Source organism: Crinia signifera, chromosome 4, assembly GCF_055691185.1.
Source record: "Crinia signifera chromosome 4, ASM5569118v1, whole genome shotgun sequence".
Lineage (NCBI taxonomy): Eukaryota > Metazoa > Chordata > Amphibia > Anura > Myobatrachidae > Crinia > Crinia signifera.
The window spans coordinates 10,730,115-10,874,293 of record NC_139220.1 but is presented as its reverse complement, the minus strand read 5'-3'; the positions used below and the strand labels follow the sequence as shown (position 1 = coordinate 10,874,293).

Here is a 144,179-nt window from a genome sequence, read left to right as displayed (position 1 = left end):
GGATTGGACGCTTCAATCCAGGACTTGAAATCCGGCAATTGCATACCTCCCAACAGTCCCGATTTTATTGGGACAGTCCCGATTGTCAGGGCCTGTCCCGCTGTCCCACCCGCGGGCGGCAGTGTCCCGCGGTGTGGGGGGGCTGTTGGGAGTCCCCCCGTCAGATGCTAAGCAGCGGGGAATAAACGCCTAACGTCTATTCCCGCAGCCAGGGGGCTGGGGGCATAGCTAGAGGCTCACAGAGCCTCTGGGTCATGCCCCCATAGCGGCAAAATGGGGGCGTGGCCTCGCGGGGCCACGCCCCCCCCCCCCCCCCCCCCGAAAATTTCGGCACGCCTATGGCGCGCAGCAACAGCGTCCCGCCTGCAGACCGTCCAAAGTTATGCAATTGTGGCCTAAAATCCCGGAATCCCTCCTATCCCGGTATTGGCCACCCTAATCCGCTGTGCCACTATTTTAACCACCATCCCAATAGGCCATATCAATAGGCCGCACTCTCAAAGAGATGCGTCATGGCTTCACTATCAGGGCTGAGGCCTGACAACAGCCGCTTATGATTGCTGTAACAGAACGCTCCACCTAGAACGTCACCCCTTGGGACAAGGCTGTGCTACAAAACACGACCTGTCACACCGCTCAGGTCACGGTTTTTCTGTACCATACATAACAGCAGCTCCCGGCGCACTGTGCGCGCTGATAAGTTATAACTTAGTAACAACGTGCCGGTCATTAATATGAGATGTTGGCTTCCAGGCTGTAATCGGAATAATAAACGTGTTTGTTGGTTGATTTGTTATTCTCCGGACGCCATACAGCGCCGGGTCCTGTCTGCCGTGACTTTGCCTTGCGATTCGTGAGGTTTACTGTTTAACCTGTGGGACGCGGGTTTTATAATGAGCGCGACACTGCGCCAGGGGTCACTTTATATTGCCCTCCCGCAGGAAATACAATAATAGCTAATTAGACTAACGTTCGTTAAGAAACATTTACTTACAAGAGGAAAAGTCTGATCTTTAGCTAAAAATAGACCAACTTTCCTGCCACGGAATCAATTTATCTGCGGTCGTATATGAGCATCCTGCTCGCTCGTTAGTAGAATCATTTCTATAGATTGAATGAATTAGGGCTGATACAGGACCACGCGCAAAAGGGGGCAGATTCTGTTCTTGTAAATACCAGCGGGTGAACGAGTCAGACAGATGTGTGGCTGCGCAACCTCGATCCATCCGCTCTGTCTCTGGCTGCAAGAGATCCATCTGAGATCGCCATATATTTGTGTAAGCTTCCCACTAAATATATGTCAAAATACGACTCCCAGTTACCTCCCCAAAACCGTTCCTCCCTGTAAATCACTCTGCGGTACTCTAAGGTACCTTGACACATGCGCAGTGCGATCTCAGTACATGCACTGTAGCAGATAATCACTCAGCTGCGTAAATGTGGCACAGTGGAGTTTTACATAAACATTATATAAAAATATGAATTAGGCCCCCTTTGCGTACACCATATGGACGGATGTGCAGTGAAACTCATTCACCTTTTCCACTGCCGCGATAACCAAGGGTATTGCCAGGCCTACCAGGTGTATGCGATAAACTCCAAATGCAATTTTATATCCTATGCGATCCTGTCGCCCGGGACCTTCCAGGGCAGGTTAAGGAGGGATTGCAGGTGACTTCCCCGAGGGAAGAAGTTGCCATAATATATGGGGGCCTTAAATCACTCACTAGCAGCAGAAGCAGCAACACGCTATGGATCAGTGCACACCAGCTCAGATAAGAAGACCCTGTGTGATCATCATCATGTGCTGCTGTCTCCCTCTCCTGTCAGGGGTTCCCACAAGGGAGAGTAATGAGAGACGTCAGCAGGGATTCCTGTGCAGCTACAGCATATCACTGTCCTTGCAAATAAACAACAAGTGGCACCCCTGGCAGAATCGGAATAATCCAGGAGCTCCAATGCAGGCTAGCAGGAGATTTAGTACTGAATCTGGAGCCTCCTGCAGGATGAGGGAGGTTAGACAACTTTGCTCCACTGTATTGACAACGCTGCTAGGTCCAGCTCAGATCAGGCCCAATGAGGTCAATTTGCTAAGATAGCAACCAATCAGCCCATAGCAACTGATAGTCCATAGCAACCAATCAAATGCTATCTATTATCTTCTAAATAAATAAGAAGTCGAATCTGATTGTTTGCTATGTAACATCCCATCTTCAGCATACCCTCCAACATGGCCCATTCCATTAGGTACAAAATGCTCTGTTTCTGGACTTCCGTGCCAGTGGCAGTTGCAGAGTTGGAGCTGCAGCACAATCCAATGTTCAAAAAGGGGAGCCACACCTAATGCCACTCCAAACATCACTGTCCTGGAATAACTGGCAGTTGATGTGACCCCCCTCTTTGAATTGTGGACTATGCTGGAGTCCAACCTCTGTAACTGCCACTGGCAGGGAAGTCCAGGAGCAGAACATTTTGTACCTAATGGAGTGGGTCATGTTGGAGGGTATGCTTCAGTAGAACTCCCATCTAAGTAATAACCCATTAATAAATGGGTCATGTTGACAGGTTTGGAAATATACTGTCAGTTTTGTACTAGCGGCATAGACAGCGGCCCGGTCACCTATAAATATTATAATACAGTAGTCTGCGTGAAGAAAAGTCTTGTTCAGACCAATATAAAAGAGTTTTATCTTGTTAGTGTCTGTGGAAAACGAGAGGTCAATGGTGTAATTTATGGCTGTTGTCTGCGCCTGGATTTCGGAAAGAGTTTATGCCGCTGATTTATGTCCCAGTCTCTGAGGATTATACAATCAATATACTGTAACTGTTTATCTTGTCTCCCGAGTTCTTCCCAAGACTTTAATGTCTGATCAGCCATAAATCTCAAAAGAGAATTTAAACTGGCGGCACAAATAATATTCTGCATTTAGAAAGTCACTATGTCGGCTTCTTCCAGCTTCGCCTCCATTAAACGCCGCACGTAATCTCCATGGACATCATTAGTTTTTACCCATTGTCCGATAATGAAATGTCTTTTGTTGTGTGTCCGAAGAGGCTGCGGTGTTCAGTGGCGTAACTAGCTTTTGGGCGCCCCCCCCCCCCCCCCCCCCCGCCGTTAAAGGGAGGGCGCCCACCCACACACCCCGCCGCACCAACCCTCGCCCGCCCCGCCGCACCAACCCCCGCCTCGCCGCCCATGCAATCCCCCCCATCCCCCACAGTCTTACCTACGCTCAGTACGTGCTGGTAAAATGTCCGCCCCCATGCAGCAGACAGTTTCAGAGAACTGTCTGCTAAATTAAATGGGGGCGGACATTTTGTTGTGGTCCTCATAGCAGAAGAAGGGAGCCGGGACCAGCGCGTACTGAAGACACTGACAGGTAAAGACTGCGGGGGATGGCGGCAGGGCGGCGGGGTGTAACTATAGCACTGCAGCCCCCGGCGCCCGCACATGCACAGCGCCCCCCCGCGGTCGCAGGGGCTGCGGTGCTACAGTTACGCCCCTGGCGGTGTTTGTGATGCGACAGCCGAAATGACCATGGAAAATAGCATCTTTTGTGTCACCTACTGACCCCAGTCCAGTGGACTATGGCCCTTATTCTGGTTCACTCGCAAAGGCAAATTCCTTCTTAAATTCACTGCACGGGGGGGGGGGGGTTGGAAGCAAATGTGCAGAGTAAGTTACATTTGGGTGAGTTATTTTGTTTCTGTGCAGGGTAAATACTGGCTGCTTTATTCTTACACTGCAATATAGATCTCACTTTGAAGTAAAACCCCACCCAAATCTAACTCTCTCTGCACAAGTTACATCTGCCCCACCTGCAGTGCACATGGTTTTGTCTATTTGAGAAGGAATTCGCCTTCGTGCGTGAACCAGAATTAGGGCCTATATAGTAATCCAGGCTTCAGCTGTGGATGAGATCTCACCCACAGACAATGCTGTGAGGCAGGATGTTTGTCCCTTGAGGGTCTAGGTCATTGGGTCAAACTTATTTAGGTAGACATTACACTTAAAGTCTCTAAGGTCGACATGGTTTGAAGATCAACCCAAACATTAGGTAGACAATGGGAAGGTTGACAGTCAAAATGCAGACATGCAGTTTTTACTATTTTCTTGTCCCGGATGTCGACACAGTCGACATGGACACCGTTTAAGTGTACTGCTGCGTTTGCGATGCTTCGGGCATGAAAAACTCATGTCGACATTTTGAATGTTGACCTTCCTATTGTCGACCTAATGCTTGTGTCGACCTCCAGACCTTGTCAACCATGTCGACATATTTCAGGTGTCGACCTAAGGCCTGTTGACTTTAAAAGGGTCGACTTAATGAAGGTATCCCGTGGGAGTCTGGGGGAGCGGCAGAAGAACCTGGTATGACCATTGACATTAATGTACACATTGGTCTTCCATACACTGGTTACTATATGGAATACAGCATTAATATCTAACACTATAGATGGTGTCTAGTACAGGCTGTATCACACATATATATAATATAAATAAGTGGTCAGGAAAAGGTTACACATCCCATAATAAATACACAAACAGAATAGAACCAGTACTGCATTTTCTAAGCTCACATCCTCTCACCTCATGGTAAGGCTCCTGTCTCTTCTTCCTGGCAGCTGCTCTTTGGTCCAGTGCACTGATGAATCCTTTACAGTCTACATGGGCTAACCTGAGCCGACGCAGCGCGAGCAAGTGCGGTACTCTCATTGGGGTTACATGTGGTATAAAATGGTAAATTACACATAAAAACCCCCAGTGTTGACCTTTTTGTGTGATGCTAGACAGAAAAAAGGAGTGTACTCTGCGCAATCTCACATATATTCTAATAGCAAAATAAAACACACTTTCAATCTGTTGGTTTTTAAAAAAAATATATATAGAATTTATTTGTTTTATCAATTAATATAATGGATGTCAGGAAAAATTAATTCATACAATAATAAACAGGTTATACTAATAGCGGTATACACACAGTTCAGCATCCTGACGAAGCCGAGAGGTGAAACTAGTCGATCTGAAGAAGGTTGGATCCCATACAGGACTGTGCAGGACATCGCACACCACCTATTTGGGAAGTCTGCCGGCAGACCCTCAGCCACTACAGCACCCTGGTAAGCACCACAATTTGGACATAGTACCTACTACCCCAGTGCACAGATACTGAAGCGCTAACTGACCTTTTTGAAAACCTAAGGACATAAGCTAATTGCAATAGACATTGCTTATCATCCAAGGAGGATCTATACATCCATTCATTTTATATGTTAAATGTGAGTTTGTTTTGTTTTGTCAACCCCCCCCCCCCCCCCCCTGTGTGTGTACCGGTATTAGTATAACCTGTTTTATTATTGTATGAATTAATTTTTACTGACATCCATTATATTAATTGATAAAACAAATAGATTCTATATATATTTTTTTTAAAAACCAACACAGATTGAAAGTGTGTTTTATTTTGCTATTAGAATATATGTGAGATTGCGCAGAGTACACTCCTTTTTTCTGTCTAGCATCACCCAAGGTATTCCGCAGTATACCCCCTACTCAGCTGCAATCACATATACTGGGATAGCGCAGTCCTCAAACCCCCTCTTTTTCGTTTGACCTTTTTGTGTGTCGACCATTTCATTGTTGACCTTTTGACTGTGTAGACGTTTACCTGTCTAGATTTCCCAAGTCGACCTATTTGACCCATCTATGTAGACTTTAGGGTTTATCCATATCTCTTCCAACCATCATAACCAAGCAGACTTCCACCCCAATCCGAACAGTGCGACAGGTCGCTCAAACCGCCGCGCATCGGGGATGGGTAAAAAGTCACGGCGTGTAAGAAGCTGCCGGACGCTTCTCCCATGTCAGCACCTGGAAAATAAACATTACATGTGTGACATTATTGGCTTAGCCTTTCATAGCGTGATCCGTGTTTCACATTACGCCGACACAGGACGCAGAAGACGGCCAGTAAGGAAGATTATTAGTATCCATTATTTATATGGCGCCACAGGGGATCCGCAGCGCCCAAGTACATAAACGGATACATAAATGATTCTGGAATATCTCAGCAAAACGAGCCGAGGACGATTCTGCTGCAGAATTCCAGAGCACAGGATGAGGCGAATGTTCTGGATAACAGCTCTGAGATAACGCCCCTCTCTAATTCTAGGCTTGCTACAGGTCGGGGGGGGGGCAGAGCCGACGCAGCCTTAGTTCACCCCAACAAAGTAGTATTTAGATTTCCGCCTCACACAGCTGTGTTCTGAGCATATATAATTCATGGCGGTATTATCACTGCCCGAGCCATGTAACCAGACTGTAACTGGCGATCAGCGCTGCTGGGTGTCTCTTCAGTGTCCCGGCTGACTGGTGCACAGGGCTATTTTTGGCCGGGTACTCCGTGTCTTGCAGTGTATATAACAGCTGGCAGATGGCAGAGATCTCTCCCCTGCTGCGCGCCTTCCCTTTGTGCTGACAATTACACCGTGCTGCCGGGGAAATCGCTAGACCAGGCATGTCCAAACTGTGGTCCTCCAGCTGTTGTGAAACTACACATCCCAGCATGCCTTGCCATAGTTTTAGTATTCCCTAGTAGCAAAACTGTGGCAAGGCATGCTGGGACTTGTAGTTTCACAACAGCTAGAGGGACTCTGATCTGACGCTTGTCGTCCTGAGCTTAACAGGTTCCTGGACATGGAGTTGGATCCGCCCCATAATCGGTTATTACAGTATATAAAGGGTCTGGTACAGGATCTTTCTCTAATAATCATTGTTATGTAACAAGCTGACAAATCTTTTGCAGCTAAACCTAAAATATACATCACAACAATACAAAAATGGTAACTCTAGGTCCTGGGTAGGATCAGATCGTCAGCTCTTGGGCATCCCAGGCACCCCACCTCCAACTCGATGATGCAGTGGGTAGAGGTCATAAGATTGAAAGTATGAAGGTCAACGTAAATTAAGTCAACCACTACAGGTCGACAGATCTTAGGTTGACACATGAAAGAGGGTCGACAGGCCTAAGGTCGACAGGGTCGGAATATCGACACAAGAATGAGGTTGACCATGGGAAGGTAGACGGTCAAAAAGGTTGACATGAGTTTTACATGTTCTTTTCGAGCCAACTTGTGCCGACAGGCAGTGTCCATGTCGACTTGCATCAAAATTCGGGACAAAAAATTAGAAAAACTTAGAATTTTTGACTGTTGACCTTCCCGTCGTCGACCTAATGCTTGTGTCAACCTTCCGACCCTGCAGTCCTTAGTCAATTCGACCACACAAGGGGGTGGGCCAGGGGTGACACTAAAATTCTGACTCCTCCACAGTGATAGGAGCCAGGTGCTGCAGTGTGACATAAATCTGCAGCATTTGGCTCCTGTCACTGAGAAGGAGTCGGCAGTGCCGGAAGAGTCTCAGGGGGGGCAGCTCGTATGCCTCCAGAGTGAGGTAATCAAGGGCTTTCCCTGCAAACCACACCCTTTCACTTGAAGACACTCCCCTTTTCAGGCCTGCACAAGGGTCTCTTGGGCAAACCAGGTGTCATTAAAGGGGTTGGAACAGAGCAGAGCGTGTGTGCAGTGGTCTGTTATACTAGTAATAATAATAACAATAATATTTCCTCACTGTTAATTCATTATTTAAAATATTCCCTATCTTATCGCTTTTTCTTACGCATAAGCCAAAATAATACTTCAGGTCCCGTGTTCCGTTTACCATAATGCGGCGTGGAAATCTAATTAATGGACTCTGCTACATGCCAGCAATGGAGTTAATTAATTGTGTGATTTATGTCTCATCCAACATAAACAACTTGAAGACAATATGTAAATTCTCTGACCTTCCTGCCATAAGGGCACTAGACTCATTTTAATTAGCGGATAGTTGGTGTAACATATTATTGTACCATGTACAGTCCCCGTCAGCAGGTAGAGTGTAACGCGGATCCTGCACAGAGAGGCTCTGGGGTGCGGACGATGAATTAATAATCATTTTGGAAACAGATTTCTACTCGCTTAAAAATAACGACCTTCGTTATTGTTATGTAACAAAGTATTGTAATTATGGAGATCTGTGGAAAGCATTTACAGGAGCACTAAATAATTTATGTGCAGCGCATTCAATGGAAGCCAATTTGAGCGGTTTTGTTCTCAATAAATTAATACAAATGTCCGTTTTTATTTCCCAAGGTTTCTGTTTGTTTTGGGTTACGTGCAATCTTATTACGTCTTTTTTTTAACAAATGAAAAATGATTAGCAGAACAAAGCTTTTGTGGAGCGGGGCAATAATTGTGTCATCTTTATTTATGTTTTATTTATTCTGTGGAGTTCATGACGAAGCTTCAAGTCAGGTCTACCCAGTGCCGTGACAGGGCTCTAACGTCCCCGACTCCCCCCACCCACTGCACATTATGATGTCAAAGAGAGGGGGCTGGAACCAGGAACTGCGCACTGGGTAGTAGCGGAACAATGCCATCGCAGCCCAAGCGGTGGTGGGGGGTGGCAGTCGCTGAGGTCCAACCAGCAAATCATGGGTGTGTCCATGAAAACATGGGCACTGGCGTTCCCATGACTGCTCAGGGTGGGTGGATGATCACATGACATCAGTGCCTGCCCCCATTTCAGGCTTACATTTATCTGCGAAGAAAGGAAAAATCATTCGATGACCATCGAATGATTTTTCCTCTGTGCGCCCGCATCCGAGGACATGTGTAAGCGTACACATCTGTTCGTATGGTAGCGCGGAGATTCGGGCGCTGTACTGCGCACACAATCTGGCGTTTCCATTTTTTATTTTTTTTTATTTTATTATTCCAGGCTCGAAACATGATTGGCAAAATAATATTAATAATTAAAGAAAACAGAGCAACTTTGTTCCACCTCGAAGACAAATCATTTCTGATAGCAACACAAAAACTAAAGGCGCCGACGGAGATGTGCAATTACTACCAGCCGCTCGCAGATTTATCTAGCGCTTCCGCGCGCCTCTTATCGCCAGTTAGGATTGCTTTGACATTTCAGTCCAATAAACTCAGCGGCTTCCAGCATGATTGCCGTGGCCTGTTCCAGCTATTAGTATTGATGGGGAATCAAGTCTTTTACATGCAGCCTAAACAAGAGGCGGCGAGATAAACAGCGACATTTCTCTGATGTTAATTCAGAAATACAGAACAGACGGCAGGTTTTATGGGTTTTAGACATTTTTTTTTTACTTTAGTTAAAATGTAGCTGCTTTATAGTTCATGGGTGTTATCTGCTGTTATATGGCTGAAACAAAGTAATTAGTCTCGCTTCTCTACAGTATTAATAGTGACTCTCCCTCCATCAAATTATGGTGTATTGGGGGTATGGGTCAAAGATTTGACTGTATGAAGGCTGACACAAGCATTAGGACGTCAATGGGAAGGTCGAAATGAGTTTTTCTTCTTTTTTTTTGTCCTGAATTTCATCATGGACACTGTGTCAGTGTACCTCGTCCCCTTTAAATCTGACAGGACAAATTATCACACAGAGCTGTATCACTCCGCCCCTCTTTCTCGGACAGGACAAATCACACAGAGCTGTATCACTCCGCCCCTCTGTCTCTGACATGACAAATCACACAGAGCTGTATCACTCCACTCCTCTTTCTCTGACAGGACAAATCACACAGATCTGTATCACTCCGCCCCTCTGTCTCTGACAGGACAAATCACACAGAGCTGTGTCACTCCACCCCTCTGTCTCTGACAGGACAAATCACACAGATCTGTATTACTCCACCCCTCTTTCTATGACAGGACAAATCAGTCAGACCTGTGTCACTCCACCCCTCTTTCTCTGACAGGACAAATCACACAGAGCTGTATCACTCCACTCCTCTTTCTCTGACAGGACAAATCACACAGATCTGTATCACTCCACTCCTCTTTTTCTGACAGGGCATATCACACAGAGCTGTATTACTCCACCCCTCTGTCTCTGACAGGACCAATCACACAGAGCTGTATCACTCCGCCCCTCTTTCTATGACAGGATAAATCACACAGAGCTGTGTCACTCCGCCCCACTTTCTATGACAATATAAATTACACGGATCTGTATCACTTACTAGCAGGGGTGCCGAGAGAGGGGGGGAGCAGGTACAATTTACCCGGGCCCAGGCCTGTCAGGGGGGCCCTGGTCTGGACACACAGGTTTTTTTTTATTTGGTGGCAAGTACCCCCAACATGACCCATTCCATTATGTACAAAATGCTCTGTTCCTGGACTTCCCTGCCAGTGGTAGTTACAGAGGTTAGACTCCAGCACAGTCCAAAATTCAAAGAGGGGCAGTCACATCAACTGCCAGTGAGTCCAGGACAGTGATGCTTGGGGTGGCAGTATATGTGACCCCCCCTTTTTGAATATTGGACTGTGCTGCAGGCTCACATCTGTAACTGCCACTGGCAGGGAAGTCCAGGAACAGAGCATTTTGTAACTAATGGAATGGGCCATGTTGGAGGGTATGTGTAAATCCTTTGCAAAGAGCATGTAACCCCTGGCAGAGCATGTTAACCCCTGGCAGAGCATGTAAATCAGGGCAGACAGGTTAATCCCTGGCAGAGAATGTTAACCCCTGGCAGAGCATGTTAACCCCTTAATATGCAATGAGCATTACGGTGTGTGGCATAACGTGTAATGAGCATTATGGCATGTGGTATAATATGTAATGGGTGTGTGACATGTGTAATAGGCATTACAGTGTAAACTGTTGTACGTGTATCCACCTTGGAAGCAGTGGCGTGACAACAGGTCCGTAGAGTGTGTACGGGAGCTCCGTCCGTGGGGGCCCCAGGAAGTTGTTGTACTGGGGCCCAGGATTTCTCTTGGCGGCCCTGCTTACTAGAGAAAGACTGCAGAAGACATCTTGTGTGTCTGGAGTAGCATATGCTTACCAGGCTGGGCAGACAGCTTGTCACTCTATCCACTGTAGAGGAAAGGGGGTTTGGCTTTCATGGACAGGGACGTGTTGTTTCATGGGTTTAATCTGATTGGTCCTAGGTGGTTGAGGCATGTACTAATGGGATGTTATACCCCACTGACTATATAGGAGGGCAGGTGGCCCAATGGCCCAGGGTAGAGCGATTAGCTTTGCATTTGGTACGAAGGGTCAGGGGTGGGGGCAGAAGGCCAAGCGCTGACTATAGGGGCAGTTGGCCCCAAAACATATTTCTCTTTCAATGGTCCTGGTGACACAGCTCAACACTGGGATGTAGGAGGGTCCGTAGGAGCCAGGCACCTATCCTAAAGCTTTAGAGGGTAGGCTCCTCCCCTACTGCATCCCTGGACTCTTCAGTTCGTGTTAGGTGCCCACTGGAGTGGGTGCTATTCTAAAGGGCTGCAGGAGCAGCCGAAGAATTAGAGTAGTTAGGGAATTTTTTATTGTTTTATTAACTTTTACCCTAGCTAGGTAGGCACAGTGTGAGGATTCTCATAGTGAATCCTCACACTGCTAGCGCAGCAGGAGCTGACAGAAGCGCGTCCTGTCAGCTCACTGTGCACAGGGGAGACGCTGTCTGGTCTCCCTGTGCAGCGCTTACAGTCTCTTCTAAGAGGCTGCCTGGGCTCCGGAGTACCCTGAAACCGGCTCCACATTTAGGTGGGGATCATGGGGGACAGGCGCTCCTTGATGGCGGCGGCCATTTTATGCGGAACTTACACGCTGAGCTCCTATATGAGAGGACAGCAGCGTTGTGACAGGCATGTTCCAAGTAATCCCCAGTCGAGGGGGAGACACTGGAACTAGGAAATCCTAACTAAGGAGCGGCTGGCTGGGGGTGGTTGGCGCCAAAAGGTCACGGACCCCGCAGCAGCAGGGACTTGTGGTCTCTTCCTTCACTCTGACTTTGGTGCCTTTCAGAACGCTTGCAGCAGAGCTGAGCTGGCTTATTGATCCTGGCAGAGTGACTTGGATTTCCTGGGCATCGCTTCCCCGCAGTTGAAACCAACAGACAGCTAAGTGACTGGGTGCATTGCCTCTGTATAAACGCTTGTACATTGTTTGCACTGTGTATACTGATAGATATACATTTATCACTTACATCATGTCTGAGCATCAGGCTGTGGTTTTGGGGGAGGGAGCCCTTAGTGCACTGAGCGCGTGCAATGTTTGCACACAAAAGTTTGTCCCTGAGCAGATGGCCAAAGGGGGCTTATGTATTACTTGCGCTGATGTGAGACCCATGGGCAGTGAACCCCATAGGGCAGAGCAGATGGAACCTGCGTGGGCCAGGGCCCTAGGCAGGTCAGTAAACGCTTTGGTGCAGCTTTTGGACAGGCAGAGTGATGGGCTGGTAGAATTAACAGAGACCTATGCCATCATCTCAGCAGTCGTCTGGCTCCTTGCCTCTTACCCAGGCAGATCCTGCGCTGATTCAGGTGATGCAGGATACTGCTAAGGGGATCAACAGGTTCAGTGAAATGCTGGACAAAATGGATGATGTTGCAGGGACCCCTAGAAGGTCTTATGCTATGCCTACTGTGGTAGATGAGGAGGAGGGAGAGTATACTGACATCCCCTGGGATCAGGGTGATGATTTGGAAGAGACCTCTGCTGCTGGTATAGAGGATCTCATTGTAGCTGTGAAGCAGGCTTTAAAGCTGTCTGTGGAGGATAAGACTCCTGTTAAAGGTATTTTTAAGCGACAGCGGAAGGAGGCTGTTACGTTTCCTTCAGATGAGGGGTTACAGGAATTGTTAGAAGGGGCTTGGAAAACTCCTGATAAGAGGCTACAGATGCCTAAGCGATTCCTTAGTCTGTACCCCATGCCAGAGTCTCATGCGGAGCTCTGGGAAAAGGTCCCAGTTGTGGACGCTTCAGTGGCACGTTTGTCCAAGGCTACTGTATTACCAGTACAGGGCGGTGCAGCTTTCAAAGATTCTGTGGATAAAAAGCTGGAGGGTAACCTCAAGGCTATCTTTGAAGGGGTGGGGTTTACCTTACGGCCCCTTATTGCTTCAGCCTGGGTCTCTAAGGCCATGATAGAGTGGGCTGGTGATTTATGCACCATGCTGCAGGCTGATCCTGGTGCGTTACTGCTTGCAGAAAAGATTAAGGCTGCTGCAGAATATGCAGTGGAAGCAGAGGAGGAAGCTATTAAAATGGCGACCAGAGTGTCCACAGTCTCCATTAATGCCAGGAGAGTGCTTTGGCTTAAAGCCTGGGAAGCAGACAATGAGTCCAAGAAGGCTTTGGAAACATTAGCCTTCAAAGGAAAGGTACTCTTTGGTACTGAATTAGAGGAGATTATAAAACAGGCCACGGGCGGCAAAAGTACATTCCTGTTGGCCTCCTCAGCAAAGCAGACGTCCAGATTTTCTGCCTTTAGGCCGTCCTTTCGGCCCTCCCCTAGAGGTGGTGCGTCCTTTCGAGGACAGTCTTTCAGGGGAAGGTTTCAGTCCTCTAGAGGAAAGACACAAAAGTCCAAATTTGGCTCTTTTCACAAGAAGCCTGCCGCAAAAGGAGAGGACAAACCCTCCGCATGACTGTCAGGGGATATGCCCGACAGTGATAAAAGTGGGGGGGCGTCTCACACTCTTCAGGGACGCTTGGGCTTCTCTAGGCCAGGATGCCTGGGTGTTAGATATTATAACACAGGGTTACAAAATCCCTTTCAGAGGGCCGCCTCCGAAGAGGTTCATCCCCACATCCTTGCCAAAGCTGGCGCTTCTTCGCACAGCTCTTATGAGAGCGGCTCATTCCCTGTTGGAAAAAGGGGTGGTTACTCCAGTCCCCAGGGCAGAGTGGAAAAAAGGCTTTTACTCCACGCTGTTCCTGGTGCCCAAACCAGACGGGTCTTTCAGACCAATACTAAATTTGAAATCCCTAAATGTTCATCTTTGGGTAGACCACTTCAAAATGGAGTCCTTACGGTCAGTACTCCTGAGTCTGGACCAGGGGAAATTTTTGGCGTCCATGGATGTCCAGGACGCATATCTGCACGTTCCTATACACCCGGAACATCAGACCTTGCTGAGGTTTGCCATAGGAGACCTGCATTTACAATTCCGGGCGTTACCCTTTGGGCTAGCAACCGCGCCAAGGGTATTCACAAAGATAATGTCAGTAATGGCGGCGGGGCTGAGGCTCAGAGGAATCACAGTAATACCCTATTTGGACGATCTCCTGTTCAAAGCAGAGTCAGCTGCCATGCTTCAGAGGCACTTGACAGAGGCCATCAGTTTTTTGCAGGCTCACGGCTGGATTTTAAATTTGCAAAAATCTCAGTTAGTACCATCACAGAGGCTCCAATTCTTGGGAGTCATACTGGATACCCATCTACATCGGGTATTTCTCCCGGAGGCAGGGCCGGCGCCACCACTAGGCAGGTTTAGGCATTTGCCTAGGGCGCCGGCCACTGGAGGGCGGTAGTGAGCTGCAGGAGGAGCAGCAGACCAGCAGCAGAAAAGCTACGCAGAGGAGAGCCGGAGGAAGGAAGCGAAGCTGCAGCTGCAGCTCTCAACTTCTAGCACTCAGCTACTCGGTGAGTGATTCGTGCCCTCCCTCCCCTGCTCTAGCCTGCCCGTTTTAAACTTGCTGCACCCATCCCTGGCTGGTATTCAGCCACCAGGCCCTGGCAGCAACCCCCCCTCCTGATCTAACATACATCCTTGATCCTTCCTATTCCTATGATGGGGCCCCCCTCCCCCCATTCGCAACACCCGCGACCCCCCCTCCCCCCATTCGCGGCACCCGCGACCCCCCCTCCCCCACACAGGCTACCCCCTCATGCTCTCTCTCTCCTCACAACCTCAACCCCCCCTCCCCCCATTCGCGGCACCCGCGACCCCCCCTCCCCCCATTCGCGGCACCCGCGACCCCCCCTCCCCCACACAGGCTACCCCCTCATGCTCTCTCTCTCCTCACAACCTCAACCCCCCCTCCCCCCATTCGCGGCACCCGCGACCCCCCCCCCTCCCCCACACAGTCTACCCCCCTCATGTTCTCTCTCCCCTTACAGCTCTAAACCCCCTCATTCATGGCACTCACCCCCAAACCTCCACCACACAGCGCCCCACAGGTTACCCCCTCATGCTCTCTCTCCCCTCAAATCTCCAAACCACCCCCTCCCCCCCATTTGTGGCACCAGCAACTCCTCCCCCCCCCCCAACCCCTACACAGGCTACCCTCTCATGCCTCCCCTTCACAGCTCCAACCCCCCCTTACCACAGGCTACCCCCCTCATTCTCTCTCTCTTCCCTCACAACTCCAATCTCCCCTCTCCCCCCACTGGCTACCATGATATGTTTTGTCTCCTAATAGCTCCATACCCCCCTACACACACACTGCGTTGCCCTCTAATGCTCTTTCTCACCTAACAGCACATCTGCGGAACTAATGACACCCACATGAGTTACCTGGTTACCCTCTCCTGTTATTTCTCCATCCACAGGTCCAACCTCCCCTTGTATTATTAACAGTGTTCTGACAGCAGTCAGAATGCCAGCGTCGGCATAATGAACACCAGGCCCTATATACTGGGCATTACCATGTGTGACATACTGTAATGTGTAATTGGCATTGTGGAGTGTGGTATAATGTGCAATGGTGCAATATACTGTGTGTGGCATATTGTGTTACGGACATTAAGGTGTGTAACATTCTGTAATGGGCATAACGATGTTTGACAGAAACTTTTTGCCTGGGGGAATCCAAATGATTAGTTACGCTGTACTAAACACCACTCCTACCAATAGCAACCCTGCCTGGACAAGTGCACATCACCGCAGACAGCACCGCCGACAGACGGGGGTGCTATTGGCAGGAGCAGTGTTTGGGGAAGGGGGTGCTGGTAGAGATGTCTGCGGAGGCATTAGTAGGAACGTGGTGTGTGCTATCAGTAGTGTCTGTAGTGGCAGTGTTCAGGAATGGGAGGGTTGCTGGTGGCAACGGTGATGTCCCGGGAAGCTATGTGTTGAAGGTGGGATATGTTTTGGTCACGGAGGGCCCCTGCAAAAGTTTTTTTCTTCAGCAGCTGCACCTTTCTAGTGCCTCAGAGGTGTTGGCTGCCTAAAGATGGCCACATCTATAAATCACATACAGTATACACTATACACTGCATATTTCTGTGTATATACTGTGTGTGTGTGTGTGTGTGTGTGTGTGTATGTATATATATATATATATATATATATATATATATTAGTGTTGTTTGAAGGAGGGGGGGGGCGGCTTGCAGAATATTTGCCTAGGGTGCTGAGAAACCTTGCACCGGCCTTGCCCGGAGGAAAAGGCCAGGGACCTGGTCACCTTAGTCCACGAGATTCTCAGGGCTCGGAGCATTTCGGTTTGGAGGTGCCTCAAGCTCCTGGGGAAGATGGTGGCGTCATTCGAGACGCTTCAATTTGCCAGGTTCCACTCTCGGAAGTTCCAATGGAACATTTTGTCAGCATGGTCAGGAAACACTCTGACCATGAAGTCCGAGATGATAGTGCTGTCTTCGGACACTCGAGACTCCTTGAAATGGTGGACAGAAGTAGACTCTCTTCAGTGGGGTCGGTCATTACAGACCTGGGACTGGTTGGTAGTAACTACCGATGCCAGCCTCAGGGGATGGGGAGCAGTAGTCTCAGGCTACAGGGCCTGTGGACGGCAGAGGAATCAGCGTTACCAATCAACATCTTGGAGCTGAGAGCTGTCTGGAAAGTGATTTCCTTGGCAGGAGACAGATTAAGGAACCTCCCTTTGAGGATTCAGACCGACAATGCCACAGCTGTGGCGTATCTGAATCACCAGGGAGGTACGCGCAGCAAATTGACCATGTGGGAGGTCTCCAGAATCTTCCTATGGGCGGAACAGAATGTTCCAGCTGTATCGGCTATTTTCATTCCAGGAGTAGAGAATATAGAAGCCGACTTCCTGAGCAGGGAGGAGCTCAAGGAAGGGGAATGGAGCCTACACCCGCAGGTGTTTCAACAGATCACTTGGAAATGGGGAACCCCGGATGTGGACCTGATGGCATCCAGGTTCAATCATCAGGTGCCCAGGTTCTATTCCAGAATGAGGGATCCACTAGCGGAGGCAGTGGATGCCATGACTTCTCAATGGCAGGGGGATCTTCTTTATGCATTTCCTCCAGTACCAATGTTAGCAAGACTTTTGAAAAGAATACAGGACCAGAAGGTTCCGGTGATTCTTGTGGCCCCAGATTGGCCAAGGAGGTCCTGGTACTCCAGGCTTCAGAGGTTGTCTGTGGACTCGTGGCGTCTGCCTCTGAGACCAGATCTGCTAAGACAGGGCCCATTCAATCACCTGGATTCCGATCGATTGATTTTGACGGCCTGGCTATTGAAGCCGCCATTTTGAAAAGAAAAGGATTTTCTGAGGCAGTAGTACAGACTATGATTAAAGCCAGGAAGGCTGTATCCTCGGCAAATTATTATAGAGTCTGGAAAACGTACATCAGATGGTGTGAGAGGCGAAAGGCTCACACATCTCACTTCAAGTTAGCAAGAATGTTGGAGTTCTTACAAGATGGTTTTTCATCAGGCCTAAGCCTTCAATCATTGAAGGTACAGATTTCGGCCTTGTCCATCTATTTCCAAAAAAAGGATAGCCATTTTGCCGGAGATTCAAACCTTTTTACAAGGGGTATCTAGATTGAAACCCCCTTACAAGCAACCAGTAGCGCCTTGGGACCTGTCACTGGTTTTGGATTGCCTTCAGAAGGCACCTTTTGAACCTTTAAGGTCGGCGGACTTTAAGTTTCTCACGTGGAAGCTAGTGTTTTTGTTAGCAGTAGCATCTGCTAAAAGAGTATCAGAGTTGGGAGCCTTGTCATGCAAATCTCCCTTCTTAATTTTTCATGATGACAGGGCTGTTCTGAGAACAGTGCCTCAATTTTTACCGAAGGTAGTCTCTGCCTTCCATTTAAATCAGGAGATAGTTCTACCTGTGTTTCAACCCTCAGAGGGTTCTAAGAAAAGGGACAAGTTGAAGACTTTGGATGTTGTGCGTGCCTTACGCATATATGTGGACAGAGTGAAGAGTGTCAGAAAGACTGACACATTGTTGGTATTGTATGACGTACATAAAATTGGTTGGCCTGCATCTAAGCAGACTATTGCTAGGTGGTTGCGATCTGTGATAGCATTTGCATACACCAAAGCGGGTAGGCCTGTACCGGCCAGAATTAATGCGCATACCACCAGGTCTGTTGCCACCTCTTGGGCGGTTCGACATGGGGCCACAGCTGAGCAGGTTTGCAGAGCTGCCACTTGGTCATCTGTTCACACATTTGCCAAATTCTATAGATTCCATGAGTTCGCGTCGGAGGATGCATCATTTGGGCGAGCAGTGCTGAGAACTGCAGACCTGAGCGTACCCTCCCAAAGGACCGGCTCTGGAACGTCCCAGTGTTGAGCTGTGTCACCAGGACCATTGAAAGAGAAAAAGGGATTTTTGTAAGAACTTACCGTTCGAATCCCTTTCTCTGATATGGTCCTGGTGACACAGCGATCCCTCCCTTACGCTCAGTAAGTATGCCAGAATTTTCATGATGTTCATGTTAAAATGGTTAAAAGTTAACAGTTTCTGTTATAAAATGTGCATATAATATGTGCAGGCGTTTGTACTGAGTTAATGTATTCCAGTGGCTTTGAAAGATTGAACTGAAGAGTCCAGGGATGCAGTAGGGGAGGATCCTACCCTCTAAAGCTTTAGGATAGGTGCCTGGCTCCTTCGGACCCTCCTACATCCCAGTGTTGAGCTGTGTCACCAGGACCATATCAGAGAAAGGGATTCGAACGGTAAGTTCTTACAAAAATCCCTTTTTTTATTCGTCATTTGGTTTAGTTGGCACGGATGCTGGCAGGAGGCCTTGCGATGTTTTGTTATTTTCTATATTTGGTTATTTTCTTTACATGATGTATAACTGCATTTATTTTACCATTCTCATCCCGCCACCTTTAGTTTAGAGTAGGGACTCACCGGGGGACTCACCGCTTTTGTGAGTCCCACACACACCACTCTTCATCCCCCCTGCCGGCTCCCAATGTCCACCCCCCAGCCTCTGGCCTGCACATAAGATTTATCTTATGTGCAGCCGTTTGGGACCGCGCATCGGGTCGGACAGGATGTCAAAACATGAGATTTGGTCCCCTTCATTCTTCTTTTATGGTGCCCCCTTTGACAGCTGGAACCCTGCAGCCAGTGCCTCCAATGTCTCTATCTATCTATCTATCTATCTATCTATCTATCTGTCTGTCTGTCTGTCTGTCTATATGGAATTTACTAGTATTTTAGGTTTTATTGTCCTTCTAATTTCCCATCTTCTTGTCATTTCCATGCCACCCACATAACCACTATTAGCTTATTCACTTAAAACTCATCGGACTTCCGGTCCTCATCAGCAAGTTCTGAGTAAGATCAGACGATTACGGGAGACAAAAGGACACCATTAGATGTGTTCTTTGTCTCTCCATTTAGCCAGTAATTAGTAATCAGTCTCGCAGCGTATATCTCTGCATATTTCTTATGAGCGGCGTTGCATTCTGAATAATTCAGGTGAATTACACAAAAGCCCTTTGATGGCTCAGTCCTGAGGATGTTTTTAATTTCTAAAGAAAATAAAAAATAAACAAATAAACGAAACAGCGGTCAGTTCTGAGGAGGCGCGAGGCGCAATATTCACCCCATTATAGACTTTCATCTGCTTTTTTATGTCCTCCAAGCAATAAGCAATTATTTTCTGGTTTGAAGACACCACAAGACAATGCACTCGTGTGCAGGGAACGTGGGCACCGCCAGAGGGGAAGTCTTGCACCTGTGTGGCCATTGGCATATGATCTTGTGTGTTTGTTGGTACTGTGATTTAGATCCAGGGGTACAGTATAAAGAAGGAGGACCAGCCTAGGTAAATCTAATGCCATCCTCACCAACCACTAGGTCAGCGGCTCCCAAACGTGATATGAAAGGCACCCCCAACTGTCCAGGTTTTAAGCATATCCATGTACACATTATGCCATACTGGTCATGTAGCTATGTGTGGGGGCCCCTCTGTGGCCCCAGCTCCCTGTTGTTAATCTATCACTGGCCACATCTAACCGTAGTGTTAAACTGAATGAGAAACATTTCTGACATCTTCAGGAGAGAGGTTTTTTTTGGTCAAATATTGTATGTTTGGTAATATATGACCACCATCGTTTCATGCTCATTGCCAGGTGTTTCATGCTGTTGCCATGGGTTACATGCTCACAGGGGCGCCAGCATTCCCCGGAATCCGGTACTTCCGTGTAATGCTTTACGCACTGAGATTCCCTGACAGACGATAGAGCTCCAGTAAAACCTCTAGCATCAGTCTCCTCTCCTCCAAGGCGGGGGCCATTTCTTGAGGGTTATTTTCAGCAGATTCCAGCCCTTTTTCTGGTTCACTCGCAAAGGCAAATTCCTTCTCAAATGGACAAAACCATGTGCACTGCAGGTGGGGCAGATGTAACTTGTGCAGAGAGAATTAGATTTGGGTGGGGTTTTACTTCAAACTGATATCTAAATTGCAGTGTAAAAATAAAGCAGCCAGTATTTACCCTGCACAGAAACAATATAACTCACCCAAATCTAACTCTCTCTGCACATGTTACATCTGCCCCATCTGAAGTGCAGCATGGTTTTGTCCATTACAAACGGAATTTGCCTTTGCGAGTGAACCAGAATAAGGGCCTTCATGAGGATGGCCAGATCGCATGGATTCTGCATACACCAGGCATGTCCAAACTGTGGCCCTAAAGCTGTTGTGAAACTACACATCCCAGCATGCCTTGCCACAGTTTTAGCATTCCTTAATAGCAAAACAAGGCATGATGGGACTTGTAGTTTCACAACAGCTGGAGGGCCACAGTTTGGCAATGTCTGGCATAGACCATGCACCCGCACGGTGCCGGCTTCCCTAATCCACCGCTTGGACTATGGTGGCATTGCTTCGACACAATCATTAGGTCGACCATATTAAGTTTGACGTGCATTGGGTCGACAGGCCTTAGTCAGACACCTGAAATAGGTCGACATGGCTAAGGTCCACACAAGCATTAGGTCGACAATGGAAAGGTCGACAGTCTACTTGAATTTTTCCCACCTTTTTTTTGAGCCGACATGTGCCGACAGGCGGTATTTTCTGCCTTCCATTCACTACGGCGTGGCGTGAGAATAAACGTGTGCTGAGCGCAGCGAGGCTCCGTGCCCAAAAGCATGGCGAGCGCAGGGAACCAATGCGAGGGGACGCGGGACCCATGCCGACATTTAAGGCAAAACAAAGAACTCATGCCGTCCTTTTGACCCATTGTCGACCTAATGCACAATCAAAGGAAAGGCACAATCACTCTCTAATGGACACAACCATGCTGCACTGCAGGTGGGGCTGATGTCACATGTGCAGAGAGAGTTAGATTTGGGTGGGGTTTGTACTTCAAACTGATATCTATATTGCAGTGTAAAAATAAAGCAGCCAGTATTTACCCTGCACAGAAACAATAAAACACCCACATCTATGTCTCTCTGCACACGTTACATCTGCCCCACCTGCAGTGCACATGGTTTTGTCCATAAGAGAGTGATTGTGCCTTTCCGAGTGAATCAGAATAACCCCCAGTGTGCATGAAAGACATAAGGGATGAGGGGGGCGTGGGGATCACCCATGGGAATGCCCAGCATTTTATGGAAGTCGCCATTTCCATGGGTACGCATCACAAGATGTTGGCTGCTTCGCATGGTACTGAGAGGAATGAGCGGCACGGGGGTGGGGGGGTATTTGGCAGGGCGGCATTTCAGGTGCTCAGTAAGCATACCTGAGTGAGGCTTAATCTCAGACCTACCCAAATTCCAGACCTGAGTATAGAATAGTTCCTGAACGATTTAACACACCTTCTGCAGCAGTTCAGGCAGAGAATTCGCTCGTCGGCCGCGGGGACGGAGGGAATTATCCCGAAACTTTCCTGGCAATATAACAGCGGGATAAACTCTCTGCCACGAGTGCGCGGCTTCTGACATCAATAAATAAAAATATTTGCTCTGACAGATCGATGTTAGTTCTTTCCCTGCCCGCTCTGTATTCCTGCGCTGGGAGCGACGGCTGAATGTCAGTTTAAACCGTTTCACCGGCTGGAAAACATTTCCAGTAATGAAAAGCTTCATGAAAGGGCATCGGGGGGTGCCTTATACCAACAGCAATATTTACCCGTAGCTGCCTCAAGTCGGAAATCATTTAGAATTGCTCAGCTTGTTATACGGTATATACAACTATCGCCTAAAAGTAGGGCAAAATATTCATTATCACCTCCTCGGAGCTATTCATTGTGGGATGCTGTTCATATACCGGGAAGGCACCTCCGACTCCACTCCGGTGCACACAGGGCCTCGTATCGGACCAGATGGGATGTGAAACACATGCGATTTGGGACCATAATCTCATCCCGAAGAATCAGATGCTATTAGCCCAAGTCGGACTCCTGTATGGGGGCCTAATTACTGGTGGGGATGCGGTCATTTGGTCTACAGCATGATGGTCAACAGTCATTAGGTCGAAACCATTAGGTCGACATGGGAAAAGGTCAACATGGGTCTAGGTCGACAGCAAAATGTCGATATGGTTCTAGGTCAATGGTCGTTAGTTCGACAGGTCATTACTTTGACAACGTCTAGGTCGACAGTCAAAAGGTCCACATGGGGTTTTTCACTGTTTTTTGAGCCAACATGTGCCGACAGGGCGGTATTTCATGCCCTACCATCCACTAGGGTGTGGTGGGAGAATAAAATAGTGTGCCGAGCGCAGTGAGTCACCATGCCCGATGCATTGCGAGCGCAGCGAGCGATGCGAGGGGATGCAGTGCACTTGAAACTGCGTCCATGTCGACTGTGTTGACATTCAGGTAAAAAACCTGTGAAAAACCCCATGTCGACCTTTTGACTGTCGACATAGACATTGTCGAACTAATGACCTGTCGAACTTACTACCTGTCGAACTAATGACCTTTCGACTTAGAACCGTGTCGACCTAGATCCATGTTGACCTTTTACCATGTCGACCTAATGGTGTCAACCTAATGACTGTCATCTATCATGCTGTAGACCAAATTATCCCAACCCCTCTATTATGCTGGGCTTACCACTTGGTGTCGGCACCACACCCTTGTGGCGCATGCGGCGGCGCACGCCCGCCTGTGCTGATTCTCCAACGTAAAGCGAGGTGCGCAGCAGTGACTCCCTACAGTAACACGCTTCTCCTTTAAACAGTCTGGACCGTCTTTTATATTCTGTTCACATGCTTAGTATTTCCCCATCTGTAATTGGTTGCCATGACAACACTGCAATTTTTTTTTTTTGGATTGATCGTCATAAAAAGTAAGCACTTCGTAAAGGTGTAACGCTCATCTCGCCAGCCATTATATGCAAGGAAACGGTTCTCCCACACAAATGTCAGTCAGCGGCTGCGTTTTGTTATGGAGAGAGTCATTGTATTCTGCGCTGTACAATAGACGCCTCAGAACTTCCTCAAGCGCTCTCTATGGCAGAGACCTGACTAAGAACAGATGTCGAGAAATGTACATAGACAGACGGTATATGGTCACTAGGTCGACCACAGGAAGGTTGACAAGGTCATTAGGTCGACAAAAGCATCATGTCGACATTGGGAAGGTCGTCAGTCAAAAGTTCGAGTTTTTTTAGTTTTTTTTTTTTGAGCCGACATGTGCCGACGGGCGGTATTTCATGCCCTACCATCCACTAGGTCAGTCATGGCTAACCATGACACTCCAGCTGTTGTTAAACTACACATCCCAGCATGCCCTGCATCAGTTTTAGCATGGCCAAATAGTAAAACTGTAACAGGGCATGCTGGGATGTGTAGTTCAACAACAGCTGGAGTGTCAAGGTTAGCCATGACTGAGCTAGGGTGTGGAGGGAGAATATAATAGTGTGCTCAGTGCAGCAAGCCATGACGGTGTCCATGTCGACTGTGTCGACATTCGCCATCCACCCTGTGCAGGCTTCACCACGCCTGTGTTTGCATTAGAACACCCACAGTTTTTTCTGAGCACACCCACTGTTTTTGTAGGCACGCCCCTTGCCCGTGTCAGCCCGCTGCCCGCCAGGCTGTGTGGGAACACCTCGGAGACTGTAATAGTCGCCAAAGCTGTTTGCACATCAGGTCTGCCCCCAGACCGATTTCGGCTTTTAGCAGGCCCACCTGAATCACCCCCATAGGTTGCTGATGAGGGACGTTGAGTTGGCTGTAAAGCAGGCTGGCGGACTCCAGCGCTTAGGACTGGGCCAGTGTGCAAATCACCCGTACACACTGAGTGGATCATACAATCCTTGAATCCAATCCATTGATCGGCAATCTTTGGAGATCGGTAAAATAATACATGTTCAAAATCACCAATTCCAATCATGTTTGGGTTGGAATCGGCAAATCAAAATTGTCCAACAGATCAGATTTTACCAAACCACCGACCCAGGCCTTGGCAGAATGGGGAATTAATTGCAGATTTATGCTGAACCTGGCGCATGTACCCTGACCCTATATATATATATATATATATATATATATATATATATATATATATATATATATATATATAGAGTCTCAGAGGTTCTGTGTTTAGCAAAACGACAACCTAAAGGTGCATACACACTGGGCGTTTTTGCCAGTGTACCATGATGTGGAAATCGCTCAGTAGTGCATATACACTAGAGCGATTTTCACCAGGCCCGACGATTTTCACGAGGGGTGAACCACTTTCCACAGTGGTTCACCCTGTTCCTTGTATCTGCATGTGAAAAGTGAATATTTCTAATACTTTACACGCATATTGTAGGAAATGGGATAATCAACACTTAAAACCTGATCTTTGCCATTTCTGGAGCATTATAAAAAATATGCAATTACCACCTGAGAGCAAACACTGAGCGAGAATGAGCGTCTGCCGGGTGCGCGGATGTTCTGCTTTGTAACATTCCTTGTTTTTTTATCACACTTATCTACTTAATGATGTGAGTCCCTGGGATAACTGTGTGGAGGAAGCTCCTGTCTCTGCATAATGAGTTGTACATCTCCTCTCGGCGCCCGACTTAAGTTATTAGGTGCAAACCGCAGTATTTCAGCTCCGCTTACCTCCAGAGAACAAATAGCAGAAGAGATAACAGAACGCTATACAAAATTGTTTTCATTTCAGTGCAAAATATCATTTAGTGACTTTTTTTCCCCACCTGTGGGCTGCAGGACTGCAGGCAGCCCCCCCCCAGTAAAATCCCCCACCTTGCTTAGCCTTAGTAAAGCCAGATGCTGTCCGTGAGACAGCACCGGTTTCACCTGCCAATCACCCGCGGTAAGATAGGTACTGCCAGTCCGGGCTGGGATAGGCAGAGAGCTGACTTTCTGTAGGAAGCCACTCCCTGCCTCCTCATGCAGCACTAGCCAGCCTCTATTGGCTGCAGCAGATGCAGCCCATAAAAGCCAGGGGTATGCGCCAAAAAAACATGTCAAAATTTAGCTTGAGTCAATCTTTTGGCCACGTCAACTTTTTTGTTGTTGCTGTGTCGACCTTTTGCCTGTCGACCTAGACACTGTCGACCTAATGATCCACACATGCATACTGGCCTACTCCGCCAGATCCTGCTGCGGGCACCCGATATTTCACGCAGCCCCGGAAGAGCGGGCACCCGTCCCCATACCGCCCACTTCCTAGTGATGTGGGCAGAAAGGGGAGAGTAATGTATGGAACCCTGAGGTGCTCAAAGAGGGGGACGGGGCCTAGTGACACGTTCCAATGAAAACTGATCAGTTTGGCCCCACCCCTATGCACATGAACCAAGCAATTTCCCTGTGAGAGGGTGTGGCTTAATAATAGGACTAACTCTTCACGGTGAAACAGTCGACGAGTTTTTCATGGTTTTTTTTGTTGTGAATGCCGACACCGTCAAAGTGTACTGCGTCCCCTCACGTGGCTTGGCAAGCTTCGGGCACACACTATTCTATTCTAAGTTATTTATTCTATTTTATTCTCCCACCAGACCGTAAGTAGACATAACAGAGTCCTTTGATCAGGTCACCTGAGGTATTCTGCTTTGTTACTGTAGTTTTGTCAATAGATCTGTTACACGTTTATCGCTCTCCGCGCTGAGGATGAGTCTCCTGGTGACTTTACAATTGATGTTCCCTTCATTTTCCTGCTTTGTATTGATTGAGGCCCCTCCAGCCAGAGTTGGACTCCAGCGGCGGGCGGCGATCTGAACATTCGGAGCTGATTGTTTTGTAAGCAAACAAATTATGTTAACTCTGCTTTTTCCTCCTTCAGCAGAGACGAGGCGGGTTAGCCGGACCTCCCAACCAACCTCCTCCTTCCCCCCTCGCCACCAGGAGTCCTCGTCCCCACCAGATACAGCTGAAGACGGCTACTTGCTCCGTATACAGTTGATTGGTTTACAGTGTCAACACTGACTTCAACACGCCGACATACAAAAGGGTCAACGTTGACTAAGAATGTCGACTTGCAAAAAAACTCGACATGAGTTTTTCACTTTTTTTTTTTAACGCTTTTTCATATTTTAACAGCTCTGTGGACTCCAACTGGGACCGGTAAAGTCCGAAGTCAGCCATGAGAGGGTACGTGCTACACTAATGTCGACAGGTGCTGACATTGACACTAAAAGAACTTACAAAACATGTCTACCTTTTCATGCGTCTATCTTATTTCATGTTGATCTTTTGATTGTGTCGACCTTTTCTCAATGTTGGAAATTTGCATTTTGACCTTTTGTCATTGTCGACCTTTTGCATGTTGACGTAAGGTCAATGTATAATTTTTGTAAGTCAACTTTTTTTGTGTCGACCTACTGATTGTCTACCTAGACACTGTACTTTGTGGATTATTGACCACTACTGGTCGTCAGTCAAAAGGTTGACACATTAAAAGGACCGCCAAGAGTCAATAGGTCGATACCTGCAAAAATGTCCGCATGAAAAAGGTTGACACATGAAAGGTCGACATAAGTTTGGTACTTGTGTAGTTTCACGGCGGCAGTTACGTAGTCAGCGTAGCGCCCCTGTCAGAAGTAGCGTAGTGTTCCCGCGGCCGCTTAGCGTAGCCAGCGTCCCTGTCAGAGCCAGCGTAGTGTTCCCGCGTCCAGCGTAGTCAGTCAGCGGTACGCAGTTATCGTACTCAGTCAGCAGTACATTGTGTCAGTTATGGCTGCCAAAAAATTAACCATCTTTAACCTGCCGCAGACGGAGGAGGAGTCGGTGAATTTTTTACGTCACCACTGCCTCCCAGAGACAAATGGGCATCCAATGAGACTGAATGTCAAGGAGCGGATGTGGCGCTGCCACATAAGAAGCTGTGGCAAGAAGGTTAGTCTCCGGGCCGCACAGTGGTTTCAAGGATGCCGTCTCACATTTATGACGCTTCTACGCTTCGTGTTTTCTTGGGCGGAGGAGCTAACACGTATCACATTTTGTAAACGGCACCTCTTGATTTCTAAGAAAACCGCTGTGAGTTATAATAACCTTATGCGGGAGGCCTGCACCGTGGATTTAATATCACAACCCCAACGCCAGATTGGTGGTCCGGGCAAAATAGTGGAGGTGGACGAAAGTCTCTTTGTACAGAGAAAAAAGTCATGTGGGACGCGTCCTGCCTCAACAGTGGCTGTTTGGAGGCATATCCCAAGACACAGGTGAGTGTTTTGTAATGCCTGTGGCCAGCCGTGACGCCAGCACCCTGATGCCCGCCATCAACAAGTATATAGAACCGGGTACCACTATATATTCCGATTGCTGGCGTGCGTACTGAACAGCTGGAACAGGCAGGGTACCACCAAGCACGTGTAAACCACCGCTATCATTTCATGGACCCCGGAGACTGGGGTTCATAGCCAAAACTGCGAAAGGCTGTGGGGATCTTGCAAGTGGCGGAACAAAATACAAAGGGCACTGCGCACCAATATCTGGACTCATACCGTCAGGAATTTATTTGGCGCAAAACTCTCGGCGCAGAAAACGCTTTCCAGCGGATTTTATATCCCCTATCTCTGCTCCCACGGCCGACAAACCAGCCGACACAAATGCAGACACAGCTGCGTCACCGTTTCCGTGAATGCAGAAACTGAAGAATAACTGTTTTATTATATTTTTTTGTCTTGTTATTTCATATTATTGTACTTTGTTAAGTTCTTTATTATTCACTAAAATCCAGTTATCAGTTATCACATGTTGTCATTACTGTCTCAGATGAATGATATGGCGGGTGTGAATGTGTTCCTGAAACACCCCAACTATCCACGCCAGCCCGAAGCGTGGCGAGCCCCACGAGGGTACGTGTTACGCGTCCTCCCAACCTGTTCATACCCCCACTATCCACGTTGGCATGATTGTGGCGAGCACAGTAAGCCCCACGCGGGACACGGAATACATGTAAAGTAATCCACGTCCCCTCGCGGGGCTCGCTGCGCTTGCCACGCTTCGGGCTCGGTGGCTCACTGCGCTCACCACACTTTAGAAAATCAACTCCACGCCGACGTGGATAGTGGGGGTATGAACAATTCGGGAGGACACGTAACGCGTCCCCTCGCGGGGCTCACTATGCTCGCCACGCTACGCTCACCACGCTATGGCCTGGAGTGGATGGTGGTGGTTTGAAATGGAGGCATTTGCCAGTATGTAACATGGAGCACTCTGATGGCAGGGTGGCCGTACCCTGCCGCAATACTTACTGAGACGCTCAAGCATCTCAGTAAGTATAGAGCGCCTCTCCGCCCGCATGATCCCCTCTCCGCCTGCATCCGCCAGCGCTGTGTGAGAGGCGCTCACTAGGCTTGCCAGGGACGCCGGGGACAGAGCTGCTGCTTCCGAGGACAGTACGGTGACTACGCTAATACGCAGGGCTGCCACGGAGACACTATGCTTACTACGATAGGTAGCCATTGGGCTACGCTGACAACGTAGCGTAGGCTGCCGCTGTGAAACTACACAAGTACCATAAGTGTTTCTTTTTAAAAATATGTGTCAATGTTGACATCTGTAAACATGGACCCCAATCGGTGTAACAAGTACCCTGGCATGGCTCCCTTTCGCTCCCCGTTCTTCAGGCACCGTTCTCAATTGTAGTCCATGTGAATGGTAGAGTATGAAAAAAGTTGCTGAAAAAATGCTGAATAAAACTCATGTCAACCTTTTCATGTGTCGACCATTTGCTTTTGTCGACCATTTGACCATATAGATCTATTACGCATCAACCTTTCGTCAGTGTCGACCTAGTGCCTATCCACACACCAGTGGCGTAACAATAGCTACGCAGTTGGCTTGGAGGCGCTTGGAAAATTTGGGAGCCAGCGGTCAGCGGGGTGTATTGCTGTTCCCTTGATGGGATTGCGTCAGTCGCCGGGTCTGTTAATGCTCCACTGCCAGACTGCCGGGACCAGCAGATCTTCCGCTCTGCAGTGACATCTTGGCGCTCCTCCTGTTGCCATTATAAATACCACTAACAAAATGGCTGCTCGCTCACAGCAGACATTTATTGAGGATGATAGAGGCGGCGGTGGCGGTCTCCTCTGGCATCCTTAATCGATTTGCAAGGGACATTTTTTCATTGTATCAGGAGGCGCGCTGGGACGGAAGACAAGTAGATCTGCTGGTATATACTGTAGCAGGACTGGTAAAGACCCGGTGTAGCTATAAGTGACACAAGCAGCAGCTGTCTGATGACAGAACGTGTAACGTGCGGCTCAGCTCTGCAAATAATTGTAGAATATAAATAAAGCGGTTCTGTTTTCAGCCGTGTAAGATAATAAGGCCGCGCGGGAAGAGTAAAATGAAGAGTAATTTTGGTTGTTAAATTGCGGTGGTTACATCAGCCGAACACTGCGCTTGATGACGATGTTCTGTAGAATGACAGCGGAAGCGATAATATATACACAGAGGATGATCAGTCTTCTGCTGCCAGGAGCGATAACAGGTGCAACGTACGTAATGCCATCATATTCTTACCAGGATACAGAGGTTCTCCACCGCTGGCAGAGTGACGGGTGTTCCCTAGGCGATGGGAGTACCCAGCGACATCGCCGGTGACGGGACCTGGCAGGGGAGGCACTATGGGCAGGTTCATACACAACAGCTGATGTCAGCAGCGACATATCGACTACGGCAGCCATGATGCCCTCCCCATCGATGTCTACCATCGGCGCTACATGTGGGGTGGATGGATGATGTCGCTAATGACACTAGACGGTCTGCCCAGTACGTCGGATAAGACGACACATCGTCTAGTATGTACCCAGTATTAACTGGCTTTTGATAACACCCACAAAATAACTGAGGGTCAACTATTCCTGAATAAGATTATGGAGTGACATTGGTTACAGCATTCTATACGGGATACATATGGATGAACGGCGGTTAGGAAACCCAAAAGTGGGAATCCCGACATGGGCTAACCTCCCTAACCCTAACGCTCCCTTGCAGCAGTCTTACCCTAACCCTTACCCCCCACTGCCTGACCCTAAACCCCTCACAACCATACTCTAACCCTCCTGCCAGTGCCTAACCCCCCCCCCCCGCAGCCTGACACTAACCCCCCCCTACAACCTGACCCTAACCCTCCCTGCTAGTGCCTAACCCTGCACCCCGCAACCTGACCCTTACTCTCCCACTAGTGCCTAACACCCCCCTTGCAGCCTGACCATAAACCCCTCCCCACTAGTGACTTACCCCCCCCCCCCCCCGACAGCCTAACCATAACCCCCTCCCCACTAGTGCTTTCCACCCTCCCTGCTAGGCACTAACGGGGGACTTATGGATATGCTGCAAAGGGGAAGGTTAGGGTTAGGCACTAACATACCTCCCAACATGACCCATGCCAGGAGGGACACAATGCTCTGCTGCTGGACTTTCTTCTTAATGTATGACTAGGTGATTCATCGCGCCCTACGGGCGCTCTTCACACCGGCGTAAGGGGCTACGCCCCTTAATTTGTGACCATTTGTATTGTGAGAAATATGGTTAGAATTGTATGAAAGATGCCCTGTATTGCAGCTTCTGGCAGTGGGTGAGGGTCCAGCGTGGCAGCACAGGAGTACCGGACGGTGGCCCTGAGTCAGTGTCTCCTCCTACTGGGTGGGAGTTAGGGTGCATGAGAGCAGGAGCCTGGGATATGAGGCATAATAGGGGCATGTGGGCAACACAGCGTCAGTGATTACCCAGTGGTGGAAGTTACGGTTCAGGAGAGCAGGAGGCTGGGTAGTGATAGGGGTGTGTGGGCATACGGGGGACTAAAGAGGAGGGTGGGGGACACTGTGCAGCTTCTGCCAGTGGGTGAGGGTCCAGCGTGGCAGCACAGAAATACAGGAGTCAATGTCTCCTCCGACTGGGTGGGAGTTAGGGTGCATGAGAGCAGGAGGCTGGGCGGTAAAGCATGATAGGGGAATGTGGGCAACACAGGGTGAGCGGGTCCCCACTGGCGGAAGTTACGGGGCAGGAGAACAGGAGGCAGGGCAGTGATATAGGTGTGTGGGCATGAGGGGTAATAAAGGTTTTTGGCTGTTGCGGAGTAGGGATAGGCATTGGTGCAGACACCATCGATGGTTGGCATTGATGGCGATTTTGCACCCTGCCATCGATAGTAGTAACATATTACTTGGATAACCATCGATTGTTGTAGCTATCGATGGTCATCCATTATATCTGACTGAATAGGCCGTGGGTCAATCAGAACTTGGTGGCGGGACTTCCGGGTGTGGGGGGCGGAGCTATGCTCCGTGTCCCGGCACCATAATTGAAATCATTGATGGTCGATGGGCATCCCTAGAACTGGAGGAGGGTGGGGGACAGTATGCAGCTCCCGGCAGTGGGTGAGCGTCTCCTCCCACTGGGAGGGAGTGAGCGTGCATGAGAGCAGGAGGCTGTATAATAGTGGTATGTGGGCAAGACATTGATAAAAGTTGTGGCGCTGGTGCAGAGGGCAGTGGGGAAACCTGCAGTGCGGCAGCCAGGGCCGGATTTCCCACCTAGGGGCGGTACCTGCTTGTGGTGGTACAGGATCCCCCATTGTCATGGGGGTACGTGAAATGCGGGAGCGGGGTCGCGGTGGTCCGCTGGGGGGTGGAATTGCCGGAAGGGGGTCAGGGGGGTCTGCAAATTGCGGGAGGGGGGTGGTGTGCGGGGATCCGCGATTAGCGGGAGGGGGCGGGGGTCCGCAAATCGTGGGAGGGGGCGCTGGGGGGGCTTGAATCGTGGGAAGGGGAGTCCGCAAATTGCGGGGGGGGGGGTTGCGGAGGTCCGTGAATTGCGGGAGGGGTGCCGTGATTTAAGGGGGGGGGGGCACTGGGGGGTGGTGCGGGGGTCCGTGAATCGCGGGAGGGGTCATGAATCGCAGGAGGGGGGGTCGTGGGGGGGCTGCGAATCGCAGGAGGGGGGGGTTGGGGGGTGCCGTGAATTGCATGAGGGGGGCGTGAATCAAGGGAGGGGGGGGGCGCAGGGGGGTGGTGCGGGGGTCCGTGAATCGCGGGAGGGGGCATGAATCGCGGGAGGGGTGGTCGTAGGGGGCTGCGAATCGCAGGAAGGGGGGTGTGGGGGGGTGCCGTGAATTGCGTGAGGGGGGCATGAATCACGGGAGGGGGGGTCTCCGAATCACGGGAGGGGGTCTGCAAATTGCGGGAGGGGGCGCTGGAGGTGGTGTGTGAATTACGAGGCGGTCGCAAATCGCGAGAGGTGCCGAGGGGGCCCGCAAATCGCGGGAGGGGGGCGCTACGGGGGGTTCCGTGAATCGCGGGAGGGGGCGGCGCGAATTGCGGGAGGGGGGGTCGCAAATCGCAGTAGGGGGTGCCGTGAATCGAGGGAGGGGGGGTCGCGGGGGGCCCTTTTAATGCCGGGAGGGGGGGTCGCGGGGGTCCTGCGAATTGCGGGAGGGGAGGATGCAGGGGTCCCGCGAATCGCGGGAGGGGGCTCGCGGGAGGGAGGGGTCGCTGGGGTCCCGCGATTCGCGCGGGGGGGTCGTGGGGGTCCCGCGAATTGCGGGAGGGGGGGTCGCGGGGGTCCTGGCAGAGGGTAGGGATGAGCAGGAGTAATGGTGGATGGTGGCTGTGGAGTAATGGTGGATGGTGGGCGTGTACTGTAGCCCTGGCTGGGCGGGGGGAGGTGATGTCAAGGGGGTGGAACGTTATACACATGAAACTGTTCTACACAGGAACGTTCTACACAGGGGTTGAGTGACAGATCTGGCTAAATATATAAGAGATTACCTTCGTCTGTGTTGAACAGACTAATTGATCAGAAAGGTGCTTCAACACAGGTGATGGCAATCATACATTAAAAGGAAAGTGCAGGAGCAGAGCAATGTGTCCCTCCTGGAGAGGGGCATGCTGGGAGATATGCACTAATGGGAAAGGTTAGGTGGTAGTGGCAGAACTTGCGGGTGGTGACCAGCTGCACCAATGGTAGTTCCGCCTCTGGGCTGTGGGGGGGGGGGGGGGGGGGGGGAGGACTAGTCACTAGAGGGGAGGGATAGGGGGTGCAGGAATAAGGTAATCAGGCCAAAAGGCCAATGGTGGCCTAAAATGGCGGTTTTCATCGCAACGGGGATCTCTCTCCTCTGCACAACAAGATGAATGGCGTGAATATAAACATGTGCGGCGCCATCGTGTGCGAACAGACACACAAATAGGCCCTCTCATGTTGGTGTACACCTATTATATGACATATAATAAATCTGACTCAGAAGGAGTATATTCCCTCAGCTTCCGCTTTGTAGCCGTCGAACGTTTCTCTTGAAGAGTCAGAGCAGATAATAAAGTTAGATGTAAATAAACTTCTATGTTCTGGATGTAAATTCCTATTTTCTGCGGCCTAATAAGACCACCTGCATAGGGCGAGCGCAGTGTACGGCTATCACCTCACAGCGCGGTCCAATCATCCCGACTCTACGGTGAGAAGCAGATGCTCAATAATGTCTGAGGTACACGATGGATCCGAGTCCTGTTTCCTTGGTGATTAATACAGATAAATCAGTATACAGAAGAAACTGACTTTATACCTTACACTAAGCTCCACTTATGTCATTATAAAGAGACCGTCTTAATCCAATAGATGGGGGGGGTTTGGTGTGATCTGGGTCTTAATTGCTATTTCCCACAACCTAATCCGCACCGTCACCTCTGCTGTCAATCATCGGTCGGCCGGGCACTGTTTGGCAATTGTAATTAATCGAGGAGATTATATGAGACAATAGTGCGACGGTAACTGTTACTTTATTCTGTAAGTGTCCTCCTGACGATCACACTGCGATCCAGTGCAGCATTCCGAGGTTGCCAGGGCAACTGGCATCTCCGCATCCGACACCTGTCTATAATGCTATCCCATAATCTGCAAGAGGCGGAGAAAGTAAAATGTGATCGGCTTTAACTTTCCCCTGAACCAGAAGGAATATTTAAGGACTGAAAACAAATGATTTTTTACATCTATACTTGCATTAAAGACATGGAATAGGCAGTTTATTATGCTAATTAACCCGGCTAGTATGCAAATCACATCTTCTACTTCCATTCTCTGGATCCCTGTCACCGCGTTATACCAGCGAGATGGGCTGGGGCGGAGCACAGGGCCGGTGCGGTTGGTTTGCAGTTAGCTAGCAGCATGCTTTTTATCTGTCTTCCGTATAAAAGCAGAAATCTGATTGGTTGCTATGGGTAACACCCCATCCTTGCCCGGTTCTACCCATCAAGTATTTTTTTTTTTCATCACAGTGGCTCTGTAAGTTCCTTGCTGTATCCGCCCACACCCCAGAACTGACCAATGGGAATCTGGGGGGGGCAGATACAACAGGGAGGCTCCTGAATGCCCTGTGGTGGCAGATGTGGCTGCCATACATGGCACTGATTGCTGTGAAGTATATAGACTCTCAGCAGGAAGACCCTAGCCCTATCCCAAAGTCTGGTCTCCTGGAATAAGGTACGGCAGCCATTTTCCCAGTGGTTTTCCTACTGTGCATGCACAAAACACCAAGAAAATGGCTGCCATGCTATTTTCCCCACAGCGCTGCCTCACAGGACTCCAGAGAGTGAGTATGGAAAAAATGGGTGTAGGGTGTACGGTGTGGGGCCCCTGGACCCCGGAGGGTATCATTAAAGATACGCGGTCCCAGATTTCTTATTTCGAAGGTTCAGAGGTAGATAGAAGATAGAATTCCTTTATTCGTCTCACAATGGAGAAATTTACAATTGTTACAGCAAGGTTCAAGTACAGATAAGGGTGAAAATAGCAAATAAGATAAGAAGTCCAAACAATATAAATCTAGAATCTAAGAACATGTAGGTCTCTACAGACCATGACAGTTGTACATTCTGATTGCAGCAGGTAGAAAAGACCTGTGGTACCAGAGGTATCCATCATAATGAAGGTTTAGCCAATAGAATGTGTTTTTGAAGTGAAAACCACCTGTGTGTCGGTTTTTGGCCGATTTTCAAACCAACCGTTAGTATATCCCCGGTTTGTTTGTTTTTTATAATTTTCTTTTTTTACTCAGTGGAAGAATATAATTCTTTTTCCTGATTTATCTGCCGATAATTTTGCGATTGAGTCTTTAACGCAAAATTAACCAAAACCTTTGCTGAATATAACCCGAAACTCTTCAGAGTTTACACAAATTCACTCTCTTGTTTATAGAACGTAAAAAAAAAAAAAAAGTACTTAACATTTTATCGAGTTTGTTTTTTCCCCGGCACAAAGTTGACGTGTAGAGTATTTTAGCTGTAATTTCCTTTCATTAACAAAATGTGTAAAAGATCCTCTCTAATTTAATCCCGGCTTAACAGGACTAATATAGTAATCAGCTCTTATTTGCCATAATTATATTTTCCCTTAAACCTTGTAAACTTGGAAAGGAAACACAGATGTAACATCATTAAACATCAGCTAATTGCAAAGTAATTTGTGCCGATTTGTTTTCACCAGCTGTCAGTCATATTGAAAGGAACCTGGAAGAATTAATTTCTAGTGAAATAACTCATAAATTAATTACAGGCATGGGCGGGATAATAATCCGTTTATATAAAATGATAACGTTAAGAGTGCTTGATCTTTGGCTCTTGTTTGGGTGTAAATTGGCAGCTGTCTATACTGTCATCGTCCGCATGTTTTTGCATCCAAATGCTGCAGAAAATACTTTCTTTGCGATGTTTTATATATATTTGCCTTTATTTTCTGGGTACTCTTTACCTAGAACGGCGCCAGCGATTGAAATCGCGGTCGTCGTGGGTAAAAATCGCGGTCATCGCGGTAATTGCGGGCATCGCGGGTAAATCGGGATGGCCGCGATGCCCGCGATGCCCGCGATTACCCCATAGGGAACAATGTTAAAAAGCCTGATTGACCGCGATTTTACACTTAAATGCCTCAATGGACCCGATTTGGGCATAGAAATCAATGTAAAATGGGCCACACAGCCCAAATAGGGCCAATTAACCGTTAAATGTCCCCCCCAATTTTTAACGCCACCCCACGATCCACGCCAACCCGAAGCGTGGCGAGCGCAGCGAGCCCGCGAGGGGCGGCGGTACGCGTCCTCCGACCTTTTCATGCCCTACTATCCACTAGGGCGTGGTGTGAGAATATAATAGTGTGGCGAGCGCAGCGAGCCACCGAGCCCGAAGCGTGGCGAGCGCAGCGAGCCCCGCGAGGGGACGCGGATACCTTCACAGGTAGACGCGTCCCCTCGCGGGCTTCACAGGTGTCCGCGTCGCCACGGACACCTGTGAAGCCCGCGAGGGGACGCGCATAACTGTGAAGGTATCCGCGTCCCCTCGCGGGGCTCGCTGCGCTCGCCACGCTTCGGGCTCGGTGGCTCGCTGCGCTCGCCACACTATTATATTCTCTAACCACGCCCTAGTGGATAGTAGGGCATGAAAAGGTCGGAGGACGCGTACCGCCGCCCCTCGCGGGCTCGCTGCGCTCGCCACGCTTCGGGTTGGCGTGGATCGTGGGGTGGCGTTAAAAATTTGGGGGGGCATTTAAGGGTTAATGGGCTCTGTAGCCCATTTAACATTGATTCCTATGGCCAAATCGGGTGGATTGAGCCATTTAACAGTAAAATCGGGTCCATCGCGCCTTTTAACATTGATTTCTATGGGAAATCGTGAGCATCGCGTCGCGGGCATCGCGGGTACATTTATGTGCGGCCGCGACGCGACCGACACGATTTCAAAGTTTAACATTGGTTTCAATGGGAAATCGCGGGCATCGCGTCGGTCGCGTCGCGGACGCACATAAATGTACCCGCGATCAGCACGACGGGCGCCATTCTAGGTAAAGAGTACCATTTTCTGTGAACGTCTGTCCTCTATCCAGGGCCGGCGCTACCCACTCAGCAGCTCCTGCAAAGCAGGGAGGCGCCATGCTGAAAAGGCGCTGTCTCCATCCCTGCTCTGCTAAAGCTGCCTCAGCCCTCACTGCCTCCTGCACGCCGCCCGCAGCGCCTGTATGACAGTGGGTGGCAGTATGGAGAGGCTGAGCAGCTTCCTGCACACACTGTGTCCCACTGCGGACACAGCACTGAGATGGTGTATGCATACATGTACATGCACCAGAGATCCTCCATAGGATCGCATGTTGCATACGCTCCCACAATCGGGCTGCAGCTTGTTGCAATGGCAATGTGAAAGGGCGTCAAAATGTATGGTTTGCAGCAGGGCGCCGGACACCCTAGCACCGGCCCTGCCTCTATCTCAAGTCGCTGACTTGGATCCAGAATACAGTGCATGCAAGGGTCCAGCTCCAACCCCCCTGGGCAGCTTGAAACACGGCTGAAAACTTTCAAAGTCTCCTCTCCAGGAGAAGCCAAGAGAGGAGACTGTCAGCAGCACTTCTGGGGACGGCGCCTAATGTAAACTTCATTGAGCCCTGCCCACAGTACAGAAAATCCCACGATTTGCGGGTCCCTGGGAGGGGGCGGGGCTAAATGATTCTATTTGCATATTTAGCCCCATCCCTACCCCAAAAAGCCATGAATAGCGGTAATTTAACACTGCGGTCAGGGAGATGCTTGGGTTCTGTGGAATCTGGGAGTTCCTACCTTTCCCGGGGGCTGGGAGGGGGATATGATTTCTGGGACCCTCCTGGCCAGTGCGGTAGGGTTAGCAAACCTGGCTTGGACATGTCAGCATCTCACGAAACAACAGCTTGGGTTGATGTCCCTAGCTATACCACAAGAAGGGCAAGCCAGATGTTCTGACTTAGAGCATCCAAGATTGCTGCTTGATTGTTTCCATGGGATTTCCGACAAATACCCAAGATCAGGAGCAGTTTACTAGTGGAGAGGGCCCTGTGCACAGGTCTCTGGGAATATGGTGCCTGTGCTTGGAGACATCTCTATTGTAAATGTCCAATTCACCAGGAAAATGGCCGCTGCAACTTTTTTCCCAGTGATTTCTGTTTGCAGCGCCGCATCCGTGCAGTATAATTATATAGGTGCAGGGTGTGTGGTCTGGGCCCTATGGACCCGGGAGTATGTATGCACCACACTCTCTACAACAAACTTACCTACATATTTACCGCCAAGAGAATCCCAATGAGGAGACTCTACTGGAGACTCACGCCTTTAGGCCCTACCCCCAAATTATGTGAATTCAGGTGAGTTTTTATCCCCAAATTGCCCACTTCAGAAGGAAGCAGGTGGGATGCGGGAGATTCACCTACAATTCCATGGGTGTAGGAGACAACCTGAGAAAACAGGAGTCTCCCACAGTAATCAAGTATGTCCTGCACTCATTACAGGTACAACAATGGCCAACAATTACCCCAATGTCCCCTAATGGAATGATTCAATGGGGCAAATCTGATTTACTGAGATAGCTAGGGGTTTAGCAACGATAGAAAATTATGGAGTTTATCCGAGACCAGATGGACAGAGAAAAAAGGCGATGCAGTTCCTTGCTACTGCTTTCATTGTCGTTTAGCGCACATAGGCGTTGCGTCCTTTATTATACTTGTAGGGAACACATATACAAAAATAAAACGTTTCCACCGCCAATTCCCACTTACCAAGCCCTTGTGAAATCCCTTTGATAGGAACCGGATGCTTAGTATCACTGTAGCCTGAAAGCTTCTGGAGGGTTTTTGTTGAAGGTGGAACAGCTGCACGAGATGTATATCGGATGATATGTTCTGTTCTTAGGCAGACAAAGCGTTTCCCTCTCAGCCTATAATCTGTAATTACTTTTTTTTTTTTAAACATTATTCATTAGAGATTAGTCATTCTCCGAACCTCACGTCTTAGATTCACAGAGATTCAGACTGAAATGCTGACCAGTGTTCATATACATACCCTCCAACTGTACCTTTTTGGGTCTCCAACTGCCCATAGTAAGTATAGGAAAGGGGGAGTGGCCACAACCCTTTACCTTTGGCTACGCCCTTTTACCTGTGGCCACACCCCTTTCCGTATATGTACCGGCTTTTGCTCTTCCTATGTTGGAACGTAAGCGATACTACATTGAACAACTGTCATTTCATGTTTCCTTGTCTATACTGTAGGATCCTTTATTGTATTAGAAACTAATTTTTAAGTTTCTGCGAATAATTTTAATATTCTTTTTTTTTACATTTGGTACAAAGAGTTTTTTAAGAATATTTTGAAAATGATTAGAGACGTTTCTCTGGTCGGTGCAGATTATCTGGAGTATGGCCACCAGTTCAGCACCACACCCATGGCTGGAGCTATTTACCAATCAGAGTGCCGACAGCCATTATCCCTAGTTCCAAGTGTTCTGTTTGGCAGCGTACAAAATGGCCGCCACCAATGCATGTACACTGTGGAGAGGAGGCAGGCTCAAATTCAAGCTGACTGCAGATGCTCCCCTATTGCATGCACGGAACAAACTGCATGTATTCACCTGTATCCAGTGCTGTATTTGCTGTGCGCTACGTTTCATAGCGTCACTTGCACTGTCCTCAGGGCGAAGTTCTGCAAGTCTACTCTTGACTGAAAACAGGCATATTTAGCCTGAAGTCCAACTCCTCAGTCACAAGCGTAGAAACGACTGAAATGCGCCAACTTTGCACCGACCTTAGTTCCGGAGCTTGCACAAATGATTGCTCGTTTATGCATGCGGCATGTGCGTGCCTCAGAATCAGGCCCAATGTAGCCGCTGACCTCTTGGGTATGTTTACTGAACAGCAGGAGTAAATCCCATGAACGTGAGCTGTTTACAGCGGCAGTATATATTACCCTCAGCGCTCATGTACAATACATGAGAGGAAGGGGAGGCGTGGCTGGATAGGACTTGCTTCTAAACAAGCAAATATATATAATTTCCCTTCTGTATCCCAGCATTATACACAGCACAGTCACAATGCAGCGAGTGATAATGGCAGAGAACCCTCTGTGTCCATGGCAACAGGAGCAGCCTCCAATGAATGGGCTGTCAGTACAGGGGGCTCCATGCACTCTAAGGTTATCTGTATAAAATCAAATAACGGAGGGAGCGTCCCCCATATAGTCCCTCAGTATGGGAATAGTGGGCACAGGTTGTTACCCTCTGAACCAGACAATGATGTGAATTTTCTTAATGTAGAAAGATGCAAATGATTCAGATACAATTCCGCAGCCATGTTTTAACTTCTCTTTCAGGTGCATTCTCCTCTGATGGAGCCGAACCTCTGGCCCAACTCCCAGCGCTGTCACAAGTGCTCCAGGTGCCCTGTGCTGGCCCCGCCTCCTACGTGTGATGTCACGCATAGGGGCGTGGTCGCAGGCACCCGGAAACTATTAAAGTCTCCGGAGTCTAGGGATGGCCACCCGTGCAGTCACCATTCATGGTTGCCACCGATGGCGATACTGCACCCAGCCATCGATGTATAAAATCTATGTGATGGATGACCATCGATAGTTTTAGCTATCGGCGGTCATCCATTTTCTTTGACTGACTGGCATGTGAGCCAATGAGAACGTGGGGGCAGGGCTTCAGGGTAGTCGGGGGCAGAGCTATTCTCTGTGTATCGCCACCTAGAAAAAAACCAACATCGGTTCTGCTGTGCCATCGATGGAGAGAAACCACATCGATGGCAACAGTATTCAACATCGGCCATAAACCATTGATGATTTCCAATACCTGATGGTAGATGGCCATCCCTACTGGAGTCATGGCGGGTAATGGCCCAGACGAGGGTGCACACTGCTCGCCCATACCTAGTTACATCACTGCCCCCCTCCCCACACAGCCTAACCCTCTGGGTGGCACCTCATCCTAGCCTTTAGCATTCTGAGAATGTCAACATTCCCCATGGTACCTGTTGACATTCTAGTGTTGGCATTGTGGTGTTGCCATACTGACTACCAGCTACGTGATTGGATCACACTTATTGCCATAGCCTCTCCCCTCATGACGGTCGGTGAACACTGTCAGTGGTACTCCAGGTGAGAGAATCCCCTTGGGAAGAGGCAAACGGTCAGTGCTGGCAAGGCCACACCCCACACCTTTTGGGCTCCATCTATTGATGCTGTGCCACTGATGGGGGTTTGGACACTCCATGTCATGGGCGTGGCTGCTAGGACCACCGATACTGGATGCATGGACTAAGGGACACTAACACGATCCCCTCTTGGTGGACCGCCTGAAATCGTTCTGAAACCTCCTTCAGGATTATTATTCCACACAAGAGTTAAATCTCAGGCAATGATATAAAATCCACCAGCTGCAGAATACAAACACATCTATAGACTCCGCTTCCCTACCAGAGAAAAGAACATTAAGACAAGAAGAGCATCAGCGTCGTTACCAGAGAGATAAGTTCTCCTCCTGTGGATCTCAGTGGGGTCCTAACACTACACACACACACACACAGGTGGGGCTGTGCAATAAAACACAGACAGACCCTCCACGCCGACGCTCCTCTGCAGATCTGAGTGAAAGGGAAGATGTCTCTGCGTATCTCTCTGTGACGGCGCGCTCTCCCTCGCTGTTTAACACAAAACATATTTATTTCATGAGATGAACAATGGCGGCCCAGCTGTAGTCAGCACGGAAGACACAACACAAATCTCCCAATGTTTCATTTGATAACAGCGTTGCTGAGCGGGAGCGCCCTGTAGGCGCCGTGACTCACGTCTGTCACTCTGCGCTTAGGTAAATAAACTCGCAAATAGATGTAGATAAAGAAATTCACAGATAATGACGTTTTCTCTACGACAGATGGCGGATAAAGGTAGATGAGCACCACATGGTGTCGCTTGCTCTAGGGTTTTCCCAGGTCCTGACTTGAAATGCCAGAGAAATCGATTGAGATTTGAAAAAGGGGCTGTGGCACGTGGATCGGAGGACACGGCAGGCAACCCAGGCTGCTGCATAGGGCCCAGTGGGTACTCTAAGGGCTATTTCACACACTCCGGCTCCTGCTGAGCGGCGAAAACGCTCGCGACCAGGAAGCCGTGCAGCACACAGCAGTTTAGAATGGAGGGGATGGCCACAGCCCGGCAGCCGTCCCTTCCAGTGGTGGGATCCGGCTGCAACCGGGCGGCCGGGCCGTGGCCGTCCTGTTTGAATGGACACAATCATGTCCATTAGTAACTACTATGCACGGCACGGCTTCTGGCCATGCGGGATTTCGCCACAATAGACAGAGAGACAGCAGCACATAGGGGGTTATTTAGGATCACTCTTTTTGACAAATTCCTTCTTAGATGGACAACACCATGTGCACTGCAGGTGGGGTAGATGTTACTTGTGCAGAGAGAATTAGATTTGGGTGAGTTATTTTGTTTCTGTGCAGGGAAAATACTGGCTGCTTTATTTTTACACTGCAAAATAGATCTCACTTTAAAGTAAAACCCCACCCAAATCTAATGCTCTCTGCGCGTTACATCTGCCCCACCTGCAGTGCACATGGGTTTTGTCCATCTAAGAAGGAATTTGTCAGAAAGAGTGAACCAAAATAACCCCCATACTCACAAAGGGTTTTCTTATCTGAGCTGGTGTGCACTCATCTATAGAATGCTGCTGCTAGTAAGCTGTGACTTTTGTTAGTAATCTTTCTTTAGTCAAACACATTTGTTTATATTATCTGGTGTCTGTAATGAATTGGTTAATGCTAAAATGGTATGGAGAATAGTACATAGAGTAATTATACTGTTACATTGGTGACTGTAAGTTTTGCAAGTATTGATAGTAATATCACTGCCTGCTGGAGGCTACTGCAGGATGCGACAGGGTAGGTAACTATGTCGGGGAGATGTAACGAACATTGGGGAGAGATAAAGTGGAGACAGATAAAGTACCAGTGAGTCAGCTCCTAACTGCCCAGCCCCCCTGCTGTTTTGAAAAATGTCAGTTAGGGGCATATTGGTTGGTACTTTACCTTTCAGCTTTGTCTCTTTTCAAGGTTTGACACCCCTCCCCATGGGGAGATGACGCCATCCTATTTTATTTAATGGTAAGTATACTGTACGTACTGTGATTGTAGATTTCCCACCGTCGTTAGCATGCAGCTGTAGTCCTAATATCTGCTTCGTTACTGCACAGTAGCCCGTGTAGACCCCTAAACATATTAACTGATCTTTCATTGCCTGAGGTTTTTACCGAAGCTAAAGTAATTAATGTAAATTAACCATTTTAATTTAATATTTACATTTTCAGCTTTTCTCTCTCGGGAAATAAGCATCATTTCTGCAGGAGATTAGGTGGAATTAACACTACGTAATACTGTAATATACATTATTTATATGCACCGGTATTTCGGTTCTGCTGCTGCGGCTTATGAGGTCATTAGATGTCGGGGTAATTATTACATATCGCTGGAAATTAATTCGTATTTGGAGGATTTTAGGGGAAAAAGGGGAAATGTTCTCCGGTGGCGACAATTAGAAAACCCGTCACTTTCATCAACTAAACGAGGGAATCTTCTATTACCGTAAAATGGAATTTTAACAACATAAAAAAATAATTTAGAAGTTATATATTTTCAATTTGAAGTTCCAACTTTAGATGCAACCATTTTAAAGGGTTCGGTACGAAATCCTAGGAGTTGGGATCTCGAATGTGTAGTCCTGGTGGACAGATCCAAGGGCGTAGCTACCATAGGTGCAAGGGGTGCAGCTGCTACTGGGCCCAGAGCTGAAGGGGGCCCCATCTTTACTGGCTAAGTAATATGTTTCACATCGGTTGAAAAATAGGGGGCTCCTACAAACCTTTGCTATGGGGCCTACGAATATCTAATTACGCCCAGGGGCATAGCCAGGGTGGAGCCAGCGGAGCGTTGGCTCCGGGTGCCAAAGATTAGCAGGGTGCCCAGCAGCACACTCCCCTCCCGCCGGTCCACCCTCTGGATGCCGCCCGCGGACGGCAGAGGGGGTGGCGCCGGCAGTGGAAGAGAGAGGAGATGGTTATTTAAGCTGCCGGTGCTGTGAATCATACACAGCCTGCTGCATGTCCGTGTTTGCTGCTGGCTCTGCTGCGCCTGTCAGTGTATGCGTATGATTCACAACAGCACCGGCAGCCCCCCCCCCCCCAGCCCGTGAGCCACTCTCTCCCCGCTCACACACACACCTGGCAGCATCACCATCCGCAAGCCAGGGCAGGGGAGGCTGTACAGCTTTGATTGGTGGCCAGAGCCGCTAATCCAGGAAGTGAATGGAACATTTCATCACCTGCGCAATGAGGGCACAGGGTATACGGAGCCAAAAGGAGGATCCCCCCACAGCAGGCACCGGGTGTAATTAATGAGCCATTCAAAAGAACCCCTGGCCACAAGCATGTAATCCCCCTGTCAACGAGCATGGAACCCCTAGCAACGAGCATGGAACCCCTGGCAACCATCATGTAAGTAAGCAGAACTATAGGGGGCATTATGTGTTTGGTCATTAGGGTGTGTGGCATAAAGTTATTAAAGCATTACAGTGCTTTGCATAATGTCTTTTAGGCATTACAGTGTGGGGCATAATGTGTTAGGCTTATTACACAGTTTGTGGGGCATAATGTGTAAGAACCATAAGAAGGAAAAATGATGGGGGGGGGGGGGGGGGTGCTAAACATACCGTTGCTCCGGGTGCCATGTCCCCGAGCTACTGCTCTGATTACGCCCCTGGACAGATCCTAAAAGATCCTGGTATTTTCACCCTACCACTAATCCTATTCCTCACCCACACACACCGCCTAAACCCAACCCAAACCCACTCCTCCCACAGCCTAACCCTAACTGTACCCCCATTCCTCTTGTGCTGCCTAACCCTAACCGCCCCCCCTCTGACAGTCCACGCTGCAGCCTAACCCTAATAACTGGCAACGCTGCAGCCTAACCCTAATATCTTCCACACCCCCACTGCCTAACCCTAACCCCCGCCCCCTGGTAATAAACCCTAAGCCATCGCTAGTGGCATTTCACATAATGTTCTCGCAGCGAGCTAATCGTAGCTCGCGGAACAAAAGACATTTAGAAGCGGCTGCTGTGAGCGGCTCCTGATTGGTTGCCAGTCCGTGGGTTTTCATTGGCCGGTAACGGGCTCTGGTGGAAATGCTGCTGGTGCTGTCTCTGTCTGGCAGGAATATGAAAAGTAAGTATAGACTTACCAGAGTGAAGGCTGGAAAATCATTCGATGTTGAGGGGAGCGTGTGTTTGGTGGGGCGGCACTTACCTGCTTGCTAACCAGCGAGTATATGCAGCATAGCGAGCTGGTCTGAATCAGGCCCAGGGTATTTGGGTTCTGTAAGTCTATGTACAATCTATTCACAGTCAATCTATTCACATACGCTCACCATTAGGGATGGCCATCAACCATCGATGATTTGAAATCATCGATGGCTCATGGCCGATGTCGAATACTTTTGCCATTGATGGGGGAGAACCAGATGGTTTCCTTCCATCGATGGAACAGCAAAACGGTATTTTGATTTTTTTTTTCAAAGTGCTGGGACACGGAGCATAGCTCCGCCCCCGACACCCGCGAAGCCCGCCCCCGTGTTTGATTGGCCCACAAGCCAATCACTCAAACACAATGGATGACCATCGATATGTAAAAATATCGATGGTCAGCCATTGCATAGTTTAGCACTATCGATGGCCAGTTGCAGAATTGCCATCGATGGCAACCATCGATGGCCATCCCTACTCACCATCGGATGTTTTTTCCGCCGCTGGCTAGCGAAAGTCAGTCTAGACTTATTATGCCCGTTGGCTGGCAAATTCGGGGTGGCGCTGATGCCCTGAGCAGGCATCAACACACATGCGTCTGCAGGGGAATGCCCAGCAGGTTTTTTATGGGGACTACCTGCTGCCACCCCCTGGCTACCCCCTTCCCTCCCCTCCTTGAGCGAACGGCCTGAGGACAGAACCATATTAGGACCCTAACGAACGGGTATGAATCGGCCCCTTTACCTCTCTTCCTAACATCTAATACAAAAGCAGCACAGCCCCCCCCCCCCCCCAACGGGTACCCTATAGAAGAATGGTGTGCCCCCTATTGACAATTCTCTTTCTCCTTGCCCTGCAGGAATGTGGCCCTGCTCGCTAGCATTGTGCTGCCGTTATGTGAGACCCGGGGAAATACTATCGGAAAGAATTGTCTTCTGAGCAATGTAATCCTCTCCCCAGTCACATAATCACTGCCGTGTAACGCACGTGCCGCCGGCCTGTATAACGGAATAAGAGGTTAATCAGCAGATTATTTGCTGGAATGAGATTCTTGTACTTTCTAAGATTTCTCTTCTGAGCGCGTATGACCGGTTCACCTTCCCCAGCTCACTGAGATATTTCATCTGCATGAGCGCCGCATCTCATCTCGCCACTGTCAACAGGTTCTAAATAATTGCTCTTATACGTCTGAATTCACGACATCGGCGCCACTCACGGCAGCTTGAGGCGCGTAATGGCAGATTGGTCGCTGAGAAAAGGTCCACGGCTCAGCTTTAAGCGCTTCCATCAAAGCCTCGTGTGGCATCTACAGTGGCGTACACAATGAGATTTGATCGCAAACAATTCGGTAGTGACCACAGATAGTGGTTGGGCTAAAACTGGCCACGGATCCCAAACAAGGGCCCAGATGCAGGTGTAGAGCCATGCGTCAAATGTGTTTCTTTTTGGCAATCACTATATTGAACCAAGTATTTACCGCCCCGCCAAAATCACAATTTTTTTAAGAGACCCCCCCTGCCCGGCCGCCCACTTAGGCGGTCCGAGCGGCGGATGTTATCAAAGCCATGCCTTCTGCTTTACAATGCTAGCCACTGCACCCCCTCCCTGCCTCCTTTTTAACATTTCACCTTGGTCCCTCCCCTTTCCTTATGTCCAGCCCCCTCCTTCCTACCCAGAACGTCCCCTGCTGAACCGACCTTGCAGAGAGCAGACCAGAAGTCGGCAAGTATGAAGTAATGTCAATACCAGCGCACAGATGGAGCAACACTTGAATTGCTGTCGGTCACCATCTAGTGGCTGCTGGTGCGCAAAACACTTGAATCCCCCCCCCCCCGTGGTGGTGAGGAGCAGCATTAGCTTTTATTATACAGGATGCCTCGCTGCAGCTGTCACAGGGAATGAAATTAGATTGAATTAAAAAAAGAAAAATGCTAAAAGCTCGGTGATTCCCGCACTGGGGCGAGCAGTGATTTCTGGAGCGATATCTCTAAATATCTATTTAATCACTCGCATTAGGAAAACAAGTGATCGATTTCATAAAAGGTCCAGTCACTTAATTCGAGTGCACACAGAATTTCTAGGGAAGAGACGAGCAACTTATCCGCTGCATTGATTTCCCCGGCCCGCACAATCTAAGATGACACGGAACAGGGAAAATAATCTATGTGACTACTGTCACCACGGGTGACGGCCGAAGATTGATGATAAACTGTGGAGCTATTTTCAATCTCGTTAAACAGCTGAAGATGATATCTGTGTGCTGAAACATCCCACGCTTGGAATATCTTAATTAAAGTTTGCATCTGTCCAACAGTAAACGTAAAAAAACGCGTCCTATGCCTGCTCCGTGGATTCCCGATCTACTTCATTGGACATTTCCAAAATCCCATTTAGGAATTAGCATGCGGCTGTCGTGTTTTGTAATGGTAATCCTATCTTTTTCCCTGGTAAAGAAGGCAAACAGATTTTATTTTGTTTCCAGTCATCCGCGCGGAGACTTGGGAGCACATATGGTCAATGGCGGGTACAATCGCGAAACGCAGTAATAATTCCACAGATGTCAGCTTGTTACAGTTCAACAACCTCTGAGTTTATTATTGGCATTTCAAAATAAAAAGGAAAAAATACTTTCGAAATTTTTTTTTTTTGCATAACGGTGATTCATAATTGCAGCCATGTTGGTGAGCGCGTTGGTCATTCGGAAATAACCGTAGATCTCGGTCTGCATATAGAGTCTATGTGACTGCACTGTCCCGATCCATACACCGTCGTACTAACTGTACAAATCCTTACTTTGGCGGAGGAGATACATCTGAAGTCGGATGGACCTCTGCGTGTAGTCAACTCTGCATAGCCCCCAATTCCATCCACACACCCCACAGGACCATCTGTGTGACTGTTCCACTGATGCCCAGTTACACCCATCCAACTGAGACGCATGCAACTCTAAATTGCCCATCATTGCCCTTTTGGCACCACCCTTGATGACACATTACCTATATGGTGGTTTCTCTTCAGTCGGTATTCATTGTTCATGTAGGAGATCCCATGGTCCTTCCGGCCCCCTCTCCCCAAACTCAACGTCACCAAAAGCTTTCCCTCCGCCCCCCACCCGCAGATTGCATTTGAGCAATCTCATGTGGTTAAAAACCTACATACGATTGCTACAGCAATTCAACAGATATTATGTACGGCCCATACTATCTATCAATGTGACATTCGACCAGTGAGCCAGCACATTGCGTTGCATGGTCCCTAAAATGTGCATACAATCATTCGATTTATCGAACCCATGTGGTCGAAAACTAATGATTGCCTGCAATATCGCACAAGTGTATGGGCCACATTAATCTGCAGAAAAGCAAATCAATACATTATAATAGTCACCAAAAAGAGATAAAGAAAACAATTCCAAACATGACCAGAATCTTTATTTAGTGTCTCGATGTCCAAGGTCAGGATTTATCGAGCTTCTCCACCACCCGGCGGCATGTATGATGTCCACCACTGTCCTACAATAACCTGTCTGCCTTATTTGTGATTCACATCACTATAACACCGCGATCTGTAGCCAGGCAGATGAGGGGTCTGTGGTGAACACTGGGGTAAGCATGTTCCTGATAAGCAATTTTCTTTTTCTTTCTTCAGCGGGCACCTAAAATGTTAGTTTTCTTGTTGATAGATTTGTCACCATGTACTTGAAGACTGTCAGACATAGCAGAAGAGTATCAGATATGTGACCGCTGCAATCAAGCGCTGTCAGAATGTAAAATCATTGCTCTCTCCTCCGAGCACATCAAGTGTGACTTCTGTAGCAAGTATTATAGGAAGAGAGGTACATTACGGGTGAGATGGAATAGGGTGCAATTTTTTTTGACAGGTCAAAACCGGCAAATTTTTCCGCAATTCGTACGTTACTACATGTGCAAATTTTTATGTAAAAAAATCGCACATGTACAAAAATCGCACCCCATTAAATTTCGCCCTACATGTCACATACAGGGAGCCATAAGCCATGGTTAAAAGTGTACGTGGATGATGCCACCATTATTTGGTTCATCTTATGCTGGGTACACACGAGATGATTTCCGCAGCCGCCGTATGGTCGACAATATTGACCATACACGCTGGCCGATATTGTTCCCAATATCCATCAGTGACATTACTGATGATATTGTCAGATTGATCTGCATGTACAGAGGACAGGGGGCAGTTAACAACCCATGGCCGCACGCATTGTTAATGATATTGACAATACATATTGGACAATACATAAGCGATATCGTCAACAATATATTCCAAATCGTTGACGATATATTGCCCAATGTGTACCCAGATTTAGATTTTTCCTACTGGTGCGGGACATGCCCCTCTGTGGTGGTTGTGGATATGTTGAGATCTTGTCACTTAGGCCCTTATTCTGATTGAGTCGGATGGCCGATGTTTAGTATTTGCGCATTTGCAGAGATGTATCTGCGCATGTGTGAACGCCTCGCACGTCCGAACACGGAGTGAGGTCCGTGCAGAAAACGATCGTATGGAACCATCCGAGCAGGGGGTGGAGAGGGGCGTGAAGGGCTATTTGGGCTCATTACCATATGCGGACGCCCCGCGTTTCATGGGCGTTCCCATGAAAACGTTGGGCGTATGCATGGTAATGCGGCCATGATGTACGTGTGGGAGGTGGACAACTGACAGCCGGATATCAGCTTGCCGTCCATATCCCTGCTTTCATACGGTAAAATGTCCAAGTGCTCTGTAGCACTCTGTGCTGCCTGACCGCTCGGGTCCATCATTCGATGGTCGTGACCATCGGAGGATGGGGGAGGTTCCCATAGATGGAGGAGGTGTTCACATGAAACATCCACTCGTGGTCCCTACGCTCAGCGTCTTACCGCATTCTGTGTGCGCGATCCTTGCGGTAGGCGGGGCTAATAACACTCGGTTCCTGTCCGAAATACGCATCCTTCCGAATCAACTACAATAAGGGCCTTAGTCTTGATAGCGGCATTGCGTGGAATACTCCAGGTGAATAAATCTAAAGATTATGACCTAAATGCTTTAGAACAAAATATACCATCATATTAAACAATATTTCATTTCTGTCACATTAACATCAAATCTGTTTTGCTATCAAGAGGATGAATACATCTTCCTTCACAGCCTAGTCTAAATTGTATTTCCTAACTTACTGAGTATTTCTATTACTAGGCAACAGGGTTGTTAATGCCAATCTTGCTTTAAATAATACAGGAAATTTTTCGACTATATCTCTGCATTTTTCCTTCCCGTCTCAAAGATGTGGGCAAAAATAGGCATTTATTTCCATGCATTGGGGGAACAATTACATCTGACAATCCTGCGTCACATTTTTTTTGTAACTGTAATTGTAAAGAATTTTTTGGGGAACAACAAAAAAAAAATTCTAATGCATATTAAAATGTGTAAACGTTTCACAAATAACCACTAATAACCACTAATGTAATAGCAACATTTTAAATAGGGATTAATTCAACTACAGTTAAAAATAAATATGCAGGACAAAAATAAATAAAAAATATATATAAAAAAAATAAATTTTATCTATTTTAAAAAATTGTATTATGGATTTTTAGATTTTTTTTTTGAAGTTTGGTTATTTTTATAGTCACCAAATATCAATAAAGATTTTCTTTTAAGTCATGTTTTCAGAGTATCTTTTTTTTTAATTCTTCAATAATAAGATTTTACGCCAACATTATTATTTATTAAATTCATGAAGCATATTTTTATATGTGCATTGCAGCTATATTACAGTATAATATATGTATATTAGAAATCACAGAACTTTTTCTGTCCATTTTTTTAGGATGGTTCCTATAACTTTAAATTGACTTCTATTTGTATTATCTACATTAAGGATGTGTATAAGTCTTTATAATACATAGGTTTCTGTAGTAATGGTGGGCTGCTTTTTTTTACGCAGAGTTACACCAAGCTTTTCTCTCCTTGATAAAGACCATAGCGGGGGTTGAAATGCTTTGGAGCCTGCCAATCTACACATCCAGAAAGTGAGGACCTCATTACCAGCATCCTTTTGGAACGCCAGTATCCAGAACTGCTAGTTCCATTTGAAGCTCTGTTTGAGAACGTTTTTTTTTTATATATCAGTTCTCCATCCGTTCTGGAGAACTACAGATCCCCATGGCATTTATCATTTGTTCAGAAGCGGACAAGAGGAGTCACCCATCCCCTGCCAGGGATGTATGGTACCTCTTCCGTTTGAGCGCAGGTCAAGGGAGCACAACTGGGTGTCTTTCGATACACTTCCTCTATTGAATTTTTCATGCATAGACTTATTCCATGTCAACATTGACCTTGATACCTTTTGGTGTCAACCTATTGACCTATTGACTGTCTATCTAGACACCATAGACCCGTTGATCTATATCGCTATTCATTAGGAGAAAGTCTGGGGAGAAGCCAACATAAAGATGGTTAGTTTATTCTAGGGAAGAAATACTAATGCTACCTTAATTTGTCTGTAGAACCAACCTTCATTGTACAATACTTCAAAATGTCATATCGCCTTTTTTTTTGTCACTTTCTGTCTTCATATAATGAGTCAAAACTGTCCGTGGTTTAGGTAATACTAAAATGTCATTTCTATTTAACACATGTAATGTAGACCGAAGCATCACCCCATATTACACATAAAGAAGAAAATAATCTTGTGTGAAGAGCGTAGAGAATGAGGGGACAATTCGTACCCATTCAATCTTATGCTGCTTTCCCACTGCAGACCAGTTTAAAGTACTGGTAATCTTAAATGGTATTTAAAACGGTATTAGCAGTCCCACTGCAGCAGATTATGCTGCTTTCAGACCGCATAACTGGCTTTGACCCTGTATTTGGAAACGTTTCCAAAAACGGGTCTGCCAGATAAAACCCCTTTCACACCGCAGCACTTAAACGGTATATTACCGTTTAAGTGCCGATTTTTTGACACTGGCAGACCCGTTTTTGGAAACTTTCCAAATACAGGGTCAAAGCCAGTGCAGCCTTCAGCCCTCCCCTCCGTGCAGCTCCCCCCCCCCCCCCCTCGCGTGTCGACCGAGAGCATGTCGACGCCCCCCCGCGCATGTCGACGCCCCCGCGCATGTCGACGCCCCCCGCGCGTGTCGACGGCCCCCCCCCCCGCGTGTCGGCGCCCCCCCCCCCGTGTCGACTTACCCCGTGCCGGTACCTCCGTTGTGGACTGCAGCTCAGTATGCTCGGAAAGCACTTATGAAAAAAGTGTCTTCCAGAAAATGGCTGCCCCATAGGAAACCCTGTTTAAAAAAACTGTCTTCCGTATGGGGGCAGCCATTTTCTGAAAGACACTTTTTTCATAAGTGCTTTCCGAGCATACTGAGCTGCAGTGCCGGGAACCACAACGGAGATACCGGCACGGGGTAAGTCGACAGGGGGGGGGGCGCCGACACGCGCGGGGGGGTCGACACGCGGGGGGGCCGTCGACACACGCGCGGGGGGCGTCGACACGCGCGCGGGGGGTGTCGACACGCGCGGGGGGGGGCTCCAGTGCTGTGAATACTTAATGAGCGCTCATTAAGTATTCACTGTGCTGAATTTAGGACCCAGCTCATTGGCTGGGTCCTAAATACCGTTTCTGAGCCGATTTTTGCGCTAAAATACCGGTTCAGAAACGGGTAGGACCCTGCATTTTAACCGGTTAGAAAAAACGGCATTTTCTAACCGGTTAAGTGGGACTGGACCTTTCAGACCGCACACATTACCGTTTTAAAACGGTAAAAAAACGGCAATTTACCGTTTTAAAAGTGCGGTCTGAAAGGGGCATCATTGTTTTAAATACCATTTAAGTACCATTCCCATTGCAGTGAACCGTGTATAATGTAGAGTGCCTAACCCCCCCTTCCCCCAGTGTAAAGAGTGCCTAATCCCCCCCCCCCCCAGTGTAAATAGTGCCTAACCCCCCCTTCCTGCCCTGTGCCCCCACCTCCCCTCCCCTTGTACTTACCTGTGGGCAGGCAGCGGGGGTCATTGCAGGGTCCATGCAGGATACAGGCAGTCCCAGTGCCTGATGAAACCTAGTAGTTCTCACTTTGCGCATATGTAATGAGTGCACGTGCATACTAATGAGCCGCTCATTACATATGCGCATATGTAATTAGCGGTTCATTAGTATGCACGTGCACACATTACACATGCACAAAGTGCGAACTACTAGGTTTCATCAGGCACTGGGACTGCCTGGAGGCTAAATAACGTTTAAGAGGCATTCCCACTGCCTCTTAAACGTTATTTAGCCGTGTAGGACTCTGCTTTGAAAACGGGTTGAAATATCGTTTAACTTTAAACGGTATTTCAACTCTGGCACTTTCCCACTGCAGCCTTAAACGATATTTTGCCCTCAAAAATCGGCAATATACCGTTTTAAGGCTGCAGTGGGAAAGGGGCATTAATTACAGCCAGGACAGGGTTAATTAATTTACTAACAACCGAATTCGGCTGATTTGTCATTTTTAAGAACAGCAACTTTAGTTGAATTTGGGTGTATGAATGAGTACACCATCGATAGATCCTGGCCGTATATGGCCATAAGTTCTATGGCTCATTTACTAGCATTTGTACTGCAGAATGGGGTTCCCCACCCACCAATATAACCAGACCGGGCTCTTTCAGCTGGTCCTGGTTGCAGACATACAGGGGACCCCATCAATTTTTGTCCCCTATATTTCTGCAACCAGGACCGGCTCAAAGAGCCTGAGGCTGGTTATAAAACTGGGGGGGGGGGGCACACAATTTTTTAAAATCTGATCCATGCAGGCTTCAGCCTCATCGGTATTTGGCTGCCGGGAAATGGAATTACTTCACCATCGGAAAATACGAATCCTGAGAATTGGTCAGAATTCTCATGTCATATTACGGTCCCAGTCGTACCCGTTCGTACCGCGGATCTGTCGTAATGAGGGATCTTAGTAAATTTCCTCTAGAGTATTAAAATGTCTATTTACCTAAAAAACACTACAAAAAAATTAAGTTTAAAAGATAAAGAAATAGGCATTTAAAATGACCTACAAATTCTTAACCCCTTCCCGACATTTGACGTACATTTACGTCATGGCCGGGATGTACTTCCCGACACATGGCATAAATGTACGTCATGCCATTTAACTGTCACCGCGTCTATAGACGCGGTGACAGTTTAAACATGTCTGCTGTCCCTGACAGCAGACATGTCCCTGCATGCCCAGGGGGGGTGGCGATGCCTCCCCCCCGTCGGCGATCGCTGTGATTGGCTGTTTAAATGTGAACAGCCAATTACAGCGTTTTCTGTGTACCGGCGAATAACGTTCGCCGGTGACACAGGGATCGGTGGTGATTGGTGCTGTAAAGTACAGCACCAATCACCACGGGGTGTAAGGGTGACACTGGTGTCACCCCACCTCACCCCACCTGCCCCCAAAGGCCGTGATTGGTTCGCCGGACCGACGGACCAATCACAGCCATGGAGGGTGATTTAAACTAACGGTGACTGCACTGCAGACGCCATTCCGGTCTGGAATTGCGTGCAGTGCGGTCACCGTACCTATCTGCCGTGATATACTGACCTGATCCTTGCAAAATACTTACCTGATCACCTGATCACTGCTTGTAGCGTGCTGGATGCTTCCTGGATCTGACTTCTTGTGACTTCCTGCTGCTGCTGCAGTGTGATAGAGTTATAGATAGATAGAGAGATAGAGAGAGATAGAGAGAGATAGAGAGATATAGTGACAGAGTGTGCTATATTTTGTGTCTGCTACCCCCCCTTTTTGGGGGTGCAGTTTTTTTTTTTATATATATAACTGTCAGTGCTGCTGCTGCAGTGTCATAGAGTGATAGATAGTGATAGATAGTAAGAGATAGAGAGATAGAGAGAGATAGTGATAGAGAGTGCTATATTTTGTGTCTGCTACCCCCCCTTTTTGGGGGTGCAGGTTTTTTTTTATATATATATAACTGTCAGTGCTGCTGCTGCAGTGTCATAGAGTGATAGGGAAAGGGGCATTAATTACAGCCAGGACAGGGTTAATTAATTTACTAACAACCGAATTCGGCTGATTTGTCATTTTTAAGAACAGCAACTTTAGTTGAATTTGGGTGTATGAATGAGTACACCATCGATAGATCCTGGCCGTATATGGCCATAAGTTCTATGGCTCATTTACTAGCATTTGTACTGCAGAATGGGGTTCCCCACCCACCAATATAACCAGACCGGGCTCTTTCAGCTGGTCCTGGTTGCAGACATACAGGGGACCCCATCAATTTTTGTCCCCTATATTTCTGCAACCAGGACCGGCTCAAAGAGCCTGAGGCTGGTTATAAAACTGGGGGGGGGGGGCACACAATTTTTTAAAATCTGATCCATGCAGGCTTCAGCCTCATCGGTATTTGGCTGCCGGGAAATGGAATTACTTCACCATCGGAAAATACGAATCCTGAGAATTGGTCAGAATTCTCATGTCATATTACGGTCCCAGTCGTACCCGTTCGTACCGCGGATCTGTCGTAATGAGGGATCTTAGTAAATTTCCTCTAGAGTATTAAAATGTCTATTTACCTAAAAAACACTACAAAAAAATTAAGTTTAAAAGATAAAGAAATAGGCATTTAAAATGACCTACAAATTCTTAACCCCTTCCCGACATTTGACGTACATTTACGTCATGGCCGGGATGTACTTCCCGACACATGGCATAAATGTACGTCATGCCATTTAACTGTCACCGCGTCTATAGACGCGGTGACAGTTTAAACATGTCTGCTGTCCCTGACAGCAGACATGTCCCTGCATGCCCAGGGGGGGTGGCGATGCCTCCCCCCCGTCGGCGATCGCTGTGATTGGCTGTTTAAATGTGAACAGCCAATTACAGCGTTTTCTGTGTACCGGCGAATAACGTTCGCCGGTGACACAGGGATCGGTGGTGATTGGTGCTGTAAAGTACAGCACCAATCACCACGGGGTGTAAGGGTGACACTGGTGTCACCCCACCTCACCCCACCTGCCCCCAAAGGCCGTGATTGGTTCGCCGGACCGACGGACCAATCACAGCCATGGAGGGTGATTTAAACTAACGGTGACTGCACTGCAGACGCCATTCCGGTCTGGAATTGCGTGCAGTGCGGTCACCGTACCTATCTGCCGTGATATACTGACCTGATCCTTGCAAAATACTTACCTGATCACCTGATCACTGCTTGTAGCGTGCTGGATGCTTCCTGGATCTGACTTCTTGTGACTTCCTGCTGCTGCTGCAGTGTGATAGAGTTATAGATAGATAGAGAGATAGAGAGAGATAGAGAGAGATAGAGAGATATAGTGACAGAGTGTGCTATATTTTGTGTCTGCTACCCCCCCTTTTTGGGGGTGCAGTTTTTTTTTTTATATATATAACTGTCAGTGCTGCTGCTGCAGTGTCATAGAGTGATAGATAGTGATAGATAGTAAGAGATAGAGAGATAGAGAGAGATAGTGATAGAGAGTGCTATATTTTGTGTCTGCTACCCCCCCTTTTTGGGGGTGCAGGTTTTTTTTTATATATATATAACTGTCAGTGCTGCTGCTGCAGTGTCATAGAGTGATAGATATAGAGAGATAGAGAGAGATAGTGACAGAGAGTGATAGAGAGTGCTATATTTTGTGTCTGCTACCCCCCCTTTTTGGGGGTGCAGGTTTTTTTTTTATATATATAACTGTCAGTGCTGCTGCTGCAGTGTCATAGAGTGATAGATAGTGATAGATAGTGAGAGATAGAGAGATAGAGAGAGATAGTGACAGAGAGTGATAGAGAGTGCTACATTTTGTGTCTGCTACCCCCCCTTTTGTGCTGATCAGTATATCTGTGCTGATCAGCAACTTTTTGGGGGTGCAGTTTTTTGTTTTTTTTATATATACCTGTCAGTTGCTGCCAGTTGCACTGTCAGTTGCACCAAAGGTTGTGCACCTGCTGCCCCTCACTGGTAATCAGTGTCGCATCACTGATCACCTTTTTTTTTTTTTTGAGGGTGCTGTGGGGTCTTTTTTTTATTTATTTTTTTACACACACTGTGATTTTGTGGGTGTCCTGTGGCCACTGTGCGCTGATCAGTGACGTACATCACTGATCAGCTTTTTCGGCACAGGGTTGATCTATTTTTTTTTTTTTTTGATCAAATTCCTGTTGCCTTTGAGCGCTGTTCAGTGACGTTACTGACCAACATCTGTGCTCAATTTTTGGCGCAGGACCTTTTTTTTTTTTTTTTTTAACCCCTTCAATTTTTTTTTTTTTTTTATTGGGATCAAATTCCTGTATAAAGTATTTTTTTTTCTGCACTACATACACACTACACACTACATACCCCCCGTGTTGAAATAAAGTTTGTACCCCCCCTACACTATACACGTGTTGAAACATTTCACTACCAGAAACACAAAAATAAAAATGGCATCCCAAATGTCATCCCAAATGTCATCCCAGTCATCCAGAAGAATGTATTCAGCGGAGGAGGCATATGCCATGCTTGCCTCTGACTCTGACACAGCCAGTGAGGCAAGCGGGGAATTTGAAGGATTCATCTTAAGCTCCTCTTCCTCCTCTAGTGATGAGGGACCCCCTCAAAGACGCCCCCGTAGAGCAGCTGAGACCCCCCCCAATAATTGATCTCGTATGGACCCCACCACCAGACAATTTTGAGCCCCAGGTTCCTGAGTTTTTGGCCATCCCAGGAATCCAATTTGATTCCACAGGTCTCAGAGAAATTGACTTTTTCAAATTATTTTTCTCTGATGATTTTATAAATTTAATGGTGGACCAAACTAATTTATATGCCCAGCAGTTTATTGCTCAAAACCCCACGTCATCATTTGCTAGGTGGACCCCTGTAGATGCAGTAGAGATGATGACGTTTTGGGGTCTGGTGTTTCATATGGGCATAGTAAAAAAGCCAGAAATTAGGCAATATTGGAGTACAGATGTTCTGTACAGCACCCCACTTTACCGTATGGCCATGACCCGGACTCGTTTTGAGTTAATCCTTAAATTTTTGCATTACAACGATAATGCACAGTGCCCACCCAGAGATGATCCCACCTTTGACCGGCTATTCAAAGTCAGGCCGGTCATTGATCATTTCAGTGCCAAATTTCCAGAGATGTACATCCCAGATAAATTCATTTGCATAGACGAGTCCCTTATACATTTTAAAGGAAGGGTTAAATTCCGCCAGTACCTTCCCAGTAAGAGGGCAAGGTATGGCATAAAAATGTATAAGCTGTGTGAAAGCACCTCAGGGTACACTCACAGGTTTAGGGTATATGAAGGGAAGGATTCAAGAATTGAACCGCCAGAATGCCCCCCCTCCCTCGTAGGTGTTAGTGGAAAAATTGTCTGGGATTTAGTGCACCCCTTCCTGGATAAAGGTTATCACCTCTATGTGGATAACTTTTACACCAGCATCCCCCTGTTTAAGGCCCTTGGTTCAAGAGGTACAGCAGCTTGCGGTACTGTGCGCAAGAACCAAAGAGGCCTCCCAAAAACGCACATTGCCCAAGTAAGAAAAGAGAAGGGGTGAAAGCAGGGCACAATCCACCGAAAATATGTTGTTGGTCAAATATAAGGACAAGAGGGATGTCCTTATACTGACAACAATTCACGGAGACAGTACCACCTCCGCCCTGTACGAGGTACCAGTACCCACACCTCAAAACCTAATTGTATCCTGGATTACAATAAGTACATGGGCGGAGTGGATCTTTCAGATCAGGTACTGAAGCCGTACAGTGCCCTGCGGAAAACAAAAATCTGGTACAAGAAGCTGGCCGTGTATATCATCCAGATGGCACTGTATAACGCTTACGTGCTATTCCGTTCTACCAGCCAGAGGGGGACATTTATGCACTTTCAAGAGGAAGTCATAAAGAGCCTAATATTTGGCAACCAGCAGGCAGAGGGCCCCAGTACTTCTAGTACTGGCCCCCGTATTGTACCAGGGCAGCATTTTCCTGATGAAATCCCCTCCACTGGAAAAAAGGGCAGGACACAAAAAAGGTGCAAAGTTTGCTATAAAAAGGGAATAAGAAAGCAAACTATTTTCCAGTGTGACACTTGCCCCGACAAACCCGGCCTATGTATAAAGGAGTGTTTTAAAATATACCACACATCTATGGATTATTAGGTTCATCATTTCACCGTGCTTCGGGGGTCTTGCTAATGCCACATAGCACCCACCATTCATTCCACCAGAATCTGAGCCGCAAAATCCAAAAATCACTCCTTCCCTTCTGAGTCCTGCCATGCACCCAACTGGTATTTTTTGGTCACATGTGAGGCATTGCCGTACTCGGGAGAAATTGGGGCACAGATTTTGGGGTGCTTTTTCTCCTTCATACCTTATGAAAATGAAAAATTGAGCCAGAACTGCATTTTTGTGTAAAAAAATGTAATTTTTCATTTGCACAGCCCAGTTGTATCAAAATTGGTGAAACCCCTGGGGGTTTGAAATGTACACTATACCCCTAGATGAATTCCCTGAGGGGTGTAGTTTGCAAAATGGGGTCACTTGTGGGGGGGTTCCACTGTATTGGTGCTTTGGGGGTCTTGCTAATGCGACATAGCACCCACCAAAATTCCACCAGAATCTGTGCTGCAATATCCAAATATCACTCCTTCCCTTCTGAGTCCTGCCATTTTTTGGTCACACATGTAAGGCATTGCCGTACTCGGGAGAAATTGGGGCACAGATTTTGGGGTGCTTTGTCTCCTTCATTCCTTGTGAAAATGAAAAATTTTGAGCCAGAACTGCATTTTTGTGTAAAAAATTTAATTTTTCATTTTCACTGCCCAGTTGTACCACAATTGGTGAAACCCCTGGGGGTTTGAAATGTACATTATACCCCTAGATGAATTCCCAGAGGGGTGTAGTTTGCAAAATGGGGTCACTTGTGGGGGGCTTCCACTGTATTGGTGCTTTGGGGGTCTTGCTAATGCGACATAGCACCCACCAAAATTCCACCAGAATCTGAGCTGCAAAATACAAAAATCACTCCTTTCCTTCTGAGTCCTGCCATGCACCCAAATGGTATTTTTTGGTCACATGTGAGGCATTGCCGTACTCGGGAGAAATTGGGGCACAGATTTTGGGGTGCTTTGTCTCCTTCATTCCTTGTGAAAATGAAAAATTTTGAGCCAGAACTGCATTTTTGTGTAAAAAAATGTAATTTTTCATTTGCACAGCCCAGTTGTATCAAAATTGGTGAAACCCCTGGGGGTTTGAAATGTACACTATACCCCTAGATGAATTACCTGAGGGGTGTAGTTTGCAAAATGGGGTCACTTGTGGGGGGCTTCCACTGTATTGGTGCTTTGGGGGTCTTGCTAATGCGACATAGCACCCACCAAAATTCCACCAGAATCTGAGCTGCAAAATCCAAAAATCACTCCTTCCCTTCTGAGTCCTGCCATGCACCCAAATGGTATTTTTTGGTCACATGTGAGGCATTGCCGTACTCGGGAGAAATTGGGGCACAGATTTTGGGGTGCTTTGTCTCCTTCATTCCTTGTGAAAATGAAAAATTTTGAGCCAGAACTGCATTTTTGTGTAAAAAAATGTAATTTTTCATTTGCACAGCCCAGTTGTATCAAAATTGGTGAAACCCCTGGGGGTTTGAAATGTACACTATACCCCTAGATGAATTCCCTGAGGGGTGTAGTTTGCAAAATGGGGTCACTTGTGGGGGGCTTCCACTGTATTGGTGCTTTGGGGGTCTTGCTAATGCGACATAGCACCCACCAAAATTCCACCAGAATCTGAGCTGCAAAATCCAAAAATCACTCCTTCCCTTCTGAGTCCTGCCATGCACCCAAATGGTATTTTTTGGTCACATGTGAGGCATTGCCGTACTCGGGAGAAATTGGGGCACAGATTTTGGGGTGCTTTGTCTCCTTCATTCCTTGTGAAAATGAAAAATTTTGAGCCAGAACTGCATTTTTGTGTAAAAAATTTTATTTTTCATTTTCACTGCCCAGTTGTACCACAATTGGTGAAAACCCTGGGGGTTTGAAATGTACATTATACCCCTAGATGAATTCCCAGAGGGGTGTAGTTTGCAAAATGGGGTCACTTGTGGGGGGCTTCCACTGTATTGGTGCTTTGGGGGTCTTGCTAATGCGATATAGCACCCACCAAAATTCCACCAGAATCTGAGCTGCAAAATACAAAAATCACTCCTTCCCTTCTGAGTCCTGCCATGCACCCAAATGGTATTTTTTGGTCACATGTGAGGCATTGCCGTACTCGGGAGAAATTGGGGCACAGATTTTGGGGTGCTTTGTCTCCTTCATTCCTTGTGAAAATGAAAAATTTTGAGCCAGAACTGCATTTTTGTGTAAAAAAATGTAATTTTTCATTTGCACAGCCCAGTTGTATCAAAATTGGTGAAACCCCTGGGGGTTTGAAATGTACACTATACCCCTAGATGAATTCCCTGAGGGGTGTAGTTTGCAAAATGGGGTCACTTGTGGGGGGCTTCCACTGTATTGGTGCTTTGGGGGTCTTGCTAATGCGACATAGCACCCACCAAAATTCCACCAGAATCTGAGCTGCAAAATCCAAAAATCACTCCTTCCCTTCTGAGTCCTGCCATGCACCCAAATGGTATTTTTTGGTCACATGTGAGGCATTGCCGTACTCGGGAAAAATTGCGGCACAGATTTTGGGGTGCTTTGTCTCCTTCATTCCTTGTGAAAATGAAAAATTTTGAGCCAGAACTGCATTTTTGTGTAAAAAAATGTAATTTTTCATTTGCACAGCCCAGTTGTATCAAAATTGGTGAAACCCCTGGGGGTTTGAAATGTACACTATACCCCTAGATGAATTCCCTGAGGGGTGTAGTTTGCAAAATGGGGTCACTTGTGGGGGCTTCCACTGTATTGGTGCTTTGGGGGTCTTGCTAATGCGACATAGCACCCACCAAAATTCCACCAGAATCTGAGCTGCAAAATCCAAAAATCACTCCTTCCCTTCTGAGTCCTGCCATGCACCCAAATGGTATTTTTTGGTCACATGTGAGGCATTGCCGTACTCGGGAGAAATTGGGGCACAGATTTTGGGGTGCTTTGTCTCCTTCATTCCTTGTGAAAATGAAAAATTTTGAGCCAGAACTGCATTTTTGTGTAAAAAATTTTATTTTTCATTTTCACTGCCCAGTTGTACCACAATTGGTGAAACCCCTGGGGGTTTGAAATGTACATTATATCCCTAGATGAATTCCCAGAGGGGTGTAGTTTGCAAAATGGGGTCACTTGTGGGGGGCTTCCACTGTATTGGTGCTTTGGGGGTCTTGCTAATGCGACATAGCACCCACCAAAATTCCACCAGAATCTGAGCTGCAAAATACAAAAATCACTCCTTCCCTTCTGAGTCCTGCCATGCACCCAAATGGTATTTTTTGGTCACATGTGAGGCATTGCCATACTCGGGAGAAATTGGGGCACAGATTTTGGGGTGCTTTTTCTCCTTCATACCTTATAAAAATGAAAAATTTTGAGCCAGAACTGCATTTTTGTGTAAAAAAATGTAATTTTTCATTTGCACAGCCCAGTTGTATCAAAATTGGTGAAACCCCTGGGGGATTGAAATGTACACTATACCCCTAGATGAATTCCCTGAGGGGTGTAGTTTGCAAAATGGGGTCACTTGTGGGGGGGTTCCACTGTATTGGTGCTTTGGGGGTCTTGCTAATGCGACATAGCACCCACCAAAATTCCACCAGAATCTGTGCTGCAAAATCCAAATATCACTCCTTCCCTTCTGAGTCCTGCCATTTTTTGGTCACACATGAAGCATTGCCGTACTCGGGAGAAATTGGGGCACAGATTTTGGGGTGCTTTGTCTCCTTCATTCCTTGTGAAAATGAAAAATTTTGAGCCAGAACTGCATTTTTGTGTAAAAAATTTAATTTTTCATTTTCACTGCCCAGTTGTACCACAATTGGTGAAACCCCTGGGGGTTTGAAATGTACATTATACCCCTAGATGAATTCCCAGAGGGGTGTAGTTTGCAAAATGGGGTCACTTGTGGGGGGCTTCCACTGTATTGGTGCTTTGGGGGTCTTGCTAATGCGACATAGCACCCACCAAAATTCCACCAGAATCTGAGCTGCAAAATCCAAAAATCACTCCTTCCCTTCTGAGTCCTGCCATGCACCCAAATGGTATTTTTTTGTCACATGTGAGGCATTGCCGTACTCGGGAGAAATTGGGGCACAGATTTTGGGGTGCTTTGTCTCCTTCATTCCTTGTGAAAATGAAAAATTTTGAGCCAGAACAGCATTTTTGTGTAAAAAAATGTAATTTTTCATTTGCACAGCCCAGTTGTATCAAAATTGGTGAAACCCCTTGGGGTTTGAAATGTACACTATACCCCTAGATGAATTCCCTGAGGGGTGTAGTTTGCAAAATGGGGTCACTTGTGGGGGGCTTCCACTGTATTGGTGCTTTGGGGGTCTTGCTAATGCGACATAGCACCCACCAAAATTCCACCAGAATCTGAGCTGCAAAATACAAAAATCACTCCTTCCCTTCTGAGTCCTGCCATGCACCCAAATGGTATTTTTTGGTCACATGTGAGGCATTGCCGTACTCGGGAGAAATTGGGGCACAGATTTTGGGGTGCTTTGTCTCCTTCATTCCTTGTGAAAATGAAAAATTTTGAGCCAGAACTGCATTTTTGTGTAAAAAATTTAATTTTTCATTTTCACTGCCCAGTTGTACCACAATTGGTGAAACCCCTGGGGGTTTGAAATGTACACTATACCCCTAGATGAATTCCCTGAGGGGTGTAGTTTGCAAAATGGGGTCACTTGTGGGGGCTTCCACTGTATTGGTGCTTTGGGGGTCTTGCTAATGCGACATAGCACCCACCAAAATTCCACCAGAATCTGAGCTGCAAAATCCAAAAATCACTCCTTCCCTTCTGAGTCCTGCCATGCACCCAAATGGTATTTTTTGGTCACATGTGAGGCATTGCCGTACTCGGGAGAAATTGGGGCACAGATTTTGGGGTGCTTTGTCTCCTTCATTCCTTGTGAAAATGAAAAATTTTGAGCCAGAACTGCATTTTTGTGTAAAAAATTTTATTTTTCATTTTCACTGCCCAGTTGTACCACAATTGGTGAAACCCCTGGGGGTTTGAAATGTACATTATACCCCTAGATGAATTCCCAGAGGGGTGTAGTTTGCAAAATGGGGTCACTTGTGGGGGGCTTCCACTGTATTGGTGCTTTGGGGGTCTTGCTAATGCGACATAGCACCCACCAAAATTCCACCAGAATCTGAGCTGCAAAATACAAAAATCACTCCTTCCCTTCTGAGTCCTGCCATGCACCCAAATGGTATTTTTTGGTCACATGTGAGGCATTGCCATACTCGGGAGAAATTGGGGCACAGATTTTGGGGTGCTTTTTCTCCTTCATACCTTATAAAAATGAAAAATTTTGAGCCAGAACTGCATTTTTGTGTAAAAAAATGTAATTTTTCATTTGCACAGCCCAGTTGTATCAAAATTGGTGAAACCCCTGGGGGATTGAAATGTACACTATACCCCTAGATGAATTCCCTGAGGGGTGTAGTTTGCAAAATGGGGTCACTTGTGGGGGGGTTCCACTGTATTGGTGCTTTGGGGGTCTTGCTAATGCGACATAGCACCCACCAAAATTCCACCAGAATCTGTGCTGCAAAATCCAAATATCACTCCTTCCCTTCTGAGTCCTGCCATTTTTTGGTCACACATGAAGCATTGCCGTACTCGGGAGAAATTGGGGCACAGATTTTGGGGTGCTTTGTCTCCTTCATTCCTTGTGAAAATGAAAAATTTTGAGCCAGAACTGCATTTTTGTGTAAAAAATTTAATTTTTCATTTTCACTGCCCAGTTGTACCACAATTGGTGAAACCCCTGGGGGTTTGAAATGTACATTATACCCCTAGATGAATTCCCAGAGGGGTGTAGTTTGCAAAATGGGGTCACTTGTGGGGGGCTTCCACTGTATTGGTGCTTTGGGGGTCTTGCTAATGCGACATAGCACCCACCAAAATTCCACCAGAATCTGAGCTGCAAAATCCAAAAATCACTCCTTCCCTTCTGAGTCCTGCCATGCACCCAAATGGTATTTTTTTGTCACATGTGAGGCATTGCCGTACTCGGGAGAAATTGGGGCACAGATTTTGGGGTGCTTTGTCTCCTTCATTCCTTGTGAAAATGAAAAATTTTGAGCCAGAACAGCATTTTTGTGTAAAAAAATGTAATTTTTCATTTGCACAGCCCAGTTGTATCAAAATTGGTGAAACCCCTTGGGGTTTGAAATGTACACTATACCCCTAGATGAATTCCCTGAGGGGTGTAGTTTGCAAAATGGGGTCACTTGTGGGGGGCTTCCACTGTATTGGTGCTTTGGGGGTCTTGCTAATGCGACATAGCACCCACCAAAATTCCACCAGAATCTGAGCTGCAAAATACAAAAATCACTCCTTCCCTTCTGAGTACTGCCATGCACCCAAATGGTATTTTTTGGTCACATGTGAGGCATTGCCGTACTCGGGAGAAATTGGGGCACAGATTTTGGGGTGCTTTGTCTCCTTCATTCCTTGTGAAAATGAAAAATTTTGAGCCAGAACTGCATTTTTGTGTAAAAAAATGTAATTTTTCATTTGCACAGCCCAGTTGTATCAAAATTGGTGAAACCCCTGGGGGTTTCAAATGTACACTATACCCCTAGATGAATTCCCTGAGGGGTGTAGTTTGCAAAATGGGGTCACTTGTGGGGGGCTTCCACTGTATTGGTGCTTTGGGGGTCTTGCTAATGCGACATAGCACCCACCAAAATTCCACCAGAATCTGAGCTGCAAAATCCAAAAATCACTCCTTCCCTTCTGAGTCCTGCCATGCACCCAAATGGTATTTTTTGGTCACATGTGAGGCATTGCCGTACTCGGGAGAAATTGGGGCACAGATTTTGGGGTGCTTTGTCTCCTTCATTCCTTGTGAAAATGAAAAATTTTGAGCCAGAACTGCATTTTTGTGTAAAAAATTTAATTTTTCATTTTCACTGCCCAGTTGTACCACAATTGGTGAAACCCCTGGGGGTTTGAAATGTACATTATACCCCTAGATGAATTCCCAGAGGGGTGTAGTTTGCAAAATGGGGTCACTTGTGGGGGGCTTCCACTGTATTGGTGCTTTGGGGGTCTTGCTAATGTGACATAGCACCCACCAAAATTCCACCAGAATCTGAGCTGCAAAATACAAAAATCACTCCTTCCCTTCTGAGTCCTGCCATGCACCCAAATGGTATTTTTTGGTCACATGTGAGGCATTGCCGTACTCGGGAGAAATTGGGGCACAGATTTTGGGGTGCTTTGTCTCCTTCATTCCTTGTGAAAATGAAAAATTTTGAGCCAGAACTGCATTTTTGTGTAAAAAATTTAATTTTTCATTTTCACTGCCCAGTTGTACCACAATTGGTGAAACCCCTGGGGGTTTGAAATGTACATTATACCCCTAGATGAATTCCCAGAGGGGTGTAGTTTGCAAAATGGGGTCACTTGTGGGGGGCTTCCACTGTATTGGTGCTTTGGGGGTCTTGCTAATGCGACATAGCACCCACCAAAATTCCACCAGAATCTGAGCTGCAAAATACAAAAATCACTCCTTCCCTTCTGAGTCCTGCCATGCACCCAAATGGTATTTTTTGGTCACATGTGAGGCATTGCCGTACTCGGGAGAAATTGGGGCACAGATTTTGGGGTGCTTTGTCTCCTTCATTCCTTGTGAAAATGAAAAATTTTGAGCCAGAACTGCATTTTTGTGTAAAAAAATGTAATTTTTCATTTGCACAGCCCAGTTGTATTAAAATTGGTGAAACCCCTGGGGGTTTGAAATGTACACTATACCCCTAGATGAATTCCCTGAGGGGTGTAGTTTGCAAAATGGGGTCACTTGTGGGGGGCTTCCACTGTATTGGTGCTTTGGGGGTCTTGCTAATGCTACATAGCACCCACCAAAATTCCACCAGAATCTGAGCTGCAAAATACAAAAATCACTCCTTCCCTTCTGAGTCCTGCCATGCACCCAAATGGTATTTTTTGGTCACATGTGAGGCATTGCCGTACTCGGGAGAAATTGGGGAACAGATTTTGGGGTGCTTTGTCTCCTTCATTCCTTGTGAAAATGAAAAATTTTGAGCCAGAACTGCATTTTTGTGTAAGAAAATGTAATTTTTCATTTGCACAGCCCAGTTGTATCAAAATTGGTGAAACCCCTGGGGGTTTGAAATGTACACTATACCCCTAGATGAATTCCCTGAGGGGTGTAGTTTTCAAAATGGGGTCACTTGTGGGGGGCTTCCACTGTATTGGTGCTTTGGGGGTCTTGCTAATGCGACATAGCACCCACCAAAATTCCACCAGAATCTGAGCTGCAAAATCCAAAAATCACTCCTTCCCTTCTGAGCCCTGCCATGCACCCAAATGGTATTTTTTGGTCACATGTAAGGCATTGCCGTACTCGGGAGAAATTGGGGCACAGATTTTGGGGTGCTTTGTCTCCTTCATTCCTTGTGAAAATGAAAAATTTTGAGCCAGAACTGCATTTTTGTGTAAAAAATTTAATTTTTCATTTTCACTGCCCAGTTGTACCACAATTGGTGAAACCCCTGGGGGTTTGAAATGTACATTATACCCCTAGATGAATTCCCAGAGGGGTTTAGTTTGTAAAATGGGGTCACTTGTGGGGGGCTTCCACTGTATTGGTGCTTTGGGGGTCTTGCTAATGCGACATAGCACCCACCAAAATTCCACCAGAATCTGAGCTGCAAAATACAAAAATCACTCCTTCCCTTCTGAGTCCTGCCATGCACCCAAATGGTATTTTTTGGTCACATGTGAGGCATTGCCGTACTCGGGAGAAATTGGGGCACAGATTTTGGGGTGCTTTGTCTCCTTCATTCCTTGTGAAAATGAAAAATTTTGAGCCAGAACTGCAATTTTGTGTAAAAAATTTAATTTTTCATTTTCACTGCCCAGTTGTACCACAATTGGTGAAACCCCGGGGGGTTTGAAATGTACATTATACCCCTAGATGAATTCCCTGAGGGGTGTAGTTTGCAAAATGGGGTCACTTGTGGGGGGCTTTCACTGTATTGGTGCTTTGGGGGTCTTGCTAATGCGACATAGCACCCACCAAAATTCCACCAGAATCTGAGCTGCAAAATACAAAAATCACTCCTTCCCTTCTGAGTCCTGCCATGCACCCAAATGGTATTTTTTGGTCACATGTGAGGCATTGCCATACTCGGGAGAAATTGGGGCACAGATTTTGGGGTGCTTTGTCTCCTTCATTCCTTGTGAAAATGAAAAATTTTGAGCCAGAACTGCATTTTTGTGTAAAAAAATGTAACTTTTCATTTGCACAGCCCAGTTGTATCAAAATTGGTGAAACCCCTGGGGGTTTGAAATGTACACTATACCCCTAGATGAATTCCCTGAGGGGTGTAGTTTGCAAAATGGGGTCACTTGTGGGGGGCTTCCACTGTATTGGTGCTTTGGGGGTCTTGCTAATGCGACATAGCACCCACCAAAATTCCACCAGAATCTGAGCTGCAAAATCCAAAAATCACTCCTTCCCTTCTGAGTCCTGCCATGCACCCAAATGGTATTTTTTGGTCACATGTGAGGCATTGCCGTACTCGGGAGAAATTGGGGCACAGATTTTGGGGTGCTTTGTCTCCTTCATTCCTTGTGAAAATGAAAAATTTTGAGCCAGAACTGCATTTTTGTGTAAAAAATGTAATTTTTCATTTTCAGTGCCCAGTTGTACCACAATTGGTGAAACCCCTGGGGGTTTGAAATGTACATTATACCCCTAGATGAATTCCCTGAGGGGTGTAGTTTGCAAAATGGGGTCACTTGTGGGGGGGTTCCTAACTTTTAGCATCTTATGGTGCCTAGAAACCTACATGGTGCCTAAAAAATAATCTCATAAAAAGGAGGCTCCAAAATCAAGTAGGTGCTCCTTCTATTATGAAGCCTGTGGTTTGGTCAACGTGCACACTAGGGCCACATATAGGATATTTATGAAAATAAAAGAATTGGGGGAATCAATTTTTAGTCACATTTCTCTAGTAAAATCTACTGTGTTCCTTAGAAAAATGTATTAAAATTGCAAATCTGCCAAAAAAATGAAATTTTGAAATTTCACCTACACTTTGTTTTAATTCCTGTGAAACACCTAAAGGGTTAACAAACTTCCAAAATGCTGTTTTGAATACTGTGAGGGGTGCAGTTTTTGAAATGGCATCATTTATGGGGGTGTCTCACATACAAGTCCCTCAAAGTCACATCAGAACTGAACTGGTCCCTAAAAAAAATCAGTGTTTGAAATTTTCTTGAAAATTTGAGAATTTGCTATTCATATTTTAAGCCTCCTAGTGTCCAAAAAAATTAAAAGGAGGTTAAAATAATGATGGCAACATAAAGTAGACATATGGTCTATGTTAGTTATTAACTATTTTGAGTGGTATGATTATTTGTCTCACAAGCAGAAAATTTAACATTTTGATAATTGCAAAATTTTCCATTTTTTTACGACATTTTGGTATTTTTCACAAAAAAACACAGACTGTATCGACGAAAATTTACCACTAACTTGAAGTACAATGTGTCACGAGAAAACAATCTCAAAATCACTGGGATAAGTAAAAGCAAAAAAAAGTTATCCCCACTTAAGTGATACCTGTCAGATTTGAAAAAAAGGGCTCTGTCAGGAAGGCAAAAACTGGCTGCGGCGGGAAGGGGTTAATAGAATGTTATAAAGATTCCGTGTTTTCATTGAATACTGTTTAAAAAACATTTTATGATTTCGCAATTTTGTATTTTTCTTCACTACCCCCATCCTCTTTTTCTGCTCCTCTCTCCTCCGCCTTATCCCTACTTTCTCTTCCACTCATCTATCTATTTTTTATACTGGCATTTGATGTTATCATCAGGAGTGTCTATTATGACATCATTTTTATCGCTCTCACTATAAATATGGGGTCTGTACAATAAAGTCACCACAGATAGAGGAGCAAGATATAGTATCCATTACTACCATAGTTCTGGGACCTTTCAGTACCGCTATATTTATTTATATAACATTGGCAACACAATAGCATAGTGGATAGCATTACTTCTACACAGCTCCGAAGTCATGAGTTAATTCTGGTTTCCTCCCACTTACAAAAGACATACTAGTAGGTTCATTGCATTCTGACAAAATAAATCCATGTCATCCCATGGGTTTTCTGGGATAAAGTCAGTATGTCTGCGTTCAGCATACCAATGTCAGTAGCCCAACTGCCATCAGAAGACCGGCGACAGGACCTTGAAAAGGATTAAGATGCCGATATTGGAATACTGACAGACGGCATCTCGATCGTTGAGTATGCGGGCTAGGTTAGGCTAAGGCCGGGGAAGGGGGAGGGTTAGGCACTAATGGTGGGACTTAGTGTTAGACTGCAAGGAGGGGAAGGTTATGGTTGGTCTGCTGGTATAGGATGTTATGTTTAGGCACCAAAAAGGGTTAGGCTGTGGGGTGGAAGGGTGGCGGTTCAGGGGTTAGGGTAATGCAGTGGGGTGGGAGGGAGGTGAGGATTAGGCTTCTAATAAAGAGGAAAACATAGGCCAGAAAAGCTGGGATTTTCACAAAATGTTCATTTAATTTATGCTTTTTATTTTTCAGATGTATGCTAATTACATTTGGCTTAAGGTCTAAAGCACACTATTTGGCTGATGCGTTTGTCATTTATAAATAATCAAGATAAAGCCTTCATTCACATTGATGGCATTAGAACTTTGAACATCATGTGTAAAAGAAAACAGAATGCTCATTAATGGCAAAATATAAAATCAATAAATAAAAACCTAACGTGTTTTACTTTAAGTACAATTCTTTGGAAAATTTTTGTAAAATACTCGTAAGCAAAGCTAAGACACAGTCATCAATTTGGAATAACTTTATTCTTTATTTAAAATACATATGAAACAGATTAAATTTATATTTAAATATTTCATTTTTTGTTTTCTATTTTTTTTTTTTAGAAAAAGTTATCACAAACTGTACACTCCATGACAAATAATTTTGAGGTTTTGCTGTTACAGTACCCATCCGTAATGACAAACATTTTGCACACTTTTATTTTTCAGAGCAGACAAATGTTAAAATACTGATTTGCGGTACATCTTTAGGCCAGTGCAAATAAATTAAATAAAAACGTAGACCATAGGTTATACAATAAATATATATTTACATATATTCTCTGTAGCTCAAAGTTCACAAACATTTGTGTCAGCGCATACAAAAGCCAGATACACAAATTTTCAAAAATGTATGTTTTTTTTTTTCCTTAAATATTACAGAAGCTGGAGATATTGACTTCAACAATAGGCAAGTATCAAATCACGAACCCCATTAAAAATTCACATTATCCTGGACACAAGGAAAAGTATACAAAACGGTCAAGTATTTTGTTAAGTCAGCCAGCAACATTTAGCACAGATACAGTAATTGACATCCTTCATGGACACTCCTGAATGATGTCTCTTCAAAAAATAATAAATTAATTTATTATTCTCAAACTGTAAATTCCTTACTATTTCCTTAATAATTCGGCAGTACATTTTATCTAAAGTGCAGCAGTGTAACCTGGCAAAGTCTATTTTACTTAGGAAAAAGCATTCATTTTTCAAGAATATGACTAGAAATGTAACAATTCTATAATAAAAGTTTTTGGGCTGAACTTAAAAACATATTGAACTTTTCATTGGAATTTGAAATAACTTGCATAATTTCATGTTAAAATGTTTTGCATAAATATATTCTGCAAAAATGTATATTTATTTGGAATTGCATATTTTAACACTGCTTTGAAATACGTGTTTAACCTTGAAAGATATGGACACTAAAAGAAGAAGAAAAAAATCTGGTACAAAACAATGCTGGTTTGAAATTACCTAAAATATTACACAATTTCCTAAGAACTATATTATGTTCAGAGTTAACCATAGTAAGTGAAATTATTTTCTATAGATCTGCTAAGCCAATTTATACCATTTCGTGTATGAGAATATACTTTTATATGAAAAGTATACGAAAATATGGATGACCTAGAATAAAAACTCTGACATACAGTACAATATTTCCAAAACCTTTTCTACCTATCTTGCCAACTAATTTGTAATATACTGTAGTATTCATTTGATCTATGGAAAACACAAAAAAAAAAAAAAAATCAACAATGAAATCTAACATTATATATGTACTTTCAAACAAAACATCTTCTACAGCAAATTATACACACACACACACACACACACACACACACACACACACACACACACACACGTTGGTTATCCCTTATCAGGTTTTCAGAATATTTGTTTTTTTTATGTTTGTGTCCCCCCCCCCCCCACCCACACACACTTTTATTTATACTCACCTCATACACCGGTGTCCACGGGGGCCATTGGACTCCTCTTCAGTGGCGCACCCGTGCAATACATCCTTGGGACCGGGGAATCCAATGGCCACCGTGGATGCCAGGGAACACCGTGGACATCGGGGGACCGTTGGAGGATCGCCAGGGGATCAGGTGAGTATGTTAAGAAAAAAAAATATTCTGAAATCCATAATAATCCCTTATCCAAAATGCTTTCGGTCCTGAACATTTCGGATAAGGGATACTCAACCTGTATATACGTTATATATCATCTATATATATGTCTAGTGTCCATGTGTCTCCGAAACACTGCCATCTGTTGGCAGCAATTGAAACTACATCTCTTTCTCTCTGTCACAGAGAGAAAGGCATACTAGTATATATATTCTGTGAAAGATATTTTGTTTGAAAGTAAAGGTTCCATAAGGCATCAATACATTTTATAGTCTGTACCATCTATATATTAATAGTGTAAGGGTGATTTTTAGGAGTGACTTATTTCTATGATTCCATTGCCTGAGCAAGGCATATATACCAAATTAAAGCTCTTAAAGGTCCGTAGATCTGCAGAATTAAATTGGCATTGTGGTAACAACCACCAGCCAATCACAAGGCACCGGCTTTGAGCTTTTTAAAAATGTGACAATTGGTCAACTCTACCAGTGAACCTGCCACATGACCTGGATCACGTGACCTGGTGGGTGGTCTGACAACTGTGACAGTTATTTGTAGCCACCCACTAAGCAGGGGGTTTCGACTCCTAAGGGAGTGAAAATGGATAAAATGTTCCGCCCGGCAAACCTTTGCCTGGTTGGTACCTGGGGTAAGATTGTAACTATTGTAAGCAAACATAAAACTGTTCCTCAATACGTTATACATAACACAGGGCATCTACTGTCTAGATTGGCCAGATTACATGACTGCACATCCGTCGGCATCCAAGTTCCTGTTTTTTTTTCTTTAAGAACATAAAATCGCTTCAAATATAGAGATCACGATTTAATCATCTACAAAAACAAATCTATACAACGTTGACAGCACAACAGCCACTTCAGGAATAAAAGAAAATAGTACAATACTAAACGTGAAAGAAAAGGAAACACTGTACAAAGTAACATGACATCTACGATTCAGAAATATTTAATTGTTGACTAATATCAAATAAGTTTTGCTGGATAATGAATTTAAAAGTTGTACAGTTGTCATTTGAAGAGCAGCAGAGCTACATTAAGTGGCACCCCTGAAAAGGAAACTGAGGCACTGTTGAAGTATACACATAATTCCCAACGCTAAAAAAAAAAAAAAAAAGAACTGGCACAAAACCAGACACCACCCCCCCAACCCCAACCCACCCCATGACGCTACCAATCCATGCCCTAATTTATCGGAACTATGCTAAGATTTGGCCAAATTCCCATGCAGCCACACCCATTTTCTCATAAGACATTTATTATAGGTCGAAAAATGATGGAGTACCTGTTGCTTCCGCCCAGATGACGCATAGATTAAGAGGACTGAGCCAACATTCAGGAAATAGAAGCCCATCTATTCACTAGGGACTAGTGACATCACTAAGGCAGGAGATATAAAGGATTCAATACAACAGCTGTAATTAGAGGGCAGGCACTTTTTGGGGAATATAACACCCCCTCCCATTAAATACTGAGTTTCTTTTTTAAATTATTATTATTGAAAATAATACTTATAATGATAATATAACCCCCCCCCCCCCCGATGTGCCATTCTAGATATATTTCTTCTCAGAGATGACTTAATTAGGAGAAAGTATTTTATATACAGGTACACCGCAGATAATGCGGCACTCTCGGTTTCATCAACACTGTGCCGGAATATCCGCTTTGCCGGGTTATCGGTGGTGCTCACCCTCACCCCCCATGCGCGCAGTGCGACTACCTCCGCTGCTCATCTCCTAAATGCAGCAAAACTACCACCAACCCCTTACCCTCCAAACTACCTCATTAAACCCTTTTGCTGCCATACTAAGCCTTCCCCCCACAGAATCATAATCCCCCCCCGGCACCTGATTCATGCATTACTGAGGCATGAATATTAGTTCAGCCCTCATTATGGGGTAGATGGATCAAACTTTTGGGAATGATAAAATGGAGAAGTTTCCCAAAGCTACAAAAGCAACAGCTTCTAACGGTCATTGATTGTGGAATCCTACTCCCCTCGCCCTATGCAATAAGCCATCTTAAGGTGCCCATACACTAGTAAGATTTATCTTCAAATCTGGCTGGTTGGAACAAAAACATGGTTAGGGATGAGTGACAGTTTGTCAGTTTTCCAGCATTTCCAAGCAAATGGTCAACTGTCATTTGCTCTCATCCATAACCATGTTTTTGTTCCAACCAGACAGATCTGCAGATAAATCTGTGTGTGTATGGCCACCTTTAATCGCATCCACAGTAGCCAGTTGCTCTCTGTGGTATATGAAAGTGCGCCAGGTCCTGGTAGACTCAGCTGCACCAAGGCTCTTTCTTAGTCAAAATGTGCGTCTTATTCACATAAATAAAACAACTGGGAGATACAAAACTGCATTGCTAGCTTGCGCTAATCAATTTGGTTGGTACTCCTCAGTCGTGCCTGGCATCTCGCGCCATAGGGCATTTTAAGAGAGGAGAGGTCCCGCGTGCAGGCTCTGCCTTGAGTAGACTTTGGCATTCTGTCAGACTCTACTGAGCATGCACAAGTCTACGGAAACAGGACGTCCGCTCTCAGATGTACCTTTAAAAGCAGACGATACGGATAACGAATGTATAAATTTACATACTGTACATATAGACACACAGGTGTATCTAAACCTCATCATTACAGTGTGATATGTCACCCTTTATTTAAAAGAAGAAACAAAGGGTCTTTAGAGAAAGGGATAAAAGAGAGGTAATTTCAGCCACCAATGGACTTCTAGTCCCGCTCCAATGGGAGAGCCACACATTAACCAAGTTCTTTGTGTATTGGAAAGCGCATTTTTATTAAAAAACAAACAAAAAAAAAACACATCCATTTTCAGGAATGTTGATTTGCTGATGCTACAAAAAAACATATTTTATCTATTGTTCACTTATTAAACAATAAACTATCAAACAATCTTCAAAATAATACAGACAGATAATGATAAACAGGATTGTGAATACCTAACTATACACTCGGTCCCTAAAACACAACATCAATATGTATTGTAGAATATTCTTGGCATATTGACTTATTAGAGATTTATATTTAATTATTGCATTTTTTTTTACTTAATTGGAAAAACAATCCCAAAATTCCAACTGGTACATTAGTGTTTGATTATTATATGGACAATTGCTAATATAATATGTCACTGTGACCCTTCCAAATATTATAAATATGTGTAAAACCTAGGTTTTTCTTATATTGGAGGCGTATTCAGCCATCTTGCTGTGTATGGACAGAAGTGCACAACAGATTTTTGTCTGCCATAGAATGAACGTGTTCTTTGATGAAAAGTTTCCATTAAAGACATTGATGCAAATATCACTACTAGATTTATACTTTTGTTTGAAGGTTTAATAACTATTTCTGTTTTGTTGTATTATCTACTGATTTAGCGTCTGAAAGTTTTATATTCCGCTGATTTAAATTGGTCGTGCCATTTAACCATATTAGTTGAATATGGTACAGAACTGAAGGCACCCCTGATGAAGTCTGATTAAGAGACTAAACGCATTTGTTTTAATAAATGATTGTAAAAACCATAAAGGTATTTGGGTATCTACTCTGTAATTCCCTTCAAAGAATCCAAATTGAGCTAAGAAGATCAGCTAATCAGAGGAACACTAGCTCATCAAAGTTTCTTCAGTTTCTTGAGTGCCTTCTCAATACACCTTTATTTAAACCAATCCCTTGTCTCTGTCTTAGTATCAGGGGACAGGTTGAGAAGTGTAGCTAAAATCAAATCTATATATCTATACAAACAATACTCTCCCAATGTTTTGGCACTCCATCAAACAAACTTGAGGTGCCACGACAGCTTGTATACAGCGTACAACGGTAAGTCTTGCACTCTGCATCAACTCTGCAGAAAAGAACAACCAGAAAGCCTAGTACATATCAGTCAACCTTTCTGGGGTTTATTCCATAACCCCCCGCTTACAGATGGTACATTACGCAGCTGCCAGGCTACTAACCAATCGGCCCCGCTCCAGCCACATCACACCCATTCTCTACTCCCTTCACTGGCTGCCTGTAAGATGGTGAATCATTTTTAAGATTTAATGATGGACTACTAACTGTACCTAGAATCTGCATTAACTCGGCTGAGGGTCGGGCTTTCAGATTTGTGACTCCGACTATGTGGAATTCTCTTCACCACACAGAGCGAGAGGCCCCCACTCTGTATTCCTTTGAAAATAGACTCAAGACTTTCCTGTTGTTTCAAGCATTTCACTAATATGCACTGTTAAGCTTGCTTTGTTTTTTTGTGTGTGCTGTAAAGGCAAATGTAAAGCACTTTGAATTCTATTGGGATCAAAGTGCTATGTAAATAACCTTATTATTAATATATCTATCTCTCTGTGTGTGTATATATATATATATATATATATATATATATATATATATATTCACATCTTATTTACTTGCCTTTAACATTTTGTATAAGTCACACTTATATAAATGGGTGGGTTTTGATGAGTAAAACTGTAGAATATATACAACACCTTTCAAAGGACACAGCAATCACACTTAACCCATAGAAATACAGATAAGTATCAAAGAAAAATTGTGCTTCAGTCAAGAAAATTCCATTAAAACGAAAATGGGCTGTTCCAAAGCCTCAATTTATATATACGTATTTTTTTTTTTTTTTAAGTAATACTTGTATTGGTAAATCCATCCATAGTATATGGAGTTGATTTCTAACAGTCTTGATATATTGCTGCTACACCGAACTGTAGTATTGAGATGTTTACAACAAACACGAAACGCGCACTGCATGAAATTACATTCAAATAAAGTGTCATGGGCAGGAATCAAGTAAGAAGAGAAGAGGAGAACAGTTGCTACATCTCCTGGTAATGCTTCAGGTTTCAATAAAAAATAATAAAAATCTCACAAACGTTTATTTATTTTTGCATTGCTGGAATAAGAAAAAATTAATCGAACAATTTAGTTTCATTATTATTATCACACTTGTGAAAATGTAGAAATGGTGAAGGGCCAATTAAAAGGTGAATGTACTAAATTTATTGGTAATAATATTATCATTGTTAATAATAATATTATTAATAATAATAATATTAGTATAATTATTATACTACTTTTATTAGTATTGTTATAATTAATAATAGTATTATTTTCTAATATATATTTATATTATATATATAAATTTAATTATATAAAATATAAATAGTGCCGTGAATTCACACACGTGACAATATTAACAGGTTGGTCTTGCGGCAGTGTCTGCACTAGCGTTGCCTAAAGAGGGATTATTCTGTAACAGGGAAGCAATGGCACAAACACAGCAAAGTGCAGTTTTATTAGTGATACATTCATATTGTATCAGGATAGTTCTCACAATTGGCCAGGGCAGTACTTTGCGCCGTAACCATGAGGTCTAAGGGGGAGGTGGGGCTGAATATGGTGGTCCATGCTCTTCAGAAGCTGCCAGTGTGTCGATAAAGCAGATGATAGGGCTTCACTTCAATAATTTACTATGGGACCCAATTTGCTGTCAGATAGGATGGGGTGCGAAATCTCACAAAAATATGGCAGCGAGCAATGCCCAAAATCTTAATGATTTCCTGAGTCAGAATCACTATCCAGCTTTTTGGAGGAAGGCAACAGCATAATGTTTAACCTCTTATAGACACATATATATATATATATATATATATATATATATATATTTAGTTCCAGTAACAAATGGTTCATCAAAACCTCTATGTTGACCTCGATGGGGTCTTTATTTGTTTTTTTCCTGTGGGCTGCACAGCACCCACACTGCTGTGTATACTTACAGTATGTGTGCTGCACCAGAACGGCAGACTGTGCAGGAACTGAGTGCTCTGTGTCATAGCAACAGACAGTCCGTGTACTAATTGGTTCTTTCAACAACATTATAATAAGCGATAGGTCTAATGCACTCCCTTGAAAGTGCCAGTAAATCAGGAGGTCAGCTGCGGATAAAAATAGCATTCGAAGCACCTCCGCGATGCAACACAATTTTTTTTTTTTTCATTTTGATGCACCAGGTTGGAAACACAACAATTGTTCCTCTACAGAAGACAGAATCGTACATCGGAAAGTAATCAATAGAAAGGGAAAAAGGAGGACACACCACAAAAACTACGCTAGTGAGTAAGGCACCGTGCCACGCGTGTACAAGAGTACATTTCAGTCAGTGGAAGTTTGCGTCATTTAACAATAAAAACACAATAATTATGTATTTTTATCCAACGGAATTAACAGCCGTTTTATCAGATGGATTTGGCTTTGGTGGCGCTGATTTGCCAATTTGGAACGAACACATCGGTGGCTGGAAAACGGTCACATCAGTGTTGGGAAAATTGTGCAATATATATTTTTATTTATAATATTGTAGTATGCTCATGTAATCTACGGGACAGTCAACAGAACGTGTGACATGGTCATATTGTTGACAGTATAATTTTGGGTTTAAGCTTAGAGCTAAGTTTAGGTTTTGGCTTAAATGTAAAAAAAAAATGGTATGTGCACCATAATGAACATCTTGGTAATTTGACCATGTCCATATTAGCATATGTTGACGTTTGGCATGTCAACACATAGTATCAACATTCTAAATGTCAACATATTATATCACACCAAATAGCGCACCATGGAGTTCCCCTGTGAACTATATTAAACAATGATTAAATGTTCTAGATTTGGCACTAGTTCCGCAATGATACATAAATGTGTCAGTGACTAAAGCACCTGTGCCTCTGGCACAGCTAAGTCACACTCAAGGCCACGTCCCCTATGGGGCGTAGAGATAAAAGCCTCGGCCACTGGCACTAAACACGCCCACTTCACCCCACTCCCATCAGGGTAACTCAAGTCTATTTCATTCCTATTGGCCCTGCTATATGCACATCTTTGCACCAGTTTGGCACTGCGATGGAGCAGTTTTAGGACATCACAATCGCAGCAGTCACATGACATGGAATTGCATGGCTGTGCATGCCATCACAGACATTCACAAGTCAGGTGTAACAAAAAATATCTATAAAAAACAACAGGACATGACATCGAACACTGCAAAGTAGTCGGCGAATCATGTATAGTTTAGTTTTGTTTTCACCCACGCATTTCACCGCATTCCATTCCTCTGCATCTCATCACACAAGAAAAATCACAAAAGTATCCGAAGATGCAGTATGTTCCTTCCCAATACTCTGTTCTTACATAATATTTGGTGTACTATTTATTTAATGGGTGGATGCTACACAAGCTCTATTTTAAGTGAATATCCCCAAATGATAATAAAATGGTCTGCTGTCATCTGTTGACAAACAAAAATAATTGACAAAATTATTTCTAACTTATTTACTTATGAGCTGGAGAGTTCAGCAAATCTAGTGTTTTTGATTGTAGGCTGTGATCTCACACATCCCCAACCCCTTTCCTTATTTGCTGAAGAAGAACTGGGATGGTAGCCAAGATTACAGATCACGTTTGATCTTCTTGAAATTATGTTACTGCAGTGGTTCCCAAAGCGGGGTGCCTCTGGACACTTGCAGGAGTGCCTTGGGTTGGTGGTCCAGGACCAATTCAAATTATTTATGGTAATTTTAATAGATAAAACCAGTAATTGTCAACCATCAAAATTTCTGGATAAACAGAAGTAAATCGTGTCCATCACCACATAAAAGAAACTAATGGTAACATATAAACTCAATTTACTTAATTTAATATTTTTTAAATTGATTTTTAAATAAGCAACTATTGGCCAAGGGGCGCCATTAAAAAAATAAATCCTGGTCCAGTACACCGTGATTCAAAAAAGTTTGGGAACCACTGTGGTTAGTGGCTTCTTCCAAGATTCCATGGACAGTAGATCACACTCCCGAATCTCGCCCACTTCCTTAACATAACCAATAGGGATGTACAGAAAATCCAGTACATTTTTAAATTGTTAATCAACAATTAGATAATAGACAATGAACAACAAAATTAGTCATTATCATTTAGGGAATTCAAAATAAGAAATTGAAATGTTTTTCTTTTATTTATATTTTCAGCCATTAAAAATATATTTTACTTTTATTAATTTAATAAAATGAATCCACCCATTCTACTGTACGCCATGACAGTGCACACTAGAGATGGCAAAAATAGATTTCTTGTTTCTGGCACTTTGCTTCTTATGTCACAAGGACCAGAGGGCAGGAGAAGGATGTAAAAAGTGTATGCCAAAAACCTTGGCTTTACAAATAATAAGGAATTTTAGAAAAAGCAAAGAGCAGATCACTCTCATTGTACAACGAGCTATTAAAGGATTCCTTTTTTTTAATCATCTACCATTCTTCTTTTATTATCTGCATACTAAATGGACATAACACAGAAGAAATCCAGATGGGCATTTGGAATTTTCTAGCAGTGGCCCCCCCAAAAAATAAAAAGACAAAAAAAGTCACATGAAACAACGAAAAACCTACATGTTATGGTTGCAAAAAACAATTAAAAGACCAAACGTTCAAAAAACTGACAATTTATATAACAAGGAAGAGCTACTGGAATTATTGAAAATGTTATATGTAAACAAAAATGAAGACATAATTAGTTCTAACGATTTGTGTTAAATAATGCTGACATGGGGAAGCATATTTTCCATGCACGGGAGACTTCCTGTCTTAAAGCCTATTCAAGAACACAGCAATTAACCAAAACAGCCAAAAATATAGCATTAAATAAATAAATATATATATATATAAAAAAAAAAACCATCCTGGTAGAATTTTTACATATCTGTTTATCTTTCATTTCAGGTAAACCATTTGAGTGCCAAGTGAATTTGCCAAAATAGGTGTGAAAATTGCCAAGCAAACCTTTTTTATTCATCATAATGACGTGTAATGTTTCCCTTATATAGGAAATATCTTTTCTTAACAAGCATTTTTAATTTGAATTTATATAACAAATGTGAGCGACGCTGGAATTTTTAGTGGACATTTTGAACATATCTCACAGAGATGTTGGCACTCAAAGGGTTAATTATAACTTTGGGGTAGATTTTCTAAAACTTCTTAAAAAGGAGGCGGTGTCCATCAGCAGCCAATCAGAGTTTTCACTGTCCTTTATCCAGTATATTTTTTGGAAATGATAGGTCGAATCTGATCGGTAGCTCTGGGTACACATTTAGGGGGGTATGAAATCCCGGATCACGACTGTCGGTCCATCCTGACAGCCGTGATCCTGGCCCGTTTGCGGTTTGCCCGACAAAAAATCTGTGAAAAGGGGGCGTGTCCACGTAAATGGCCATGGATTGTCGTAATATAGCCGAGATGCCGGGACGCCTCTTCAATGCTGTCGGTAATGACAACATTGCGTTGGCTTCCGCTGGTATTTCACCTGTCGGAGATAACGGCGGAGGATTGCATACACCTCCCCCACCACCTTAGTCTTCCTATTATTTTTTATTATTTTTGCAAATGTACCCTTAATACCAATGGCCCTTAGAATTATATACAGAAGGGCTCATTTTCTAACATTGTATTTAGGGTCAAAGAATCCTATTAAACCACAGCAATTACTCTGCAATTAGCTGGTTGGTTCCAATGATGGCGATGTTCTAAAAAACATTGAGAAGCTGTAGGAGGGGGTGGGGGTTCAGTTACTAGCCAGAATCCCCTGCTCCCCAGAAATATGCCAACTAGGCAGAAGATAGCAGACTCCGGTCCATGCTATCTTCTGTGCAGTTGTCAGCACCATATTTAAAAAGTTCTCTGTGGAGGAATTTAAAAATATGTCTTCCACATCCAACCGGTGGGACCCTGGCCAAAATACAAAAATACAAAGTAGGGGGTCATGGGGGCGTCCTGCACTCGCTATAAATTTGTACAGTGCTACATTGCAACTTTAGCAACTTACTGTATCACTGGTCATGTAATGTTTATAAACAAACTGATTTAACATTATATTAATTTTTGGGTTGCAATAAATCTGAAAAGATTATTTTCTTCAATTGCAAATACTTTATCTCAGGTCCTATGATAACCAGAATAGCGTAGACTATGGGGGGAAAAGGGAGATTAAAACTCTAGATAAACATTTCCCATAGCCCTTATATTTTTTTTAATGGAAATTTACAAAAATATGTAAATAGCAATATAAATAATTAAACGTTTGCTTTGTAAGATCTGTCATATATTTTTTTCTTTAGACATATTTATTCTGTAAAATAGTTTTTTTTAAAGGCTGAACTCTCATTCAATACTGTCTTACTGCTGGTTTGATTGTTAAGCCCCGTGAGATTTGGGCGGAGTCGACCCGTAGAGTCGCTATGCACTATTTCATTCGCAGGTGTCCCTCGGATTTGGTGCTAACCTACTTGTGTATTTATAAAACGACATAGAAATATTATACTCCTGAGTGCATTCATGTTAAACATCAAACTTTTTTTTGTTTGGGGGGTGGGCGACCAACCACAGGAAAAAGCAAACGGACCTTCACAATTCTTGTGTCAGCGCCAGGCCCGATTTCCATCTTCTGCTTGTGTCGGCAGGTCTGCTAGCACCTCCGCTGGGAGGGGATAAGTGTTGTCACATTGCACAATTAACTTGTTTCTGGTTGATGACGTACATACTAACTCCTCTGCACGCACACACGTGTGAAAGGCAAAGCTTTGCCATGTTGACAAGTGACAAGGTGATAAGATCTCAAGAGGTTTACTCTAAGGTGTCAGAGGAGGCTTTGGAGATGAACAGGATCCTTGACTATCAAAACTGGTGGCCCGCCCTGGCTGCTAAAAGCAAAAACAGTAAACATTTTAGCAATAAACTTTATTTGTACAGTATATCATGAATACATTTCTAACACTGGCCATATACTAGACAAACGTTCATAAAACCATCCATTCAACTAGTCGGTTGGTAGGAATGAAATCAACAATTTGCTCCGAAACTCTGAGAAATGGACAATAGATTAATTTGACCAAAATTGTCTGAATGACGGTATTTGACCATTTTACCGGGTTTAGAACAAATGGCTGATTGTCATTTGGCTGATTGTCATTTGCTTCCAGTGTTTCATTCCAACCAACCAACTAGTTGGATGGTCGGATGAAAGTTGGTTTAGTGTAGGACCAGCTCAAGACACAATATGGGGAAATTATTCATCTGCACAAGCTATGTTCAAGTATGCTTTAAAATCGCATGTGGCTTTTAAAAAAGGTGGTAAGATAACATTATTCCACCTGCTTGCCAGGAGCCTCTTATCGGCACACTGGGCTGCTGTTGATATTCCGGTGCTTTGGTTATCTATAGGTTGAGGGAACTATACTCTGCAAAATCAGTCAACTAGTCACTAGTGCAGCACATAAGGTCCAAAGACCGGAGCGAACGCCTGATAATGATCTCGTCAACTCAAGAGGGTCATCATATGCATGGTAGAAATGGGGTCCAGAAGGTGACTTCTGTTAGCCCCATGTCTATAAGGTCTTCTGACTGCACTAACCGGTTGTAGATGAGACGGAAGGCATCATCATTAATAAACATTTGAGCCCAAGGATCAGATTTAGGGGCCAATTCAGGAACGCTTGTTGAGATTCGAATTCGAGTTCGCTGCGGGGTGGGAGAGCCTAGGCCGTGCCGTGACGGACACTGGACCGGAGCTGGGGATTGCCCAGCATTTTATGGTCGTCCCCATGAAAGTGAATGGTGTTCCTCTGCCGATGCCTGCCCAGGGCGGTAGCTGACATCGCATGATGTAAATGCCCACCCCCTCTTCGGTGGACTCCGGCGGAAATAAAAGTCAGTTCGACTGGGTGGTGTTAACCCACTCGCTAAGCAGCGATCGACCACTGCTTAGCAAGTGAACCTGAATCAGGCCGTCAATCTTTACCATAAGTCTACCTACATAAACTAATACTATAGCGGTCAAGCTACAATACTCTGTGGTGCTGTTAATTATTATTATTAGGCAATTATTTCAACCCTATATATTATAGAAATATCTTATAGAGGCATTATATATTTATTTTTTACTATGCCTCTTTATGGCTCTTGTTTTTTTTCAGTAATGAAATAGAGATATTCAATGCCTATAGACCAGTGGTCAATTATTATCAATGCCTATAGACCAGTGGTTCCCAAACTGTGTGCCGTGGCACACTGTGGTGCCTTGAGACTCTTGCATGGGTGCTCGGGTTGGTGGTCCAGAACCAAATCAAATTATTTATTGTCAAAAGTGATAAGTAAAACCGTTGCTGGTGGCTGCCAATCATAAACCCTATTGAAAATTAGAACCAACACACACAACCGACCCGAAGGATGACAGGCACAATGTACTGAGTAAACTTTTTTTTTTTTTACTTCTCAATAAACTTTTATCTTTGGGGTGCCATGAAAGAAAAGGGGTTGCTATTCTATGGCACCATAATTCAAAAACGTTTTGGGAACCACTTCTATAGACCCTGTTTTTAGCTATGAACGTATTATGTACAAGAGCATTTGACGATTTTTGTAAAAAATATTTATTTTTGTTTAAAAATACTCCCTCAAAGTATACCAGTCAAGTACGCATAGTGGAAAAAGACATCCATTTAGCGGAATAAAATCAATATACAGTATTCCCTTGGTTCCGCTTTCCTCATCCATATGTCAAAAAAATCCCAATATTATAAATAGGAATCTGAGACCCTCAGGGGTAAAATGACTAAGATGGGAGTTCTACTGAAGATGGGATGTTCCCATAGCAACCAATCAGATTCTACTTATTATTTGCTTAGTACTATGGGTAACATCCCATCTTCAACAGAACTCTCATCTTAGTCATTTTACCTCTCAATGTCCACAGTTCCATGGGAAGGTGCCTAGCTTGTCTAATGGATGACTCAGCAACGTCTCTAGCCTCCGGGTCCACTTTAATGTCACAATACTGATTGTATTTTATTTTTATTATTATCATACTGATCACTGATATTTACCTCAACGAGAGCATGCCAATGAGTGATTGGTTTTCTGGGATAAGCCAACATCTCGTTCCAGTGATCTCTGCCAAGTCCCTCAGCATCTACTCCGGTCCTACATACTCCAATGACCTCATTGTGTCCAACCCTGCGAAGTAAAGTGCGGTTAGATAGGCTACAACGCAAGTGTTTGGTTTACAGGGCAAAAAAACATCAACGTCCTACTCTAACAAATTTCCTGAAAATGAAACCCAATGTTGGGATGAATAATAGTAATAGAAAAAGAGAGAAATGTCTTTTAGTTGAATGGGTTGGAAAAGCTTACCTATCGTAATCCATCACGGCTATGGAGAGGCTGACCTGGTCCATGTTCTCTGGTGGGATATCAAAGATGATGGCCTCATTGTAGACTGGATTTAAAGTATTCTTCTTCGTGGTCGTCTTTCGTTTTTTCAACCTCCGTCCCTCACACATCAGTGATACTTTCACATAGGGATCTAGGAGGAGGATAAGGTCAACATGAGGAACGGGAAGCGCCTTCTCATAAAAAAAGTTACATGGCTTCAAGAGAATTAGTAAAACCGGAATCCAACACCTCACTTCGAACGCTATAGGGAGGAACAAATTCCAATTTGACTTTGTGTTATTTACAATGGAAGGATGGATCTTGCCACCAGAATTCTACTTCAACTATAATGAATCCAGGTGTTTTCAAATCCATATATATTGTTGGTCAGACTGATTTACCGGTTCCCATCTTAGGAGCCCATGTTATTTACATAACATTGATTCCATTGCTGGGAACCGCCATAGGAGCCCATGTTATTTTAATAACCTAGGCTTCTATGGGACGCGCAGCCAATGAGGCTGAGGGGAGTCTCAGTGACTCACATCAGTAGGAATCCCCTTCAGTTAAGCAGAGAAGCACCATGTCTAAACACACCTTGCATGCCTACTTGGAATGAAGAGGACCGATCTACACTAGTAGTAGGTACTGTAAGTATCTTTTTTTTCCACAGCTCCATAATGGATTTCTACTGGACAATAGGACCGAACTACATGTCAACATAGTATGTGTGGGATTAATGTATGTATGTATGCATGTATGTAAGTAATTAAATTTTTATTTTCTACGGTATACGTGTTTGTGTTTATATTGTAGTATTGGTTCTGCTGTGGAACTACAAGTCCCAGCATGCCATTTAAGACCGCCATGAAGGTAATTGTGGATCTCCGTGTACCTGCTTGTGGGGGAGGCTTGCTGGGACTTGTTGTTCCACAGCAGATCCCAATATTAAATCAACTCTTTACAAGGGGTGCCGGGGATAGCACCAGGCTTCAGCTCTGGCCTTGGATGGCCTGGGGGGAACCCCTTTTCTTGGAGGTATCCCCACTCCCCCAGAGACCTCGGCCAGGGCTGACCAGTCACAGAGGTTATGCTTTGGCTGGGGGACCTTACATAAAAAATGTCGCCTCCCCCCCCCCCCCCCGCTGTGGCATTACCCTGATGACTGTTGGAGTCCAGTGTTGCTTTTAAATATATGGGAGACCCTTCACCTTTTATCCCATATTTTTGGAACCAGGACTGGTACAAGAGCTGGTGCTGGTTTTTGAAATACATGGGAAGCCCAGTAATTATTTCCACTGTATTTCTGGAACCAGGACCAGCTCAAAGAGCCCGGGGCTGGTTATGGTCAGGGGGAGACTCCATGCCGTTTTTTTTTTTACTTTAACACAAAAAACGCACATTCCCATTACTTAAAAATCGCAATCGATTTCTGCCTTGTGCTAAAAAAAGGGGACCGATTACATTTGGCCCAATGTATTTGTTGGAAGGCATTCCCCTCCTCTTAGATCTCAGTGGCTTCTGTTAATGAGTATCTTATAACAAACCGGTGGATAATGCAGTTGTTACACTATTTTCGTTACCTTATAAAGCATACAATTGGTTACCCCTAGCAACGGCTGGTTGCCACTGATTTCAGCAAGTTATTTGAAATAACTTGTATGGTGTATGTGATGTCATACCGTCACCGCTGATGTAGTAAACAATTGCCACTAAGAGAAGCCAACTCTGTGCATGCTGAAGACAAGGTGAGAGGGGGCTGGAGGGACACAGTGGTGGGGACGCTGCAGGAGGGGTACAGGCCATGGAGGTGTGTGTGTGTGTGTGTGTGTGTGGGGGGGGGGGGGGGGGGTATCAGAAGGCCCTGCCACCCCTCTATGCCACTGGACTGTCCTCACAATACATTTATAATCAGGGAGAGTATTGGTACAGGAGGGTTACCAGGTATGCAGCGGTGAAACCCGTCACCCTTATAATAACCCAGAGTAGATAATATAAATGCTCTGTTCTTCCGCTGCTGTGGAGCACAGGGTGAGACACTGTAGTACCTGGACAGTAAGGTGAAGCTCAGATAAACATAAACTCTATATAACAGAACTTATTTTATTGGATACAGTAACATACTTCTATAGACTTGGTAACATACAAAGGATAGGTCTAGAACCTGCTCTAGAATGATATGTGAAAGATCTAATGTAGTTTAGAGAATATGAGACAGTGGGGGGAAATTATTAAGCTAAATATGCTTAAAAGAGGTGTTTTTGTAGAAATAAATACGGATTTGTATTCATGGCACATTTGTATTTATGAATACGAATGTATACGCCAGTGGTCTACTATCTCTGAAATTTGGGAGTCCCCTGGACATTCCCGGGCAGATAGGTTAGAGCACGGGTGTCAAACACAAGGCCCGGGGGCCAAATCCGGCCCGCCAGACCTCGTCATGTGGCCCGCGCAGCCGCCGCCACCCACCCCCGCCTGACGCAGATTACATTACTGTGGGAAGCCATCACAGTGTGAGTGTTACATCACATTCAGTGACACTCACATGACGAATCGAGACTGAGAGACATACCTAACAACGTGAGGAAGCCGGGTGACACAGTCACTCCGCCGCGGCGCTAGCTGGGAGGAGGAGGAAGGCACGACAGTGGACACAGACTTGTTAGTGTCACTGTGTGACGTGCCCGACTCCTCCCCGGCTCCTCCTGCAAGCAACGGCTACGGCGCTGACATGTGCGACATACGCCCGCCTGACAGCAGTGCCAGTGACACCGTGACGTGCATGCTGCTGCGGCTGCCTGTCGGACTTGGACGCCGGCCCGGTGGTGAGCTGCCTCCGGCCTGTGGTGCCACGCTGCGCAGCAGTGGCATCAGTTGGTTCAGTATATTTACTGTAAGTTCGGCAGTGGGGTGGGCACAGTTGTGTTGTCTCTTGTTGTCCAGACCAGTCTGTCCAGTCCAGAGTCCGTGGCCGGGCAGGCAGAGAGCCAGGCCAGCAGCACACAGCCGCAGCCTGAGCCCACAAATCTGCAGTGCGGCTGCCTGTGTCCAGGGTCATTATCATTATCTGTCCCACTGTCACCACCAGTCCAGAACTCTAGCGAGAGTCCTGCGAACCCAGAGGCCCAGGTCACCTGCTGGGCGATCTGACGTCACTGTGCCCTGTCCCAGGCCTCCAGCCAATCTCCCTGCTAGTTATTACTTACATTATTACAAAAAACAGTAATAATTGAATGCAGTGACAATAATTTATGATAATAAAGAGTGGACACATAGTCCTACAGATACAACTGGCCCTTTGAGGGTGACCAAACTGCTGATGCGGCCCCCGATGAATTTGAGTTTGACACCCCTGGGGGGTTAGAGCATGTTATAAGACCACCTGCAGTATTTGTGCAGCATATGTGAGAAATATGTATTTGAATCTGAAAATACATTTTTATTATATATATTTTTAGACATTTACTTCAAAATCTATGGAAAAATCACGGGGAAATAAATCAGATGCATTTGCAGAGCTTGTGGCAGTGTTTTTCTTCCGTAACAAAAAATTCTCTCCAAAGACTGGATGATGGACACACGCGCAGAGCGATGCCAGGACAGAACGGGCGATATAACCTGTCTGCTATCCTGGAAACGTACAGACTGGTGAGACGTTCCGCCCCATGGTGGGTGCGGATACAGCAGCAGTTAGAAGTATCTGGCAGCAGCAGCAGAAGGAGACAGAGTAAACAAGTATTCCGCTTTGTCGGCGGAGCTGGAGTGGAAATTGCTTTGAATCCCAGGTTCAGGGTAATTTAGCACATGGCATTGTTACTGCTGTTAGAAAGTCTTTGCCATCTTTTAATGCTCAATCTCTGTAATTACATATCTCATTGATTAGGTAAATTGCTCCTACTTCCTCAGACCTTTTTCTGAGCGATTTAAGAAGTCATTTTGCTCTGCGCTGCTCCGACGGTAATTGGATGCAGGGACATTATGCAATCAGAGACCTATTGTCAGGTTTGTGTTCGGCTGAACTGCCGACGCTGAGCCTTCGTCCCCCAATTATCGCCTGTCCCTTTGCAGTTTCAGTCTCCGGCACTTGGCGGCCCTTACTGATGCGCTGGCTCCATCGAGACCCGGCAGACTCTGGGGCCGATTCTGGTTCACACGCAGGGAACTGGATTTAGCACCAGCCCCGATGGTCGGGGATTGCATTTCTACGCATGTACAAACCCCCGACTGCAAACGGCCGAATTGCTCGACAGTCAGTAGTTCGACACCATTTTGTCGACATGGGAAAAGGTCGACATGGTTCTAGGTCGAAAGGTCATTAGTTCGACAGGTCGTTAGTTCGACAGTGTCTAGGTCGACAGTCAAAAGGTCGACATTGAGTTTTTCACTGTTTTTTTGAGCCGACATGTGCCGACAGGTGGTATTTCATGCCCTACCATCCACTTAGGCGTGGTGGGAGAATAAAGTAGTGTGCCGAGCGTAGCGAGACACCGTGCCCGACACATTGCGAGCGAAGCGAGCGTTGCGAGGGGATGTGGTGCACTTTAAACTGTGTCCATGTCGACTTGTTGACATTCAGGTCAAAATACAGTGAAAAACCCCATGTCGACCTTTTGACTGTCGACCTAAACATTGTCGAACTAATGACCTGTCGAACTAATGACCTTTCTACCTAGACCCATGTCGACCTAATAACGGTCGACCATCATGCTGTAGACCAAATGATCCCAACCCGTCTCGCCCATACCCTGCACCTGTGACGCTACATTAGTGCTATACTATGCTCTACATCTTCTATGTGCTATACTATGTTCTACATCTTCTATGTGCTATACTATGCTCTACATCTTCTATGTGCTATACTATGTTCTACATCTTCTATGTGCTATACTATGTTCTACATCTTCTATGTACTATACTATGTTCTACATCTTCTATGTGCCATACTATGTTCTACATCTTCTATGTGCTATACTATGTTCTACATCTTCTATGTGCTATACTATGTTCTACATCTTCTATGTGCTATACTATGTTCTACATCTTCTATGTGCTATACTATGTTCTACATCTTCTATGTACTATACTATGTTCTACATCTTCTATGTGCTATACTATGTTCTACATCTTCTATGTACCATACTATGTTCTACATCTTCTATGTGCCATACTATGTTCTACATCTTCTATGTGCTATACTATGTTCTACATCTTCTATGTGCTATACTATGTTCTACATCTTCTATGTGCTATACTATGTTCTACATCTTCTATGTGCTATACTATGCTCTACATCTTCTATGTACTATACTATGCTCTACATCTTCTATGTGCTATACTATGTTCTACATCTTCTATGTGCTATACTATGCTCTACATCTTCTATGTGCTATACTATGTTCTACATCTTCTATGTACTATACTATGTTCTACATCTTCTATGTGCTATACTATGTTCTACATCTTCTATGTGCTATACTATGTTCTACATCTTCTATGTGCTATACTATGTTCTACATCTTCTATGTGCTACAGTATACTATGTTCTACATCTTCTATGTCCTATACTATGTTCTACATCTTCTATGTGCTATACTATGTTCTACATCTTCTATGTGCCATACTATGTTCTACATCTTCTATGTGCTATACTATGTTCTACATCTTCTATGTGCTATACTATGTTCTACATCTTCTATGTGCTATACTATGTTCTACATCTTCTATGTGCTATACTATGTTCTACATCTTCTATGTGCTATACTATGTTCTACATCTTCTATGTGCTATACTATGTTCTACATCTTCTATGTGCTATACTATGTTCTACATCTTCTATGTGCTATACTATGTTCTACATCTTCTATGTGCTATACTATGTTCTACATCTTCTATGTGCTATACTATGTTCTACATCTTCTATGTGCTATACTATGTTCTACATCTTCTATGTGCTATACTATGTTCTACATCTTCTATGTGCTATACTATGTTCTACATCTTCTATGTGCCATACTATGTTCTACATCTTCTATGTGCCATACTATGTTCTACATCTTCTATGTGCCATACTATGTTCTACATCTTCTATGTGCCATACTATGTTCTACATCTTCTATGTGCTACACTATGTTCTACATCTTCTATGTGCTACACTATGTTCTACATCTTCTATGTGCCATACTATGTTCTACATCTTCTATGTGCCATACTATGTTCTACATCTTCTATGTGCCATACTATGTTCTACATCTTCTATGTGCTATACTATGTTCTACATCTTCTATGTGCTATACTATGTTCTACATCTTCTATGTGCTATACTATGTTCTACATCTTCTATGTGCTATACTATGTTCTACATCTTCTATGTGCTATACTATGTTCTACATCTTCTATGTGCTATACTATGTTCTACATCTTCTATGTGCTATACTATGTTCTACATCTTCTATGTGCTATACTATGTTCTACATCTTCTATGTGCTATACTATGTTCTACATCTTCTATGTGCTATACTATGTTCTACATCTTCTATGTGCTATACTATGTTCTACATCTTCTATGTGCCATACTATGTTCTACATCTTCTATGTGCCATACTATGTTCTACATCTTCTATGTGCCATACTATGTTCTACATCTTCTATGTGCCATACTATGTTCTACATCTTCTATGTGCTATACTATGTTCTACATCTTCTATGTGCTATACTATGTTCTACATCTTCTATGTACTATACTATGTTCTACATCTTCTATGTGCTATACTATGTTCTACATCTTCTATGTGCTATACTATGTTCTACATCTTCTATGTGCTATACTATGTTCTACATCTTCTATGTACTATACTATGTTCTACATCTTCTATGTGCTATACTATGTTCTACATCTTCTATGTGCTATACTATGTTCTACATCTTCTATGTGCTATACTATGTTCTACATCTTCTATGTGCTTATACTATGTTCTACATCTTCTATGTGCTATACTATGTTCTACATCTTCTATGTGCTATACTATGTTCTACATCTTCTATGTGCTATACTATGTTCTACATCTTCTATGTGCTATACTATGTTCTACATCTTCTATGTACTACATCTTCTATTTACTATACTATGTTCTACATCTTCTATGTACTATACTATGTTCTACACTTCTATGTGCTATACTATGTTCTACACTTCTATGTACCATACTATGTTCTACAGAAATGGTGAATCTTCCATTCATTATAATTGTTGTAATAATATAAAACGGTCAACCATAACATAAGAAAAAGTAGATTTTGGATCAGAGGTCGACAGAAGCAATGTCGATATGAATAAATGTTGACGTGTAATAGATCGACATACGCAATGCGTCGACACAAGCACTAGGTCGGCATGGAAAAGGATGACACATGGAAAGGTCGACGTGAGTTCTGTCGGGCGCGGTGCCTTGCTCCGCTGCGGCTGTACTCGGCACACTTTACCGTACTTGATTGTAATCCACGTCATGTGGATCGGAAAGCATGAAAAAAGTCCAAAGAAAAAAACAAAATCGTGAAAAACTCATGCCGACCTTTCTATGCGTCAGCCATTGCCATGTCGATCCATTGCATGTGTCGATCTTTTGTCATTATTGACTGTGTGCCTGTTGACAATTCATGGTGGACCTATCATCCGGATAACAAAAAAGTAGGTCTATTACTGATAAAGCCAAAAAGTGTTAAAGGTGACGGCGCGAGTGCGGACAGACTAAGCAGCATTCTGGCGGTTTAAAAAATGTCTGCTGTCGTGTTCATTTCAGTTTTACACTAGGAGGAGGGGAGATGAAGAAAAGCAGGTAAGAATTATAATAACAATATTATACTGCACTGTAATCCGCACTTTGCCACATACCGGACGATCCCGTGATATCCATCGCCTTCAGGTTGCGACACTTGATGACAGTTAGGGTCATGCGTCCGGCGGTGGGCAGATAGCACAGGGAATACATGATCTCTCCGAGGTCCACGCTTTCCTGAGGGAAAAAGGGAAATGATTGAGTTCTTCAGTGCGGTGACATCAATCTGCTCTTACCTAATAATAATAATAATAATAGTGGTGCGTTACTTAGTAACAATGGGAGAGCGATACTTTTGGCATTTTTAAAATAAGTTTTCTTTAATCTAGTGAAATACCAAACTTGGTAACCGCCTCAGCGATATTAAGGGTGCCATCAAGGTGGACCTTTGCGACTTTCAGTCCCAGACCCGGGATGCTGCAGCGTGTATCGGTAATGGGCCAGCTACCCATCACCAGGCAGACACGGCTGTGTTATGACAGTGGCACCAGACGTGAGCCAATCGGAGCTCGCAGACCGGCAGCCAATCAAGAGCTCCAGTGTCCATGGGGCAATGTGTGTGGCTATGGGGCAGTGTATTATCCTATAATTTTTGTGATGGGGGCCCTGGCGATATATATTTGATAAATTAGAGCGGTAAAATAAAATTTGTATTTATTTATGTAACATTTTCTTATACAGTGCACACATATTCCGCAGCGCTTTACAGAGAATAGTTCAACATCACACCAGTCCCTGCCCCCCTCCCCCCGCCCCCAATCACCGAGCAGGCACCCCCCAATCCCAGAGCATGCACTCCCCCACCCACATAACAGAGCAGGCATTCCCCCCCAGCACAGCTCTGACAGCCGCATTCCCCGCCCATCCACCGCTCACAGCCTATCAGCGGCGGGACAAGGGAGCACCATAATGTTTCAAAAAGGGGCAGGGCACTGGAATAAAGGGAAAAAATGGGCAGGGCGCGGCACCCCGCAAAATCAACCTAGCAGGAACACTATGTAATTGTAAACACTGTACAGGCAGGCTATACCGGGTACACCAGCACTGATAGATAGGAGTGGGCACTGCCATACGGAACACTCAGTTAATGGAAATCAGTCACCATTTATACTAATCACTAGGACAATATGGTAATTATTAGGAAACACTGCAGAATATTGTATAGTATTTAGGGTGGAAAACTCAGCCAGAAACGTTGTCTGAGGAGTATTGGGACTGAATCACGCATACGGGATGTTCAGAATATGTATTTTCTGGAATATAACATCCCTCTATTATGCAGAGTACTGTACATAGAATACCAAGTTAAACAGCACTTATTAACATACAGCAGAATAAACAACCCAGTCCCCAATCTACCACTCAGCCGCCGCTCGCTGCAAAAGGACAGACGTGGAATCACTCTATAAATCCATTTCCAAAGGCAGACTACAACTATTACAGGTACAGTGGGGGTTATTCTAGTTCACTCTTTCTGACAAAATCCTTCTTAGATGGACAAAACCATGTGCACTGCAGGTGGGGCAGATGTAACTTGTGCAGAGAGTTAGATTTGGGTGGGGTTTTACTTCAAAGTGAGATCTATATTGCAGTGTAGAAATAAGGCAGTCAGTATTTACCCTGCACAGAAACAAAATAACTCACCCAAATCTAATTCTCTCTGCACAAATTGCATCTGCCCCACCTGCAGTGCACATGGTTTTGTCCATCTAAGAAGGATTTTGCCAGAAAGAGTGAACTAGAATAAGGCCCAGTGTCGCTTAACCGACACCTGTTGGTCCGAGACGTCTTTTAATCCGGACACATCAGGCGCTGGGGGGAAGGGGGGGTGTTAGGCTGCGGGAGGGCTCAGTTAGGCTCTGGGTGGGCTCAGTTAGGCTGCGGGGGGGGCTCAGTTAGGCTGCAGGAGCTGGGAGGGCTCAATTAGGCTGCAGAGGGATCAGATAGGCTGCGGGAGGGCTCAGTTAGACTGTGGGCGGGCTCAGTTAGGCTGTAGGAGGGCTCAGTTAGGCTGAGGGTGGGATTAGTTAGGCTGTGGGTGGGCTCAGTTAGGCTGTGGGTGGGCTCAGTTAGGCTGTGGGAGGGCTCAGTTAGACTGTGGGCGGGCTCAGTTAGACTGTGGGCGGGCTCAGTTAGGCTGTGGGAGGGCTCAGTTAGGCTGTGGGAGGGCTCAGTTAGGCTGAGGGTGGGATTAGTTAGGCTGAGGGTGGGATTAGTTAGGCTGAGGGTGGGATTAGTTAGGCTGTGGGAGGGCTCAGTTAGGCTGCGGGAGGGCTCAGTTAGGCTGTGGGGGGGCTCAGTTAGGCTGTGGGCGGGCTCAGTTAGGCTGAGGGTGGGATTAGTTATGCTGTGTTATGCAGCACATCAGCGGGGAGAAGTGCAGCACACCAGCAGGGAGGGGCACAGCACACTAGCGAGGAGGAGCACAGCACACCAGCAGGGAGGAGCGCAGCACACCAGCAGGGAGGAGCGCAGCACACAAGTACAGCACTGAGATCCCATTTTGGTATTACTGAAAGAAAGAAGTGGACGCGGCTGGCTGAAGAGAATACAAAAAGAACTGATTTATGATAAAGACGGATAGATATGATGGAATATTAAATCAGGAAATATTTGTTGATCCCCCCCCCGGTAGCAAAAGTGAAATGAACGTTAATGAGCTACCGCTGTGCGGACTCCTACTGTCCAATCAGCTGACAGCTCCAATCAGCCTGACTATTAATCAGGAATCCCCTTCATCAGCACCCCCATGCCGGCCGGCGGGCACAGGTAATCTGACTGATTGACATCCCCATATATAACCATTCACATACCATAATGTGCTACAGAAAGCAAAAACAACATGACTACAGTATATAGACAGAAAGTACAGGATATTTCAGGGGGGAAACTTTTAGACGTCATCTCTGCATCCAATGGAAATGAAGTATGAAAACGATGTACAAAGGCTATTTTAGGTGTCATGTTCATTTAACGCCATTTAATCAGAACCTCGGGAATGTGGGGAATGTGGCTCTTTGAAACATATTTTATACTTCCCATTGTGATCACCGGTTATCTGCAGCTGTATTCTGCACATTGCTGCTGTCGGAACAAAACGTGCCGAAACACTTTGACAGCTTCTTGATTGAGGAATGTGAAAGAAAATCGTTTGCGCTCGTAACTACCACTTAGAAGAAGTATGCAACTGGGATTATTGTTATAGGTTTTATTTCCTTTCTACAAATATTCAATAAAAACCTCCATCCAAGCGACCAGTTTGTATTTACTAACATGTATGGGAAAACCCAAATGAATAAGCGTCAAGCAATACATATACTCGGAGGCACTAAAACATTCCCCCTGAGAGTAAGATTTTGAGGGAGCGAAACTTTGTGAAAATTGGAACATTTTGAAGCAAAATTCAAAGTGTTTCTCCCAAAAAGTTTTAACCACGATTTCTACCTGCCATTTACATGCCCTGCACATGAAACAAAAATTAACGCGTTTCTCTCAACAAGTTGTAAACCGTTTCTACCCGCCCTTGAAAGCCAAACTCGACGCGTTTCTCCCAAAAAGTCTTAACCACAATTTCTCCCCTGCACATGAAAGCAAAACTCTACGCGGTTCTCCCAAAAAGTTGTAAACACGGTTTCTCCCTACACTTTAAAGTAAAACAATGCATTTCTCGCAAAAAGTCTTAACCACATCTTCTCCCTTACACGTGAAAGTAAAACTCCACGCGTTTCCCCCCCAAGAGTTTTAAATACAGTTTCTCCCTTTATTTTAACGCAAAACTCAACGTGTTTATCCCAAAAAGTTGATGCCTCGTGTCCTGGCAACACAGACTCCATTAGTGTTGTAGGAAAATGATTATTTAGAAAGAGAAAGAACTGACACAAGAAGAGAGGGAAGAAGAGAGATGGAGAAGAAATTGTAGTATTTGTAGCCGTCCTTCGCCCTTCATCTAGAAAAGCCACAATTCCAGACACGTCACCGCCATCACCACCAGTGTACAGAAAACGTGGGATCAGAACCAAGACAATAAGGTGCAAGGGATTAGGAAGGTGACAGGACCAGAATATTCCATTGCATGATGCCACGTAGGAACTGGTACTCATCATCTGCTACATCTTTGGCTCAATGTTGTCCAAAGGTGAACGGAATCCAGGGCAGGCGACACTGGGCCTGTCCTCTACCAACAATGGTGCATGGACAATCTCTTCACACTTCTCCAGTTGGGAAGTCAAAGTCCTTTTCTCAATATGAATCCCAACAGACTCCAGGCCCAGTTGCTGCCAAGGGTACTCCCAGCCAATCGCACGTGAGATGCCGCAAAACTGAATCACCAAAGATCTACAAATATATGTATGTATACACAGCACGCAAGACTCAGAATCACTCCCTCAATGACCACCCACACTGGCTGCTTGTGATTGGCTGCCAGTATCCGAAAGTCCTATAGATTCCCAGCAGTGACCTTGTAAAGGAGGTCAGAACAAGTTTCCCGCTGGGTGGCTTTTTCTTGCTCTTCGGACTATAATGGATCAAGAGAGTAAAAGGAAGAAAGTTTGTTTAAAGTGGATTTTGTGGCTTTTAATTCAATTAGATCATTGTAAAACTGAGGGTCCAGGTCTTGTTCATTACCCCGGCCATATCATGTGCACTGTACAGGGTGCTCACAAAAAGCGTTTCTCTGGCAAATGGGGCCAGCAGTGATGGACTTGGCCACGAAGGGCCCACCGGTGAAATTCAGTGGTCCTATGCATAGAGGCTTAGTTAACCATTACTGATTTGTCTGGGTCCCTTGATAAATGTATATAGTAAATACAGCTAGTGCATGATGATAATGTATTTTTCTAGAAAAAAAGAAGAAAAGAAAGCCCCAAGGCACAAAATTGGAGTCCCTGCCGCCACAATGTTGATGGAGGATCACTGGAATACCTCCTTTGTAGAACTTGCAACGAAAGAACTAAATTGCTGGCGCTTGAGTCCTTGATGTATGTTCAATGGTGATCAATGTGGATTTTTTTTGTAAAAAAATAAATAAAAAAAACACACGTGTAAGTTTTCATGATTTATATAGGTGTAACAAAAATTAGGCTGCGTACTGTACTCTCAATGATGTAGTGCTTTTAACTCCTATCAAGGTATCTTTATATTTGTCCGGGTTTGCGTTCCACCTTAATTATTGTAATATCTCCCTGCGTGTCTAAACCACGTAGTATCTTTGGTACTTGTGGACTTTCACGGCTCCCATCGCATGCCATCGCATGCCATATGTAGTGGCATGCGAAGGCATGCGATTTTTGCCGTTTTTAGGCATTTTTTGTTAAAAATCGCATGCAATCGCATCGCATGCGATCGCATGCAATTTTTAACAGAAATGCATCCAAATGCATTGAAATTTGTATCAAACATGTTCAATGGCCCCCAAATGTCATTTTTCAGGCTGTACCACCCCCACTATCAACGCGAACCCGCGGATAGTGGGGTTATGAAAAGGTCGTAGGATGCATACCGCCGCCCCTCGCGGGCTCGCCACGCTTCGGGTTCGCGTTGACAGTGGGGGTGGTACAGCCTGAAAAATGACATTTGGGGGCCATTGAACATGTTTGATACAAATTTCAATGCATTTGGATGCATTTCTGTTAAAAATCGCATGCGATGCGATTTTTTGCTATACGATGCACATCGTGGGAGCCGTGATTGTCCACAAGTACCGTATCTTTATACACGGGATCTCACCCATATCCATGTGAGATCAGTACGAGACCCGTCCTCCTTCTTCATTCCCCACTTTTTGTTACACCTATATAAATAGGTGAAAACTTACACGTGTTTTTTATTTATTTATTTTCCACAAAAAATACCACATTGACCACCATTGAGCATTCATCAACGAGTCCAGCGCCAGCAATTTTGTTCTTTCGTTGCAAGTTATAATGTATTTTTCTGTTTGATATCTCTATATAATTGACCCTGGTATATTTACAACTGTACTTCCCTGTAGCGAATGTGTGTATTCAAATGATGCAAAACGCCCGCATTAATATATTACTTAGTTAGTAAGTCGAGACGTTCATTTCATTTAAACTTTATTAAGAAAACAACCTGATATTCTCATTACGTTGCTAACGGGTTATATTAATCATAATTCAATTGTCCCAATCTCTAATCTTCCAATTATGCCCAATTACTGCGGCTTTATAAATCATTTCTATTACAGGTAAATAAGCCCCGCAGAGAATACGGCTCATTTATCCGCATGAGACCACAGCGGTCAATCGAAGCTTCGCTTTTGAAATGCCAAAATAAGAGTCACATTTTTTGTCACTTTCCGTTCTGCATATTCTGTACTTTGCCATTGGGAGAGCCGGGGGGAGGTAATAATTTAGGAAGGAGATAGCTGCGGGCAAGTGACAAAGTAATCAGTAAGTCATACGCCTGCCATGCACGTCATCTAAGTAATGCTGTTTAATATCACTCAGAAAGAAAGCTCAACTTCTATAAATGGATCTTCCTGGTGACAGCGACGTGAGGGAGAGTTGTTCTATTGTTCCGGAACTTTGTCTGAGTTACTCATTTATTTCTGTCATTCACCCCGATACCATTATTGGCTCAAAATTATTACAGCAAATCATAATTTATATTTTGAAATAGTAGTTGGGGCAATTCAAGTTGGTTCAGTAAGCAGCGAAATTCCTTGCTCACCAAGCCCAAAAATGCCGCCCGCCTCCTGGACAGGTAAATAGGTCGAAATGGCAATTGTCGACACAAAAAAGTTGACATATGTTTTTCATTATTGTTTTTGGACTTTTTCATACTTTAACAACATCCATGTGGAGTCCGATTGGGAACGGGGAAAGTGTGCCGAGCGAGTGAACCACGTGAGGGTACGAGCCACACTAATAGAGGGGTCCGTGTAGTCAGCTGTCGACGTAACACATAAAAAAATAAAAACTCCTGTTGCCCTTTTCATGCATTACTGTTTTTTCATGTCGACCTATTGCTTGCGTCAACTTTTTTTTGTCCACGTCGACCTGTTGACTATCAACCTGGAAACGGTCTATCCTTTGATCCACACCCAAGGGTTGACAGTATCTACGACGACACCAAAAAGATTGATCGGTCGACATGGACCATTGGCCAACACAAACAAAATGCCTACATGAATTTCTCAAGTTATTTGTATTAATTTGTAGATTTCATCCTGCGGACTCTAAATGAGCGCCCCAGGTCCCCTCGCTCCACCACCGCTGCACTCAGTACGCTGGACCGTTCCCAATCGGTGTGCATGTGGGTGGTAAAGGATGAATAAGTCCAAATAGAAAACAAAAAACCCTTGTGTCAGCCTTTTTGATGTTTCGACAATCGCCATGTCAACATTTTGCTTGTGTTGACCTCTTTTCAATGTCGACCTTTTGTCCCCATGTGAACACAGGCGTGCCGAAGCCTGAACGTCACAGGACATCAGCGCCAGGCCCTGTTCGTCACCTCTGTCCCAGATAAAACTCTGCCCGTACGGCTGCATGTGATTGGTTGCGTCAGCGATAACACTATTTGCATACTGCTGTCGGCATTTGCTTGCCGGCAGAGGGTGGGATTTCACTCACCCGGTGGGCGGCGTTAAACGGCGATTAGAATCTGCTGTTCAGTGTATTGATGGCCATCGTTGCCTTTGCCATCGATGGTTGCCATCGATGGCAAAGGTGCAACTGCCCATCGATAGTGTATAACCATTCTATGGATGACCATTGATGTTTTTGCATATCGATGGTCATCCATTTTCTCTGATTGAGTGGCCTGTGGGCCAATCAAAATGCGGGGGAGGGGCTTTGCGTGTGTCGGGGGCGGAGCTATGATCAGTGTCCCGGCACTGTAGGGAAAAAACAAAATGAAACTATTCGTTTAAGCTTTACATCGATGCTGGGAAACCATCTGGTTCTCCCCCATCGATGGCAAAACTATTCGACATCGGCCATAAACCATCGATGATTTCTAATCATCGATGGTCGATGGCCATCCCTAGTTCAGTGCGACCTTCTGTGGCAGAGGTCCCGGTTATATGTTATGCTCGCGGCTAGAAATAACAATACACAGAAATTCGGCACCTTGTCCCTTTAAAATGATTCTGGAAATCTGTTGCCCGATTGTGAGCGGATTAGTTTATGGAAATGATCTTTCGGAGCAATGCCGGCGAATGCGATGAAAATTAACGATCCTGACATTTCTGAGTTCCTCCCCGGGGACAATATAACATAATTAGAATTATTCAAGGCTTGCAGATATTACCGAGCTGCACCGTACCTGAATTAAAGGCTAATTGCTTACATTTCCAGCAAGTGCTTTACCTGTCTAGGTGCTGCTTTGTAACGTGTCCTGTCATTTGTTTACTGCCGTGGCGATGTGGATACAGCACATAGTAATACATTATAATATCCGCATGACCGCGCGCTATTGTGGGGTAAGAGAGCTCTGAAAGGTTCTACACCTCCAGGGAACGCACATTACTAAACATGGGTTTCTAAGCCTGGGGTACGTGTATCTGCGGGATCCTCAGGCAGATTCAGGGGCTACGTCCGCCCTGCAGATGATGGGATTACTTGGTAAACAACATTATGGAGAGCATTTGGTGAACTAAGAGGCCGATTAACACCGTATGGGTCTGAATGTCTTTGGTGAGTATCACACTTGCCGGCAGCAGGGGAATGGTCAGAGTTTTATGTTTGTCCCCATAAAAACACTGGTTGTTCCCCTGGGAACGCAGACGGGTCGACGTGGGACAGGTGACTGGTGTCACATGACGTCAGCACCATCCCCTCATTCGGACTGCGGTGGGCATCTGAAGTCATCAAATGGTTTCTCTGCCGGGCGGCCAGTTTCTCGCTAAGAGATTTGGGCGGGGGTGCATTCGGTGGGGCGGTGCTTACCTGTTTTCTAGTCTGCGAGTCCCAGGCCTGAAGGGCCACACAGGTGGGAGCAGGAGCCCCAGACCTGGAGGGCCACTCAGGTGGGAGCAGGAGCCACAGACCTGGAGGGCCACACAGGTGAGAGCAGGAGCCACAGACATGGAGGGCCACACAGGTGAGAGCAGAAGCTTCCGACATGGAGGGTCACACAGGTGGGGGCAGGGGCCCCAGACATGGAGGGCCACACAGGTGGGAGCAGAAGCTTTAGACCTGGAGGGTCACACAAGTGGGGGCAGGAGCCCGAGACCTGGAGGGTCACACAGGTGAGAGCAGGAGCCTCAGACCTGGAGAGCCACACAGGTGGGAGCAAAAGCCCCAGACTTGAGGGGCCACACCGGTGGAAGCAGGAGCTCCAGACTTGGGGGGCCACACAGGTGGGATCGGGAGCCCCAGACCTTGGGGGCCACACAGGTGGGATCAGGAGCCCCAGACCTTGGGGGCCACACAGGTGGGAACAGGAGCCTTAGACTTTGGGGGCCACAAAGGTGAGAGCAGGAGCCTCAGACCTGGAGGGCCACAATGGTGGGAGAAAGAGCCTCAGACTTGGAGGTCCACACACTTTGGCCCCCTGAACCCACCATTAGGATGAACCAATGACTACTATTTGTGCCCTAGTAACCAGTGACATCATGGCGACATCTAGTCACAGAATGGCAGCTGCCACTCTCCGCAGAAGGAATGTAGACTCTAAACTCAGCGCAGTCAGTTCTTAGAAACCAAAATACATAACATTTACTGAGCACGTAATAAACCAGTCACGGAACTTTCTGTGACAGCTGCCGACTGTGCGCCTGGCGGAACATTCATAATCAGCTTGAAAATAGAGAAGTCTGGGCATATTTTATCAGCAAACACTGAGGAGGAAATTCTCCACAGAAACATATGGTCGGTCCTCTAATTCAATCTGCGCATATTTGTATGTAAATCGCGTGATTTCCTCCTGGAATTCGCCCCCCCTCCCCACTCCACCTCCTCTCTGGCGGCATGATTCTAAATGACACGCTGTGCCACACAAATCAAGATTTCTTATCCTGTTCCGGCTGAATTACAGCGGCTGTATTGCCCAACGGAGATTGTTTTGTTAAAAGTTATTGCTTAGGAAAATTCCCTTTAAAAAAAATAATATATATATATAAAATATATATATATATATATATATATATATATATATATATATACACAAATATACACACATACATACACACACATATTGGTCCTTATTCAGATCTGATCGCAGTACAAATTTGTTTGGAAAATGGGCAAAACCATGTGCGCTGCATGGGGGCAGATGTAACATGTGCAGAGAGAGTTAGATCTGTGCGAGTTATTTTGTTTCTGTGCAGGATAAATACTGGCTGCATTATTTTTACACTGCAATTTAGATTTCAGTTTCAACACACCCCACCCAAATTTAACTCTCTCTGCACATGTTACATCTGCCCCACCTGCAGTGCAGCATGGTTTTGCCCATTTTCCAAACAAATTTGAACTGCAATCAGATCTGAATAAGGGCCATTGTGACAAGGAATCACATACACTGAATGAAAGTCTGTCTGTTTATTAGCAGCAGGCATACAGGATCGACAGCTTGGCAATTCACAGATTACAACATGGCAGGTTTTTCAGCAGACAACATATAATCTTTACAATACGGGTACATTCCAGAGATCCCTAGTGTAATTCCCCACCTTCTCCCCAGCCTATTGCCCAGCCACTAAAAGGCATTGGGAACCCTGACCCTCTGCTCCAGATAAACATATAACAGGAAATAAAAGGTGTTGTTAATTAGCTGACAGTGATTCACAATACATCTTAGGAAAACCCGGGACTGGATCTAATTAGTCCTGCTGCTGCTGCTCTAAACCCTGGACTGGATGTTGCACATTCACTTCATGTGAAATTATGCAGTCCTTGCCACAATATATACACACATATGATAAAGGTAGAATAATGAGCCCCATTATCAAAGACATAATTGCTAACTCGCTAAATGGGTTGTGTCCTCGTTTCAGTATTTAATAAGCAACAGTACCATCAGTTTGCCGCTGTCACTATACGACTTATGTCACCTATAGGTGGCACTAGTGAGACAGTCCCCATTGCCGGCAATAGGGAGCCAGCAACAGCTTGAGCGAAGCCTCCCAGGCATTGCCAAGTCCACACCGGGTGAACGCGCTCACATTGACATAACAACCCATTGCTGTAAGTGGAAACTTGAATCAGTTCCATGGCAGAAGCAGTGGCTACATCTGACCACGACCTCCTGGGGCGCACACTGGCTCGTCAACGCAACTCCCACAACACGCCCATTAAACAGACCATTATTGTGCGCATTTCTAGCCACCGTCCAATCACCGCCCATCACACTTCCACAGTATTCCCGATACCGTACACTTCAATGGCAATTGTGCCTTTGGGTATAGGCTCTGTGTAATGAATGCGCCGTGGGAGTGTCCAACATAAAAAGCACTGAAATATGTGACCGCCGGCATTGCGTTCCCCTCTGAATAACGCCCTATTTTTACTCAGTAAATGCATTTAACGCGCTGCATTTTCCACGACCACTACCAGTCACCCAGGACGTACATCCTACCCACTGTGGATGGCACTACTGTTGTTTTCAGCTACCCACTGTCATACGGCCAAGGTGTAAATATCTAGCTTTGTGTGACGGCAGATGAGAACCATTTGGCCGATCAAATCTGCCCCTCAGGTACTTCTCCACTGAAGCCGCTAGGCTGACATAACAGAATTTGGGTTGGGGGGTGGAGTTATTTGGTGTGAAGGGGCTCACGGGCACACATAGCAGCTAACGAGATGATCCTAATTTCATTCTCCACCCGGACCCTCAGTATATATCTACACTAGAATCACTTGTGATATGGGATGAGTAACAATGTCTGGCCTCACCTCACCCCTTGGCTTTCCCCAGTTTGGCACTGCCAGAGTCTGCCTGACTGAGTGCCAGTTACACCAGGTGTGCCTTGCATTTAATTCACAGTGAAGCAGAAAAATGTTAAGCACTCGGTTAATTAGACGCAGCATGTGACTGTGACCATGAGCGCTGATAGGTGGCAGGACTCCTCTATTAGTCTGGAACACAAGGTCAGCCCCGCCTCTCTACTGTAAGGGACAGGTACCTCAGGCAGCATGTGACTGTAATCATCAGCGCTGATAGGTGGCAGGACTCCTCTATTAGTCCGGAACACAAGGTCAGCCCCGCCTCTCTACTGTAAGGGACAGGTACCTCAGGCAGCATGTGACTAATCATCAGCGCTGATAGGTGGCAGGACTCCTCTATTAGTCCGGAACACAAGGTCAGCCCCGCCTCTCTACTGTAAGGGACAGGTACCTCAGGCAGCATGTGACTGTGATTATCAGCACTGATAGGTGGCAGGACTCCTCTATCAGTCCGGAACACAAGGTCAGCCCCGCCTCTCTATGGTAAGGGGCAGGTACCTCAGGCTGCTTGTCACTGGGACCATCAACGGTGATAGGTGGCAGGACTCCTCTATCATTCTGGAACACAAAATCAGCCCTGCATCTCTATGGTAAGGGGCAGGTACCTCAGGCAGTGCAGACCTCTTTGCACTCATTTACACCATAATGCCCACTACATGTTAAACCACACACCATAATTTCCATTATGTATTATGTCAAACACCATAATGCCAATTAAAAATGATGCTACATAAGTGCTGCTTACCTATGTGCTCATTGCCAGGGGTTCCATGCTCGTTGTCATGTGAGATTACATGTTCATTGCCAAGGGGGAATACATGCTCACGGTAACTGGGGGACAGCTGCCGCCAGGCAGAAGTAACAGCCATTGACAGCTGAGCAGAGAGTGGGGACTGCCTGGCTGTATTCAGAGCACGGCTATTTGAAATAATACCCCTTTCACACCAGAAAATGCAGGGACTTACCCAGAAACATGGTCCCAGGATCACGCAAGGACATTCCCGGGATGGCCCCTTTTACTCCAGCCTGGTCCCTGCATTTTCTGGTGTGAGGGGGAGAGAACCCCCCCCCCCCTTTAACCGGCTATATCTTCAGAACCAACAGACCCATTTACATGATACATGAGACCAGTATCATATTGAAGAACTTTTACATGGGCTTTGAATGATTTCCCATGAAACTGGGCCATTTGGTTCCAGAGAAATCTGCCCTCAAACAACATGAACAGCCATGAAATTACATTTCAGATATAAAAAAATCGGTTTACCCGCAATATTAACCCAGCCAATTAACCCATATAAACCAGGTTGGCCAATTGGTATCAGATTGAAGGCCCAGCGATTTGGGTTCGAATGAGATCAACTTCGAGCTTCTGTGATGCCGGAGGGTGAACTGGCAGCCGTCAGAACTGGGTGGGGGTTGTAATTAGCGGGTCCCATGTTATCCTATGGGGAAAACGTTCAAGCTTTGCCCAGCGGTATCTCCGGTTCCCGGGAGGCTAACGACGCAGGGCTAGGCTCATTGGAAAGCCCCAGTCCTCATCTATTTGGAGTGAGTTTGGAGATGTAGCTCCATCAGGCCCATTGTTAATCCAGCCCTGGCCCGTTAGTCCTCACAGGCCCCGATGCAATGCACCTGCTGCATTAATGGTAGTTCCTCCTCTGGTTTAGGGGATCTGATTCTCATGATCAGTTCTTACTCTCTGTACTTTTTGTCTTAGATTTATTTGCTTTAGGTATTAAAAATATGACAAATGGATTTATAAAAAGTTCAGACAAAAGAGGAAGCATTACTGGGAAGACTCCAGTCTTCTTGTTCCCAAGGAACGCTTCATGTACTATCCCAAGATGGCTTCTATGTTGAGCATGTGCTGGGCCCATCTTGTCTTTACGGTGTAGAGTGAAATGGTGGGAGACAGAAGTCTCCTGTTTAGCTCTATTACTGGCCTGGATAATACCTGCTATAAAGCCAGTATCCCTGCAATGCGACCCTTTTGCAGTATACACTCACCATCAAGGGAACTGTATGATACTCTAATCCACTCCATCATTAGTGCACATGTAACAGTGAGTACGGCTACCTACTACCAATCAATAAACCAACACTGGTTAAATAAATTGGCTCTTTGTAGATCCTCAAGCCAGTATAAACATAGACAGGCCATCAGAAGGGGGGTTGTAGACCATGAATGTTGACCCCACACCGTATCATACACGACGAGCGTAGATCCCGCTGTGTAGCACCTACTGTAAGTACAGCTGACTTTTGCAATGTTGCCTACGTATCATACTAATTGCAGGCTGTATATTCTCCTATACGCTGTGTATATCAAGCCAGGAGCTAACCGGGGATGTTAATTAGCGGAGACAATATAGAGGCTGGCAGTGATTAACCAGCGACATGCAGGAGATAATTGTTATATAGGAGGAAGGGAGGGTTGGGATTTCAGATGCTGATGTGTAATAGCTATATGGCACGCGTGTCATATACTGTATAGTGATTGTACCTCGCCATCTAAATGCAGGTACAGTACAATGGAGAGAACGTGTATTGTTCTAGAAGAATTGTTCTTAATATATTCTGAAAATATTCTGAAAAGAAACGGTACTTAGGAAGATGGAAATAAAATACTCTTCTTGACGTCAGCACCCGCCGCTAGTTGGCGGACAGTTTTGATTGACATTTATTACCGGTGACCATCAAGTATGATTTCTCTCCCCTTCGGATGTTTCAGTACACAGCCCCTCGCACTAAGGGGATTCAGCGTCGGTAATTTATTTACAGTTTCTTATATAGCGCAGCAGATTCTGTTGCGCTTTACAATAGTAGACAGTGATAAAACAAACTGGGTAACAACAGACAGACTTGGAGGTAGGAGGGCCCTGCTGCAAGCTTACAATCTATAGGGATATAGGGGGGAAACACAAGTAATGGGGGGGGGGGGGGGGAGGTTATAGGGTCACTAAGCAGCGAATGTACGGCAGGCCCAGTGTGCTGGGGGAACCAAATGTGCTTTTCTTTACTCAAGGTTACACCTTCCCTTGCAGGCACCTGTGTGATATCACTTCTACAGCGACCTACTGTATGCTGTATTCATCTATTCTCAAAAAATGTGTATTTATGAATGAATTAGTTGCAATCGGAAATAGATGTGAAATCCTAAATATAGAACATTGATAAACAATTGCTGATGTCTACACAATGCTGGGTGTCCCCAGCTCCGCATCTATAGCATATGCAATGGGTGTTTCTATTGATGGAGAATACGCCATATACTATTGGGTGTTTGAATTAAGAAAAAAAAACCTCTTGATCTCAACAGTTAAGACACAGACATCACGCTAATATATGCCACCAAAATCATGTGATCTATGCAGTGAACCAGAATCAGACATTCCTCTGCCCCAGACCTCAGTCACCCACAGCGGATATGGCCTTGTTAGGCTGAATCTGTTTGTACCAGAGCATAAATAATCTTACTGTACTAGGCTAGTCTCAGGTAGCTCTGTATCAACGCTACAGGAGCAATTTAAAGTGGAGAGAGATAAAGTACCAACCTCTAGCTGTCATTTTTTGAGCAGATTGGCTGATATTTTATCTCTCTCTATGTTATCCCTTTCCAAGGCTGGCTAAAACTGCCCACCTGTCTCTATCCTCCATCCCCTCTCTCTGTGCCCCCATATCCTACATGTTAGCTGTTTAGATAAAAGCCGCAAGGCTGAAACGTCAACTAATCTAGTTTGGCTACGTATTGATTTATTTCTACGCCGTCCTGAGCGCCGCGCCCCTGTTCAATTCTGCGCCCAGCCCCGGCTGCTCGCCCTGCGAAGGCACCAGGCACCTAGACCAAGGAGGATCAGAGTGCCAGCTCCTCTGCACACACACACACACATTATATATATATATATATATATACATACATACACTAGGTGATTCTTCACGCCCTACGGGCGCTCTTCACACCGTCGTAAGGGGCTGCGCCCCCTTAATTTGTGAACATTTGTATATGAGAAATATGGTTAGAATTGTATGAAAGATGCCCTGTATTGCAACTTGAGTTATATGTGAAATGTGTTAAATAGAGAGCATAAGATGTGGAAGGCATACCCTCCAACATCTGAGGGTCAGCAATCGGTACACAAACGTAAAGGGGGCGTGGTCAGCATGAAAGGGGGCGTGGCCAAGCCCCGTTTCCTATCCTTTCAATGGTTGATTCTGCACATCCTGGGGGCACAGCATTGGTCGTGTTGACAAGAGCCCAGCGTGTCCCCCTCCTCCTGGACAGCAGCACATGTCACTCAGCTCCCCTGCTTGCCGCTTGCTGATCTCGGTCATCGAATATTCTTAAAATCACCATACCTGCCCTGCCCCAAGTCTCCCGCCCAGCGCCGTTCCTCTTCTTCTGCACGGTGATTCATGCACTTCCCACAGGTGACATTCATCTCACCGCAGCCTATCCCTGAGCAGGGGGAGGCGGGCAGGCTGTGTTCCCCTGTGGGGCACCTCGGAATTTGTAGCATTGTAGGCGGATCCCCCTCACGCTCCCGGGGGAACATATGGAGGTGTTGGATACTACACCTCCCAGAGTCCCTCCTCGGCTGAAATAGAGGTGAAGGCAGGAGGAGGTGCCTGACATCAAGTGCCGCAGCTAGAAAACCGGTACAATCGGTACAGTGGATTTTAGCCGGTACAGGCCATTAAAAAACGGTACTGTACTGGCTAAATCGGTACTGTTGGAGGGTATGGTGGAAGGGGGTGTGTATTGTTTTGTTTAATTAAAAAGCGGTTACAGAGAAAGATGTACATTGATAGTGTGGATGGTACAGTGACATTTGTGGGTGTGTGGGGGGGGTTGTGTGTGCAATAGTATAGTAGGGTGTTTTGAGTCAGCGGCTCCCCACTGGCGGGGGTCACGACACACTAAAACAGGAGGCTGGGTAGTGATAGGGGTGTGTGGGCATAAGGGGGACTAAAGAGGAGGGTGGGAGATACTGTGCAGCTTCTGCCAGTGGGTGAGGGTCCAGCATGGCAGTACAGGATGGTGGCCCTGAGTCAGTGTCTCCTCCTACTGGGTGGGAGATAGGGTGCATGAGAGCAGGAGGCTGGGCTATGAGGCATGATAGGGGCATGTGGGCAAAACAGCGTCAGCGACTCCCCAGTGATGGAAGTTACGGTTCAGGAGAGCAGGAAGCTGGGTTGTGATAGGGATGTGTGAGTATACGGGGGACTAAAGAGGGGCTTAGGGGTGCCGTGAATTGCGGGAGGGGCACGGGGGGTGCTGTGAATCAAGGGAGGGAGGGGGCGCAGTTGTCCGCGAATCGCGGGAGAGGGCGGGGGTCCGCAAAGCGCGGGAGGGGGCGTGAATCGCGGGAGGGGGGGTGCGTGGGGGTGATGTGAATCGTGGGAGGGGGGCGTGAATCGCGGGAGGGGGGGTGCGCGGGGGGTCCGCGATTTGCGGGAGGGGGGGCACGGGGCGCGATGAATCAACTTAGTTGGTTATATATTCTTGTAGAAGGATGGTAGGATGTTGCTGTCATTCAGAATGCATTTACATAAACAGTAATAGTAGCAGTAAAAGATCTGACTTAAAGCACCTACAGTAAAACAGAACAGGTGTTATATATTATACAAAGAATTGGTTGATGATGTGTAGGTTGACGTGCACATAGTTGTCACTGGAAAAAAATTGCCACAACAAAAAATCAACACAGAAAGGTCAACACATGTAAATGTTGACATAAGTGTGGCACCTCATTGGTGTCAATGTTGACACATGAGAATGAATATGAAAACATTAAAAAAAAAAGAAAAATAAATCTTCAAAAACTCATGTCAACCTTTTTCATTGTCGACCATAGCCGTGTCAGTGTTTTGCATGTGCCATTTAATCCTGGGGTTGCCGTGAATCACGCGCGGGGTGGAAGGGGGGGGAGGGAGGAGGTGAGGGGTGTCCGCGAATTACGGGAGGAGGGGTCGTGGGTGGATGCCATGAATTGCGGGCGGGGGTGTTTCCGCGAATCGTCGGAGGGGGCGCGGGGGGTTGCAGTGAATCGTGGGAGGGTGGGTCGCGGGGGGTTGCCGCAATGACAGGAGGGGGGGTCGGGGGGGGGGAAATCGCGGTAGGGGGGTACCGCGAACCGCGGAAGGGGGGCCCGAGGGTTTGGCGCGAATCGTGGGAGGGGGTCGCAGGGTGCCGTGAATCGCAGGAGAGGGGGGGGGGGTGTCATTGGGTGGGGCCGCGAATCGCAGGAGTCGCTGGGGGTGCCGCGAATTGTGGGGGGTGTGCTGCGAATCGCGGGAGGGTGCCGCAAATCGCCACAACAAAAAAATCAACACAGAAAGGTCAACACATGTAAATGTTGACATAAGTGTGGCACTTCATTGGTGTCCATGTTGACACATGAGAATGAATATGAAAACATTCAAAAAGTGAAAAATAAATCTTCAAAAGCTCATGTCAACCTTTTTCATTGTCGACCATAGCCATGTCAGTGTTTTGCATGTGCCATTCAATCGTGGGGTTGCCGTGAATGGGGGGGGGGGGAGGTGGGGGGTGTCTACAAATTGCGTGGGGGGTGGGTCGCAGGGGGTGCCGCGAATTGCGGGAGGGGGGGTCGTGGGGGGTGGGTGACGCGAATCGCGGGAGGGTGGTCGCGGGGGGGGGGGGGTAGCTGGGGTGCCGCATATCGCCACAAGAAAAAATCAACACAGAAAGGTCAACACATTAAATGTTGACATAGGTGTGGCACTTCATTGGTGACCATGTCGACACATGAGAATGAATATGAAAACATTCTTAAAATGAAAAATAAATCTTCAAAAACTCATGTCAACCTTTTTCATCGTCGACCATAGCCATGTCAGTGTTTTGCATGTGCCATCTAATCCTGGGGCTGCCGTGAATAACGCGCGCAGGGGGGGGGGGGGGGGGGGGAGGTGAGGGGTGTCCGCGAATCACGGGAGAAGGGGTTCGCGGGGGCCCCGCAAATCGCGCGGGGGGGGGGGGGGGCGCTCACCTGGTGTGTCTGGTGAGTAGCTGTGTCTTTGCTGGGTAACATGGGGAGGCAGAGGGTGTCTGGCACTGTGCATACCTCCCAACATGACCCATGCCAGGAGGGACACAATGCTCTGCCGCTGGACTTTCTTCCTAATGTATGATTACCTCCATCTGTGTTGAACAGGTTCATTGATAGGAAAGGTGCTTCAACACAGGTGATGGCAATCATACATTAAAAGGAAAGTGCAGGAGCAGAGCAATGTGTCCCTCCTATGACTGTGGGCTCACTGGGCTGGTTCTCTGTCATGTGAGTCAGTCATGTGAGTCAGAGGCTCCACCCAGTGTTAGAGAGTCAGACACACTTTGAGTGACAGATGTAGCCAAATATATAAGAGATATATATATATATATATATATATATATATATATATATATATATATATGCACTCCTTGCTTTTCATGATTAAGTGACTGGGTGCCTTCTCCTCTAGGAACAAGTCCTTAGATGCATAAAGTCTACACTGCACTGGAACGCACTTGCCGGTATTTGGTGCCGGAAGTTGCGTCATCAAAAGGCTTTACGTACTACTCACTCGCGGTGAACGCATGTTTACCCAGTGGGCGAAAACTCCTGTGGCGTCTAGAAGCCCCGCCCTACAACGGAGCCAGGAAGATCATGCGTACATGTTATCTAGCATCCCACATATAGAGTACGTGGAACGCACAGCCATTAAAACGCGGACAAGGCATGAAATACCGCCTGTCGGCACATGTCGGCTCAAAAAACAGTGAAACACCCCATGTCGACCTAGACCAGTGGTGTCGGCCTAATGATTGTCGACCAAAATGCTGTTGACCTAATGACCGTATCCCCTATTTATTTAGCCTCTGGAGAGAGGGTAAAGGGTGGTGCGTAAAGTGGGGGCCAATCAGCTCCTGTTGTTTTACAAACACAGCCTGTACCATGATAGTTAGGAGCTGATTGGTACTTTATCTCTCTCTTCAATGCTTAGTAAATAGGCCCCAATGGGTCAGACGAATGAAACCTGAAGTGGATAAAGCGGAAGACAATAACGCAGCAGCCAATCAACTCCTAACTGCCATGTTACAGACTGGGTATGAAAATGGCAGTTAGGGTTTGTTTGGCTGCTGCGTTATCACTGGCCACTTCTCCAGGTTTAATCCATCTGCCCCTATGTCTCTTGCATTACTGCCATAGACACTCCTCCTGCTCCACAACAGCACACAGACAGGTTTAGCAGCACACAACGGGTAGGTAAGGAGTAAAGACTACTTACCGTCGTGGCGCAATAGATGTCTTTCCAGACGGTGGCTTCTCTGGAGAGATCTGAGACTTCGAACAAATTATCCAGGATAACCTCCCCGATCATATCGTGTCTAGAGAAACGGTCAAAGTCGTAGACACTGAAGTGCAGCTTCCTATTGTTCAGCTGGTCGTAAGCCACCGGGAACTGAAAGGTCTCATCAAATACGGGATTTAACGTCTTTCTGTGAACTCGAGTCTGAAACTTCTTCTTCCTGTCCGGAAGGAGATAGATCTTGACGTAGGGGTCCGATGTCCCACACAAGTCCTTAGCGGGGAGCTCCAGGGCCTTCAGGATTTTCACCACGAGCAGCTCGTTCTCGTAGTCGTACTGCAGCCCGAAGTTGAGCTTCCCGCAGGTCTTCAGATCGTCTTTCTTGTTGTCCTCGGAATCGACAGATTTCTGCTTGTACAGCTCGGGTTTGATCCTGCCAATGCTGGTGGTGGTCTCTCCTCTCTGTAAGGGTTCCGTGCCCATGCTGAAGTCAACGCTGGACACTTGCATCTGCCTCGGCAGGTGCCTCCGGAACGAATTGTGCCTGAAGCGGGAACAACACAACAAAGCATAAGACATTCTGTAGAGGTACATTCAATTCAACAAGTTGGACTCATGGATTTAATGGTATCTGGATATTCCATACCCTCCCAGAATGGCCGGAAGGGTCCAAAAAATTTTGTCCCCCCTCCCGACCCCTGGAAGGGTGGGCTAGACTCTCCCATTTAGCAGTGCCCTTGGCATCAGCCCCCCTCCATCTGCCGGTCCAATACCAGCATTCACACCTCTTTCGGGAGTTAGTGGGGCTAAAATCACGCAAATCACGTCATTTAGTACCACCCCCTGCCCGAAGAGCCACAAATCGCCGCATTCGTCAGAATGGGGGTGGGGCTTAATGGGGAGGTTAAAATAAAAATGCAGTCTAAAGGGCCGGGAGGGAGCCTCAAAGGGGTGGCAAACCACCGGTTTCGGAAGGTCGACACAGCACTGGGGGGTGGGGGTGGGTGGGGGTGTGTGTGCAGTCTTGTTCAGACTATGCTGCGGCAACTGCATGACATCACATGCAACCACTGTGACACAAAATACGACACATGAAAAAGTCGACATGAGTTGGACTTTTTATACTCCATGTGGACTAATAATAATTAATAATAATAATAATAATAATAATAATAATAATCAATAATTGGGGTCCACGTGCTCAGAAAACCTGAAAAACTCATGTTGACAATTTGCTTTTGTCAACATTTTCAGTGTCGACATTTTGCTTGTGTCAATCTAGTACATACCGATTTTGTATATTTCGACTTTTTGGTGTTACCCTAATGACTGTCTATCTAGACCAGACATGTCCAAACTATGGCCCTCCAGCTGTTGTGAAACTACAAGTCCCATCATGCCTTGCCAAAGTTTTGCTATTAGGGAATGCTAAAACAATGGCAAGGCATGCTGGGATGTGTAGTTTCACAGCAGCTGGAGGGCCAGTTTGGACATGCCTGATCTAGACACAGCGGACCTATAATCCGGGTTCCCTGCTCCTGGCACCCGGGAGTGTGAGTATAGATTCCTAAATGTGTATTATATTATTCATCCTTGAAGAGGAAGAGGCTTCACGACAATATTCAAAACATTTTTTGAGAACGGAATAAGGACCTTATTCTGGTTGACTCGCAAGGCTGCGAGTCCCCCAGACGCCTAAGACCATCGAATGATTTCTCCAGCGTTTGCAGATCTGAGACACTTTGGTGGCGTCTCAGATCTCTGAGCGCCCTGCACAGGAAGCTGACTTCCGCTGACGTCAGCTGCCCGTCCCAAATCGGGGAATTTCCATGGAAATGCCCTGGGCGTTCCCATGGGCGAATCTCAGCCTGTTGCCCCACGCCCGGACTTCTGTGTGTGAACGCTCTGGCCGCTCAAACACATCGGTTAAACATGCGCAGAAATAACTGCGCTAAAAATCGATCCACGTGGGAACGTGTGGGGGACCGATTAAATCAGAATCACCCCCTAAGTGTTAATAAATATTAGACGACACAGCAAACGACGCAATGTCATCAGCGAATTCCCACCTGAGTCTGTGACAGTAGGTGGAGTGATACTGTGCAATTGTCTCTGTGGAGTGATCCAGCTCTCTGTGTGATTTGCCCTGTCAGAGAAAGGGGGTGGACGCAGACTTGCCTACACGGGAGGCTCACGATTTTTGACTGAGCCTCCCGCTGCCCCGCAAAGCCCCTCATACCTCCCGTTTTATTGGGACTCATTCCGTGTTCAGAACTGGCGGCAGGCGGGGCTTGTATCTAAGGGAAGTCACAGGCAGCCACCGCGGGGTTGTGGGTAGGAGTGGCCGAGACGCTGTGTGCACAGACCGGAAGTCAGTGCTTCAGGCCAGGGCAGAGAGCTGGCAGCCGGGGCTTCCCTGAGCCTGACCCCGCCCACTGCACTGCAGCCGGGACTTCCCTGAGACTGGCCTCGCCCACCACACTGCAGCCAGGGCTTCCCTGAGGCTGGCCACGCCCACCACACTGCCAGGCTGGCTTTTCCTGCTCGTCTCTGCTTGTGCTGCCAGTGCTTCCCCCACCACATGGCAGGCGTCCTGCAGGTCCCTGGGATGAGTACAGCCGGGTGAGTGCTGTCTGTACGAAGGGAATGGGGGCTGTGGGGGGTGTGAAATAGTTTTTGTGTGTGTAATATGAAGGGGGGGGGGGGCTGTGTATAATGTGCTGGGTGTAATATGGGGGGCCTGTGTATAATGTACTATGATGTTGTGTACAATATGCTTTGTATACAGGGTGTAATATGGGGGGGGGGGGGGGGGGGCGGTGTATAATGTACTATGATGTAGGGGGTGGCAGGGCTATCGCCAGGAGCAAAAAGGGCCTGTTCGGGGGCGGAGCCATGGACGGGCTAACCTGTTTGGGTGATTGCGTCATTTTAGCCACGCCCTCCACTGTGCAATGCCGGTATTTCAGGCATTGCACTGCGGGGGCGGGGCTAAAATGACGCAATCGCGTCATTTGACCCACGGACCCCCCTGCCGAGGGCCGGTTCGTGGGAGATGGACCCCTTTCTGGGGTGCCAGGAGGGGCTGCAATGTGCTGTGTGATATGGGGAGCATACCCTCCTGCATTTTGTGAGGGGCTCCTGCTGCCCTGCAAATTGTAGCTGTGATGTCAGTGTGTAGTCAGTACTGCACTTGGTGCTTTAGTTTTAACCTGCTACTGCAGGACACATCTCTGTGTGACAGACACGCCCCTTGGGTAGAATGTGATACGCCCCCTTAACGGCGCACCCCGTGATGCCAATATTTATAATCTCCCTGAAACGACTTTTCAAAAGTTAGGCAAGTATGGGGGTGGAGTGATTCAGGTCTGTGTGATTTGCCCTGTCAGTGATAGGGAGAGGAGGGAATGATACTGGTCTCTGTGATTTGCCCTGTCAGAGAAAGTTGTAGCGGCGTGATACAGGTCTGTGTAATTTGCCCTGAAAGATAAAGGCGGAGCGGATTGATACAGCTCTGTGGGATTTGTCCTGTCAGAGAAAGGCAGAGCGGAGTGATACAGCTCTGTGTGATTTGCCCTGTGCAGCGAAAGGCGGAGCAGAGTGATACATCTCTGTGTGATTTGCCCTGTGCAGCGATAGGCGGAGCGGATTGATACAGCTGTGTGATTTGCCCTGTGCAGTGAAAGGCGGAGCAGAGTGATACATCTCTGTGTGATTTGCCCTGTCAGAGAAAGTTGTAGCGGCGTGATACAGCTCTGTGTAATTTGCCCTGCCAGATAAAAACGAGCGGAGTGATACAGCTCTGTGGGATTTGTCCTGTCAGAGAAAGGCGTAGCGGATTGATGCAGCTGTGTGATTTGCCCTGTCAGTGAAAAGCGAGCAGAGTAATACAGCTCTGTGTAATTTGCCCTGTGCAGTGAAAGGCAGAGCGGATTGATACAACTGTGTAATTTGCCCTGTCAGTGAAAAGCGAGCGGAGTGATACAGCTCTGTGTAATTTGCCTTGTCAGAGAAAGAGGGGTGGAGTGATGCAGCTCTGATGCAGCAGGAGGCGTCTGTAGCAGACAGACGCCTCCTGCACGCATCCGCGACATTCCAGTGCCGCACCTGTGTATGCAGCTCAGGACACCGTCACAGTCCCGCCAGCTAATCAGACTGTCTGTGGAACCCTAGGCCTGGCACACCTACGAAAAAGGTGTGACACGTCATGTCAATCATGCTGTGGCTAGGTGTGTGTGTGTGTGTGGGGGGGGGGTTGGTTGCAGTCGTACGCCTGACCATCATATCAATAAGTTCCCTTTTATGCACCCCAAAATTTGAGCCACTGCCTGGCACTGTGCTGCTCAGCTAGTATCTGTATATTCCTTCCCCAGCTTTTCCCAAAATCGAATTAAATTTATTGCATAAGTATCATGGATCCGATCACAGCCTCCATGTCCAATCCTACAGCTATCTGCAATACATTCCCAGTCAGGTGTAATCTATCCACAGCAGTGACTATCGCTACATGACGGAGAGAGTGAGTCGTCCAGATGTCCTGATGACACTAAAGGGGCATACACACGTAGAGATCTGTGCTAAGCAATTTTGCTAAGCAAAATTGCTGGTGTCAAGATCTCCCATGCAGAGCACATACACACGCAGTGATTTGTTCTAAACAATTTTGCTAAGCAATTTCTCTTGGCAATTTTGCTTAAGCAAAAAAAGGCCGGGTAGTTGTTCAGAATGAGAGATTGCGATCAGTATCTCTCATTCTGTACACACAGAGAGATTTGCAGTCATGTGCTAAGCAATCTAACTAGATTTGGACTGCATGCACTGACTTAGTTAGCAAGAGATATTTAATCTCTCGGAGCATACACACGGAGAGATCTGTGCTTACTTTCTAAACAATCTAGTCAGATTGCTTAGAAAATAGCACAAATCTGCTCCGTGTGTACACCCCTTAAGCTGTATAAAAGGTCATTGATATGAACAGGGAATAGGAAAAGACCCGATATTATTTATACCCTGCTAATATCATAAGCTCCACTCGATTGTGTTCTATAAATAGCTGCCCTTTGTCTCTGATCCTTCATCACACCTAATGTCCCCATATCATACACAGAGCGCTACGCGGATCAATACCACAGGCTTCTGCCCAACTGTTGTTGGGATTTTTGACATTTATTCATTAAAACGTATTTATATTGATTTGCCTTAATGTGCAGCGCTGTGCGTTGTGTACGCGCTAAATTCTCTGAGACGCGTGCAAAACCAAGCTTCACAAAGCGTATTCACTCGGGGGGTAAAATTATTTATTTATTACGAGTTCTACTGTATTTCACATGGGATGTTGCTATAGGCAACCAATCGGATACTATTATTATCTTCTAGAAGGTGCTAAATAAATAAGTACAGTAGATTCGGATTGGTTTCCCATAGCAACAGGACATGTGAACTCCCATCTTAGTAAATCCCCCCCCCCCCCCCCTGGTATTTATAACAGATGGCAGCATCAACATTAGCATAAGTGGGAGGGATTCTGAGGAATCCAGCCAATTATTAGCGAGCGCCGATCGGCATCGTCATCAGCGCACATTTTGCGTGAAAGAGATTGCGTATGGTTTCCCCCTGTGTGCAGGGCTGTGAAGCCATTCCACTCTGTTCACAGGCCAACCATCAGGTCTGAATCAGACCAAAAGTACCGGCCAATCAGCTCCTAACTGTTATTTTTCAAACACAGCCTGGAAAATGTTCACTCTCCTCTTTGTTCTTTTTCTCTGCGCCATTACAATGGGGGCACCGAGGATTTCACCATCTCTCTGCAGTTGCCATGTTTACCCTAAATGAACCTGGTCTCCGCGTGGGCCATTTACTAGCCTTTTGTGTCCTCTGACGGGCTGCAAAATATTTTCACGACTGGTTACAAAAAAAAACAAAAAAAAAAAACCTCCAATTACATTTTACAGTTGTTCATAAATAGGGTCACGTAACGGGTTTCTGTTCCTCTACCTTCAATTAATTTTATTTTCTTTGTCTCTCAAATTAGCATAAAGGAATTGTCGACGTGCTGCACGATGCGCGTCAGATCGCTGTCACGTCGGCTAAACCTCCAGTGTTCCGGCATAATTAGTTTTCCTAAGCGTTTCTTGTCTGTCGGTACCTTCCTGCAACCCAGCGTGATCCCATTCACGTCTGTCATAACACATTGTGCACGCATGGGGAGCGGTCGTCACCCGGAACATGCACTACATTACCGACACAAATTGGGGCTGGTTGTCTTTTCTGTCACTGAGGGGCTTTCCGGATTCATACACGTGTGTGTTTGGTAATGGCAAAGTGAGCAAACCAAGCAATCAGAGTCCACGTGAATGATTAAGAATGAAAAAGTCCGAAAAAATTATGAAAAACTCATGTCGACCTTTCCATGTGTTGACAATTGCCGTGTCTTTTAGCTTGTGTCAATCGAATGCACATTGACCTTTGCCAATATCGACCTAGTGCACGTTTTAGTGCAACATTTTGGTTTGGACCTATTGATTGTCAATCTAGACATTGTCTGTGAGTCACACGGACAGCCCTTGGTTCTGATGGGGTCACAGAAGTAGGCGGAGCCTGATACATCGTCATGCCCGCCACTCCCACCTTGGTAACCCAGGCTACAGTATATTTATTGCCCTATAATAAACCGGCCTCTGACTGGGAATAAAGTGGCTTTGTCGGTGCCCCTCCCCAATAATCTTGTCAGTGCCCCTCCCCAATAACGTGGTCAGTGCCCTGCCACAGATGTGAGCTTTGCTGGAGCCTGCAAATGTCTCCATCTCACAGATGTCAATAGATTTGGCTAACGAAAGGTTAGTACCAAATGTGAGAGCCGCCAAACTGGGCTACTATATGTACTAAAGGCGGCCATTCACTACTGGCATCCGATCCCCCTTGAGCTGCCCAGGACCTTCCCGGGCGACAGGATCGCATGCAATATATTGCATGCGGTCCTTTTGCAGCTGATGTAAGTGTATGGGGACCTTAAACCCAGATGAGAGTTAAAGTACCAGCCAATCAGCTCCCCACTGTCACGGTACAGGCAGTGCTTGCAAAATGACAGTTGGGAGCTGATTAGCTGGTACTTTATCTCTCTACGCGGCTTAAAACACGGGCCTCATTGTTCTAACCGAGTCATCAGTTACCAATAACAAAAAGGGGGGAGATGTACTAAGCCTTCAACAGAGACAAAGTGGTGAAAGCTAAAGTACCATTCAATCAGCTCCTAACTGTCATGTAACTGCTGCTGTGTGTGTACAGTATGTCTCTTGGTAAATCTCTGTGTTTGTACAGACACTTGGCTGCCGTCCTTGTAATACATTTATTTTCATTTGGCCGTTATGACGGCAGCGCCATTAATGACTTTATATAGGGCAAAGGTCAATGGAGTCTGCTTTTAAATATCTGTGAAGCTTTTCCTTTCATTAGAACACGGAGGATAAGAGATACACGATGTTCTGATAGCAGGGAACAGCCGATGCCGACAGGACTGGTGGAGTACAGTGAGTGACGCTCGGCGAATAACACATTACATGTAAATCAGGCACAATATCCCGCTGTGGGGTGTGGGCAGATTCGGCATGCCCACACCCCACTCTGTCTCGGTGATTGGCTATTATGCTAATAAGCCCACGTTATACTCCACCTTCATCGGTCGCCCTCCCTCCCCCATCCCATCTCCCGAGCGGAAGTTACTGACAGGCTTGCTGGGACAGTGGGCACCCAGGTTATATGGCAGTCAGGATGCTCATGTTCTGAGTGACAGATGGCAAGATACATTGATGATAGATGATCGAGAAACAATTAAATTTATATCAAAACAAGTAACATGCGTGAGATTACGCTGTGTGCAGTGTACGCTAAACATTCCGGGCTATATTTCCCTGTAATCAGTATGTTGACATGTTCACAGTGCCGGCATAGGAAAGGTGGATTTTTAGAGGGTTAGCCTGCAGCAACGGAACATTATGCATTAGGGGGAGGGTTAGAGAGGATTAGGATTAGGCACTAGGGGGAGGGTTAGGGTATGGAGGGATTAGGCACTAGGGGAGGGTTAGGGTATGGAGGGATTAGGCACTAGGGGGAGAGTTAGGGTATGGAAGGATTAGGCACTGGGGGGGGGGTTATGGTATGGCAGGATTAGGCACTAGGGGGAGAGTTAGGGTATGGGAGGATTAGGCACTAGGGGAGGGTTAGGGTATGGAGGGATCAGGCACTGGGGGGGGGGTTATGGTATGTGAGGATTAGGCACTAGGGGGTGGGTTAGGGTAAGGGAGGACTAGGTACTAGGAGAAAGGTTAGGTTATGGAGGGATTAGGATTAGGCACTAGGGGGAGGGTTAGGATACAGGAGGATTAGGCAATAGGGGGTGAGTTAGGGTATGGCAGGATTAGGCACTGGGGGGGATTAGGGTATGGCAGGATTAGGCACTAGGGGGAGAGTTAGGGTATGGCAGGATTAGGCACTAGGAGGAGGGTTAGGGTATGGCAGGATTAGGCACTAGGAGGAGGGTTAGGGTATGGCAGGATTAGGCACTAGGGGGCCGGTTAGGGTATGGCAGGATTAGGCACTAGGGGGCGGGTTAGGGTATGGCAGGATTAGGCACTAGGAGTAGGGTTAGGATAAGGGAGGACTAGGTACTAGGAGAAAGGTTAGGTTATGGAGGGATTAGGATTAGGCACTAGGGGGAGGGTTAGGGTATGGCAGGATTAGGCACTAGGAGTAGGGTTAGGGTATGGCAGGATTAGGCACTAGGAGTAGGGTTAGGGTATGGCAGGATTAGGCACTAGGAGGAGGGTTAGGGTATGGCAGGATTAGGCACTAGGAGTAGGGTTAGGGTATGGCAGGATTAGGCACTAGGAGGAGGGTTAGGGTATGGCAGGATTAGGCACTAGGAGTAGGGTTAGGGTATGGCAGGATTAGGCACTAGGAGGAGGGTTAGGGTATGGCAGGATTAGGCACTAGGGGGAGGGTTAGGGTATGGCAGGATTAGGCACTAGGAGGAGGGTTAGGTTATGGAGGGATTAGGATTAGGCACTAGGGAGAGGGTTAGGTTATGGAGGGATTAGGACTAGGCACTAGGAGGAGGGTTAGGTTATGGAGGGATTAGGATTAGGCACTAGGGGATGGGTTAGGGTACGGTGGGATTAGGATGTAAGCATATATGTGGTGTGACTGGGGGCGCTGTTTATAGGGAGAGCACAATACTAACATCAGTCTATCAGATGTAAAGTCCCTACCGTGAAGAGGAAGCCGGCTCGGTGATCTGCCGCTGGATTCGCGCATGTTTCATTAGATGTTCCTTCAGTGCGGTCTGGACCTCGGCAGGAATATCCGGAGACGTGTGGCTGATTTTCATGGCCGCTTCCTGCACCTTCACCGAGTGCTTCCCGTTTTGTTTAATCTCTTTTTTCTCGTTAGTTTCCATGACTTCGGGAGGGGCGCTCGGAATGCATGGGGCGACCACGTGCGCCGTAGCGGTGAGGGGCTTACTGCGCCAACACGGCCAGCAAAGCTTCCAGAAGACAAAGAGAGAGACGATCAGAAGGGCCAGGCCACAGAAACTGACCACGACGGCGAGGAGGCTTACCGATATGTCTGTAGGGAGGAAACAAAAACTCGTCAATACATCGGTGATAATACATGACGACATATCTGTATTTTCCCTTTGTGCAATTTTAATAACCTTGCCAGAAGTTTTACACCAATTAAATCATGAAGGTGAAATTATTCTGTAAAATAAAAATAGAACATAAACGTTATTTATGGGGCCCATACATCAGTTGTGATCAGCATTGGTGGCGGCGGGGGGAGGGGGTGGGGATTGGACCTCCTCATCAGGCCCAATGATATCTTCAAGAAGATGGTGCTGCACATTGAAAGTAAAGGTCTTTGTTCTCTAGTGACCATCGTCATCTTCGAAATATCCCTGGGAAGATGGTGCTGGCTGGGGAGGCGGGATCAAGTAATGTAAGAAGCAGCTGCTCTCCCAACGCCCTCCTGTGCTAAAACAGTGACCCCTTTTTTTGGCCATGCCCCCTTTTTACCTAAGCCTATCATGGCTCTCTATGCCCCTGGTTAACAGGGAAACTGCCCAGTTCAGCAGGATCAAACCCATAACTTGGTGCATTCCAGACTAACACCTTACTCATAGAGCTAGTTAAGAAACACCAAGCTTCAAAAAGGAGTGGAGCTTACAAGCGAAAGGGAATTAAACATACAATTGACAATTGTTACCAACAGCACCCATCACCCTGTGGTATCAACCTTCCCATCACCATAGTTACGGCCCTTCTTCTGCCAATCCACCATGTTAGAAATCCTCAATTCTCCTATCCCAACCCAAAAATAACTGTGGTTGGCAAGTCAGGTATTTTTAGCATGGCGTATTTTGCCGATTCCCAAACAGATCATTGATCATCGATGTCTGCTGACTGGCAGAATGGGTCGTTGAGGCTGAGATACGTGCCTGCATAACCGGCGTATCACCCCTGCAAGCTGATGGAAAAATACAACTTCATAATAGGACTCAAATATCAAAAACGTTGAAAATGTAATTTTCAGATGAAAATGAAATTCCTTTGTTGTCTGAGAACAGCAATATTCCTATATGCCTACATTAATCACCTTAAAAACACAATACTCTATAGCTTGTGAATTTGTCATCTCCAGATAATAACACAAAACAAGGCCTACAAACAAAGCTACAGACCTTGGCTTTTCCATAATTTTTTCCAACACATTGAATTAATATAAAGTTAAAACAATTTGAACTAAAGGTAGATTTGAGAATGTTAATTATAGAATGGGTTTGTTGAGGAGGGGCAGGGGTACATTCACACAATAGCCATTAAGTGTACCCTATGAGAAGGAACAAGAACCAGAGGCTTTAAGTGGGTAGTTGGGTAGCTTGCAAGCATTTATAGGCGCCGGGAATGGTCCTAGCCTTCCATAAAAACGTCCAGACTTGACCAAAGGTGGCAAAAATTAGCCATTTACAGGGGGAGGTATATCAAACTTTCTAACGAGGACAAGTGGAGAGTTTCTACTGTAGAAACCCCAATTAAACAAATGGGCCACTGACATTAATGGGGCACTATGAACGGTTGATCAGTTTTTCTTCACATATACAACATTTGAATCAGTCTCTACTGATCAGAGCAGGATTCCACCAGCCAATCAGAAGGTGAGTAGTGTGTAATGATGGGTACACACCAAAACGATTTGGGCACAATCCCATCAATCTGGATCCAATTCAGACCGATTGGATGCAGATTGGGTCAAAATCGTTTGATTGGATCCGATTCTACCTGCTGCAGGTAGGATCTGTATAAGATCCATTCATCTGAATACAGAGGGGATCGGATCGTATGCAAATCGTATGCAAATCGAATTGCACGATTTGCATACGACTTGCATCCAATCCAAATCGTTTTGGTGTATACCCAGCATTAGACTTCTTGAAATTGGCCCAGAGGTTTATAATGATCTCAGTCACTTGTTGCTTACAAACATGCAGTCCTGTTTGGGTAACCCTCATTTTGCTTAAGTAATGAGTTGGACTGTGCAATTAATGTGTCATTACTTTCTACATTGACAATGAATTATATAGGGGGTGCGTGTGAAGGGGGGGGGGGGGGGGGGATGGAAGCAGAAAGGACGCATAGTTTTAGTTCATATACTGATCATGAAAATATTGTGGATTACATTTCCAACTATGAATTACATTTTATTTTATGTAATTTTACTTTTTTCAGTTCTAAAATGTTATCTACTTTTTTTTTTTTACTTTCCCAGCAAATAGGGGGATGTATGGGCTGCAAAACCACTTTAATTTAAGAGTATTTTAGCATAATAAGCTATTAAACATTGCATTAGACGTAAGATCGGGTGGAGCCTTTTAGGAGCAGGAACACGGGAACGGAATATTTATGAATATTTATGATTTATGATAGTTGTGATCAAAGTCAGATCATTGAGGACTTGGCAAAGTAAAGTCTCCCAATTACTGCTCAGTTTGGAGCCACTTTATGTTACTGACCTTTTCCACTGTCATTAAAAGACCTAATTAGGGAATTTATTCTGTTCTGGAGTAATCAGAAATAGTTTATGTATCTAAGGTTGGAAGAAAGCTTTAATGGATGGGTGAACTGCGTGAGTGCTTAGAGTATATGGCTTGTAAGAAGAGGGACTGTACACTACAACACCACGCACTACAGGGAGGAAGGGAACATATGGGTTGTAAGAAGAGGGACTGTACTCTACAACACCACGCACTACAGGGAGGAAGGGAACTTATGGGTTGTAAGAAGAGGGACTGTACTCTACAACACCACGCACTACAGGGAGGAAGGGAACTTATGGGTTGTAAGAAGAGGGACTGTACGCTACAACACCACGCACTACAAGGAGGAAGGGAACTTATGGGTTGTAAGAAGAGGGACTGTACTCTACAACACCACGCACTACAGGGAGGAAGGGAACTTATGAGTTGTAAGAAGAGGGACTGTACACTACAACACCACGCACTACAGGGAGGAAGGGAACGTACAGCTTGTAAGAAGAGGGACTGTACTCTACAACACTACAGGGAGGAAGGGAACTTACTAGTTGTAAGAAGAGACATGGTACACTACAACACCACGCACTACAGGGAGGAAGGGAACTTATGGGTTGTAAGAAGAGGGACTGTACGCTACAACACCACGCACTACAGGGAGGAAGGGAACTTATGGGTTGTAAGAAGAGGGACTGTACGCTACAACACCGCACACTACAGGGAGGAAGGGAACTTATGGGTTGTAAGAAGAGGGACTGTACGCTACAACACCACGCACTACAGGGAGGAAGGGAACGTACAGCTTGTAAGAAGAGGGACTGTACTCTACAACACTACAGGGAGGAAGGGAACTTACTAGTTGTAAGAAGAGACATGGTACACTACAACACCACGCACTACAGGGAGGAAGGGAACTTATGGGTTGTAAGAAGAGGGACTGTACGCTACAACACCACGCACTACAGGGAGGAAGGGAACTTATGGGTTGTAAGAAGAGGGACTGTACGCTACAACACCATGCACTACAGGGAGGAAGGGAACTTATGGGTTGTAAGAAGAGGGACTGTACACTTCAAAACCACGCACTACAGGGAGGAAGGGAACTTATGGGTTGTAAGAAGAGGGACTGTACTCTACAACACCACGCACTACAGGGAGGAAGGGAACGTATGGGTTGTAAGAAGAGGGACTGTACGCTACAACACCACGCACTACAGGGAGGAAGGGAACGTACAGCTTGTAAGAAGAGGGACTGTACTCTACAACACCACGCACTACAGGGAGGAAGGAAACGTACGGGTTGTAAGAAGAGGGACTGTACACTACAACACCACACACTACAGGGAAGAAGGGAACGTATGGGTTGTAAGAAGAGGGACTGTACACTACAACACCACGCACTACATGGAGAAGGGGAACGTATGGGTTGTAAGAAGAGGGACTGTACACTTCAACACCGCGCACTACAGGGAGGAAGGGAACTTATGGGTTGTAAGAAGAGGGACTGTACTCTACAACACCACGCACTACAGGGAGGAAGGGAACGTATGGGTTGTAAGAAGAGGGACTGTACGCTACAACACCACGCACTACAGGGAGGAAGGGAACGTACGGGTTGTAAGAAGAGGGACTGTACTCTACAACACCACGCACTACAGGGAGGAAGGAAACGTACGGGTTGTAAGAAGAGGGACTGTACACTACAACACCACACACTACAGGGAAGAAGGGAACGTATGGGTTGTAAGAAGAGGGACTGTACACTACAACACCACGCACTACATGGAGAAGGGGAACGTATGGGTTGTAAGAAGAGGGACTGTACACTACAACACCACGCACTACATGGAGAAGGGGAACGTATGGGTTGTAAGAAGAGGGACTGTACACTACAACACCACGCACTACAGGGAAGAAGGGAACGTATGGGTTGTAAGAAGAGGGACTGTACACTACAACACCACGCACTACAGGGAGGAAGGGAACTTATGGGTTGTAAGAAGAGGGACTGTACGCTACAACACCACGCACTACAGGGAGGAAGGGAACTTATGGGTTGTAAGAAGAGGGACTGCACGCTACAACACCACGCTCTACAGGGAGGAAGGGAACTTATGGGTTGTAAGAAGAGGGACTGTACACTACAAAACCACGCACTACAGGAAGGAAGGGAACTTATGGGTTGTAAGAAGAGGGACTGTACGCTACAACACCACGCACTACAGGGAGGAAGGGAACTTATTGGTTGTAAGAAGAGGGACTGTACGCTACAACACCACGCACTACAGGGAGGAAGGGAACTTATGGGTTGTAAGAAGAGGGACTGTACTCTACAACACCACGCACTACAGGGAGGAAGGGAACTTATGGGTTGTAAGAAGAGGGACTGTACACAACAACACCACACACTACAGGGAGGAAGGGAACTTATGGGTTGTAAGAAGAGGGACTGTACACTACAACACCACGCACTACAGGGAGGAAGGGAACTTATGGGTTGTAAGAAGAGGGACTGTACGCTACAACACCACGCACTACAGGGAGGAAGGGAACTTATGGGTTGTAAGAAGAGGGACTGTAAGCTACAACACCACGCACTACAGGGAGGAAGGGAACTTATGGGTTGTAAGAAGAGGGACTGTAAGCTACAACACCACGCACTACAGGGAGGAAGGGAACTTATGGGTTGTAAGAAGAGGGACTGTACGCTACAACACCACGCACTACAGGGAGGAAGGGAACTTATGGGTTGTAAGAAGAGGGACTGTACGCTACAACACCACGCACTACAGGGAGGAAGGGAACTTATGGGTTTTAAGAAGAGGGACTGTACGCTACAACACCACGCACTACAGGGAGGAAGGGAACTTATGGGTTGTAAGAAGAGGAACTGTACACTACAACACCATGCACTACAGGGAGGAAGGGAACTTATGGGTTGTAAGAAGAGGGACTGTAAGCTACAACACCACGCACTACATGGAGGAAGTGGGTTGTAAGAAGAGGGACTGTAAGCTACAACACCACGCACTACATGGAGGAAGGGAACTTATGGGTTGTAAGAAGAGGGACTGTACACTACAACACCACGCACTACAGGGAGGAAGGGAACTTATGGGTTGTAAGAAGAGGGACTGTAAGCTACAACACCACGCACTACAGGGAGGAAGGGAACGTATGGGTTGTAAGAAGAGGGACTGTACACTACAACACCATGCACTACAGGGAGGAGAAGCTTAAAAGGATCTTATCACAGAATGACAAAAACTAAATAATTTTACTGCAAACATTTATTACAACAAAGGGCCTAATTCACGCTGGCTTGCAAAGCAGTGTTCTTTCGATGCTTAGCGAGCAGGTAAAAGTCCACACATCGTCCCGCCCTCGTACTCATGGGAACACTCAACATTTTCATGGGGACGCCCATAAAACGCGCCCAGCGACAACCCCCGTCCCCACCGCCGGCCACCCCGATCTTCGAGAACGGCATGGTGACTATGCAAGTCACCGAAGCCATTCGCAAAGGGGAGCAGCACATGCGCATAATATACCATGCGCAGAGCCCCAAACATCGGAACAGGGCGTAATTGTCCCCGTTCCGAATAAAATAGAATGAGGGCCAATATCACTGTCAGCGTCACTTACATCAGATTTATCACCAATTCTGGTGTTGTGGCTGAGCTCAACTAAACCTCGTCACCATTCCTGTATGACTCTGTGAATTGAGTTGCTGCAATCTGATTGGCTAATGTAACGTATGCGGATATAGGTGATATGTGCGATAGGGGGGCTATTCAGAGCCAATTGCCGCTGTGCACTTTTGCAGAGCCCTGCGATCCGATAGTCAATGCCCAGACAGAGTGTAAACCCGCCTTGTGCAAGTCCTCGAATTATCACGCCGGTCGCTGTACAGCTGCAAATCCATTCGCAACTCACTCACCATCCAATCATTTCTCCAGAGTGCACAGTCTGTGCGTAACCCAGAACCTACTCTGCTTGTGCCATATAATCAGGCTGAGTCACACGCCTTCTCTGAAAGCAGGCGGATGTTATACTGAGTGTGCTTGGGGGGGGGTGATGCTGGATGAGAGCGGGTGGAGGTTATACTGAGTGTGCATGGGCCCCAGGCCTGCTCGCGGGGGTGTGTGTGTGTGCGGGCAGAACCGCTCGCGGGGTGTGTGTGTGTGTGTGGTGCAGGCAGGTCCGCTCTCAGGGGGTGTATTCTAGCCCTGGCTGGGCGGAGGGAGGTGATGTCAAGGGGGTGGGGATGTGTATAACGCTGGTCTTTTCCTTAGGGGGGCGGGTTTGTGTATAACGCTGGGCGGGGGGCGGGCCTTAGACAGAAACCATGTGTGTATAACGCTGTCAATCTTGTAACCCCGCCCAGCGTTATATACACAGGGGATGAGTGACAGATCTGGCTAAATATATGAGATACCACAGTTACAGAATACTATACATTACAGCCACCAGCCTCGTATTCCCGTGACCTTCACATGCCTTATAACATGGAAAGGTTCCAGTGTTCCCTCGTGCCCCAGACTTTCTTCTTGATATGAAGGACAAGAGATAGCACCAGTGGATTTGGAGATGGGATTCCTCCTTAGAACGATGTTACTATGCTGCTTGGCCGGCAGGGGGAATAAGACTGCAGATTTCATTTATTCAATTAGACAAAGCTTAAAAATATGTCTGTTCCCATCTGAGGTCCAGAGCCCAGTGAGAGAGGAGGATCTTCTGGGCGATGGGGATGGAGGGGGGTAGGTGCATAATATAGGAACTCCCACTAGATCTGACAGAATTAAATTACTGCCATAGCTGAGTGATCTTTGCTAAGGTCCTCCTCATTCATCAGCGACCCCTCTCGTTGTCATCAGCCACCCCTAATATATAGAATGATCTTTGTAATAAACACTAAATAATAGCACCATTAATCCTGCCGAGCTGATGGAAAGGTCGCGTGTAATGACAATGCCGCAACACCAATACCGTTCCATCGTTGTCTAGATGGAAATTTATGGGTTAAAAAAATAATATATCGCTCATATTATCGTTTCTCATTTCCGTTGTGTCCGCGATTTAATCAATCGCCCTCAGGTCACAGAATAAGGCGTAATACGCAGGACAGGGTCCTAATACAAAGGATCTCAGGACACGGCTTGCAGAGAGATACAAAGGAGAGAGAGATAAAGTGTCTGATTCAGACTGTGTGCTAGGCAGCGTATATTTGCTGCGAGCGCGTCTGAATCGGCCAATCAGCTTCCAACTGTAATTTTTCAAATGCAAACTGTCACACAGCAGTTAGGAGCTAATTGGTACTTTCTCTCTCTTCGCTATGTTGCTCTCCGTATCTTAGTACATCTGCCCCTTTATCTCTGCCTACTTTATCGCTCTGCAATGCTTAGTACAGAGGCCCCTAACTTTCTGCAGCGCACAGATGCTACAACGATATAGTAGCCTCGCAGGCAACAAGTCCCGTGTGAGTCAGTCCTGGATATTGGTGGCAGCCTGGCAGAACAGTGTCCCCCGCAGACGGCACAGCTGTATGCATGCATGTGTCCGGTCCGTGTCACACGCATGTGTTATTAGCCAAGTACACAGGCTGTAATAATTGCAGCAGGTATATACAGTACGTGGATAATGCCCATAGTGATGTCAGTATTAAGCATCGGCCTACATATATATATTATGGTAATATTGGATTACTGATAACCAGTATGTGCTGTGCGCAGTATATAATCCCCTCTCCCCGCTCTCATTGACGGTCTCAGTGTGTTACATTCATAAATACTGCACCCTGTCCATGAATTCAGCAGCTAACGGGAAGAGCAGATTCTGTCACGCTGGTGACGAGTCTGCCATGGATGGAGGAGACATAGATACAGATTAGCATTATCCCATTCATGCCCCGAGTCCTTCTCTCATTCACAGAATCCGGGGGATGAGGCTGAGGTTCTGCTCAATGTATAACATACAGTATCTCCGTCCCTGATCAGGTTACAGGATCCTGCAGCTATCCAGCTGATGTAGAGGGCATGCTGTGTTTTGTAGTTCCACAGGAGCTGCAGAGCCTAATCTGGCTATATCAAGCAACAAGTACTGCCTGGCATTTCAGTGCCAAACACGCAGACTATATATATATATATATATAATATCTACATCTACAGGCGGGCATGCAAAATACATACTTCATTCATACACCTACAGGCGGGCATGCAGCAGTACATACAGTATATCATACATACACCTACAGGCGGGCATGCAAAATACATACTTCATTCAAACACCTACAGGCGGGCATGCAGCAGTACATACAGTACATCATACATACACCTACAGGCGGGCATGCAAAATACATACTTCATTCATACACCTACAGGCGGGCATGCAAAATACATACTTCATTCATACACCTACAGGCGGGCATGCAAAATACATACTTCATTCATACACCTACAGGCGGGCATGCAAAATACATACTTCATTCATACACCTACAGGCGGGCATGCAAAATACATACTTCATTCATACACCTACAGGCGGGCATGCAGCAGTACATACAGTACATCATACATACACCTACAGGCGGGCATGCAGCAGTACATACAGTACATCATACATACACCTACAGGCGGGCATGCAAAATACATACTTCATTCATACACCTACAGGCGGGCATGCAAAATACATACTTCATTCATACACCTACAGGCGGGCATGCAGCAGTACATACAGTACATCATACATACACCTACAGGCGGGCATGCAAAATACATACTTCATTCATACACCTACAGGCGGGCATGCAAAATACATACTTCATTCATACACCTACAGGCGGGCATGCAGCAGTACATACAGTACATCATTCATACACCTACAGGCGGGCATGCAAAATACATACTTCATTCATACACCTACAGGTGGGCATGCAAAATACATACTTCATTCATACACCTACAGGCGGGCATGCAAAATACATACTTCATTCATACACCTACAGGCGGGCATGCAAAATACATACTTCATTCATACACCTACAGGCGGGCATGCAGCAGTACATACAGTACATCATACATACACCTACAGGGGGGCATGCAGCAGTACGTGCACCTACAGGCGGGCATGCAGCAAGTACATACAGTACATCATACATACACCTACAGTCGGGCAGGCAGCAGTACGTACACCTACAGGAGGGCATGCAGCAGTACATACATACATCTACAGGCGGGCATACTGCACTACATACACCATACATACACCTACAGGTGGGCATGCAGCAGTACGTACACCTACAGGAGGGCATGCAGCAGTACATACATCATACATACATCTACAGGCAGGCATACTGCACTACATACCCCTACAGTCGGGCATGCAGCAGTACGTACACCTACAGGAGGGCATGCAGCAGTACATACATAATACATACATACATACATACATCTACAGGCGGGCATACTGCACTACATACACCTACAGGCGGTCATGCCTCAGTACATACACCATACATACATCTACAAGCAGGCATACTGCACTATATATATCTACAGCCGGGCATGCAGCAGTACGTACACCTACAGGAGGGCATGCAGCAGTACATACATCATACATACATCTACAGGCAGGCATACTGCACTACATACACCTACAGGAGGGCATGCAGCAGTACATACATACCTCTACAGGCGGGCATACTGCACTACATACACCATACATACACCTACAGGCAGGCATGCAGCAGTACATACACCTACAGGTGGGCATGCAGCAGTACATACATACATCATACATACACCTACAGGAGGGCACGCAGCAGTACATACATCATACATACACCTACAGGAGGGCATACTGCACTACATACACCATACATACACCTACAGGCAAACATGCAGGAGTACATACATCTACAGGCGGGCATGCAGCAGTACATACACCATACATACACCTACAGGTGGGCATGCAACAGTACATACACCTTCAGGAGGGCAAGCAGCAGTACATACACCATACATACATCTACAGGAGGGCATGCAGCAGTACATACACCAGTCAGGCATGCAGCAGTACATACACCAGTCAGGCATGCAGCAGTCCATATGGAGGGATTATTGCTATGGTGGAAAATACTTTCAAGGGGCACAGGGACAAGACATGACAGCTGTGCAATATTGGGGATACACATGTAGAGTGTTGGGGGGTATCTCCATGTACAGGGGGCACACACAGGTGTAATATGGGGGTCATCTCTCTGTACAGGGGACCCACACAGGTGTAATATGGGTGGTCATCTCTCTGTACAGGGGGCACACAGGTGTAATATGGGGGTCATCTCTCTGTACAGAGGGCACACACAGGTGTAATACAGAGTAAACTCCCTGTACAGGGGACACACAGGTGTAATATGGGGGTATGGGTAAAATCCGGAATCGGATAAGACACCGGAATGCCGGACTGGACATCAAACTCTGCATTCCGGAGCTTGTAGTATCCGGTCCGGGGGTGTCCTGTCCGGGGGTTCTCCATCTGATGGGGCTGCTCTCGCACCTGTCACCTGGGAGAGGAGAGGGGGGAGAATACAGCCTCACCGCATGGTCCGGGGGTGTAATAAAAACTGGAACGTTCCAGACCACACGGGGAGGCTGTAATCTCCCCTTCCCCATGTCCCTGGTGTGAGCAATCACAGGCATCCCCCCGGACAAGACACCCCCCGCATGGGACACCCCTCGGACCAGACACTTATAGTGTCTTATAGACACTTATAGTGCCAGACACTTATAGTCTCTGGAATGCAGAGTTTGATGTCTGGTCCGGCGTTCCGGTGTCTTATACGGGTCCGGTTTTTACTTAGTCCCGTAATATGGGGCTAATCTCTCTGTACAGGGGGCACACAGGTGTAATATGTGGGGAATCTCTGTGTACAGGGGCACACAGGTGTAATATGGGGGTAATCTCTCTGTACAGGGGGCACACACAGGTTTAATATGGGGGGTAATCTCCCTGTACAGGGGGCACACACAGGTGTAATATGGGGGTAATCTCTCTGTACAGGGGGCACACAGGTGTAATATGGGGGTAATCTCCCTGTACATGGGGCACACACAGGTGTAATATGGGGTAATCTCTCTGTACAGGGGCACACACAGGTGTAATATGTAGGTAATCTCTCTGTACAGGAGACACACAGGTGTAATATGGGGGTAATCTCTGTACAGGGGGCACACACAGGTGTAATGTGGGGTAATCTCCGTGTACAGGGGGCACACAGGTGTAATATGGGGGTAATCTCCCTGTACAGGGGGCACACACAGGTGTAATATGGGGTAATCTCTCTGTACAGGGGGCACACACAGGTGTAATATGGGGGTAATCTCTCTGTACAGGGGGCACACAGGTGTAATATGGGGGTAATCTCTCTGTACAGGGGGCACACAGGTGTAATATGGGGGTAAGCTCTCTGTACAGGGGGCACACAGGTGTAATATGGGGGTAAGCTCTCTGTACAGGGGGCACACACAGGTGTAATATGGGGTAATCTCTCTGTACAGGGGGCACACACAGGTGTAATATGGGGGTAATCTCCCTGTACAGGGGGCACACACAGGTGTAATATGGGGGTAATCTCTCTGTACAGGGGGCACACAGGTGTAATATGGGGGTAATCTCTCTGTACAGGGGGCACACACAGGTGAAATATGGGGGTGATCTCTCTGTACAGGGGCACACACAGGTGTAATATGGGGGTGATCTCTCTGTACAGGGGCACACACAGGTGTAATATTGGGTAATCTCTGTACAGGGCACACACAGGTGTAATATGGGGGTAATCTCCCTGTACAGGGGGCACACACAGGTGTAATATGGGGTAATCTCTCTGTACAGGGGGCACACACAGGTGTAATATGGGGGTAATCTCCCTGTACAGGGGGCACACACAGGTGTAATATGGGGTAATCTCTCTGTACAGGGGGCACACACAGGTGTAATATGGGGGTAATCTCCCTGTACAGGGGCACACACAGGTGTAATATGGGGTAATCTCTCTGTACAGAGGCACACAGGTGTAATATGGGGGTCATCTCTTTGTACAGGGGGCACGCACAGGTGTGATATGGGGGGTAATCTCTCTGTACAGGGGCACACACAGGTGTAATATGGGGGGTAGTCTCCCTGTACAGGGGGCACACACAGGTGTAATATGGGGGGGGTAATCTCCCTGTACAGGAGGCACAGACAGGTGTAATATGGGGGTAATCTCCCTGTACAGGAGGCACACACAGGTGTAATATGGTTGGTCATCTCTCTGTACAGGGGGCACACAGGTGTAGTATGGGGGTAATCTCTCTGTACAGGGGGCACACACAGGTGTAATATGGGGTAATCTCTCTGTACAGGGGGCACACAGGTGCAATATGGGGGTACTCTCTCTGTACAGGGGCACACAGGTGTAATATGGGTGGTCATATCTCTGTACAGGGGGCACACACAGGTGTAATATGGGGGGTAGTCTCCCTGTACAGGGGGCACACACAGGTGTAATATGGGGGGGGTAATCTCCCTGTACAGGAGGCACACACAGGTGTAATATGGGGGTAATCTCCCTGTACAGGGGGCACACAGGTGTTATATGGGTGGTCATCTCTCTGTACAGGGGGCACACACAGGTGTAATATGGGGGGTAATCTCCCTGTACAGGAGGCACACACAGGTGTAATATTCGGGGACCATGGATTGAGACTGTCACCCGGATGTAGAAAGAAAGTGTAACTTTCTCCGCCGCCCACACACATCCTGTATCCCACATGGAGACTGAGCGCAGCGCACTGGGCACCGGGGGACACTGAGGAGCCAGGGATGGGGAGATGCTGGGAATCCTGGAAACTTAGGAGATGGGGGCAGTGGGGATGGGGGAGCCGGGGTGCACTAGGGTACAGGGGGGGGGGGTCAGGGAGCGCAGGTGGTGGTGACTGAGTATGTGGATTGGGGATCACAAACGTAGACACCACAGACACCAGGGGGACACTCACCTGTGCTCCCGCTCCCTGGTTGCTCCTGGGAAAGATCCCGGTACACTTGTCCCATTCCACTTGCCCCCCCAGGCAAAGCTCCGACACGATTTGCAACGCCTTCTGACAAAGGCTCACCCCGTCCTCCTTGTGGAAACTCATCTCCGCTGTGGCCCCCCACACAGAGCTAGGTCATGGCCCCCCCACGGCACAGCTGGAAATCCTCCGGCCACCAGCTCAGTGTTTCCACTTTGAAATCTGGGAATTGCCTGTTGCCACCTGTTCCCTGCTGGTCAGAAACTCAGAATTCCCTGGTTTGTTCCATTCCTCTTGGTTACAACGCTGCAACAGATGCTTCAGAAGCCAGATACAGTGTGCCAGCAGCCAGCAGGAGAGTCCTGGCTGATATTAGTCCTCGCGTTTGCACAGTGACTGGATTCCTGTTGCTGCTGATGCTGCTCGCAGTATTCACTGCCCCCCCTCCCCTCTCTGTTCCCTTCCCCTTCCCTCTCCAGTCTCCACCTTCTCCCTCCCATCTCCTTACCTATACTCAGTGGCCTCAGAGGCTTGCACTCTAGCACACCGGGGCCCATATAGTTAATTAATTTATGATGCTCCAGGACACTTGCACTCAGCTCACATATGTTCTGCGAGGCACAAAGTGCCTCATGCCTCATTGACAGCTTTACTTCCTTGTTCCATATGGAGGGAAACAGCTGGTGGTATAATATGGGGGTAATCTCCCTGTACAGGGGGCACACACAAGTGTAATATGGGGGTAATCTCTCTGTACAGGGGCACACACAGGTGTAATATGGGGGTAATCTCTCTGTACAGGGGGGCACAGACAGGTGTAATATGGGGGTAATCTCTGTACAGGGGGCACACACAGGTGTAATATGGGGTAATCTCTCTGTACAGGGGGGCACACACTGGTGTAATATGGGGTAATCTCTCTGTACAAGGGGCACACAGGTGTAATATGGGGGTAATCTCCCTGTACAGGGGGCACACAGGTGTAATATGGGGTAATCTCCCTGTACAGGGGGCACACACAGGTGTAATATGGGGGTAATCTCTGTACAGGGGGCACACACAGGTGTAATATGGGGGTAATCTCTCTGTACAGGGGGCACACAGGTGTAATATGGGGTAATCTCCCTGTACAGGGGGCACACAGGTATAATATGGGGGTAATCTCCCTGTACATGGGGCAAACAAGTGTAATATGGGGGTAATCTCTCTGTACAGGGCACACACAGGTGTAATATGGGGGTAATCTCTGTGTACAAGGGACACACAGGTGTGATATGGGGTAATCTCTCTGTACAGGGCACACAGGTGTAATATGGGGGTAATCTCTCTGTACAGGGGGCACACAGGTGTAATATGGGGGTAATCTCTGTACAGGGGCACACAGGTGTAATATGGGGGTAATCTCCCTGTACAGGGGGCACACAGGTGTAATATGGGGGTAATCTCCTGTACATGGGGCAAACAAGTGTAATATGGGGGTAATCTCTCTGTACAGGGCACACACAGGTGTAATATGGGGATAATCTCTCTGTACAGGGCACACACAGGTGTAATATGGGGGTAATCTCTCTGTACAGGGGCACACAGGTGTAACATGGGGGTAATCTCTCTGTACAGGGCGCACACAGGTGTAACATGGGGGTTATCTCTCTGTACAGGGGGCACACAGGTGTAATATGGGGGTAATCTCCCTGTACATGAGGCAAACAAGTGTAATATGGGGGTAATCTCCCTGTACAGGGGGCACACAGGTGTAATATGGGGGTAATCTCCCTGTACAGGGGGCACACACAGGTGTAATATGGGGGTAATCTCTCTGTACAGGGGGCACACAGGTGTAATATGGGGGTCATCTCCCTGTACATGGGGCAAACAAGTGTAATATGGGGGTAATCTCTCTGGTACAGGGGGCACACACAGGTGTAATATGGGGGTCATCTCCCTTTACAGGGGGCACACATGTGTAATATGGGGGTATTCTCTCTGTACAGGGGGCACACACATGTGTAATATGGGGGTAATCTCTCTGTACAGGGGGCACACAGGTGTAATATGGGTTTATATCTCTGTACAGGAGACACACAGGTGTAATATGGGGGTAATCTCTGTACAGGGGGCACACAGGTGTAATATGGGGTTAATCTCCCTGTACAGGGGGCACACAGGTGTAATATGGTGTAATCTCCCTGTACAAGGGGCACACACAGGTGTAATATGGGGGTAATCTCTGTACAGGGGGCACACAGGTGTTATATGGGGGTAATCTCTCTGTACAGAGGCACACACAGGTGTAATATGGGGTAATCTCTCTGTACAGGGGGGCACACAGGTGTAATATGGGGGTAATCTCTCTGTACAGGGGACACACAGGTGTAATATGGGGGTAATCTCTCTGTACAGGGGGCACACAGGTGTAATATGGGGGTAATCTCCCTGTACAGGGGGCACACAGGTGTAATATGGGGTAATCTCCCTGTACATGGGGCAAACAAGTATAATATGGGGGTAATCTCTCTGTACAGGGCACACACAGGTGTAATATGGGGGTAATCTCTCTGAACAGGGCACACACACAGGTGTAATATGGGGGTAATCTCTCTGTACAGGGGCACACAGGTGTAATATGGGGGTAATCTCTCTGTACAGGGGGCACACAGGTGTAATATGGGGGTAATCTCCCTGTACATGGGGCAAACAAGTGTAATATGGGGTAATCTCTCTGTACAGTGGGCACACACAGGTGTAATATGGGGGTCATCTCCCTGTACAGGGGGCACACATGTGTAATATGGGGGTAATCTCTCTGTACAGGGGGCACACACATGTGTATTATGGGGGTAATCTCTCTGTACAGGGGGCACACACAGGTGTAATATGGGGGTAATCTCTCTGTACAGGGGCACACAGGTGTAATATGGGGGTCATCTCTCTGTACAGGGGGCACACACACAGGTGTAATATGGGGGGTAATCTCTGTACAGGGACACACAGGTGTAATATGGGGGAATCTCTCTGTACAGGGGCACACAGGTGTAATATGGGGTAATCTCTCTGTACAGGGGGCACACACAGGTGTAATATGGGGGTAATCTCTCTGTACAGGGATGCACACAGGTGTAATATGGGGGTAATCTCTCTGTACAGGGATGCACACACAGGTGTAATATGGGGGGTAATCTCTGTACAGGGGCACACAGGTGTAATATGGGGGTAATCTCTCTGTACAGGGGGCACACAGGTGTAACATGGGGGTAATCTCTCTGTACAGGGGGCACACAGGTGTAATATGGGGGTAATCTCTCTGTACAGGGGGCACACAGGTGTAATATGGGGGTAATCTCTCTGTACAGGGGGCACACAGGTGTAATATGGGGGAATCTCTCTACAGGGGGCACACACAGGTGTTATATGGGGGTAATCTCTCTGTACAGGGGCACACAGGTGTAATATGGGGGTCATCTCTCTGTACAGGGGGCACACACACACACACAGGTGTAATATGGGGGGTAATCTCTGTACAGGGGCACACAGGTGTAATATGGGGGGAATCTCTCTGTACAGGGGGCACACAGGTGTAATATGGGGTAATCTCTCCTGTACAGGGGGCACACACAGGTGTAATATGGGGGTAATCTCTCTGTACAGAGATGCACACAGGTGTAATATGGGGGTAATCTCTCTGTAAAGGGATGCACACAGGTGTAATATGGGGTAATCTCTCTGTACAGGGGGCACACACAGGTGTAATATGGGTGGGTAATCTCTGTACAGGGGCACACAGGTGTAATATGGGGGTAATCTCTGTACAGGGGGCACACAGGTGTAACATGGGGGTAATCTCTCTGTACAGGGGGCACACAGGTGTAATATGGGGGTAATCTCTCTGTACAGGGGGCACACAGGTGTAATATGGGGGTAATCTCTCTGTACAGGGGGCACACAGGTGTAATATGGGGGTAATCTCTCTGTACAGGGGACACACAGGTTTAACATGGGGGAATCTCTCTACAGGGGGCACACACAGGTGTAATATGGGGGTAATCTCTCTGTACAGGGGGCACACAGGTGTAATATGGGGGTAATCTCCCTGTACAGGGGGTACACAGGTGTAATATGGGGGTTATATCTGTACAAGGGGCACACAAGTGTAATATGGGGGTTATATCTGTACAAGGGGCATGTCAGGACTCACGGTTTTTGTGAGTCCGTTTGTTGGTCAGGAGCTAGGGGGCACTCTAAGGGATGGAAGGTGGCAGGCTTAATGTAACTTTCGCATAAGCAAAGATAGATGTACCTGATGTCAAAGTATTACAGTCTCGGAGGTACCAATGCTTGGGAGCATCGAGCAGGTCCACGGGGAATGCAGGTACACACTAGGTCTAGGAGATATCAGGAACACAGTCCTGGAAGCACACTGGTGTGGAAACGCTGGTGCAGGTACACACTGGGAGATCACTGATGTAGCAGACCTGGAGACACACGGGTGTGGCAACGCTGGTGCATGTACACACTGGGAGATCACTGGATCAGCAAACTTGGAGACACACAGGTGCGGGACGATGGTGCAGGTACACATTGGGAGATACCAGGGACACAGTCTTGGAAGCACACTGGTGTAGGTACTCACTGGGAAGCACGCAGGTATGGAGACGCTGGTGCCGGTACACACCGGGAGATCACGAGAGCAGTAGACTTGGAAGCACACAGGTATGGGAACGCTGGTGCCGGTATACACTGGGAGGTACACTGGGAAGCACGAAGGTATGGAGACACTGGTGCCGGTACACACTGGGAGATCAGCAGAGCACAATCTTGGAAGCACACAGGTGTGGGAACGCTGGTGCCGGTACTCCCTGGGAGATCTTGGGAGCAGCAGACTTAAAGTGCCCACACACTAGAACGATTTTTTGGCCGATTGTCCGATTATAAATCGGCCGATATATCGTACGATATTTACTGATAATCGGTCAAAAATCGGCCGATATCGGTCCGATGTGCGCTACCGTGGATCTTTAGCTGAATCTTCTGATCTTACGTGCTGCACAAAAGATCAGAAGATTTAACAAAAGATCCATAGGAACACACACGGGATCTTAAGAAAAATCTTTGGTAAAGATGTGCGCCTGCCTGAAATCTTATGTCCAGGACGGACCAAAGATTTGAAGGCTAATTTATGCGCACATCTTACGATCGCAGATCTTTCTAGTGTGTGGTCACCTTTAGAAGCACACAGGCGCCGATACACACTGGGAGATCTCAGGAACACCGTCTTGGTAACACTCAGGTGTAAAGACGCTGGTGCAGGAGCACGCTGGGAAGCACAGGTCGCAGGTTACCTCCTGGGAAGAGATAGCGAAGCACTGGCGTCTGCTGAGAGTCAGGTGAGGGATTAAATCCCCCGGGCATGTTCCTGATTGGACGAGCGGGGAAGTCAGAATGAAAGCCATTGGGCGGCCACGGAAAGATGGCGGCACACTGTAGGACACAGGACCGAGCCAACATGGCGCCTGGGAGTGGAGACCCACAACACTAGGCAGGAGATGACAGGCACGGCCGCTGGGACACAGCAGTAGGACTCCTCCGGCTGGTACCAACACGAAGGGACCGGTAAGCGCCGCTTGTGTCCAATGGTCGTGATAGGGCACACACAGGTGTAATATGGTTGTAATCTCCCTGTACAGGGGGGCACACAAAATTTAATATGGGGTAATCTCCCTGTACAGGAGGCACACACAGGTGTAATATGGGGGTAATCTCTGTACATGGGGCAGGAGTGCCACTTGATTTTTGGGGAGTAAGCATGTATGCCTTTATCTCTGAACTGTAGTAATTACCTCCAATGCCTGGTATTGTTACTATTGCACCTTTCTGGCGGCTGCCTGAGGCTTGTCTTAGTCCCTTGCTGCACCTTGGGGAATGATAGTGAGAGGCTATTAGTGACTAGATGATTCATTGCACCCTCCGGGCGCTCTTCAAAACCGTCCTAAGGGGCTACGGCCGCACCCCCGGAGCAGGGGGTCTGGCCGCACCCCCCCGGAGCAGCGGGTCTGGCCGCACCCACCCCTCCTCCCCCACCGGAGCAGCGGGTATGCCTGCCCTTCCCCCTCCACAGAGTGGCAGGTCTGCACCCCTCCTCGCTGGAGCTGCAGTTATGCCCTGGGGGAGGGAAGGGCAGTGCTGTTGATGGGGGGGGGGGGGCAGACCTGCTGATGGGTGGGGGGTTGCGGACAGAAATGCTTGGGGTGGGGAAGGGGGTGCAGTGCGGGCAGACCCCCTCGCGGGGGTGGGGGTGCGAATGGAGTCCATCTCCCAAGAAGCTACTGTACATAGGAGAGGAAAG

At 46.4% G+C, this 144,179-nt stretch overlaps 1 protein-coding gene across 2 annotated transcripts; it reads right to left on the bottom strand.

Moving 5' to 3' along the window:
* Nucleotides 1–71,665: 71,665 nt before the first annotated feature.
* SYT10 (synaptotagmin 10) lies at nucleotides 71,666–138,253 on the bottom strand. 2 transcript variants are annotated; one of them, XM_083181070.1, is made up of 8 exons: nucleotides 137,825–138,253; nucleotides 135,345–135,351; nucleotides 123,973–124,330; nucleotides 114,689–115,253; nucleotides 94,538–94,658; nucleotides 86,626–86,797; nucleotides 86,319–86,448; nucleotides 71,666–84,137 (listed from the first exon to the last, which is right to left on the bottom strand). In XM_083181070.1, exons 1-8 carry the CDS (start codon nucleotides 137,963–137,965, stop codon nucleotides 84,066–84,068), a joined length of 1,566 nt encoding a protein of 521 aa, XP_083037196.1. In that variant the 5' UTR covers nucleotides 137,966–138,253; the 3' UTR covers nucleotides 71,666–84,065. The 2 variants fall into 2 exon arrangements, with proteins under 2 accessions (XP_083037196.1, XP_083037195.1); XM_083181069.1 differs by lacking the exons at nucleotides 135,345–135,351; nucleotides 137,825–138,253 and having other exon boundaries at nucleotides 71,666–84,134; nucleotides 123,973–124,791.
* Between the last annotated feature and the right edge of the window lie 5,926 nt (nucleotides 138,254–144,179).

Excerpts from the sequence above, each read along its gene's own strand:
- SYT10 (XM_083181070.1), bottom strand. The coding sequence starts at position 137,965 with ATGAGTTTCCACAAGGAGGACGGGGTGAGCCTTTGTCAGAAGGCGTTG. Across the intron at positions 115,254-123,972 it reads GAGCCGGCTTCCTCTTCACG|GCACAATTCGTTCCGGAGGC; the intron begins GTAGGGACTTTA and ends TTCCCGCTTCAG. Across the intron at positions 86,798-94,537 it reads GGATATCACGGGATCGTCCG|ATCCCTATGTGAAAGTATCA; the intron begins GTATGTGGCAAA and ends TCCTCCTCCTAG.